The 144,179-nt window shown below is 43.7% G+C and overlaps 1 protein-coding gene and 1 long non-coding RNA gene across 18 annotated transcripts; one reads left to right on the top strand and one right to left on the bottom strand.

Annotated features, from left to right (window-relative positions):
* Positions 1-30,127: 30,127 nt before the first annotated feature.
* On the bottom strand, positions 30,128-69,132 carry LOC137374536 (uncharacterized). The gene is made up of 3 exons (XR_010975842.1): positions 68,884-69,132; positions 61,914-61,966; positions 30,128-36,731 (listed from the first exon to the last, which is right to left on the bottom strand). It is a non-coding gene; the product is annotated as an uncharacterized lncRNA (long non-coding RNA).
* A 4,718-nt stretch (positions 69,133-73,850) lies between these two features.
* hao2 (hydroxyacid oxidase 2 (long chain)) lies at positions 73,851-142,443 on the top strand. Of its 17 annotated transcripts, none has more exons than XM_068040765.1 (9): positions 73,851-73,935; positions 74,540-74,649; positions 108,150-108,276; positions 116,641-116,793; positions 120,126-120,277; positions 123,813-124,096; positions 127,632-127,850; positions 129,590-129,748; positions 142,230-142,443. In XM_068040765.1, exons 4-9 carry the CDS (start codon positions 116,663-116,665, stop codon positions 142,359-142,361), a joined length of 1,077 nt encoding a protein of 358 aa, XP_067896866.1. In that variant the 5' UTR covers positions 73,851-73,935; positions 74,540-74,649; positions 108,150-108,276; positions 116,641-116,662; the 3' UTR covers positions 142,362-142,443. The 17 variants fall into 17 exon arrangements, 15 of the variants coding, with proteins under 15 accessions (XP_067896866.1, XP_067896867.1, XP_067896865.1 ...); XM_068040764.1 differs by lacking the exons at positions 73,851-73,935; positions 74,540-74,649 and adding exons at positions 103,607-103,705; positions 104,736-104,768; XM_068040766.1 differs by lacking the exons at positions 73,851-73,935; positions 74,540-74,649 and adding an exon at positions 103,604-103,705.
* The last annotated feature ends 1,736 nt before the right edge of the window (positions 142,444-144,179 follow it).

Raw genomic sequence — 144,179 nt, 5'->3', positions numbered from 1 at the left:
CTGGCGAATTTGTATGCCTCTTCCTTGGATCTAATGCTATCTATAATTTCCCTCGTAAGCCATGGTTTGACTACCTTTCCCGTTTTACTTTTGCGCCAGACAGGAATAAACAATTGTTGCAGTTCATCCATGCGCTCTTTGAATGTTTGTCATTGCCTATACACCGTCATCCCTTTAAGTAACGTTTCCCAATCCATCATAGCTAACTCGCACCTCATACCTTCGTAGTTTCCTTTACTAAGATTCAGGACCCTAGTCTCAGAATCAACTATGTCACTCTCCATCTTGATGAAAAATTCTATCATATTATGTTCGCTCATCCCCAAGGGGTCTTCCACAACTAGATTGTCAATTATTCCTCTCTCATTACACAATAACCAGTCTAGGATGGCCTGTTCTCTAGTCGGTTCCTCAACGTATTGGTCCAGAAAACCATCCTGTATACACTCCATGAATTCCTCCTCTAAGGTATTGTGACTAATTTGATTTTCCCAATCTATATGCAGATTAAAGTCACCTATAATTACCGATGTTCCTTTATCGCATGCATCTCTAATTTCCTGTTTAATGCCATTCCCAACATCGCCACTACAGTTTGGGGGTCTATATACAACCCCCACTAACATTTTTTGCCTCTTAGTGTTTCTCAGCTCTACCCATATAGATTCCACATCGTCAGAGCTAATATCCTTCCTCACTAGTGTGTTAATTTCCTCTTTAACCAGCAATGCAACTCAAACAGACTTTTTGTCTGTCCTTCCTAAATACTGAATACCCCTGGATGTTCATTTCCCATCCCTGGTCACCCTGCAGCCATGTCTCTGTAATCCCGTTATATATCATACCTGTTTACATCTATTTGTGCGATTAATTCATCCATTTTATTGCGAATGCTCCGCGCATTAAGGCACAAAGCCTTAAGGCTTGTCTTTTTAATATTACCTGTCATCTTCCCACTATTTTTCACTGTGGCCCTGTTTGATTCTGGCCCTTGATTTCTCTGCTTATCACTTTTCTTATTCCCCTTACTGTCTATTGTTCTTGTCCTTAATCCCCCCTCCTCTGACTCTTTGCAAAGATTCCCATCCCCCTGCCATTTTAGTGTAAACCCTCCCCAACCATTCTAGCAAATACTCCCCCTAGGACATCAGTCCCGGTCTTGCCCAGGTGTAACCCGTCCAGTTTGTACTGGTCCCACCTCCCCCAGAACTGGTCCCAATGTCCCAGGAATCTAAAACCCTTCCCCTCACACCATCTCTTCAGCCAAATATTCATCCGATCTCTCCTGCTATTTCTACTCTCACAAGCACGTGGCACTGGTAGTAATCCTGAGATCACTACCTTTGAGATCCTACTTTTCAACTTACTTCTTAACTCCCTATATTCTGCATTTTTTACCTATGCCGTTTGTACCAATCTGTACCACGACCACTGGCTGTTCACCCTCCCCCTTCAGAATGTCCTGTAACTGCTCTGAGACATCCTTGACCCTAGCACCAGGGAGGCAACATACCATCCTGGAGTCTCATTTGCGGCCACAGAAACACCTATCTATTCCCCTCACAATTGAATCCCCTATAACTAGTGCATTCCCACACTTTTTACTCCTCCCCTGTGCAGCAGAGCCAACCGTGGTGCAACAATTTGGGCTGTTGCTGCTTTCCCCTGAGAGGCCATTCCCCCCAACAGTATCCAAAGCAGTATATCTGTTTTGCAGGGGAATAGCCACAGGAGATTCCTGCACTGCCTGCCTAGTCCTCTTGCTCTGCCTGGTGGTCACCCATTCCCTTCCTGCCTGTGGAGTCTGAGCCTGCGGTATAACCACCTCTCTATACGTGCTATCCACGATACTCTCTGCCTCGCGGATGCTCCACAGTGTCCCTGACTAGTCCCCATTTCTCCTCCATTTACAGACGCTTCCTGAGAGTTCCCAGCACTTGCTGTTACTCCCAGAGTTTGCCACTTACTCACTTTTCAACTGGGATGAACCCAGGAACCACTCCCCACTCCCCACTCTCCTTTCTTTGTTTTGCCTGGGTTTGGTGACTGCAGCTGCCTAGGATGTCGCTGACTTTGACGTCACAGACACTGCAACTACATGTGCGGGTAGTGTGCCCGCTGCAATTGCAGCATCACCAAATTCAGTCCAATTGTATTTGGATACCAACAGGCAAGTAGGACTAAAGCAGTTTCATGTGCTATCCAGAAATGAACAAGCAATGGAATTCAAAATCTTCATGCCCGTGTGGTTGCAGACATTTAATACGCTTTCTTCACTGTGAATTTGACACCTCCAACAGTTACCTTAATGTCATTGTGTGGAATTAGATGCATAAAGACCTTCAAAGACTTGGTGTCTGTCCATGCCTTTCTTCCCACAGACCACATTGAGTTCACAGAATTATTGCCACCTTTCAAGGTTATATCAAGGTTACACATACAGTTTTTCAAATCTCCTAAAATCTTTTGTAAGCTACTAAATATATGAAAGCCATTAATATTGTGCATAAAATATAAAGAAATAATGCTCAGAAGCAAGGTAGTTTAAGTTGAATTCCAGCAAGTTGCATAAAAGTCACGAATATTAATCAGTATCTATAATATTTAAGAAATAGCCGCAAATAAATTTAACCTGGAATGAGCTATAGTTGCAGGAAGGTTTAACAATAATTCTTTTTCTGGCATTTAAATTTATTCTCAGGACTATTCAAGAAATTCAACATTTGAAAGTCATTCATCTCTTCCTGTTTTTCTCTGTCAAATTAATTATGAGATCTTTGAATTTTTTTGCATTGATTCAATCTACTTCTTCCAAAACAATTAAATAACTGAAATGATGTAACATCTTTCACATCTTCCATCTAATAGAGACACTGCTACTCTACGCTCAGCCCTTTGTTGCCATCAATCTTTTCACATAATCTTCACTTCTTTTATTCATTCACAGGATGTGGGAATTGTGGGCAGTGCCAGCATTTATTGTCCATCCCTAATTGCTCTTGAGGGAATGATGGTGAGCCGCCTTTTTGAACAGCTGCAGTCCGTGTGGTGTAGGTACACCCACAGTGCTATTAGTTAGGGCGTTCCAGGAGTTTGACCCAAATTCTTTGAGGAAGTGACAAAGTTGATTGATGAGGGAAGGGCTGTAGATGTCATATACATGGACTTCAGTAAGGCGTTTGATAAGGTTCCCCATGGTAGGCTGATGGAGAAAGTGAAATCGCATGGGGTCCAGGGTGTACTAGCTAGATGGATAAAGAACTGGCTGGGCAACTGGAGACAGAGAGTAGCAGTGGAAGGGAGTTTCTCAAAATGGAGACATGTTTTAGAGATACAGCACTGAAACAGGCCCTTCGGCCCACCGAGTCTGTGCCGACCATCAACCACCCATTTATACTAATCCTACACTAATCCCATATTCCTACCACATCCCCACCGACCCTATGTGAACCTATGTGACCAGTGGTGTTCCACAGGGATCCGTGCTGGGACCACTGTTGTTTGTGATATACATAAATGACTTGGAGGAAAGTATAGGTGGTCTGATTAGCAAGTTTGCAGACGACACTAAGATTGGTGGAGTAGCAGATAGTGAAGGGAACTGTCAGAGAATACAGCAGAATATAAATAGATTGGAGAGTTGGGCAGAGAAATGGCAGATGGAGTTCAATCTGGGCAAATGCGAGGTGATGCATTTTGGAAGATCCAATTCAAGAGTGAACTATACAGTAAATGGAAAAGTCCTGGGGAAAATTGATGTACAGAGAGATTTGGGTGTTCAGGTCCATTGTTCCCTGAAGGTGACAACGCAGGTCAATAGAGTGGTCAAGAAGGCATACGGCATGCTTTCCTTCATCGGACGGGGTATTGAGTATAAGAGTTGGCAGGTCATGTTACAGTTGTATAAGACTTTGGTTCGGCCACATTTGGAATACTGCGTGCAGTTCTGGTCGCCACATTACCAAAAGGATGTAGATGCTTTGGAGAGGGTGCAGAGGAGGTTCACCAAGATGTTGCCTGGTATGGAGGGTGCTAGCTATGAAGAGAGGTTGAGCAGATTAGGATTATTTTCATTAGAAAGACGGAGGTTGAGGGGGGACCTGATTGAGGTGTACAAAATCATGAGAGGTATAGACAGGGTGGATAGCAAGAAGCTTTTTCCCAGACTGGGGGATTCAATTACTAGGGGTCACGAGTTCAAAGTGAGAGGGGAAAAGTTTAGGGGGGATATGCGTGGAAAGCTCTTTACGCAGAGGGTGGTGGGTGCCTGGAACGCGTTGCCAGCGGAGGTGGTAGACGCGGGCACGATAGCGTCTTTTAAGATGTATCTGGACAGATACATGAATGGGCAGGAAGTAAAGAGATACAGACCCTTAGAAAATAGGCGACATGTTTAGATAGAGGATCTGGATCGGCGCAGGCTTGGAGGGCCGAAGGGCCTGTTCCTGTGCTGTAATTTTCTTTGTTCTTTGTTCTTTTGACAGTAAAGGAACAGCGATATACTTCCAAGTCAGGATGGTGTGTAATGTGGAGGGGACTTGCAGGTGGTAGTGTTCCCAGACGCCTACTGCCCCTGTCCGTCTAGGTGGTAGATGTCGCAGGTTTTGGAGGTGCAGTCAAAAGATCCTTGGTGAGTTGCTGTTGTATATGGTAGACACTGCAGTCACAGTGCACTGTGGTGGAGGATGTGAATGTTTAAGGTGGGGTGCCATTTAAGCCGGCTGCTTTGTCCTGGATGGTGTCAGCTTCTTGAGTGTTGTTGGAACTACACTTATCCAGGCAAGTGGAGATTATTCCATCACACTCCTGGCTTATGCCTTGTAAATGGTGGAAAGGATTTGGTGAGTTCGGAGGTGAGTCACTTGCCACAGAATTCCAAGTCTCTGACCTGCTTTTGTAGCCACAATATTTATGTGGCTGGTCCAGTTAAGTTTCCGGTCAATGGTGACTGCCCCCCCACCACCCCCCCCACCGCCCCAGGATGTTGGTGGTGAGGGATGTGATGATGGTAATGCTATTGAATATTGAGGGGAGGTGGTTAAACTCTCTTTTGTTGGAGATGGTCATTCTCTGGCACTTGTGTAGCGTAAATGTTACTTGCCACTTATCAGCCCAAGCCTGAATTTTGTCTGGGTCTTGCTACGGGCTGTTTCAATATCTGAGGACCTTATGATGGAAGGAAGGTCATTGATGAAGCAGTTGAAGATGGTTTGGCCTAGAACACTATCCTGAGGAACTCCTGCAGTGATGTCCTGGGACTGAGATGATTGACCTCCAACAACCTCAACCTTTGTGCTAGGTATGACTCCAAGCAGTGGAAAATTTTCCACCGATTCCCATTGTTTCCACTTTTTCTAGGGCCCCTTGATGTCATACTCAGTCAAATGCTGCCTTGATGTCAAGGGCTGTCACTCTCATCTCACCTCTGGTATATCAGCTGCTTTGTCCATGTTTGGATCATAGCTGTGATTTGGTCTGGGGCTGTGTGATCCTGGTGGAACCCAAACTGTGCATTGATGAGCAGGTTATGAGTAAGTGCCACTTGATAGTCATGTCCACGATACCTTCTATCACTTTGCTGATGAGTGAGAGTAGACTGATGGGGCAGTAATTGGCAAGATTAGATTTGTCCTACTTTTCGCAGTCTTTCCTAACAGCTTCACTCTAGGTATTTATAGTTTTTACTATCTTAAAGGGGCACAAATAGTGGCATTGTGGTAAATATTATAAATAGAGGCTCTCAGTAATTATTAGCTGCTCCTTTTTTATGCTGCTTAGAGGCAGCTGGAGAGTAGACATTTTGAAGTCATTGCTGGGCTATCTCATCCACAATTTTCCAGTTGGCTGGGATTACTGTCACCAGCACTTGCTCAGACAATTTATCTACTTTGCATATAAATCCACTCGATGGAGTATCATGAAGTTCCAATGGTGAAGGCTGGGCAAACTTCCTCATTCATGACATTACTGAAATTAATTTGATTTCAACCTTATAATACATTTTCAGGAGTTACTGAGAGAAACCAATTTTCCTTTGTAGCATTTAAGAATCACAGAATCACAGAATAATACAGTGCAGAAGAAGCCCTTTGGCCCATCGAGTCTGCACCGATGCATTAAAGACACCTGACCTGTCTACCTAATCCCATTTGCCAGCACTTGGCCCATAGCCTTGAATGTTATGACGTGCCAAGTGCTCATCCAGGTATTCTTTAAAGGATGTGAGGCAACCCACCACTACCACCCTCCCAGGCAGTTCATTCAAGACTGTCACCACCCTCTGGGTAAAAAAGTTCTTCCTCAAATCCCCCTTAAACCTCCTGCCCCTCACCTTAAACTTGTGTCCCTCGTAACTGACCCTTCAACTAAGGGGAACAGCTGCTCCCTATCCACCCTCATTATGCCCCTCATAATCTTGTACACCTCGATCAAGTCACCCCTCAGTCTTCTCTGCTCCAGCGAAAACAACCCAAGCCTATCAAACCTCTCTTCATAGCTTAAATTTTCCATCCCAGGCAACATCCTGATGAATTGCCTCTGCACCCCCTCCAGTGCAATCACATCCTTCCTATAATGTGGCGACCAGAATTGCACACAGTACTCCAGCTGTGGCCTTACCAAAGTTCTACACAACTCCAACATGACCTCCCTGCTTTTGTAATCTATGCCTCGATTGATAAAGACAAGTGTACCATATGCCTTTTTCACCACCCTATTAACCTGCCCTTCTGCCTTCAGAGATCTATGGACAAACACGCCAAGGTCCCTTTGTTCCTCAGAACTTCCCAGTGTCAGGCCATTCATTGAATACTTCCATGTCACATTACTCCTTCCAAAGTGTATCACCTCACACTTTTCAGGGTCAAATTTCATCTGCCACTTTTCTGCCCATTTGACCATCCCGTCAATATCTTCTTGTAGCCCAAGACACTCAACCTCACTGTTAACCACTTGGCCAATCTTTGTGTCATCCGCGAACTTACTGATCCTACCCCCCATGTAGTCATCTATGTCGTTTATATAAATGACAAACAATAGGGGATCCAGCACAGATCCCTGTGGTACGCCACTGGACACTGGCTTCCAGTCACTAAAACAGCCGTCTGTCATCACTCTCTGTCTCCTACAGCTAAGTCAATTTTAAATCCACCTTATCAAGTTACCCTGTATCCCATGTGCATTTGCTTTCTTGTTAAGTCTCCCATGTGTGACCTTGTCAAAGGCTTTGCTGAAATCCATGTAAACTACATCAACTGCACTACCCTCATCTACACACCTGGTCACATGCTCAAAAAATTCAATCAAATTTGTTAGGCATGACCCCCCTCTGACAAAGCCATGCTGACTATTCCTAATCAAATTTTGCCTCTCCAAGTGGAGATAGATTCTCTCCTTCAGAATTTTCTCCAATAGTTTCCCTACCACTGACGTGAGACTCACTGGTCTATAGTTCCCTGGCTTATCTCTACAACCTTTGTTAAATAGTGGGACCACATTAGCTGTTCTCCTGTCCTCTGGCACCTCCCTGGTGGCCAGAGAGGAATTAAAAATTTGGGTCAGAGCCCCTGCAATCTCCACCCTCGCCTCCCACAGCATCCTGGGACACAAATCGTCCGGACCTGGAGATTTGTCCACTTTTAAGCCTGCCAAAACCTCCAATACCTTGTCACTCCCTATGACAATTTGCTCAAGAACCTCCCAGTCTCTCTCTCTGAGTTCCATATCTACTTCCTCATTCTCTTGGGTGAAGACAGATGTGAAGTATTTATTCAACACCCTCCCAATATCCTCTGGCTCCACCCACAGATTTCCCCCTTGGTCCCTAATGGGTCCTACTCTTAAGGCTGTGGAATTAATCTGAAGAATACATTTCCCCATTAGTTAATCTTCCAGACTCCCTTCATACAATGTTCAACTTCATCTCCGCCTAAATTACATTTGATCCTCATTGTCTTTGTATTACCAGAGCTTTCTTCACCCTCCATCATAATGTTGCCTTTTTTATTGGCCATATTCTTGCTTCCTTTTATCAACCTCCACAAGTCCTTGCACTCTTCACTGCACTTTTAAAATCTTCCTATTATTTATAGTCTCTACAACTTTCCTGCTTTATTCACTCTGTCTCCACTTTTCTTGTTGTCTGCCTTCACGTTTCCTGTTCTCATTATTTTTCCTCCAGTTTGCTTATTCTCTTAATTCTTCCTCCAATTTCCAACTCTTTTCACTGTGCTTCCACAATGGTTCAATCTTGTTAAGTATCTGAGCAAATAATGGACTGTTAGTATTCCAGTTGAAAAGATGCAATCATTGAAATGAGTAATAACAAAAAAAAGGTTGGAACAATAGTGACATCCTGCTATTAGATGTTCCTAGAACATTTAGGAAATCTTATATCAAATCATAATTACAAGTGTGACAGATATACAACTACAACTTCATTACTGCACTCCTTTGTTCTTTTTGACTATTTCACTCTTTTGCTGCACTTATTCTGTCTCCCTTTGCTTTGTGCTATTACCACACATCATTCTTGTTATTTTTTTCATCTAATAATTTCACCATTTTTTCTATTATTTTAGGAGTATTTGTTAGCCAATACATTCTATAGAAGTTTATGAACATCTTCTTACTTCATTTATTCATCTGCTTTGCTAACTATTAAGCATTGTGTCTGTCTACATGTATCAGTATGTGATGACACACATCTGGCTGAGTTTGCTATGTCTTTCCATGGAATATTTATGTCAATAGCACCCATGACAAATCACGTTATTGCATTGTACAGATGGCATCAATTCTCACAAAATTCAAAAAATGTAGTCAACCATTTTGAGTTGCATGGTTTAGCCTTTTGTGTTTGGATTCAGTAATGATATCATCTAAAGGTGAAGTGCTTTTGTTTTATTTTACATAATGCAAGGAGACGGGAAATATAAAGAAAATGTTTCAGATTAACAGAAAACGAGTCCTATTCCATCGAAGCAGGAAAGGATTTGTCAATCATGTCAACAGAATAAATCCAAATATCAAAATGCAGATTGTTTATTGCAACAAAATGTTGAATATGAAATTAAACAGTGACAACAGTTAAGCTAACGGACACCACTCCCAATTTAAAGTAAAAGCAAAGAACTAAGAGGGAATGCCTGAAAATTGATTTTGCTGCAATCTAGTTCATTACAACAAGTAGAAAACTGAAGCCTGCACCAATGTCCTGTAACTAAGCAATAATTGCCCTGATGTCAAATTGAATAACCCCACTGCAACTTGACTGTTGGCTCTGAGGATGATCATAAAGTCCCAATTTGGCTTTCAGCTGGCGAACATTTTTAAAACTGAGGGTAAGGCTACTTTGATCAGATCCTCTATTTGGTGCCTCCCAGCTGTGGCAAGACTAAGATCTGAAACTCAACTTCTGGGAATTGTGTATGAGATCATGGCTTACCATTACATAGGGGTTCCAAGCTGTTGCATTGAAGTACTGCTTATCAGTTCAGTCTCTGAATTGTCCATGTAATCCTTTTTGACTCTTAGATGTTTAAACTCAAATTTTTATTTTAACACGCCCCCCCCCAAAAAAATCATTGCCATTGTAGACTGTTATCACAATGCAGACAAAAATTTGTGTTCTATACATGCATAATGAATAAATGATGGAGAGGCATGGAATACATCAGCAACAAAACAATAAAAGAGATCAAATAACAAGATTTATTATGTAATGTCAGAAAGCGCTCAATGTGTCAAAACGATAAGTAAGCTGCCCTTATATGTTATTTTAGTGCAACCATTCAAGGTTCATTTACCTGACCTGTAGCAGATTTTGTTTTGCTGCAGAAACAAAACTACTCATGGCCTCTAGTGACAAGCAACACAATGATTACATGAAATGAAATTCCCTTCTGAAAGAATACAAATAAATGGCAGCCCATGTGCTAGGAATAATTTTCTAAAATAGGATGAATAAGTAATAAAAGCATGGTATTTCTATACCATGCAATCACAGGAGGTGTAACACCTGCTCTTTTACCTCCTCTCTCCTCGCCATCCAAGACCCTGAACATTCCTTCCAGGTGAAGTAGCAATTTACTTGTCTTTCTTTCAATTTAGTATACTGTATTTGCTGCTCACAATGTAGTCTCCTCTACATTGAAGAGACCAAACACAGATTGGGTGACCACTTTGTGGAACAACTCCGCTCAGTCCGCAAGCATGACCCCGAGCTTCAGGTTGCTTGCCATTTTAATTCACCATCCTGCTCTCAAGCCCACATTTCTGTCCTTGTCCTGCTGCAGAGTTCCAGTGAACATCAACGCAAGCTCGAGGAACAGCACCTCATCTTCCAATTAGGTACTCTACAGCCCTCTTGTCTCAACATTGAGTTCAACAACTTCAGACCATGACTGCCATTTTGATTGTTTGTTTACTATGTGCCCGTCTTAAACTTGATTTTCATGCTTTTGCTTTCAGACAGACTTGTTCATGATTCTGCCATTAACACTCACTCTGGACAAATGCTTTGTCTTTTACTACAGCCATTAATCTTATGTGTGTATGTCCTGATCATTTATTTTGCTCTCTGTAAAATTTAAATTAAAAGTGAAAAATTCAGTGCATTTTACTTCCTGGTTTGCCATCTATGAGAATACTTTGATGTGATGGCTGCTTACCCTGCTTGCTGACATCACTGCTGCTGGATGCCTGGAGATCCCCTTGACATGGCATCAGATTCAAACTGACATCGGAAAAGGGGAAATCCACGCCCCAGTGATTACTAGATCTTTGTGGACAGTTTTCTTCGAGGTCAATAGTGAGCATGTCGTTTTGCCACTGGACACGAAATCTGGGGCTCGTCTATGAACTTCATATTACAAAGTAGCTTATTGTATATATCTCCCAGAGAACCTATTTCTTCTTATCGCAACTTTTTTTTTCTCTCTATGTCCACCTACAATTACAATTCTTCTGATGCCCTCCATCACTTTAATCAATTCCAGCTTCCTGGCCCGAATCAGCTTCTTTTCACTATGGACGTTCAGTCCCTCTACAACTCCCCCCCACTCCCCCACACCCCAGGAAAGCCTGTGCTTCTTCCTTGAACAGCGGCCCAACCGGTCTCCATCCACCACCACTCTCCTCCATTTGTCAGACTTGCTCTCATATTCAACCATGTTTCCATTAACCCTATTCACTTTCTCCAAGTAAAAAAGGTGTGACTTCAGGAACCAATATGGGCTCAGTTGTCAGCTGTGGTTCGTTGGTAGTACTCTTGCCACTCAGTCAGAAAGTTGTGAGTTCATGTCCCACTCCAGGACTTAAGCACAAAAAATTGTGGTTGACACTCCAGTGCAGTACTGAGGGAGTGCTGCACCGTCAGAGGTGCTGAATTTTGGATGAGATATTTAACCAAGGCCTTGTCTGCCCTCTCAGGTGGATTTAAAAAAAAGATCCCATGGTACTATTTGGAAAAAGAGCAGAGGAGTTATCCCTGGTGTCCTGGCCAATATTTATCTCTCAATCAACATTACAAAATCAGATTATCCGGTTTTATTAGGATGCTGTTTGTGTGAGCTTGCTGTGCGCAATTTGGCTGCCACATTTCCTATATTACAACAGTGACTACACTTCAAAAGTACTTCATTGGCTGTAAAGCGCTTTGAGATGTCCAGTGGTTGTGAAAGGTGCTATATAAATGCAAGTCTTTCTTTCTGTCTAGTTATGCCTGTCTTTTTGTGCGATATGTTGGTCATTACTTGTTCTAGCCCTAAACAGGGACATCTTTTCTCCCAGCATGTAGATGACTGTGTCGATGCTGCTTCCTGTTTACATCCTGAGCTGGTGAATTTCATTTATTTTGCTTCCAACTTCTACTCCTTCACATGGTATATGTACTGATATCTATTATAAACCCACTGATCACAACAACTACCTTGATTATACTACTTCCCATCCCACTTCTTTTAAGGACCCCATCCCCTTCCCCCAATGGCCCTGTTTGTCGCATCTGCTCTGACATTGACACCTATCATGCAACAGCTGTCGAAATGTTCTTCTTTTCCTCAGCTTGAGGATTTCCGTCCAACACGGTAGACAAGGCCCTGGACCTTATCTGTTCCATTTCCCACTCTCATCCCTTTCCTCCTGCCAAAAAATGGTTTCCAACTCTCTTGGATTGCCCAGGAATTTCCTGGAATTGGTGCTTGGTCTTCCCGGAGTGCTCTTGCTTGCAACTCAGGAGACCTTGTAGGCACATCATCCTGATTATCTTTGCTTTCGGTTGATCATCAATACATTGTCTGGCCCCCTGCTTGTTGCCACGCCAACAGTGAACTGTCACACTTTGGTGTAATTATGGTGGAGCAGGAGCTATTGCACAGATTAGGATTTCGAAAAGAAAGAAATGACTTGCATTTATATAGCACCTTTCACAACATCCCAAAACACTTTACAGTCAATGAAGTGTAGTCACTGTTGTAATGGAAGAATCATAGCAGCCAATTTGTGCACAGCAAGCTCCCACAAACAACACTGTTTTAATGACCAGATAATCTGCTTTTTGTGATTTGATTGAGGGATTAATATTAGCTAGGATGCCAGGAATAACTCCCCTACTTTTCTTTGAAATAGTGCAACTGAATCTTTTTCATTCACCTAAAAGGGTAGATGCAGTCTCAGTTTAAAGTCTGAAAGATGGCACCTCCGACAGCAGAGCACTGGAGCATCAACCTAGATTTTTGTGCTCAATTCATAGAGTGATACATGAATGCACAACCTTCTGGGATACTTTATTACATGAAAGTGATGGAAAATGGGACTGGAATAGTTAGCTGCTAGATGGCCGGCACAGACAGGATGGGCCAAAGGGCCTGTTTCTGTGCTGTATAACTATAACTCTATGACTCAGAGGCACAAGCACTGCCAACTGAGCCATGGCTGACACCTGACAGAAAGGATTGCAAGGAAATGAGCCAGAAAATTACAGATAGGTCAGAAAAAACATCTTTATGTGCTGAATGTAGTCAGTGCAGAGGGTAAATGCCGACATATCCTTTGCTTTTTTTGCAATTGCACTGCAATTATCTTTTAACATTGAGTTTTTAATTGAAAATATATATACTAATGGATATAACATAGGCTCATCCTTCTTCTGTAATTATAGTAATTTAGGGTTTCCAACCCTCCCACATTGTCCAGCAATCTCCCGTGATGGACAACTGATCGCATAGGCCACTGCTGTTGGTGATCTGTGTGGAAGAACCTGTACATGGACTCTCAATCCCTGCTCCACACTGTCCTAATTCTCTCCCAGTGGCTTACGTGCTGCCACAACATCACTTTCAGTCAATAAGTCATCCATCCCATGTCAGAATGTCATTGTAGTTGGTCAAAGTTCTGATTAAAAAGAGACATCGGAAACTGAATTGGAATTTTAAAGAAGCCAAGCCAAACAGAAAATTGCAAAGGAGGGAATCACAAACCCAGTGCAAGCTGTAAATCTATAAGTACAGAAAATTTTAGGGCATAACCCTTAATTTTGTTTTATCCTTTCATGGGATGTGGGCGTCGCTGGCAAGACCAGCATTTGTTGCCCATCCCTAATTGCCCTTAACAACTGAGTGGCTTGCTAGGCCATTTCAGAGGACAATTAATAGTCAACCACCATGCTGTGGTCTGGAGTCACATGTAGGCCAGATCAGGTAAAGATGGCAGATTTGCTTCCCTAAAGGACATTAGTGAACCAGATGGGTTTTTATGATAATCGATGATAGTTTCATGGCACCATTACTGAGACTAGCTTTCAATTCCAGATTTTTAATGTTGGTATTACAGATTAAAAGCTTATAAGAAGGAACTTAGTGAGGGAAGGGGATGTGCGTAAAGAAGGGAGACAACACACAAGAAAATAAATTGATCATGTGTAGAAAAGGACATGGTTGACTCTCAGAACTGGTAATGGCATAAGGCAATAGCTAGTATGGAGTGAGATAATGAGATAAAAGACATATCAAAAGAAGAAAAACCTGCATTTATTTAGCACCTTTCACAACCTCATACAAGATGCAGAGAATGTGTGAATTGTCAAAATAAAAACAGAAAGTGCTGGAAACACTCAGCAAGTCTGGCAGCATCTGTGTAGAAAGAAGCAAAGTTAACGTTTCAGGTCAATGAACTTACATCAGAATGGTCATCGACCTGAAATGTTAATTCTGTTTCTCTCTCCACAGATGCTGCCAGAACTGCTGAGTTTTTCCAGCATTTCTGCTTTTTTCCAGATTTCCAGCAGTACTTTTCTTTTATTTTAGTGTGAATTGTCAAAGCTGGCTAGTTAAGTTGCAAGATTAGGGGTTGAGGGTGGGAAAGTGAGCATAAAAACCTGGCAAGCATCTCGTCTTCTCTACCCAATCAATTTAACAGCTCATTCTTTTTTATTTTTTTTATGTGAGATGGAGATCACCTATCAGCCCTTGGCTGACAGGGTGGTCTGCACCCTTGGGGCCGATCTTAACTCTGTGTAAATGAATGGGTTTTGATTGCCCTATTATCGCCTTATGTGGCTGAGTATCTAAATTTGCTTTGTAATGCTCCTGCGAAGTTCCCTGGGACGCTTTATTACATGGAAGGTTCTATATAATGTAAGTTGTTGTTGTTGAGTGAGTTGAAATCAGGCCCCTGGTGTCTAGCTCCTTTCACTGCATTCCTGGGCCACAGGCACTTTCTCCTCTTGGCCAAATGTTCCTTGCTCTTTGATCTTCTGCTGTAACCATTCATACATCCTCAGAATGCATCTTTTATTTCTGCAATTTTTTCCCTTTATCTCCTCCGTTGATTTCACTCTTGTCCTCCACTTAATCATAGACCTCTCCTTTTTGACCCTTCCCCATTCCCTTTGAAGACCAGATATCAAAACAATTTTTAGTAGTAGAAAATATGTGCACCAAACAACCCCTAAATTAGAATTGGATAGCCCTTAATGTATAGCCAATTGATTAAGCATAACAGTGAAAACCTTAATGCAAAATGCAATTTAATATAGTATTCATGCATAGTGGGCCATTTTAACTATAAGCGAAAGAAAGAGTGAAATTATCTCCAAAGCACAGGGAGCATTTTTCATCTCTTTTAAAAATGGGACAGTAATGGGTGTAAATTAAAATGTTTGATCTTCTTTCCCACTTACAACTGCTTTTATAGGGGATATTAATCTTGGCGGATTGTATATCCCACTCCTCTGGGTGATCACTGCTCCCACGCCACCCACTTCACACTCATTTCTGCTGGGGCACCAAAATCTTCCTAAATAACTTGGCTTAGTTCTTTCTGCAACATCGCTAAAGGAAGATTGTCACCATTTTGTGCATTGAATGAATTAGAATAATCTGGCAGAGAATATGAGATTGACAACTACAGGCACATGATAGCACTTTGTTAACACAGTGATATTTTAGTGCCACAACTGATACTTTGGTGATGCAGATACTGTATTCATCCTGTGTATTGATAAACAGGGTTCGAAAGCTATCCCAACAACTTTACAGGAGTGACAGCAACAAACCTTTGCCGAACCAGGGTTATTAACAGTATATATCGCATTGTGGCAAAACTATAATCCACTCATTATAGTCCCAGTTCATATTCTCCAAGACTTTGCATGCACTTAGCCACCGTCACAATCAAATTCATGAGCAATCATTCTGAGTACAATTATCCCCTTTTGCACCTTATTATTTGTCATCTAATATACAGGGGGAAATGGTGCAGTTATTTGCTTATTTGAGTGTTCAATCTGGGTCAAATTTCCAGAAGAAGTAAGGAATTCCAAAACTTTGGTAAAAATTTAACTCAAGTACACCCAGAAAATGCCAGAAAGACATTCAGGCCTGTCAGGTTAACTTTTTAGGTAAAGACCTTTGTTCAGAACAGTCCTGATGAAGAGTCTATACCTGAAAATTTAGCCTACCCATTTCTATTGCAATGTTAATGCTGCATGACCCCCTCGGTTACTATTTGCTGCATTAAGGCACAAATGTCAGGATGTGATAACCATTGAGAATCACATATCGACAACATTTTCTTCACTTTTTCTAATAGATCTGTAACACTAATGGAAGAGTAACTCAGTCAGTGAATCTCTGACAAACTGCCCTGCTCCATGAGACTGCCTGATTGCCAATGTGTAGAATTTGTCTGGAGCTAACTGTTTTTATTGAAAGGGTATTGCTTGACAGAGCTTTTTTGTCAACATGCCACATAATGACATCACACACAATGCTGTAATGTAATCTGAATCATTGCCTTTTCCTCACTCATACACATGTCACAATGATGCTCAGTAACAAGAATGTTGATTGGCTTGTCTCGTGGTCCACCGGACATAATGGAGACAATTTCCATTGAAGTGAAAAAATATATATTCCCACTTCATACTCCCTACACTATACAGCTAGGAGTTGACCAAACATGACATGAAGTCAATGACAATAAATGAAGTAAATGTGATTTATGCCACAGCTTGTGTTTGAAAGTTGTTTTTTAATTACATGATTACCTAAATTAGGAAGAGTGCTAAAAGATTTATTAGTAAATTGATAGGATTTTTCTCCTTTCCTCAAGTTGTTTACATCATATGTGGAGGTGACCAAGTGTTATGAACGCTGGACTTTGTAACATGATTATGTTTTTAAAAACTGTAATTTTTAAAAGTTTAAGATGGAGTCAGAGAAGTCAAGTGACCTCACATCAACTCTGCTTAAAGACAAGATAGAAATCATGGAACACAGATCAAAAACTTTTTTGAAAACACAGAGACTGCAGGGGTACAACACCTGAAGAACATTGGGTTTCACCCTCCCAGACTTTCAGATCGTAAACAAGGAGTCAGTGATTCTGAGAATGCAAATGTACCAGGCAGCTGCTAACGCCTGGAAACAATGGAAGGCCAGGTGGCTCTGCTGAAACCATATTGAAAAAGGACAATGTGCTATTGACTTTTAAGTTCAGATAAATGTAACAGATTTTCTGAAGGCAGACAGGCTATAAGAAAAAAAAAGCAGTGGTGACAGCCTCAGAGCAGTCTGTAAGAAATGAAACCAGCGGTGGCAGCCTCGAGGGAGAGGGAGAGAAGACTGATACAGTGAAATGCTGCAAAGACTTGAAGCTGTTTTTTTTAAAGTTGAAGTTTGAGGAGAGGGAAAAGACCAGCAGGATCACCAGGGATCACTTTATCCATGGACGTTCTTGGAGAAGTGAGCGAAGAGGACATTGACTTTGAAAAGGTCTGGGAGTTTCAACCCATTGCAACTGGGAGGAGTTTGGGACTTTTAACTGCAAAGATTTTGCCGTCAAAGAGGACTGTGTAACATCTAAGGGTGGTGTGAGGTTTTCATGCATTTTAATAAGTAAGGAAAATATCTTTCATTGTAATTTGAGGTATCAGCTACATACAAAGTACTATTTAGTTAATAGGGATTTCTTTTAGTTTTAGTTATAATAAAAGTCTTAAAACTTGAAATCTTTTTGTGTAATTCTTTAAATTGGTCTGGGGCTTCATATCTCGTATTTTTAAAGTTGACAGTCTCACTGAGGTCATAACACCAAGACCATTGAGGTTGACCAATAGCAATTGTATGAGAATGAGCCATGCTGGCTTTTTACTCACCTTCTCACTTTCCTTTTCTTTCTGTAATCTCATTTGATACCTCCCACATTGTACAGTCAAGACTGGCAACTAATTGTGTGGGGGTACTGCAAACACCAACTTACCAGCTAACATTCACGGCACAGTATGGTGGAAGATTGTATCATCACACATTCTCACAGCATTAGTTCAGAATTAATGTATTCAAATTGCCTGTGTTTCTGATACATGGCATAAAAGAATATTCAAGGGAAATATATTTTCTTTAATAAATTCAGCAGCCAAATGGTTAATATGCTGCCATGAATTCTTGTTTTAAATTGTTATGTATGTGTGGGCACTGTTATTGAGAAAGAAGCAATTGTGTCACATTAGAGATAACAGTTGACCAATTAAGTCTACTACAATTACTACGTTACAGATTGATTTAGACAGTCTGAAGAACAGGATTTCCTTAAAAACATATTTATAGTATGTGCAAATCTGCACCTTTAAATCAGCCCTCTGACCCACTTAGTATAACAATCATAGGTGAGGTCTGCTTTCACTTTGCTTTTATTCAACTGACACTTTATTTAACCAAGACATACTTGCAGTCAGTCTTTGTAAACAACTGTCCAGACCAACAATTAAGGAAGAAAGCACGTCTTTGTTGAATGAATAATGTCTCGCTTACTGGATTGTTTAGAATTATCTATTGAAGCAGTTAATGAAGAGGCAATAGAAGAAGATATAAAAGCTCAAATCTGAAAGAACAAAGAGAAAATAAGTTTTTAAAAATTGGTGATGGTTGAGCAGCTCAAGTGATTGAGTGCTGGACCTTTAAGGGAAAGGTGAGTTCAAGCCCTAAGGCTGAAAGAGTGCTGTTCTCAGCTCTCAAAGTATAGAACACTGATTTTAACCCATTCTGAACCCGTTCACTTATACAGAGCTAAAATTGGGCCCCAAGAATCCCATTACGTAAGTAAGGTATGTTAACATTGCTCAAACTGCCCTGTGATGGTAGTATCTCCTTAAGAAGAGGAATCAAAAATATGAATCAAACGGGTCCATTTAGCTTACCAAGCCTGCTCCCTCCACAGATCATGTACAATCCACTCTATTGCAGCATCTATGTTGTGTATTTAAACCTTGTGGCTTAGTCATCTAACCACATTGAGAGGCTAATGGAGAAGTTCAAAGCCCAGACTACTTTATGTTCTGGCTCAAGGATGATACATTGCACAGGGCAAAAAAAAACCAGAAGAACTTGTTCATATGCAATTTATTTTTTAAAAACTGATTCTGTAACCAAATAAACTTCTTCCTACAAAGTAGAAACACATTAATGACTGACTGCATGGCACAACCAAGGACATGCTTTTAATATTGTTGCTTCTTTCAGCAGGAATGCAATCTGACTCCAATAATTTTACCCACAACCTGCCAATAAATTCTCTGTGCACCACATCACATCTCAGATCCCTGTTCTTGATTGCACGTGACAGCTTGTTAAACCTTAAATGCCAATTACACATTTTTCTTGCTGAGTGCAGATTTTTCTCCAAACAATGATGAATCGAGGAATTAATAATCACTTGCCTTGAGCCCCATTCCACTCTGAATTATAAACAGGCAGGTAAACTTAATGCCCATCCCCGATAACTGTATTAGCTGTCAAAAAGATCCTGCTTTACCTAATAAATCTGTCAACACATCTTTATACCTCCTCACAGCATAGCCACTCTGATCAGAATTTGGCAAAAACATGTGCTGCTTCTGTCTGTACAAAGGAAACTAAGTTTCTCAACAATAAAAAATGTAATACTTCTACACTTTGGAAAAATAGTTCTGATTTTTCCGAATATGACTAAAATCAGATCACTCTTCTAGTTTTATGTGTATATGTGTACATTTTTCATTCTTAAACTATGGAAAAAAGATGTCATCTAATCAGGGACAGTTAATATGCTTACTGCCAGGCCAGGCTCCTTTGAACTGGATAATCAAAACTGGCTGTGTAATATAAAACATCTTTTGAACATAGAAACTGTGTAAATTCTGGCCTAAGCAGATACAAATAGTTCAGTTTCACTAATCATCACATGTGTTTGCAGCTGAACAGGCAATATTTTAACCTATCCTAGTGCAGAGAAGGACCACTCTTGCTTTGCCATGCTGGAGTGTGGACGTACCTGTTTCATTTGGCTTGACATAATTGCACACCTTGAAATTCATAACTTACTGAGTTGGATGATTTGTCATGTTGGTCGACAAGAAGAGGGGCCAGGCACAATATGTGATTCCTTTTACTAGGTTATTTTAATATATGGAAGATGCACAATCCTTTGAGATCATGAAGGCTTCCCTTGTATGTTACTGAACATCATCTGACTGTCCATAAACAGCAAAAGTTTAGTAACATATTCTATTTTAAATCAATTAGTATTCTTTGGGCAAGAGAGTCCAAGGGTTCAGTTTTCAGTGCCTTCATCTGATGTTAGCAGGTTGGTAATGACCTCAAAATGGGATCAGTAGTATTAACACCCCATTAACTCTGGAAATATGGTCGGCTCCATTTTGAAAGAGACCTACCACCGAATATCCAAAGTGCCCACCTGTTCCAAACAACAGGCGGCTTTTAATATGGAAATTGAGATTTTATGATGTAAACAGTACCTTGAAATATGGTGGTTGATGGATTCTGAGTAAGAATGGGATGGAACAGTTTAGGGTCACTATTACCCCATTTCCACCAGGAGGGCTGAGTTAAACGTTGACTGTAGAATCTCTGAAATGTTCACTGCAACACCACCTATACTCAACAGATGGCACATGCTCTCAACACAATAATATGCATGTGGTATGAAGGCACAGCAGTAATGCAAAACTTCTCAATTGGTTAGCCAATCAGATAATGTGGCAATTACTTTATTTTTCCAAAGCCGTAAAGAGCAAAACATCTGGTAAAAGGAGGGCCTGGCTTTTATGTTTGTCTAAAATAAAACTAGCTATGTGACTTGGTATAATGGATTGTAAAAGGGAAAAAAATAGTGAATTTAGGATTTCCATACTGAAAGTTTGGGATTAAATGTATCATCCTCAGCTGAGCCTAGCTAAATAAAAATGCTTTAAATTTTTAAGCTGATGTAAATAACCCTTTCCGCCTATTTTAGATTGTAAATTGACCTTTTCTTCCGAGGCTAACAACTTACAATATGGTTAAAGTAATTAAGATTGTCTGTGCTGCATGCCAGGGAAACAGCTGAAGAAAACAGGCCACTGGAAAATTCCAGGCATTTTGTAAGAAGCTTCTTAACCCTTCTTCTTCCACCTTCGTTGCAGCAAATATCCCTGCTTAGGAATTGTTTGCTGGGTGTTACAAAACATGAAGAGACGGTGCAATGGGAATGCTTTAGGCTTTTGGCAATTCCTGCTAGTTATGTTCAGCCTCACATTTTCAGCTACTATAATTAGAAATGTAGGGGTAGAGTTTTGGCATAACCTGTGCAAAAAGTCACATAATTTTAAGTGCAAGTTATGTTCAGTGCAAGTTAAGCTTCTGTGATCTTTTGTGCTAGTTCACAAACACTGCGCTAGAAGCAGATCCCACAAAACTGACCATGCCCCCAGGGTGAATTAATCACCAATTGGCGATTCTACCAATTGTGCTCATTTGCAGGCCTTCAAGGAGGCTCTGATAATTAAGCTGGATCTTTTGGGTGCAATGAAACTTATACATACATTATGTTGTGACCAGGTGAGAAAGGGATCTAGGGTTCCCTCTCAGCCTTCACCTGGTCTTACCGTAACAGGGTTTAATTTTAAACACACCGTGTTTTTAGCTCCCCCTTGGTGAATCCTTGTTCAATGCTTTCTAATTATAAGGCAAAGTAACCGCACACCTACATGATGGACGTGCTTTCCAAAATGGGGTTTGGGGAGGGAATCTGCAATTGGATCCAACTGCTCTGCACAAACATCAGTAGCACAGTCTCAATCAACGGGTGGGAATCTGAAAGTTTCCCGATCAAATCTGGAGTCAGACAGGGCTGTCCTCTGTCCCCGGTCTTGTTTGTTTGCTGTATTGAACCCTTTGCTGAGTCTATTAGGAAGGATGCGAGCATAAGAGGGGTGACAATCCCAGGCAGCGGAGGCACTCAGGTCAAAACCTCCCTGTACATGGATGACGTCACCGTTTTCTGCTCGGATCCGCTGTCCGTGCGCAGACTGATGAGCATCTGCGACCAGTTCGAACTGGCCTCGGGAGCCAAAGTCAACCACGGCAAGAGCGAGGCCATGTTCTTTGGCAACTGGGCTGACCGATCCTTTGTCCCCTTCACCGTCAGGTCAGATTACCTGAAGGTGCTGGGGATATGGTTCGGAAGGGCCGGGGCGTGCACCAAAACATGGGAGGAGCGAGTAGCCAAGGTACGACAAAAGTTGGGCATGTGGGGGCAGCGATCTCTCTCCATTGTGGGTAAGAACCTGGTCATCAGGTGCGAGGCGCTCACGTTGTTGCTCTACGTGGCGCAGGTCTGGCCCATACCCCACTCCTGCGCCGTGGCAGTCACCCGAGCCATCTTCCGCTTCGTCTGGGGATCTAAAATGGACCGGGTCCGGAGGGACACGATGTTCAAATCTCTGGACAAGGGCGGGAAAAATGTACCCAACGTGGCCCTCATCCTGATGACCACCTTCGTGTGCGGCTGCATCAAGCTGTGTGTAGATCCCCAGTACGCAAACTCCAAGTGTCACTACGTGCTGAGGTTCTATCTGTCCCCGGTGTTGCGAAGGATGGGCCTGGTCACATTGCCGCGGAACGCTCTGTGCAGTTGGGCGGTGCCGTACCACCTATCCTTCGTGGAGCAGTTTCTGCGGGAAAACACCTTTGACCACCGGTCCATCAGGCAGTGGTCTGCACGGAATGTCCTCAAGGCCCTACGGGAAAAGGAAACGGTGGATCCTGTCGGATGGTTCCCCGAGCAGACCGTCAAAGTCATTTGGCGGAATGCCTCATCACCAGAACTTTCAAACAAGCACCAAGACGTAGCTTGGCTGGTGGTGAGAAGGGCCCTCCCCGTCAGATCCTTCATGCACACCCGAAGTCTCGCCCCCTCCGCACAGTGCCCCCGCGTTGGCTGTGGTGGGGAAGAGACGGTCGCCCACCTCCTCCTGGAATGTGCCTTTGCAAAGCAGGTGTGGAAAGAGATGCAGTGGTTTTTGTCAAGGTTCATCCCAAGCAGCTCTGTAACACAGGAGTCTGTGCTCTACGGGCTGTTCCCAGGGACGCACACCGAGACAAACATCAACTGCTGCTGGAGGACTATCAATTCGGTGAAAGACGCCCTTTGGTCTGCCCGAAACTTGCTGGTCTTCCAGCGCAAAGAGTTGTCCACCACCGAATGTTGCAGACTGGCACATTCCAAGGTCCAGGACTACGTGCTGAGAGACGCACTAAAGCTTGGGGCAGCCGCAGCAAAGGCTCAATGGGGAAAGACCACAGTGTAAGGTTCCCCCACCAAGCTGGACTGAGGGGCTGGATCCAATGGAAACCCCTCGAACTGTATCGTTAATATTCTCAATTGCTGTAAATGTAAAACTGTAATTGACATGACAATTGTGAAACGGAAGGGTTGGGAAGAAACTCATGACAGTATTGAAGGAAACTGATCTACCTTGCAATGTTTGTATTTTTTGGTGCTGTTTGGAAACTGTTTGGCAATGTAATTTTTACAGATTTTTATGAATAAAGTATATTTTGGAAATTAAAAAAAAAAACTAGCACAAACAGGTTTTCTTAGTTTTAAAGAAGAAAAGTTGAAATTTATTAAACTTAAACTTAAACTCTAATTCACTTAACGCCTATGGATACATGCGTGCCCAAGCTAGCATGCGTATGCAATACACACATGCAAATAGAGACAGAAGAAAAATAAAGTGGAAAAGTTTGAGGCAATATCTGAAGAGTTGTTGTTACGGTTCTTCAAGCTCACTGTAGAGTCCTTGATTGTAGGTAGATCTTGCTTTTTGTTGGGGCCCAGTATTCTTTTTAAACCTTGTTTGCTGTAAGAGACTTTTCTCTCTTGGGGTTCATGTGTCTTCAGTGGATTCGGAGGCTTGTGAGAAAGAGATGGGAACAGACAGGAGAACTCTTCTCAGTCCAGGAGCAAACAGTCTTTCTGAGTTCAAACTCTCTGTGGCTAGTTCAAAAAACCCTGGAATAGCCAGTTTGTCATGTGACTAGCAGGTTCAACCAATCCTGGCTCCTGTGGATTGCATCACCCCAGCAAGCCCTGGAATGCGCTTGCCTACCCCCTCACTGTCTGGTGATCAATATCCATTGTGGGTTGAATGTGTCAGGGAATGGTCCTTTGTCTACACAAGCACCATCTGTTAGTATGCAAATGTTTTTTCCAGCCATGGCTGATCTGTTCAACAAGTTATTTCCTCGCTCTAGCAACAGTTCAAAATAAATGCTCATATGACAAAACCAATGTGCCTCATTCTTAGCAGGTGGGGGCCTGCATGACAATTATAAAAGATTTCAAATATAATTTTTTTTAATTTACTACGAAACTGATTACTGTACTCCAATATAACTAGTAAATAGTTTGTTTTGTTTTTAAGTGTCAGTTTCAATCATTTAAAATCATAGTGGTAGATTGACACTGTGCTTAAAAAAGCTTATTTTTTGTGATTAACATATTTTCAGCTGTATTAATCAAACTGCACAAAGTTACCACTCTAAAATATATTAAGGAATTTTTAAAGCAAAATTTGAATTAAAAAAATTACATTTTGAAACACTGCCTGATTGCAGTGGTTAATGGCAGATATTGCATTCAGTAATATGCACCTGTATTTGCGTGGAAATTCGAAAAAATAAACCACGGCATGAACTTTAGGTACAGAAGAGAAACAAAGTGGGGCGGGAAGAAAAATTGAATTATGAGAGAAATTGAAAAGTCAGAAAGGAAAAGTAAGAATTTAATGTAAATTTTAAATGACATTCTTAAAATCTTCTGAAAAAATTCTAAATCTGAAGGAATGAGACTCCACATTTGTAATAGTTCATTTCAGTGTCAGGAAGGTTGGTTGGCAGTTGTTAACAACTACATAAAAAATGTACTTACACTATTAGTTACTAGCCCTAAATATCTGCGGTGGGTTTAGTTCATAATTTCTGCGCAAATACAGCAGGGGAACTTATCCCAGACAATGGGAGATGGGTTGACGTGTGTGTGGGAAGTTAAATCCCCTAAAAGTGACATTGGGTCAGGATCCTGTCCTCTTCTGAGTTTCACTGGGGCGGGTTTGAAGCTGAGTGGGGAAGCCCCTTGGATATGTCAGTAATTAATTAAGGTAATAAATAAAAAGCCAATTAAGAACTGTCTTAACCCTCAATTCTGGATTTCCCAGAGGACCTGTTTCCTGACCTGAGTGCAGCTCGCCAGGGTCACTGAGCTAAATGCACAGCAGGAAGAACTTCTTCAGTGAAACTGACATGCTGGAAAGGCTTTGATCAGTGAAACTGAAGATCTCCAGCCATGGCCATGGTTGCTGTTCAAAGTACTTCTTCTCTCAGAGAACATTATCACTGCTTGACATGTGATTGCCAGCTTCTTGGAAGGCACTTCACCTGTCTAGCACTTCACTAACCTTCAGCTGCACTTCCCTGCTGCCAGCCTTCACCATGATATGGGAGCATCTTATGAAGCTACACTTTGCACCACTAATGAGGGACAAGAGGAGCAGCAACACCTTTGCCATCAGCACCAGCAGCAGCACCAGCTGCCTTCTCCTCAGCCACATGCCCCTCCACATGGCAAAGGGGATGACCACCGAGATCCAATTAGGAGAGGCCCCCAACACAGCTCTCCCGACATGTGTGCCAGCACCAGTGCCTCAGGAGGCTCAGGCTCTCATGGCAGTTCACTGCAGCCTCCTGAAACAAGACCTCTTTACCAGTGGAGCAAGTGGGCACACACCATCACCGCCCCCCCCCCCCACTCCCCCCACCCTGAGTCTCTGCCTCTTGGCAGGTTTTGTGCTCTCTTCTGTTAGCAGAGAAAGCAGAGATATCTGTGTTTATAAGGGCCTGTATGGAGAGGAGAGTGACTTTTTTTTCATTCATGGGTTGTGGGTGTCGCTGACTATGCCAGCATTTATTGCCCATCCCTAATTACTCTTGAGAAGGTTGTTGTGAGCCACCTTCTTGAATCGCTGCAGTCCAAGTGTGAGTACACCCACAGTGCTGTTAGGGAGCGAGTTCCATCATTTTGACCCAGCGACAATGAAGGAACACTGATATATTTCCATTTCAGGATGGTGTGTGACTTTGAGGGGAACTTGCAGGTGGTGGTGTTCGCATGCGTCAGCTGCCTTTGTTCTTCTAGGTTGTAGAGGTCGCAGGTTTGGAAGGTAATGTCAAAGAAGCCTTAGCGAGTGGCTGCAGTGCATCTTGTAAATGGTACACACTGCTGCCATTGTGCACTGGTGGTGTAGGGAGTGCATGTTTAAGGTCGTGGATGGGATGCCAATCAAGTGAGCTGCTTCGTCCTGGAAAATGCTGAGCTTCTTGAGTGTTGTTGAAGCTGTACCCATCCAGGCAAGTGGAGAGTATTCCATCACACTCCTGACTTGTGTCTAATAGATGGTGAACAGACTTTGGGGAGTCAGGAGGTGAGATACTTGCTGCAGACTTCCCTGTCTCTGGCCTGTACTTGTAGCCACCGTATATAGCTGGCTGACCCAGTTAGGTTTTCCCCAGGATGGTGGGGGATTCAGCGATGCTAATGCCACTGAATGTTAATGGGAGATGGTTAGATTTTCTCTTGTTGGAGATAGTCATTGCTGTGAGGCATAGTTGCAGTGGGCAATAGGATGAGGATGTGTGTGTGTGTTGACTGCTCGTATGGGGATGTGAAGTGGCTGGAGAGAAATGAATGAATGGGACTGCAAGGTGTGTTGACCTGAGGTGTGCTGCGCAGGAGAATACTGTGAAAGTCAGAGTGTGGAGCTTGGGACCTGAAAGTGTTATGTTCCTCACCTGTCATGCCCTCCTGAGGTCCTGGATCGTCTTGGGGCACTGTCTCCAACTTCCGCTGCTGACTTGCTCGGCCATTTCCATTCGTGCCTGCTTGGTTGGAGAAATTGTCCTCTTCCCCCCATCCTTGGGAGCCCTCACATACGAATTAAGAACAGGAGTAAGCTACTCAGCCCCTCGAGCTTACTCTGCCATTCAATAAGATCATGGCTGATCTGATTGTAACTTCAACTCCACATTCCCGCCTATCCCAATAACCTTTCACCCCCTTGCTTATCAAGAATCTATCTACCTCTACCTTAAAAATATTCAAAGACTCTGCTTCCACTGCCTTTTGAGAATGAATGTTCCAAAGACTCACAACCCTCTGAGAGAAAAAAATTCTCCTCATCTCTGTCTTAAATGGGTGACCCCTTATTTTTAAACAGTGACCCCTAGTTCTAGATTCTCCCACAAAGGGAAACATCCTTTCCACATCCACCCTGTCAAGACCCCTCAGGATCTTATATGTTTCAATCAAGTCACCTCTTACTCTTTTAAACTCCAGCACATACAAGTCTAGCTTGTCCAACCTTTCCTCATAAGACAACCCCCCCATTCGAGGTAATAGTTTGGTAAACTTCTCTTAATTGCTTTCAATGCATTTACATCCTTCTTTAAATAAGGAGACCAGTACTGTACGCAGTACTGCAGATGTGGTCTTACCAATGCCCTGTATAACTGAAGCATAACATCCCTACTTTTGTATTCAATTCTGTATTCACCTCACTGCAGCCCCTCAGATCCCACAGCTGGAGGCAGGAGGCAGCCTTCCCAGGTCTTCTCTCCATTTCTGGGGCTGCTGCAGCCTCAAAAATCCAAGTGTTGGTGAGCCCTTGTAACCCGTACCTTGATCCCTTTAATTAGAAATCCTTCCTTTAACAGAATGGACATGCCATGCCACCCACCCTCCATGATTCACCAGGACGATAATGCCATTGCTATGGGAAAGTGCCTCAGCAAAGCCCATTCCCAACCTGCAAATGGTTGTGTTGTTCCCGCAGGGACTAATTTCAGAAAACTTCACCCAGCAACCTCATGACTTGTTATGCATGTGAATGGTGAAAGAAACAGGGAGATGACATTTTCATTAAGCGAATGGCAGAGCAGTACAATTCAGACAGAAGCTTTTAGATGTTGACATTTAACTGCATATCTTCTCCTCCCCTGAAGTTGCTGTCCCATTTACGGATAAATGACATCAAGAACAATTAGCCTCACTACTATTTTTACAGAAAATTCTGACCCATTGTATGTTGGTAGAACTATATTTTTTTAATTCATTTACAGGATGGCCAGCATTTATTGCTCATCTCGAATTGCCCTTGAGAAGATGTTGATGAACCACCTTCTTGAATACAACTGAGTGGCTTGCTAGGCCATTTCAGAGGACAGTTCAGAGTCAACCACATGTACGTGAGACTGGATAGGAACAGCAGATTTCCTTCCCTAAAAGAACATTACTGAACGAGATTTTTTTCAACCACAATCCGGTAGTTTCATGGTCATCATTATTGATACTAGCTTTTTAATTCCAGATTTATTAATTTATTGAATTTAAATTTCCCAGCTGACATGGTGGGATTTGAACTCATATCACCAGATCATTAGCCTTGGCCTCTGGATTATTGGTTCAGTAACAGTCACTAAAGTGCCCACTAGATACCCTCTATTGAAGGCGCACAGCAGATTAATTAATATCTAAAAACAAAAGATAAGTTAGTATTTTGGGCAAGATTGTTGATCAGAACCTACCCAAAATGTTAACCTGTCTGTGATGGACGCAGACTTTATCCTTTGATGTGTATTGAAATATTTCTATGCAATAAATGTTCCAATGATATTTTAGTCAGGGCACGTATGGCCAATTTAAACAGAGTTTCTATTAATTGCTTTCTGAAAGGAACTCCCTTCTCTTTATGAATGTAGAGCTAATAATGTTCAGGTACATTATGTATTAATTGCGTAGAAAGTGTTTCTTTGCTGGTTGTGAATATTGGAGGAATGGCAAAGTTTGCAGACCCATATAATTCACATTGGGAATGTTGTGCCAGACATTGGGCTGGATTCAGAGCCAGATATTTCTTTCTATAATATGTCACAGTTTGTGAATAGAAAAAGAAAGACTTGCATTTATACAGCTTCTTTCCTGACCTCAGGAAGTCCCAAAGTGCTTTGCAGCCAATGCAGTATATTTGAAGTGAAGTCACTTTTGTAATGTAGAAACTCGGCAGCCAATTTGCACACAGCAAGCTCCCACAAGCAGCAACGAGATAATGACCAGATAGTTTGTTTTTAGTGATGTTGGTTGAGGGATAAATATTGGCCAGCATACCAGGGATACCTCCTCTGCTCCTCTTCAAAATAGTATCAAGGGATCTTTTACATCCACCTGAGACAGGGTAACATCTCATCTGAAAGTTGACACCTCCAACAGTGTAGCATTCCCTCCGTACTGCACTGTACTGTCAGCCTAGATAGTGTCATGATCCTGTTGTTTTTTTTCCAGGAAATATGCAGTGTGTCTTTAAGACAGCAAAGGATCTGTAGTTCTTTAAGGCATCCTCAGCAGTTACCAAGGAAAGTGTATCTTGGTTGCCCCGGATGCAACCATTCAGAGACCAAGGACAGGACATACAAGGTTGCGATTGACTTATGAAAAATTGGCTTTGGCAGACAGTTGAGAGACAGACACAGACAGACAGCTGTGCCAGCCTGTACTGTAGGAAATAAGAAAGCTCTCCCTCTCAGTCTATTTAAACCCTATTTATTATACTCTCTCAAGATTTTAAAGAAGCTTCAAGCCAGATTAATTTCTTAAAAGAAAAAAGCCAATTACTTTAACTACTGAACTGTAATTGCTGTGTTCATCACTGGAAAGAAGATAAGTTTGATGCTTCAGCTACTGAACTGTTATTCCCAAATTGTCTATTGATGAAGAATTGTTTTCCTTTCCTCATTGGACCCTGGAAAATTATGAGTGGACTTTGAATCAGAGGACTGTTCGTCAGGGAGCATAATTCTGAAAGAACTTTATTGTTATAATATTTTTAAATATTGTTATATCTTAGTAGTGTTTAAGATTTTAATTTTTTCTAATAAACTGTTAATTTGTTGAAATCTAAAGACACCTGGTTTGATTTGCCTCATTCAGGGGTTACTAGATTGGTTCAATTTGGCTGTGGCTTTCTTTGATTTGGGAAAACTTAAAGATATATGTTATGCGACCTGTGGAGTGTGTTGCTCCCACCGCAATCAGAATCATATATTTTGACTGGGAGCTTTGTCTTAGGCCGTCGTGCCATAACAATAGTTCAAAAAAAGTGACTGATCATGTGGTGTTGAATTAATGAAATGAAGCAATGAGTCTCTGCTTTGAAAAATTTACTGAATAATTCAAATCTCTTTTCAAATAAATGATAGCAGATACATATTGTTTTATTCAATGGTTCACTTCAACAATAATAAGCAGACAAGATAGAAAGTAATCTAATGTTTCGATTGTAATTAGGTTTCAGAAAGGCAATAATCAGCCAAGTTATATGATTTTTTTTTCCTTCATCAATGTGATGGAAATTTCTTGCTAATTATTTTCCATTGCAGGTACCTCGCGTAAGAATTGGGCAGTCGCAGATCAACTATTGCACAAACAGATGTAAAGCAAAACTTATTTTACTTTTGCATTATAATGTATAAACCAAAACTCTGAAGAGCATCCCCTAGAGCAACATTGTGATTTTCCAATTTCTTACACCAATTATTTTTATGACCTTTTATAGTCAATTTTAATGTTAGTCTTTGCTAATTTTGTGGTGGTTTGTGCTGTGTACCCATCTTCACAAGGAACTGGTTCAAGAATGGCTAATTTTATCTACCATTCAATCCTTACAGCTGTAAATATGAAGCTTATCATCCTATCAGTGTATGTTGATTCAAACTCTGGAACTGAAAGGAGAGTGTGTTAACTCTGTCGGCAGCTAGCTTTTCGCAATTTCATTACAGGTGAAGATTTTGCAAAGCATACAGCATACAACTGTGTAGGAGGTTCAATGAACTAATATTATTATTGATACCATGTAGTCTGTATTTTATTGAGTGTTTGTGAACTGTTACTTTCTGAACTGAAGTTGGAATTTTTGTGAATGTGCACTTACTCACTGACAAGGATTTGGTGGTATTAAGTCAGTTGTGTTAACATAACTGGAAGAAATCATAAAGGAAGGAATTAGGTGGAAGCAACTATCAGACTTTCAGCAGACAGTTCACTGTCACATTCCACATATATGACAGTACGTTGCTTTCATTGATCTCACCAAAGCCTTTAACCTCGTCAGCAGACGTGGTCTCTTCAGACTACTAGAAAAGATCGGATGTCCACCAAAGCTACTAAGTATCATTACCTCATTCCATGACAATATGAAAGGCACAATTCAGCATAGCGGTGCCTCATCAGACCCCTTTCCTATCCTGAGTGGCATGAAACAGGGCTGTGTTCTCACACCTACACTGTTTGGGATTTTCTTCTTCCTGCTGCTCTCACATGCGTTCAAGTGTTCAGAAGAAAGAATTTTCCTCCACACAAGATCAGGTGGCAGGTTGTTCAACCTTGCCCATCTATCAGCGAAGACCAAAGTACGGAAAGTCTTCATCAGGGAACTCCTCTTTGCTGATGATGCTGCATTAACATCTCACACTGAAGAGTGTCTGCAGAGACTCATCGACAGGATTGCGGCTGCCTGCAACGAATTTGGCCTAAACATCAGCCTCAGGAAAACAAACATCATGGGACAGGACGTCAGAAATGCTCCATCCATCGGCGACCATGCTCTGGAAGTGGTTCAAGAGTTCACCTATCTAGGCTCAACTAGCACCAGTAACCTGTCTCTCGATGCAGAATTCAACAAGCGCGTGGGAAAGGCTTCCACTGCTATGTCCAGACTGGCCAAGAGAGTGTGGGAAAATGGCACACTGACACGGAACACAAAAGTCCGAGTGTATCAAGCCTGTGTCCTCAGTACCTTGCTCTACGGCAGCGAGTCCTGGACAACGTATGTCAGCCAAGAGCGACGTCTCAATTCATTCCATCTTCGCTGCCTCCGGAGAATCCTTGGCATCAGGTGGCAGAACCGTATCTCCAACACAGAAGTCCTCGAGGTGGCCAACATCCCCAGCACAGACACCCTATTGAGCCAGCGGCGCTTGAGATGGCTTGGCCATGTGAGCTGCATGGAAGATGGCAGGATCTCCAAGGGCACATTGTACAGCGAGCCCGTCACTGGTATCAGACCCATCAGTCGTCCATGTCTCCACTTTAAAGATGTCTGCAAATGCGACATGAAGTCCTGTGACATTGATCACAAGTCGTGGGAGTCAGTTGCCAGTGATTGCCAGAGCTGGCGGGCAGCCATAAAGGTGGGGCTAAAGTGTGGCAAGTCGAAGAGACTTAGCAGTTGGCAGGAAAAAAGACAGAAGCGCAAGGGGAGAGTTAACTTCGTAACAGCCCTGACAACCAATTTTATCTGCAGCACCGGTGGAAGAGTCTGTCACTCTAGAATTGGCCTTTATAGCCACTCCAGGCACTGCTTCACAAACCACTGACCACCTCCAGGCGCTTACCCATTGTCTCTCGAGACAAGGAGGCCAAAGAAGAAGATATATAAAATTGTATATCTATAAACCCATTCATATAACAGAACATATGTGAGAACAAGCGGTCCAGAACCTTCTGTGGCATGAGTTTTCAATGAAAACTTGGTTTTATGAAATTTCTTTTGGAGAGTTTAAAATCGTTAGTCACTTTGATTCTAATTTTTCTGTTTTTAACCCAATCTGAAGCATTATTTCTTTCCATTTTGAAAGAATTTTTAAGTCTAATAAGATTCAGCAGCAGACGGCTTAGATTTGGAGCCACACCTAACGGTTTTGGATTGAAGGGCTTTTTCATTACTGACAAGAAATAGGCTGAAAAATAACTGCAGGCAGCATCAACAGAATGGAAACCTACTGAATCGAAGAAACATTAAGATAATATCGCACAGGCCTTATCCCATTCACCTTGGCTAAATATTTCCCAAAAGAGAAAAAAAATCATCTATATGGATAAAATTGTAGCAGGCCTTGATTTTGAGAAACTGGATTTCATGAACACTTGCAAGAGGTATGTAAATTGGAATGATGGAGAATTGCGGAATCTCCCATTGCTTCCAAAGATAATTTTCAAAAAAATTTTAATCCTCTGTATATAAAGAATAAATAAACCACTAGAATGCCTGGTGATACTAATACAGTTTCATGCCTCAACTGCTTGAGTTGAAGAGGTTTTTTTCCAATCAAGTGCCATTTATTATTTAGAGAAAAAGCTAAAAAGTGTTGTGAAAACCATCTCTGTACACTCTCTTGTATTATGTATTTTAGATTTCTACGGATAGTTGATTTCTCTGACATCCCAAGGGAGCTGTGAAAATGAATTAGTAACAGATCCAGCTTGGCTCCAGTTGCCAATAATGATCCAAATAAAGGGTGATTGAGATTTAGCACGGTGTTCTGTGATGTGGAACGCTACTTGGGCATCGCTGTCTACATGTTTTGCCCATTTAGAAAAGATGGAACCATTTCCAACACATATCTCTGATTCCTTTTAACCATTTTTACTTATTCAAATAATAAGCTTTACCTCAAAATTCGACTTGGAAATCAAGAATTCTCCGCTAATAGGAATTCAGACAGTTTATATGATGGAATCAACTTTATGATACACCCCATGAAGTATTCTCCCACTTAGACAATGGCCACACTATTAACAAGGAGGCAGGATGAGTGTAGTGACAGGCAAAGGAATTGGCAAGGTTGGAAAAGTGAAGGCCCTACTGATCTTAACAGTACAACCTCAATTAACTAAATCTATGCAGGGTCCCACCCGAAACACAGCCAGATTGACAGCCTGGTGAGGGGGAGGAGGTAGAAGGCTTCAGCACAACTGCAAGAGGGGAGGTCCGTGCACGATTGGATAAAGGCTAGGCCTCAGGAGGACAAAGGCTTCCTTGTGAGGCCTGGGAGCCCACAAGGAATTTAAAACAATGTTGTAAATCTTACTTCTGTCTCTTGTGGACAGACAGCACAGATTGCCCCCATGATAAGGTTAAAAATACGTTGCAGCACCAATGACATCATCTTCTGAATCTCAAGTAGGCCCCCACCTTTAGCGGAAGCCTTGTCCAGGGCCTGAATCGGCGCAGTAAATATTATGGCTCCTAAGAATCTGGCAGGTTGGGGTTGGATTGCATGATTCCAATATTTTAACAACTGCTGCCACCCTCTCCCGTGCATTGAGGTGGGGTTAACATTGGAGCCAATGGCAGTGTGGAAGAATAACCTGATCTGTGCACTCTCATACAATGCGAGGAAACAGATCACGAAATTCCTCGGAACTCCTCCTATTCTCCTGCATTTATTCACTTTAAGTACAGTGCAAACTAATACCAGTGGAACCAGAGCAAATCAGAGAAATTTCCCAGCCCTTGTATTTATTGTAATCTAACAGCACTGTGGGTGTACCTACCCCAAATGGACTGCAGCGGTTCAAGAAGGCAGCTCACCACCACCTTCTCAAGGGCAATTAGGGATGGGCAATAAATGCTGGCCTGGCCAGCGTCGCCCACATCCCATGAATGACTTTTTAAAAAGTTCCCACCAAATCTGCTTAACATATTGACTGACTCAAAAAAGACTTGAAAAATATGGAATTATTATTGAAACAGAATGGTTCCAATTTAGCTCTGTGGTCAGGCAAAAATGGTTCTATATTTGGATCTGAAATTTTCAATTACACCACTACCATAAGGAAGCATAGAAAGTAATGAGAGTGCTATAAATGGGCATGCCAGATGGAACTCCTAAATACTAGGAGCTAAGTAAGACTGATCCCAAAATGATTTTTTACTTGAGATCTTTGAGGCTGTCAGAGAGTCGATTTCTATTCGGTGTAGTTAATTAGAGCTTTGTGTTGCTACAAGTGGTTTCTACTTCGCAGTAACATGAAGCTGGCAGTCAGAAGTCTTTAACACACTTCCACCCAAGGAGTGAAACCTCTGGCTGGTGAGGGTTTTAGCCCAGAATTCAAAGTTACAAAGGCCATGTAACTCCAAAATCCTGGACTTATGTGGGGGTGAGGTGGGCGGTTATTTTGGCCAAAGTGTGATAATGGTCCCTAAATGGGCACACCTGTTTGAAAGTTCAGATTTAGCACACAATTTTGGTCCTAATTGCTGATTAGCATAATTTGAACTTGCCTGGAGGTGCTAAAGCAGACCCTAGCAGGATTAGTACTCAAATGCTGATTAGACACTTTTTTGCCGAGATGTACATGTGGGCTCCATATACCCACTTCCACTGAAGCTATGGATTTCTCTAGCGGCACGTTGCAGGATGGTTCAGGGACTGAGGCAGAGGGTACACAGTTTGTCGGATATAGCACTGGAGGTCCTGGTGGAGGAGGTCTACTGGAAGAGGGATGTTCTGTACCTGTATGGTGGAAGGAGGCCTCCTCAGCTTCCTGTTCATCTGTCCTGTAGCAACTGGTGCTGCTCTGCCTGCCCTCATGGCCTCCTCCCATTCCTCGTCCAGACCAAGGGGGATCCCTAGCAAGATGCCCAAGACCAAACATTCCCTTTCACCTGGGTGACTCATAAAAAGTGTCCAACAGAGTGGAGCAGTAGAGCACTTACTCTTTATCGGTGAAGTCTTTAGAAAACTTCTGGAATAAATTTTGCTCAAGTGTTGGTGAAGTCTTGACAAAGTGTCCCAGAAAGTCTGCCAAGGTGTTTCAGAGGTCTCTTCACAGCTCCAACAGCAATGACTATGAAATAGTGAGTATTCCTTTAAGTGGTGAGTGTCTCTTTAAGTGGAGCTTGAAATTGACATCACTGGCCTGCTTACTCCCAAACAGCCAGTGACTGTTAGAAGAGGAGATAGGAACAAGTACTAACCACTAAAATGCCATGCAGCCACTTTAATGAGCACTAGCAGGCATTTTACGTGACAATCAGCTAATTAACAAGTCTCTGGGAGGCCAGCCCTAGTGCTGGCTTCAACTCCTTTACCAAGGTGGTCCCTTCGGCTATACACAGACAAAATTGGTGTTTCAACTTAAAACCCCAGCTTAGCCATCTCTTTACCTCTTTAGTTTAGTTTTAATTATTTTTCACACATATGCTGACAACACCCAGCTCTACCATGCCACCACCTCTCTCAAGGCCTCCGCTATTGTTATATTATCAGACTGCTTATGCGACATCCAGTACTGGATGAGCAGAAATTTCCTCCAACTAAATATTGGAAAGACTGAATCCATTGTTTTCAGTCCCTGCTCCAAACTCCATTCCCTAGCTACTGACTCCATCCCTCTCCCTGCCAATAGTCTGAGATTAAACCCGCCTGTTCGCAATCTGGGTGTCATATTTAACACTGAGATGACTTTTTTTTTATTCGTTCATTTTTACCAAGTGACAGTAGCGAAGTGGTGATATGGGTCCAAGTCAGGATGGTGTGTGGCTTGGAGGCGAACTTGCAGATGGTGGTGTTCTCATACGTCTACTGCCCTTGTTCCCCTAGGTGGTAGATGTCGTGGATTTGTAAGGTGCTGTCGAAGGAGACTTGGTGAGTTGCTGCAGTACATATAGTAGGTGGCACACACGGCTGCCACTATGTGCCACTAGTGGAGGGAGTGAATGTTTAAAGTGTGGATAGGGTGTCGATGAAGCAGGCTGCTTTGTCCTGGATGGTGTCGAACTTCTTGATTGTTGTTGAAGTTGCACCCATCTAGGCAAGTGGAGAGTATTCCATCACACTCCTGACTTGTGCCTTGTAGATGGCGGACAGGCTTTGGGGAGTCAGGAGATAAGTTACTCACCACAGAACTCCCAGCTTCTGACCTGCTCTTGTAGTCACAGTATTTATATGGCTGGTCAAGTTTGGTTTCTGTCCATGGTTACCCCTAGCATGTTGATGGTGGGGGATTCAGTGATGGTGATGCTGTTGAATATCAAGGGGAGATGTTTAATTCTCTCACATTGGACCATATATTCATGCCATTACTAAGACTGCCTACTTCTACCTTGCAGTTAAACATAAGTTGTTGTCATTTTTGTTGTTTAGTGCCTACATATTGAGTGAAGATTCCCCCCCCCTCCCGCCCCCTCCACCCCACAATGTGTACATATTCAGGGCCTTGGAACTGGCTTATTAATTTCAGAGAAAATCAAATCTATAGGCTCTAGTATAATTTGGCTCAATGCGAATACTGTGAACTGAAGATGATCTGGTCACAGTGTGCAAGGTGCACTAGAGCAGTGCCCTTGATAGATCGCTTCAGCTATTACAATTATTTTTAAAGCAGTGTTATCATTTCTTATATAAAACCTGTTTAACATGGTTGCCTCTCCACTTGTTTTTGTTATTGTAATCCCCCATTGGACAATTTTCACAGCGGACACACTTTGTGTGCACAGGAAATTAAATCAAAATTTGTTCTTTACATTCCGCAGATTCTGGACTCCCTGACACATTCCCGGAGTCCCCTGTCCTAACTTCTGAAAAACAGTGCTGGATACTACCTAAAGGAAAACAATGTAATTGGTATTTTATTAATACGCAGCAACACAAATAATATGCCAGCAAGTTAATAATATTGCATAAATCTGATGATAAATGGATAGAAATGTAATGATCCTAATACAACATCTGATCGTTTCTTAATTGATTCCAGAGCATTTTCCTTATGCCGTTTCATCTCGCAGTTTATTCCACATATTGATCATTTCTTGGAGCTGATTTTAAGAGCCCCAACTTGATGTAAATAGAGCTATAGCAGCCTGAAAATGTCGTCAGGTTGTTTACTGCTACATTTATGTTGACAGTCCAGATGCTGCCATCTTGTGTAGGGTTCTGAGATGCGGGATTGAAATGCCTGCCTGTTTCAGGTGGAAGCCATTTGTAATATGCGAATCAGAGTTGTGTGAAGTTTTGCAACACATCGTGATTCTAATTGGATTTGTACCATGATCTGCATGGAATTACTGTTATGTTCTCTAATTTAGACCATGACAAAGCAGCCTGCCTATAATTTACACTCATGTAAATAAGTCTTTATGAGTAATGTGTGGCATTATAACAGATCAAGCAATTGATTTCTGTCCTATTTACATGGATAAGGAAATGAATACATTTAACACCACACTAATGTCATCAACACTTTTGCAGCCTTACAGTACTATCTGCTTCCAATGACAAAATCAACAGTGTTAATCAACCGAGACTTAAGAGTCTCCACTCAGCAAAGGCCACTTTTCATGGGTCTCCTGATCTGTTAGTGGTCCTTTGTCTCCTAAATATACAGGGCCAACGTGTTAGTGCCATCATGCAGAATTGTATCATTTTATTTTAATTGTTTGAGAATTTTCTTATTTATACCATCCTGTGCATGCTCCTGTAGGCCATTTGTAGATTCACTTGGAAAATGCAGAGCTAGTTTAGCCTGCACAGAATACTGAGTCTCTGTTTTCTAAATCAGACTCCAATAGGCCAATTGTAGAGTAGAGGCACAGATTAGATAGATAAGTAATAGCTAGATAGTTACATGATAGACAGACAGACAGACTAACTTGCATTTATATAAGTGCTTTGCATGACCTTAGGATGGCCACCCAACATAAGAAATAGGAGCAGCAGTAGACCAGAACAGCCCCTCAAGCCTGCTCCACCATTCAACACGATCCTGGCTAATCTTCTGCCTCAGCTCTACTTTCCTGTCCACTCCCCAAATCTCTTGATTCCCTGAGAGTTCAAAGATCTGTCTATATCAGCTTTAAATATATTCAACAATGGAGCATCCACAACCCTCTGGGGTAGACAATTCTAAAGATTCACAACTATCTGAGTGAAGAAATGTTTCCTCATCTCAGTCCTAAGTGATCAACCTCCTGAGAGTGTGCCCCCGTGTTTTAGATTCCCCAGCCAGGAGAAACAACCTCTCAGTATCTACGCTGTCAAGCCCTTTCAGATTCTGGTATGTTTCAATGAGATCACCTTTCATTCTTCTAAGCTCCCGAGAATATAGACCCAATTTACTAATCATAGAGCAACCATCTCGTCCCAGGAACCAATCAAATGAACCTTTGTTGTATCGCCTCCAAGGCAAGGATATCCTTTCTTAGATATGGAGAACAAAACTGTGCACAGTACTCCAGGTGCAGTCTCCCCAAAGCCCTGTACAATTGTAGCAAGACATCCTGATTCTCATACTCCAATCTCCTTGCAATAAAAGGGGCAGCACAGCCTCACAGCTCCAGCGACCTGGGTTCAATTCTGGGTACTGCCTGTGCGGAGTTTGCAAGTTCTCCCTGTGACAGCATGGGTTTTCGCCAGGTGCTCCGGTTTCCTCCCACAGCCAAAGACTTGCAGGTTGATAGGTAAATTGGCCATTATAAATTGCCCCTAGTATACGTAGGGGAATTGAGGGAAGGTGGGGATGTGGTAGGAATAAGGGATTAATGTAGGATTAGTATAAATGGGTGGTTGATGGGCAGCACAGACTCAGTGGGCCAAAGGGCCTGTTTCAGTGCTGTATCTCAAAATAAAATAAAAGGCCACCATGTCATTTGCCTTCCTAATTGCTTGCTGTACCAGCATACCAACTTTCGATGTTCACCCAAGTCTCTCTGAACATCAACATTTAGAAGTTTCATGCCTTTTAAAAAATATTCTGCTTTTCTATCCTTACTGCCAAAGTGAATAATTTCACACTTCCTCACAATATACTCCATCTTCCACCTTGCTGTCTACTCAATTAACCTGTCTATATCCCTTTACAGCTTCTTTGTGTCCTCCTCACTGCTTAGATTTCCACCTAGCTTTGTATTTTTAGCAAACTTGGATACATTATTCTCGGTCTCTTCCTCTAAGTCATGAATATTGATTGTGAATAGCTGAGACCCCAGGACTGATCCTTATGGCACTCCACTAGTTGCAGCCTGCCAATCATGAAAATGCTCTGTTTATCCCTACTCTCTGCTTCTTGTCCATTAACCAATCCTCCATCCATGCTCATATATGCAGTCCTGCCACATCCAGCTGTGAATGGTGGTGGACAATTAAACAATTAATCGGAGGAGGAGGGTCCACAAATATTCCCATCCTCAATGATCGAGGAGCCCAGCACAGCAGTGCAAAAGAGAAAATTGAAGCATTTGCAACCACGTTCAGCCAGAAGTGCCGAGTGGATGATCCACATTGACCTCCTCCTGCAGTCCCCAGCATGACAGATGCCAGTCTTCAGCCAATTTTATTCACTCCACATGATATCAAGAAATGGCTGAAGGCACTGGATACTGAAAAGTTTGAGGGCTCTGACAACATTCCGACAATAGTAAACATAGAAACATAGAAAATAGGAGCAGGGGGAGGCCATTCGGCCCTTTGAGTTTGCGCTGCCATTCATTATGATCATGGTTGATCATCCAACTCAGTAACCTGTTCCTGCTTTCCCCCCATATCCTTTGATCCCTTTCACCCCAAGAGCTATATCTAACGCCTTCTTGAAAACATACAATGTTTTGGCATTAACTGCTTTCTGTGGTAGCAAATTCCACAGGCTCAACACTCTCTGGGTGAAGACATTTCTCCTCATCTCAGTCCTGAAAGGTTTACCCCATATCCTTAGACTATGACCCCTGGTTCTGGACTCCCCCACCATCGGGAACATCCTTCCTGCATCTACCCTGTCAAGTCCTGTTAGAATTTTATAGGTTTCTATGAGATTCCCCCCTCACTCTTCTGAACTCCAGCGAATCCTAACCGACTCAATCTGTCCTCATATGTCAGTCCTGCCATCCCAGGAATCAGTCTGGTAAACCTTCGCTGCACTCCCTCTATAGCAAGAACATCCTTCCTCAGATAAGGAGACCAAAACTGCATACAATAGTCCAGGTGTGGCCTCACCAAGGCCCTGTATAATTGCAGCAAGACATCCCTGCTCCTGTACTCGAATCCTCTCACTATGAAGGTCAAAATACCATTTGCTATTTTTACTGCCTGTTGCACCTGCATGCTTACCTTCTGTGACTGGTGTACGAGAACACCCAGGTATCGTTGCTTATTCCCCTCTCTCAGCTTATAGTCATTCAGATAATAATCTGCCTTCCTGTTTTTGCTACCAAAGTGGATAACTTCACATTTATCCACATTACACTACATCTGCCATGCATTTGCCCACTCACTCAACTTGTCCAAATCACCCTGAAGCCTCTCTGCATCCTCCTCACAACTCATCCTCCCTCCCAGTTTTGTGTCAACTGCAAATTTGGAGATATTACATTTAGTTCCATCATCTAAATCATTAATATATATTGTGACTAGCTGGGGTCCTTGCACCGATCCCTGCGGTACCCCACTAGTCTCTGCCTGCCATTCAGAAAAAGACCCATTTATTCCTACTCTTTGTTTCCTGTCTGCCAACCAATTTTCTATCCATCGCAATACACTACCCCCAATCCCATGCGCTTTAATTTTACACACTACTCTCTTATGTGGGACTTTGTTGAAAGCCTTCTGAAAGTCCAAATAAACCACATCCACTGGCTCTCCCTCATCAACTCTACTAGTTACATCCTCGAAGAATTCTAGTAGATTTGTCAAGCATGATTTCCCTTTCATAAATCCATGCTGACTCTGTCTGATTCTACCACTGTTCTCTAAGTGCTCTGCTATAAAATCTTTGATAATGGACTCTAGAATTTTCCCACTACTGATATTAGGCTGACTGTTTTCTCTCTACCTCCCTTTTTAAATAGTGGGGTTACATTAGCTATCTTCCAATCTGTAGGAACTGTTCCAGAGTCGAAAGAGTCTTGAAAGGTGACCACCAATGCATCCACTATTTCTAGGGCCACTTCCTTAAGTACTCTGGGATGTAGGTTATCGGGCCCTGGGGATTTATCGGCTTTCAATCCCATCAATTTCCCCAACACCATTTCTCTACTAATACTGATTTCCTTCAGTTCCTCCCTCTCACTAAACCCTGTGTTCCCCAACATTTCTGGTATGTTATTTGTGTCCTCCTTTGTGAAGACAGAACCAAAGTATGCATTTAGTTGGTCAGCCATTTCTTTGTTCCCCATAATAAATTCCCCTGTTTCTGATTGTAAGGGACCTACATTTGTCTTTACCAATCTTTTTCTCTTCACATACCTATAGAAACTTTTAGTCAGTTTTTATGTTCCCCTCAAGCTTACTCTTATACTCTATTTTCCCCTTCTTAATCAATCCCTTGATCGTCCTTTGCTGAATTCTAAACTGCTCCCAATCATCAGGTCTATTGTTTTTCTGACGAATTTGTATGCCTCTACCTTAGATCTAATGCTATCTCTAATTTCCCTTGTAAGCCATGGTTTGGCTACCTTTCCCATTTTACTTTTGCGCCAGACATGAATAAACAATTGTTGCAGTTCATCGATGCACTCTTTGAATGTTTGCCATTGCCTATCTACCGTCATCCCTTTAAGTAATGTTTCCCAATCCATCATAGCCAACTTCGTAGTTTCCTTTATTGGCATTCAGGCCTTAGTCTCAGAATCAACTGTGTCACTCTCCATCTTGATGAAGAATTCTATCATAGTATGGTCGCTCATTCCCAAGTTGGTCTCGCACAACTAGATTGTCAATTATTCCTCTCTCATTACACAATACCCAGTCTAGGATGGCCTGTTCTCTAGTTGGTTCCTCAACGTATTGGTCCAGAAAACCATCCCATATACACTCCCTGAATTCCTCCTCTAATTTGATTGCCCAATCTATATGCAGATTAAGGTCACCCATAATTATAGATGTTCCTTTATCGCATGCGTCTCTAATTTCCTGTTTAATGCCATTCCCAACATCACCACTACAGTTTGGAGGTCTATATACAACCCCCACTAACGTTTTTTGCCCCTTAGTGTTTCTCAGTCCTACCCATACAGATTCCACATCGTCAGAGCTGAAGAGTTATGCTGCGGAACTAACTGTGCCCCTAGCCAAGCTGTTCCAGTATAATTAAAACATTAGCATCTATCCAACAATGTGGAAATTTGCCCAGGTATGTCCTGTCCGCAAAAAGCAGGACAAATCCAATCCGGCCAATTACCGGCCCATCAGTCTACTCTCGATTATCAGCAAAGTGATGGAAGGTGTCATCGACAGTGCTATCAAGCACCACTTAAATAGCAACAACCTGCTCATTGATGCACAGTTTGGGTTCCACCAGGGCCACTCAACTCCTGACCTTATTACAGCCTTGGTCCAAACATGGACATAGGAGCTGAACTCAAGAGGTGTGGTGAGAGTGATTGCCCTTGATATCAATGCAGCATTTGTGGTATCAAGGCACCAGAGTAAAATTGAAGCCAATGGGAATCAGGGGAAAACATAGGAAGATGGTGTGGTTGTTGGAAGCCAATTATCTCAGTCCCAAGACATTGCTGCAGAAGTTCATCAGGTTAGTGTTCTGGGCCCAACCACATCAGCTGCTTCATCAATGACCTTCCCTCCAAAATAAAGTCAGAAGTGGGGATGTTCCCTGGCGATTTCAGTATTCAGTTCTATTCGCAATTCCTCAGATAGTGAAGCAGTCCATGTACTCATGCAGCAAGACTTGGAGAACAGTCACACTCGGGATGATAAGTGGCAAGTAACATTTGCACCACTCAAGTGACAGGCAATGACCATCTTCAACAAGAGAGAATCTAATCACCTTTCCCTTGACATTCAGCAGCATTAACATCATTGACTCCCTCACCATCAACATCCTGGATTACCATTGACCAGAAACTGAACTGGAGCAGCCACATAAATACTGTGTCTACAAGAGCAATTCAGAGGCTGGAAATTCTGCAGTGAGTAACTCACCTCCCCAAAGCCTGGCCACAATCCAGAGTGTGATTGAATACTCCCCGCTTGCCTGGATGAGTGCAGCTCCAACAGCACTCAAGAATCTTGACACCATCCAGGACATTGTCATAGAGTTATTACGATACAGAAGAAGATCATTCAGTTCATCAAGTCCATGCCGGCTCTCTGTAGAGAAATCCAGTCAGTCCCATTGTCCCATTCTATCCTTGTAGCCCTGCAATGTAGCCCGTTTGATCGGCTTCCACCACACCACCTTAAACATTCACTCCTTCCACCACCAGCGTACAGTGACAGCAGTGTGTACCATACACAGGCACTGCAGCATCTCCTTCAAGGCTCCTTCAACACCACCTTCCAAACCTGTGACCTCTACCAGCTAGAAGGACAAGGGCAGCAGGTGCATGGGCCTACCATTACCTGCAGGTTCCCCTCCAAGCCACACACCATCCTGGCTTGGAAATAAATCGCCGTTCCTTCCCTTCACTGTCACTAGGTCAAAATCCTGGAATTCCCTCCCAGCAACACTGTGGTTGTACCTACACCACCTGTACAGTGGTTCAAGAAGGCGGTTCACCATCACTTTCTCAAGGGCAAATAGAGATAGGTAATAAATGCTGAACTTGCCAGTGACACTCACATCTTATGAACAAAAAAAAAAGAGCATCATCCGATGGTGCTTTATGTGATCTGGTCAATGAATGGCCAAATCAGTTATCCTCCATTATCTATTCAAGTCTGCTTCCCTTAGATTTAAGGGGGTGACGAAGAAGGCAGTACTGGGGGAATGGCCAGTGTGAGAGGGAGGAGTGGTTTTAGTGCTAACTAAGGCTTCAAAGGTGGAGGTGAGGGTGCTGTTAGGCAAATCAGTGGCTGCAGAAATATTGTCATAGAGTTATACAGCACAGAAACAGGCCCTTCAGCCCATCGTGTCTGTGCTGGACACAGTGGTAACTGGAGGGCCAAAGGCTAGACAGTTTTGTTTTCGAAAGTGCAATTGTAAGTGAATTGGGTGACAGTTTTCTCAGGGTGGGCACAGAAGGAAGTAAGTTGGGTAAGTAAGGAGGTGTTGGGTGTCTTGCAAAGCATTAAGGTAGATAAGTCCCCAGGGCCTGATGGGATCTACCCCAGAATACTGAGGGAGGCAAGGGAGGAAATTGCTGGGGCCTTGACAGAAATCTTTGCATCCTCATTGGCTACAGGTGAGGTCCCAGAGGACCGGAGAATAGCCAATGTTGTTCCTTTGTTTAAGAAGGGTGGCAAGGATAATCCAGGAAATTATAGGCCGGTGAGCCTTACGTCAGTGGTAGGGAAACTATTAGAGAGGATTATTCAGGACAGGATTTACTCCCATTTGGAAACAAACGAACTTATTAGCGAGAGACAGCATGGTTTTGTGAAGGGGAGGTCGTGTCTTACTAATTTGATTGAGTTTTTTGAGGAAATGACGAAGATGATTGATGAAGGAAGGGCAGTGGATGTTATCTATATGGACTTTAGTAAAGCCTTTGACAAGGTCCCGCATGGCAGACTGGTACAAAAGGTGAAGTCACACAGGATCAGAGGTGAGCTGGCAAGATGGATACAGAACTGGCTTGGTCATAGAAGACAAAGGGTAGCAGTGGATGGGTGCTTTTCTGAATGGAGGGATGTGACTAGTGGTGTTCCGCAGGGATCAGTGCTGGGACCTTTGCTGTTTGTAGTATATATAAATGATTTGGAGGAAAATGTAGTTGGTCTGATTAGTAAGTTTGCGGATGACACAAAGGTTGGTGGAGTTGCGGATAATGATGAGGATTGTCAGAGGATACAGCAGGATATAGATCGGTTGGAGACTTGGGCGGAGAAATAGCAGATGGAGTTGAATCCGGATAAATGTGAGGTAATGCATTTTGGAAGGTCTAATGCAAGTGGGAGGTATACAGTAAATGGCAGAACCCTTAGGAGTATTGACAGGCAGAGAGATCTGGGCGTACAGGTCCACAGGTCACTGAAAGTGGCAACGCAGGTGGATAAGGTAGTCAAGAAGGCATACGGCATGATTGCCTTCATCGGTCGGGGCACAGAGTATAAAAATTGGCAAGTCATGTTGCAGCTGTACAGAACCTTAGTTAGGCCGCACTTAGAATATTGCGTGCAATTCTGGTCGCCACACTACCAGAAGGACGTGGAGGCTTTGGAGAGGGTACAGAGGAGGTTTACCAGGATGTTGCCTGGTCTGGAGGGCATTAGCTATGAGGAGAGGTTGGAAAAACTCGGATTGTTTTCACTGGAACAACAGAGGTGGAGGGGCGACATGATAGAGGTTTACAAAGTTATGAGCGGCATGGACAGAGTGGATAGTCAGAAGCTTTTTCCCAGGGTGGAAGAGTCAGTTACTAGGGGACATAGGTTTAAGGTGCGAGGGGCAAAGTTTAGAGGGGATGTGCGAGGCAAGTTTTTTACACGGAGGGTGGTGAGTGCCTGGAACTTGCTGCCAGGGGAGGTGGTGGAAGCAGATACGATAGTGACGTTTAAGAGACATCTTGACAAATACATGAATAGGAAGGGAATAGGAAGGGAATAGAGGGATATGGGTCCCAGAAGTGCAGAAGGTGTTAGTTTAGGCAGGCATCAAGATTGGCGCAGGCTTGGAGGGCCGAATGGCCTGTTCCTGTGCTGTACTGTTCTTTGTTCTAAGGTTGGGACAGGGAAGTGGAATGTGGGTGGAGAGTGATACAAAGAAGTGATCAGAGATGGCCTTATCTGTGATAGATACGATGGGGATAGCAAGGCCACATTAGATGGCAAGGTCAAGTGGGTGAATATTTGTTGGGGAGTTTATGTGGCATGAGAGATTAAGGAAGAATAAGAGGACAGATAACTCATGATAAGTTTAGATGGAGGTTGAAATCACTAAGGATGAGAAGTCGCTCGGTGCAAAGGCTGAGTGAGGATAGCAGTGAAGATATCTTGGTGAGAATTGTTGCTTTAAATTAATCAGAATGTATTACTTCTCATGAGGGGTGTGGAGGGGAGGGGGGAATGGTTACTGGGCATTTGCCCCCATGGGCAGCATGCCTATGCAATGCACCTGTTCCAAAATATATTCCCAATTAGGTACTTTTAGCATTTGGATTTCTCTTTCAGGACTTCAGTGTACTTTTGCTTGTCTTTCCTCCATTGTAAATGAAGCTTTCTAGATTGACATATCTGTATAACTCTGATCCGTCAACTCTGAATAATACTGAAAGGGTAATGATCTCCAATTGATACCTGTAGTATAATGGCACATAAGCGAGCATAACATGCCAGGCTATTTAAAACTGGTCTGACTTAAATACAGTGAGAAAGAGAAAAGGAAGAAACTAGGAAAATAACACTTAATGTGAACTTAATGTTAATCTCTACTGGCCAACTGTAATTTTTTCTACATCTGACTGAAATGGATTTAGTCTTTTTATGCTATGTGAACATAATCAAAGCATAATTGTAATTTTTAAATTGCTTCCACTGCTGTTAAAACAAATGGAGAATTCCCTCCTGCATAATGAATGTCTGATCAGATGAGTGTTGTGAAATTAAACTCAAATATATGTTTTATTTTTGTTCAATAAAAAAATTGTATAGCCCTGGAAGGATTATTTGCAATAACAACATGTGAATGTTTAATGCTTTGTGACATTCCTCTCTCTTATATTTTAACAGAGGTTTGAATGTGTTTATTTTAAATCCTTTAATAGTGGACAGAGGAATATTGCACAATTGCACCAAATGTTCATGTGGTCACATTAACTTAAATACCCAATGCTAAAAAAAGTATAAATCCAGATAGTCCCACAATCCACTGACGATTCATTTTAACAGCAAAAAGAGAAAGTGGAATCAATGGTTTTTAAAAGAGTCCCAGACAAATTCTAATGTACACAGAGGATACTGAATGCTGTAATATGGTTTGAATTTCTATGAGTCTGTCACATGCCGTACTTACACTTCCAATATACATAGTTTATAGCTCCCTTGTTTGTAGAGAAACTACATAAAACATCCACTGCATAACATGCTCCTCAGTCAAACATCTTCTTGGCATGGCTCCTACAAACCTCATAGATGGGATCTGCTATATTATTTTTGGATGCCTTTCAGACCTCTTACTGCAGTCCCATTAAATCCTTATTTCAAAAATCAAATGGTAAAAAGGAGTTGTGATCTAATCTTTAAATGCTGATGACTTCATCAGGGAAACAATTTGGAGGAAAGATTAAACTCAACTATATAAGGGAGTTGCAATTGAAATCATGAAATTCGATAAGGCCCAAAAACGAGCGCAGGGATTGCAATGCGCGATTAATCCACGCCTGCTTCCGATGCTGCCTGCTCATTTACATGATGGCAGTGTGCAGCCAATGCAAAGTGCACAACTGAGTGGCTGCATGCTTGAGCAGAGGGCACTAGCACGGGTTCAAACTAGCCTGCACTACATAAAGCCAACCTGCACCTCTTAAAGTGGAGGTACATTTTGACTGGCACAGGTGAGTTTCCCCTGATAAAGAGAAGAGAATGGCACAATATGGAGGAGACCATTCTCCGAGATTCTCCAACACAGCATTGGAGGTCTTAGTGCAGGAAGTGGACTTTATATATCCCTGTTGGTCTCACTCAGCTCTCGCCCCTGGTCTCGGGCCTCCTCTGCTGCTACTCTATTTATGTCTTTCGGTCTCACTCAGCTCTCGTTCCTGGCATTTTGGCAGAAGGGAAGAGAAAAGCAATATAAACTCAATGGCACAGTTCTAAAGAGTGCGCAGGGACAGAGGGACCTGGGGGTTCATGTGCATCGATCTTTGAAAACAGCACAACATATTGAGACAGTAATTAGCAAAGCATATGAGGTCATGGGCTTCATAAATAAAGTTACTGAATACAAAAGCAGGAAAGTTATGCTGAACATTTATAAAGCTCTGGTTAGCCACAACTAGAGTATTGCATCCAGTGCTGGTCACTGCACTTTAGAAAGGATGTGAGGGTCCTTGAGAGGGTGCAGAGGAGATTTATCAGAATGGTTTCAGGGATGGGGGATTTTAACTACAAGGTTAGGTTGGAAAAGCTGGGGTTATTCTCCTTGCAGCAAAAGGAGATTAGGGGGAGATTTGATAGAGCTGTACAAGATAATGACAGGTTTAGATAAGGTAGACAAAGAAAAGCTGTTCCTATTAGCTGATGGTACAAGGAGTAGGGGAGACAGATTTAAGGTTTTGAGCAAAAGAAGCAGGGGAGATATGAGGAAGAACTTTTTTACACAGCAAGTGGTAATGACCTGGAACTCACTGTTTACGAGGGTGGTGGAAGCAGAGATGATCAATGATTTCAAAAGGAAATTGGATGGGCACTTAAATAAACCTGCAGGGCTATGGGGATAGAGCGGGGGAATAGGACTGACAGGATTGCTCTACAGCAGAGAACCACCATTTACAAGATGGGCTGAATGCCCTTCTTCTGTATCTTAATGACTCTAGGAGAGAGGTCCTCTATACACGGGGGCCCAGGATGCCCTCCAGACAGACATTGCAAAAGCAGTGGGAGCAGATAACTGTCACCATCAATGTCAGCCATCTAGCCTCGAGGAACTGGGAGTAGTGCTAAGAGACGTTCATTGACATCACATGAGTGTTAAGAAATGGGAAAGGTAAGAGGTCAGTTGTGGGGGTAGTTTATAAGCCCCTGAACAGTTGTTACACTGCAGGACAGAGTGTACAGGAAGAAATAAATGGGGCGTGTAAGAAAGGTACCACAATAATCATGGGTGACTTTAATTTACATGTAGATTGGGTGAATCAGATTGGCAAAGGTAGCCTGGAAAATGAGTTCATAGAGTGTATTTGAGACAATTTCTTAGAACAGTACATTCTAGACCCAACCAGAGAGCAGGCTATTTTAGACCTGGTAATGCGCAATGAGACAGGATTAATCAATGACCTCAAGGTAAAGGAGACTCTGGGTGACAGTGATCATAACATGATAGACTTTCACTTTCAGTTTGACGGGGAAAAGTCTGGGTCTAAAACTAGTGTTTTAAACCTAAATAAAAGTAATTAAAGGGTATGAAGGCAGATTGTGAGTGAACTGTGATTGTGAGTGAATTGTAAAGTGAACTGGGAAACTAGGTTAAAAGGTAGGACAGTAGAGATGTAGTGGTAGACTTTTAAGGAGATATTTAATGACTATCAGCAAAGATTTATCCCAGTGAGAAAGAAAGACTCTTTGAGAAGGATTCATCATCCGTGGCTAAATAAAAAAGTTAAGGATGGTATCAAATTGAAAGAAACACAGTACAAATCTGCAAAGATTAGTGGTGGGTCAGATTTCTTCCTGTATACTCTGTACTACAGATTTTAAGAACCAGCTAAGAATGACTAAAAAAAATAAAGAGGGAGGAAGTAGTGTATGAGAGAAAGCTAGCTAGTAATATAAAAACAGATAGTAACTGTTTCTACCGTATTTAAATAGAAAAAGAGAAAGTAAAGCTAGTGTTAGTCTTCTAGAGAGTGAGTCTGAGGAACTTATAATGGAAAACAAGGAAATGGCAGAGAGGTTGAACAGGTATCTGTCTTCACTGTGGAAGACATAGAAAAATTCCCAAAGATACTTGAAAATCAAAAGGTGAAAGGGAGGGAGGAGTTTAAAACAATCACCATCACTAGGGAAAAGGTGCTGGGAAAACTATTAGACCTAAAGGCTAACAAGTCCCCTGGACCAGATGGCCTGCATCCTAGGGTCTTAAAAGAAGTGACTGCAGAGATAGTGGAGGCATTGGTTATAATCTTCCAAAATTCCTTATAATCTGGAAAGGTCCCAGCGGATTGGAAAATAGTTAATGTAACACCTTTATTCAAGAAAGGAGGAAGACAGAAAGCCGGAAACTATAGGCCAATTAGCCTAACATCTGTCATAGGGAAAATGCTAGAATCTATTTTTAAGGAGGTTATAACAGGATAGTTAGAAAATCATAATGGTATCAGACAGAGTCAACATGGTTTTGTGAAAGGGAAATCGTGTTTAACTAACTTATTAGAGTTCTTTGAGAAAGTAACAAGCAACGCGGATAAAGGAAAACCTGTAGATGTGGTATACTTCGATTTCCAAAAGGCATTTGATAAGGTGCCACATCAAAGGTTACTACACAAAATAAGAGAATTGAGGGAAGGTGGGGATGATGTAGGGAATATGGGATTAATGTAGGATTAGTACAAATGAGTGGTTGATGGTCGGCACAGACTCGCTGGGCCGAAAGGCCTGTTTCAGTGCTGTATCTCTCTATAAGAGCACATGGTGTAGGGGATAACATATTAGCATGGATAAAGGATTGGTTAGCTAACAGGAAGCAGAGAGTTGGGATAAATGGATCTTTTTCAGGTTTGTAAGCTGTAACTAGTGGGGTGCAGTATGCTATTTAAGTGGAGAGGGATTGCAGAACTTGGTGGTACAGAGGGACCTAGGTATCCTGCTACTTTTTTTTTATTCTTTCATGTGATGTGGGCATCGCCAGCCAGGCCAGAATTTTATGTCCATCCCTATTAGACCTTGACAACTGAATGGCTCGCTAGGCCATTTCAGGGGGCAGTTAAGAGTTAACCACATTGCTGTGGGTCTGGAGTCACATGTAGGCCAGACTAGGTAAGGATGTCAGATATCCTTCCCTAAAGGACATTAGTAAACCAGATGGGTTATGTACTCACAAAAAGTTAGTATGCAGGTACAACAAGTGATTGGGAAGGCAAATAGAATATTGGTGTTTATTGCAAGGGGAATGGAATATAAAAGTAGGGAAGTTTTGCTACAGCTGTACAGGGCATTGGCGAGACCAGATCTGGAATACTGTGTACAGTTTTGGTCTCCTTATTTGAAAAAGGACATAATTGCATTTGAAGCAGTTCAGAGAGGTTTCACTTGACTAATTCCGGGGGTGAAAGGCTTATCTTATGAAGAAAGGTTGAACAGGTTGGGCCTATACCCATTGGAGTTTAGAAGAATGAAAGTTTATCTTACAGAAACATAAAACATCCAGAGGGGACTTGATAGAGTGGATACCGGGAGGATGTTTCCTCTTGTGGGAGAGACTGGAACTAGGAGACACAGTTTAAGACAGAGATGAGGAGAATTTTTTTTCTCTCAGAGGGTTGTTAGTCTCTGGAATTCTCTTCTCCAGAAAGCAGTGGAGGCTGGGTCATTGAATTTATTTAAGGCTGAATTAGATTGATTTTTAATAGACAAGGAAGACAAGTATTATGGGGGGGCAGACAAGAAAGTGGAGTTGAGACTACAACCAGATCAGCCATGATCTTATCGAATGGCAGAGTAGGCTCGAAGGGCTGAATGGCCTACTCCTGCTCCTAAGTCCTATGTACCTGTGCTAAAGGTCAATGAATACATCTTCAAATGCCATATCCTTATAAATAAACCACGATCCTCACACACTGCTCAATACACCACCACCCCCTACACTTGCCTACCAACAGTCTCTATCACTCACAACTCAAACCTCACATTCATAGCTTCACTTCACCCTCACACAGTTAGTACTGCTGCACGCCTCACACCCACGTCTCAGCTATTCACCGGGACAGGGATATTACCCAAACAGATTGCACCACACTCACAGATAGCAACACAATCAGTGGAGGAGATAATGCACACCATCATTGGAGCGGCCGTGACTGAGATCGAAGCCGTCGATAGAGCTGAAGGCATCGAAGATTACAATATGTCCATGCCCAATCCTTCTCAAATCCCACTTCCCCATCATCCCACAATCTCTTCTGATTTATAAGCTGCAGATGGTGTAAGCGTGTAGCTCTTGCTTTCCCCTTCCCCTCACCACAACCCTACCCTTGTGTCTTCCTCCTTTCAGATACCCAAGAACTGCCACCTGGTCAGGCAGTGGTGTAGGAGAGAGATTTGAACGAGGAGGAAGAGACTGATGATGAAGAAACACCATCATTTACTCTTACACTTGTACTCAACAGCTCAGAAACTGACAATGGGTGTATTTTAGAGGATAGCTTAGAGGAGGGAGCGGCACATGGTGAGTCACCAGGCATGAGTTGCCTGCAACCAGAGTAGGGGACATGGGTAGCAGAGGTGCTTGATTGCCGGAGGGTGTGGTCACAAATGAGCTCTGCTGCAGAGGAGTCAGACGAGGACTTTGATGGGGCGGCCTACAGAAAAAGACTGATGTATATGCACACAGAAATGCTTCGTGCATTGGTGCGCTTGCCAGAAAGACTGTGGTCACTGTCAAAAAGCATGGAGGAGTCCGGCACCAACATTACACATGGTTTTGAGCAGAGATTAGAGCCCATCATTTCCAATGCAGAAGTGGTGGCCATCTCCATTACCATACTTGTGGACACAACCATGATGCAGCGTCTGATGTCTCAGTTTCCATTTCAGCACAAGCAGAAGCCACCCAATGTCTGAGTGCCACAGTTGAAGCTCAGACTAAGATCAGGCAAGCTCAGATTGCTGCTTGGGTGTGGATACCCAGTGCTCAAACAGGCCTTTGGGCTTTCACAGCAGTCCAGCAATCTGTCTTCCAATAGTTTACCAGGAATGCTGAGGCGCCACCCTGAGGGTAGTGGCAGTGTTTCCGTGGTGCATGAACCTGCTGTCCTCTCTCTGGATGACAGCATCCATGCTCCCACCACTGTCACTCGGCCAGTGCCCTCTGCTGTTGCCTCTCAGCCAGCAAGCCCAGACTGTTGTCACCCATGCCGAGATGTTGCAGTCCAAAGCTGAGCTTTCTAGGGCCAGAGCTGCTCAAGGTCATCCTGCACGGCCATCTGCAGTCTCACCCATTGAAAGTCAGCAGCCTTCCACCATCCATGTCACAGCCACTGGGCTAGCACTGCGTCAGAGCACTAGGACAGGCAAAGGCCCACTGAAGACAGGCGCTAAAGGAATGCACAGGGTGAATAGATCACTTTTGTATAGCATATTGGATGGTTTGATTTGTGGTGGCTTTAATTTTAGTACTATGGCCAAGAGGATGCTCTGATGGTCAGTAACAGAGGAAAGATAAGGTAGGATTGTTGGTGAATTGGGACTGCATTCACTGGAACCATGGTTAGATGAGCCAATCATGGACAGCCTAGCCAGAAAGGAGGTGTGTTGGTTTCCTCCTCTTCTTCCCCACTTCCTCTGCTTCCTCCACTTCCTCCTTCCTTTTTTTATTAATTCCTGGGATGTGAACAAAGCCAGTATTTACTGCCCATCTCTAATTGTCCTTGAGAAGGTGGTGGTGAGCTGCCTCCTTGAACTACTGCAGTCCATATGGTGTAGGTACACTCACAGTGTTGTTAGGGAGTGAGTTCACTTCACTTCCTCCACCTCCTCCTCCTCAGCTGCCAACCATGTAGGCAAGGCCTGTGCCCTCATGATGGCAAGGTTGTGAAGTATGCAGGCCACCATGATGAATTATGACATGTGCTCTGCAGAGTACTGCAGAGTTCCTTCAGTGCAATGCATAAAACAGAAGCATTGCTTAAGTACTCCAATGGTCTGCTCAATGACTTTTCATGTGACGATGTGGTTCTGCTATGACGAATGTTGCCCACGTCTGCATGGGTTGTGCACTGGAGTCAGAAACTGGGTGGGCAGTGGATAGCAGTTGTCACCCAGCAGCCGCCCTCTGGTTTGTCATCGTGGCTCAAAAGCTGATACTACAGCACAGTGATGCAGAATAAAGGTATCATGACTGCTGATATGATACTGGACGTTGACCTACATGATGTGCTGGGCATGGGCACATTGAGGGAGTGGAGCCATGGTTGCAGTTGTTCTAGCCGTAGTCCCAAAGAACCATAAGCAACAGTTAATAATGTATAGCTTGAGGGGCACCATACCTCAAGCATGGGGCAAGGCAAGGAGACAGACCTCCATGAACTACGACAGTCAGTACAGGGATTGAACTTGCACTGTTGATGTCTTTCTACATCACACTCTAGCTGTCTAGCGAACTAAGCTAACCATTCCCTCCATGGTCATAGTATCTTACACATGGCACCTGCAAAGCAACATGTGTGTAGTCAATGGCACTTTGCACCATGGGAAAGCCTGCTATCCTGGCAATAGTGCATGCTCACTTTTCCTGCTTCTCTCAGGAAAGTGAGAGAATGCAATGTATTCCTCTCTGCTTGCATACAGAGAGTCAGTTACCTCCTTTATATAACAGTGGATGGCGAACTGCAAGATGCTGGAGATGTTGCCTGCTCTAATCTGGAAGGAGCCAGACACAAAGAAGTTGAAGGCTGTGATCACGTTTACAGCCACTTGCAATGCAGAACTCACTCTGCTCTGAGGTTGCAGGTCTGCTTGCAACAGGTGGCAGATTTCAATGGGCACCTCCTCAGTGAAATGGAGACAGCGCACATACTGGGCAGTATTTAAAGGAGGCGATGAGGTTCTCGCCCACCAGCCTAAGAGTCGACGAGAGCCCCCCCGCCACCTTTTTGCAGGAAGGTCCACCACCAATCAGGCACTTAACTGGGCAGCAGCGGGCCTTCCCCCGAATTAAGGACCCCGGGGACAGAAGTCCTTCCCATTGAGAGCTGCCGGCCAACCAGAGGCCAGCAGCTCTTTTACTCAGCAGTGTCCCTGTGGAGGCGGTGGCCGTTGATGGTAATGCACCCACCAAGGCCCAGGATCCTCCATGGATCCAGGCCACAGGTGAGCTGGCAGGAGGGGTTTCACAGGGTGGAAGTTGTGGGGGAGAGGGGTGTAGGGGAGTCAGCAGTAAGGGCAGGGGGATAGCTCTCATTGGGCCCCCACCCCTTACTGATGCTGGGTCCCTCGATCAGGCACTGAGTGCCTTTGAATGAGGACCCCCCCCCCCCCCCCACCAGACGCCAGCAAGCAACCCGCACTGATTTGCTTGGTGTGCTTCTTGCTTGGCAATATGCCTGCCTGCCCGCCCGCCACTGGGTTAATACCGGCGGCAGCAGGAGGACGCCCTTAATTGGACATTGATTGCCCAGTTAGGGGCCACAATTGGCGACAGGGCAGGAAGGTTGTCTACGGGCCTTCCAGCCATGGACTTAATTGGGTGCAGGTGGGAAGGTGGTAGTGTCCCCACCCTCCACCATCCTGCCCAATTAAATTCTTTCCCTGTTTCCATACTCACCATGGGGGACAGCATAAAATCCAGCCCAGCGTTCCTGGCTGAAGTTGAAATACAAGAATTTCTCCCTCACCACTGAGTAGATATGACCTGCTGCTGAGGGCCCTTCTTCCCTTCCCCTTTACCCTCTTCGGGCAGCTTGTCCTCTTCTGTGTCGTGTTTGATCATTCTCGCTGCAGGCCAAGGGGGATAGAAACTACAGCACCATGACTAGGAGCAAGTGATGAGAGCAGAAGTCATTCACCATGTGCCACACCTTTCCCCACCAATTTTAACAAGCAGTACAAACCACCAAAAACTTCTACTAACATAGCAACAGCCAGTAGAAATCAATCAGCAACTAACCTGAAAGTGGTTAATGATCCCTTTAAATAGCTCTGGTGGGGGGAGGGGTGCTTCCTGCTGCTGAATGTATGTTTAGCTTTGCAAAGTTAACAGAGCATGTTAGCTTTATTTTATTCACTCATGGGATATGGGTGTCGCCGGCTAGGCCAGCATTTATTGCCCATCCCTAATTGCCCTTGAGAAGGTGGTGGTGAGCCACCTTCTTGAACCACTGCAGTCCATGTGAGGTAGGTACACCCACAGTGCTGTTAGGAAGAGAGTTCCAGGATTCTGACCCAGCGACAGTGAAGGAATGGTGATATAGTTCCAAGTCAGGATGGTGTGTGACTTGGAGGGGAACTTGCAGGTGGTGGTGTTCCCATATGTCTGCTGCCCTTATCCTTCTAGTTGGTAGAGTTCGCGGGTTTGGAAGGTGCTGTCTAAGGAGCCTTGGTGCGTAACTGCAGTGCATCTTGTAGATGGTACACACTGCTGCCACTGTGTGTCAGTGATGGAGGGAGTGAATATTTGTGGATGGGGTGCCAATCAAGTGGGCTGCTTTGCGCTGGATGGTGTCGAGCATCTGGAGCGTTGTTGGAGCTGCACCCATCCAGGCAAGTGGAGAGTATTCCATCACACTCCTGACTTGTGCCTTGTAGATTAAAGGCCAGCTATCCAACACGAACCCAACGGGACCCGACAACATGTGTCGGGGTCGGGTCGGGTCGGGTTGCACCTCTGGGTCTGGCATTTGGGCTCAGGTTAGGCTGGGTCGGACACGCTCTATCGCAGGCAAGTGGCTCCAATGTTAATTTAATTTTTGGACTAGAAAGGTGGTTTTGTTACAGTTATTTTAAGCTTGTGCAGATCAGCAACAAAGTGAAAAACGGAATGTAAGTTAACTGATGGTCGGGTTGAGTCGGGCGCGGGGAGAAATGGATGGACTCGAGCAAGGTCGGGCTCAGGTCTGATGTGGTTCTGTCAGGCTCGGGTTGGGTTTTTTTCTGCAGACCCAAGCAGGCCTTTATTGTAAAAGCAAAATACTGCGGATGCTGGAAATCTGAAACAAAAACAAGAAATGCTGGAATCACTCAGCAGGTCTGGCAGCATCTGTGGAAAGAGAAGCAGAGTTAACGTTTCGGGTCAGCGACCCTTCTTCGGAACTGACAAATATTAGAAAAGTCACAGATTATAAACAAGTGAGGTGGGGGTTGGGCAAGAGATAACAAAGGAGAAGGTGCAGATTGGACCAGGCCACATAGCTGACCAAAAGGTCACGGAGCAAAGGCAAACAATATGTTAATGGTGTGTTGAAAGACAAAGCATTAGTACAGATTAGGTGTGAATATACTGAATATTGAACAGCAGCAAGTGCAAACCTGAAGAAAAACAACCTGAAAAAAACAGTGGGTAAGCAAACTGAACAAACTAAGATGAAATGAAATAAATGCAAAAAAAGATTGTAAAAAATGTAAAAAGGAATGTAAAAAAAAAGGAAGAAAAAATAACTAAAAATGACTAAAAATGAAAGTAAAGTGGGGGGCTGTCATGCTCTGAAATTATTGAACTCAATGTTCAGTCCGGCAGGCTGTAGTGTGCCTAATCGGTAGATGAGATGCTGTTCCTCGAGCTTGCGTTGATGTTCACTGGAACACTGCAGCAATCCCAGGACAGAGATGTGAGCATGAGAGCAGGGGGGAGTGTTGAAATGGCAAGCAACCGGAAGCTCAGGGTCCTGCTTGCGGACTGAGCGGAGATGTTCCGCAAAGCGGTCACCCAGTCTGCGCTTGGTCTCCCCAATGTAGAGGAGACCACACTGTGAGCAGCGAATACAGTATACTACATTGAAAGAAGTACAAGTAAATCGCTGCTTCACCTGAAAGGAGTGTTTGGGGCCTGGGATAGTGAGGAGAGAGGAGGTAAATGGGCAGGTATTACACCTCCTACGATTGCAAGGGAAGGTGCCCTGGGACGGGGACGAGGTGGTGGGGGTAATGGAGGAGTGGACCAGGGTGTCGCGGAGGGAACGATCCCTTCGGAATGCTGACAGGGGAAGGGAGGGGAAGATGCGACTGGTAGTGGCATCACGCTGGAGGTGGCGAAAATGGCGGAGGATGATCCTTTGGATATGGAGGCTGGTGGGATGAAAAGTGAGGACAAGGGGAACCCTGTCACGGTTCTGGGAGGGAGGGGAAGGGGTGAGGGTAGAGGTGCGGGGAATGGGTCGGACACGGTTGAGGGCCCTGTCAACCACAGTGGGGGGAAATCCTCGGTTGAGGAAAAAGGAGGTCATATCAGAAGCACCGTCATGGAAGGTAGCATCATCAGAGCAGATGCGTCGGAGACGGAGAAACTGGGAGAATGGAATGGAGTCCTTACAGGAGGTAGGGTGTGAAGAAGTGTAGTCGAGGTAGCTGTGGGAGTCAGTGGGCTTATAATGGATATTGGTAGACAACCTATCCCCAGAGATGGAGACAGAGAAGTCGAGGAAGGGAAGGGAAGTGTCAGAGGCCTTTATTGTAGATGGTGGACAGGCTTTGGGGAGTCAGGTGGTGAATTACTCGCCACAGGATTCCTCGCCTTTGACCTGCTGTTGTAGCCACCGTATTTATATGGCTACTGCAGTTCAGTTTCTGGTCAATGGTAACCCCTAGGATGTTGATTGTGGGGGATTCAGCAATCATAATACCATTGAATATCAAGGGGAAATGGTTAGATTCTCTCTTGTTGGAGATGGTCATTGCCTGGCACTGTGTGGCGCAAATGTTACTTGTTGCTTATCAGCCCAAGCCTGGATATTGTCCAGGTCTTGCTGCATTTCTACACGGACTACTTCAGTATCTGAGGAGTCGTGAATGGTGCTGAACATTGTGCAATCATCAGCAAACATCCCCACTTCTGACCTTATGATTGAAGAAAGGTCATTGATGGACCAGCTGAAGATGGTTGGGCCCAGGACACTACCCTTGGGAACTCCTGCAGTGATGGCCTGGAGCTGAAATGATTGACCTCCAACAACCACAACCATCTTCCTTTGCGCTAGGTATGACTCCAACCAGCAGAGAGTTTTACCCCTGATTCCCATTGACTTCAGTTTTGCTAGGGCTCCTTGATGCCATACTCGGTCAAATGCTGCCTTGATCTCAAGGGCAGTCATTCTCACCTCACTTCTTGAGTTCAACTCTTTTGTCCATGTTTGACCCAAGGCTGTATTGGAGTCAGGAACTGAGTGGCCCTGGCAGAACCCAAACTGAGCGTCACTGAGCAGGTTATTGCTAAGCAAGTGCTGCTTGATAGCACTGTGGACGACACCTTCCATCACTTTACTGATAATTGAGAGTAGACTGATGGGGCGGTAATTGGCTGGGGTGGATGTTTTTTGTGTACAGGACATACCTGGGCAATTTTCCACTTGCCGGGTAGATGCCAGTGTTGTAGCTGTACTGGAACAGCTTGGCTAGGGGTGGGCAAGTTCTGGAGTGCAGGTCTTCAGTACTATTGCCAGAATATTGTCAGGGCCCATAGCCTTTGCAGTATCCTGTGCTTTCAGTCGTTCCTTGATATCACACGGAGTGAATCGAAGTGGCTGAAGTCTGGCATCTGGGATGCTGGGGACTTCAAGAGGAGGCCGAGATGAATCATAAAATTCTTGCTGAAGATTGTTGCAAATGCTTCAGCCTTATCTTTCGCACTGATATGCTGGGCTCCCCCATCATTGAGGATGGGGATATTTGTGGAGCCACCTCCTCTAGTTAGATGTTTAATCGTCCACCGCCACTCACGGCTGGATGTGGCAGGACTGCAGAGCTTAGATCTGATCTGTTGGTTATGGGATCGCTTAGCTCTGTCTATCGCATGCTGCTTACGCAGTTAGGCATGCAAGTAGTCCTGTGTTGTAGCTTCACCAGGTTGACACCTCATTTTGAGGTATGCCTGGTAATGCTCCTGGCATGCCCTCCTGCACTCTTCATTGAACCAGGATTGGTCTCCTGGCTTGATGGTAATGGTAGAGTGGGGGAAATGAGGTTACAGATTGTGGTTGAGTACAATTCTGCTTCTGCTGGTGGCCCACTGCGCCTCATGGATGCCCAGTTTTGCATTGCTAGATCTGCTCGAAATCTATCCCATTTAGCACAGTGGTAGTGTCACACAACTATATGGAGGGTATCCTCAATGTGAAGGTGGGACTTCGTCTCCACAAGGGCTGTGCAGTGGTCGCTCCTACCAATACTGTCATGGACAGATGTATCTGCGGCAGGCAGATTGGTGAGGATGAGGTCAAGTATGTTTTTCCCGCTTGTTGTTTCCCTCACCACCTGCCGCAGACCCAGCCTAGCAGCTATGTCCTAAGTCCCCCACCCAGAGTACATTCTGCCCCGTTGCCACCCTCAGTGCTTCCTCCAAGTGGTGATCAACATGGAGGAGTACTGATTCATCACCTGAGGGAGGGCAGTAGGTGGTAATCAGCAGGAGGTTTCCTTGCCCATGTTTGACCTGATGTCATGAGACTTTATGGGGTCTGGAGTCGATGTTGAGGACTCCCAGGGCAACTCCCTCCCAATGCCGGAGACATTGTCTATAAGGTATGATTCCGTGAGTATGACTCTGTCAGGCTGTTGCTTGACTAGTCTGTGAGACAGCTCTCCCAACTTTGGCACAAGCCCCCAGATGTTAGTAAGGAGGACTTTGCAGGGTCGACAGGGCTGAGTTTGCCGTTGTCGTTTCCGGCGCCTAGGTTGATGCCAGGTGGTCCGTCTGGTTTCATTCTGTTTTATAGACTTCGTAGCGGTTAGATACAACTGAGTGCCTTGCTCGGCCATTTAAGAGTCAGCCACATTGCTGTGGATCTGAAGTCACATGTAGGCCAGACCAGGTAAGGACAGCAGATTTCCTTCCCTAAGGAATTTTCGCGAACCAGATGGGTTTTTACAACAATTGATAATGGTTTCATGGCAATCATTAGACTAGCTTTTAATTCCAGATTTATTAATTGAATTCAAATTCCATCTTCTGCTGTGGTGGAATTTGAACCCATGTCCCCAGAGAAATATCCTAAGTCTCTGGGTTACTAGTCCAGTGACACTATTGCCTCCCCTTAGCCGGACTGTTTCAGTTTGAAAATGGCATTGATGGAGTCAAATCAACATTACATGCTGACTGGTGTCATGATCTGCCTACTCTGCATTCTTCTGGTGCACTCTCCTAATGCCCGTGATAACAACCTGCCCAAAATGGTGTCTGGTGTGGCCGCAATAGAAGTGTGCCCACGAGGGGCACTGTCGCGATTTTAGACCTGAAACGGTACCCATAGTGCTGAAAATATGGGCACTAGAGAACCAAATATTGCAGCCTGAATTTCCAGGTTGTCAAGTAATCAGGTTGTGGCAGTTTTAGTGGCAGTAGGGGAGAATGACACTTTGGTAATGTTTTATCTGTGTTTGTCAATACAGCTCTCATATTTCAAACGCAGTAGAGATATTTTCCTGACTTGGTGCCCAGGCCCAGCAATAATAAAAGAATCTTGAAGGGCAGAGGGCATGCCTTTAAAGGAATCCCCCTGTTTTTCCTTCCATTTAAGCTAATGGAAAAATCAGGCCAATTTCTGGACAAATTTTCACTCTGTCCGCCTGTTTTTCTGATATGCCCTCGACCCAAGTGATCCACTGAGCCTGGGAGGCACCGGCCAGGAAAATCTCCACTAATTACTTATCTAATCCAGGTTCTCTAATGAAGTCATCAGTATTTACTGTTTAACCCAGTGAAGTACTTAATGTGCCATCTGCAGCCAGCCTGCCCTTCACCTCAGGTTTTCAGCAGATTTGCTGCTTTCGATACCTCTCCTCTTCTTGTTTCCCTGTAGGCAAAGGGAAGAAAAAGGGAAGAAAATGCTATTAGTAAATAGCACTACCCCGGAATTTTACCCTAGTAATAGAACTACCAAAGAGATTCTATTATTAAAGCATTTTATTTTCATGGAGATTTTGGTCCCATAGTTTTGTTTCCTTCCTGTTAGGAAGAGTCTGGTTTCTCGACAATAACTGTTCAGCATATGATTGAGCTCACCATGTGTGGAAGTACAGACATAGGCCCACTTCCTATCACTGTTAGGTGTGTCATGAGTTTCTTTGTGTTATCTTAAGCAACACAATGAGGTACCTGGATTCCAGTTCCTTGAAGATCGCTAGAGGGTTTATTAACAGTTAAACTAGTATATAAAATACAGAACAAACTATCTACAGAGCCTTTGTCTAGGGTGTTACAGTGCCAATTGACTATGGCTTCGAGTCACATTGCTGCATCCTGGTACTTAGCTCATTAGCATACTGAGTTCTTATAGGGACATCACTCCAAAGATAAGTCTCGTATGCTACAAGTAAAAACACATAACATTGGATAATATCAAAATTAGTTATACGGGAAAGAGATTATAAAATTTACAAATATAAGGATAGGGATTATGACATTTAAAAATGCAGAAGCTTAAGGTCCATATATTGTTGCGGTGGTTTGAAAACTCTTCCAGATCTTGTTATGGTGTAACCTTCTGGGGTTGTAGATTTCATCCTTGGCTGTTTTTGGTTTGCAGACATGTTGTCAATGTGTTGGTTGTTGTCCTGATGTTCTGTCACATCCTGATCATCAGAGTGTGCTCTTTTGAGTCCACTGTGCACAATTGGAGTATTGCACACTTCTCTTCATTGGCTTTGGTTCCTCCTCAACATTGCTCTGCTAGATGTTGTACCGCTTAGGACCGAGGCTCACTGCATATTTTGGATACCTCTGCAGGTAACCATGTTCTCATTGTGGGGTGTATGATCCTGACCTTTTGTCCTATGTATAGTTGAGGTAGTTCTGCCCCTGCATGTCGGTCATGCATTATCTTCATTCTCCCATGTTTTTTGAGCAGTGTCTCCTGCATCTCGGAGAATTTGGACAGATGACGGCTTGGCAAAATCGTTCTCACTTGTCTGCCAAACATGATCTCTGCTGGTGACGATAAGCCCATATCCATAGGTGTAGCTCTGAGGTATAGAACAGCAGCATGAAAATATTGTTTTGTTGTCCTACACTTAGGATAAGTCATAGTCATAGAGTCATAGAGCTTAGAAACAGGCCCTTCGGCCCACCGCGTCCATGCCGACCATAATGCCTATCTATACTAATCCCACCTGCCTGCATTAATTCCATATCCCTCTATGCCTTGCTCATTCAAGTACCTATCCAGATGCCTCTTAAATGTTGCTACTATTCCTGCCTCCACCACATCCTCTGGCAGGTCATTCCAGATACCCACTATTCTTTGTGTGAAAAATGTACCCCTTTGATCCCCTTTAAACCTCCTCCCTCTCACCTTAAATCTATGCCCTCTAGTTTTAGTCACCCCTACCATGGGAAACAGACTCTGGCTATCTACCCTATCTATGCCTCTCATAATTTTATATACCTCTACCATGTCCCCTCTCAGCCTCCTTCGCTCCAGGGAAAACAGACCCAGCCTATCCAATCTCTCTTTTTAACTCAAGCCCTCCAAACCAGGTAACATCCTTTTGAATCTTTTCTGCACCCTCTCGAGCTTAATCACATCTTTCCTGTAGTGCGGCGACCAGAACTGCTCACAGTACTCCAAATGCGGCCTAACCAATGTTATGTACAGCTGTAACATGACATCCCAACTCTTGTACTCAATGCCTCGGCCGATGAAGGCAAGCATGCCATACGCCTTCTTCACCACCCTGTCTACCTGTGTTGCCACTTTCAGGGAACTATGTACTTGCACCCCAAGGTCTCTCTGCTCAACAACACTCCCCAGGACCCTGCCATTCACTGTATATATCCTGCCCTGGTTTAACTTCCCAAAATGCATCACTTCGCACTTGTCTGCGTTAAATTCCATTTGCCAATCCCTTGCCCACTTTCCCAGTTGATCTATATCCTGTTGTAACCTTAGACAACCTTCTTCACTGTCCACTATACCACCAATTTTGGTGTCATCTGCAAACTTGCTAATCATGCCCCCTACATTCACATCCAAGTCATTAATATATATGACAAACAACAGAGGGCCCAGCACCGATCCCTGTGACACACCACTGGTCATCGGCCTCCAATCTGAAAAACAACCCTCCACTACCACCCTCTGCCTCCTATCACCAAGCCAATTTTGTATCCAATTGGCTAGCTCACCCTGGATCCCATGTGTTCAAACCTGCTGGACCAGCCTACAATGCAGGACCTTGTTAAAGGCCTCGCTAATGTCCATGTAGACAACGTCCACCACCTTGTCCTCGTCAATCCTCTTGGTTACCTCCTCAAAAAACTCAATCAAATTCGTGAGACATGATTTCCCACGCACAAAGCCATGCTGACTATCCCTAATCAGACCTTGCCTTTCCAAATGCATATAAATCCTGTCTCTCAGAATCCTTTCCAATAACTTTCCCACCACTGATGTAAGGCTCACTGGCCTGTAGTTCCCTGGTTTATCCCTGCTGCCCTTCTTAAATAAAGGCACAACATTAGCTATCCTCCAGTCTTCCGGTACCTCACCCGTGGCTAACGAAATTACAAACATCTCTGCCAGGGCTCCAGCAATCTCCTCCCTTGCTTCCCAGAGCATCCTAGGATACACCTGGTCAGGGCCTGGGGATTTATGCACCTTAATGAGCTTCAAAACCTCCAACACCTCCTCCTTTGTAATGTTTATATGCTCCAGGATATCGCTGTTCCCTCCCTTGAACTCACTAGCTTCCATGACCTTCTCCACGGTAAATACAGACGAGAAGTATTCATTTAAGACCTCGCCCATTTCCCGTGGCTCCATACATAGGTTCCCACACTGATCCTTAAGGGGACCTACTCTCTCCCGAGCTACCCTTTTACTCTTAATATACTAATAGAATCTTTTAGGATTCTCCTTTATCTTATCTGCCAGGGAAATCTCATGGCCCCTTTTCGCCCTCCTAATTTCCTTCTTAAGTGTACTCCTACATCCCTTATACTCCTTGAGGGACTTGCTTGATCCCAGCTGCCTATACCTGACATATGCCTCCTTCTTTGTCCTGACCAGACCCTCAATATCCCTCATCAACCAAGGTTCCCTAAACTTGCCAGCCTTGCCCTTCAATCTAACAGGAACATGCCGGCCCTGAACTCTTCCTATCTCACTTTTAAAAGCCTCCCACTTGCCAGATGTCCCTTTACCTGTAACAGCCTCTCCCATTCAACTTTTGAGAGTTCCTGTCTGATGCCATCGAAATTAGCCTTTCCCCAATTTAGGACTTTAACTTGAGGACCAGTCCTATCCTTTTCCATAACTATCTTGAAGCTAATGGTCACTGGTCCCAAAGTGCTCCCCAAGTGACACATCAACCACCTGCCCAGCCTCATTTCCTAAGAGGAGGTCGAGTGTAGCCCCTTCTCTAATAGGGCCATCCACATACTGCTTCAGAAAACTTTCCTGGATACACTTGATTTAACTGTGAGAACCATTTGCTTGGCAAGACCATTAGATCTAGGGTAATGTGATGAGGACATCACATGGTTTATGCTCCATTTGGCATACATACCCTTGAAAGGTTTGCCAGTATACTGTGGCCCATTGTCAGAAATTATTTCTTCAGGTGCACTGAATAGGCTGAATATAGCACCTAATGTGCCTGTGACCGCCACACTTGGAGTTTCTTTTATCTGTCTGACAATTGGAAATTTGGAAAAGTAATTGACTAAGCTAAAGTCATCTCCATTCATGGAAAATATATCGGTGGCAATTTAGGACCAAGGGACTGACGGAATCTTGTGAAGTAGTATAGGTTCTTTATGTTGTTATGGCTGGTGGCTCTGGCCTGCCTCGCACATCCTCACTAACTTTTTGATGTCACCGTTGATCCCTGGTCAATAAACAGTGTCTCGTGCCAGTCGTCTCATTCACTCTATACTCATATGGCCTTGGTGAAGTTGTGACAAAGAGCTTTGGGCACAATCACTTGCTTTCCTTTGAAGGTGACTGCTTTTGAGATACCGAGTTCATCTCTATAAGGCCAAAAGCATCAGAGGGTTTCTGGCACCTCTATTATCATATCGGGCCAACCTTCTATGATGACTCTCCACAGTCCCTTCAGTGTCTGATTGCAGTTGGTCACATTTGTGCTGACCAAAATGCAATAAATCGATTTTGAGCACATCTTCCACATCGATGTCCATGCGGTCTACTTGTAGATCCAGTGGGACTTCTTCATTCTTGTGCGTGTCTGGCAATCTGCTCAGCTTGTCCGAGGTGACCAGTTTGATACCCGGTTTATAGCTGACGTCGAAGTCGTACTCCTGTACTTTCACTAAGTCACTGTAGTCAAGGTGATGCGCCTGTCAATGGTTTGTGCCAGATCATCTCCAGTGGTTTGTGGTCGATTTCCACAGTGAACTGCTTACAGAACAGGTAGGTGTGGAACTATGTGATCCCAAACACCAGAGCAAGTGTTTCACACTCTATGTTTGCATAATTGGATTGTGCTGAGGATAAACATTTGGATCCGAATGCAATTGGTTTGCCAGGTGAGGTGAGAGTGACTGCCCTTGACATCAAGGCAGCATTTGACCGAGTATGGCATCAAGGAGCCCTAGCAAAACTGAGGTGAATGGGAGTCAGGGGGAAAACACTCCGCTGGCTGGAGTCATACCTAGCACAAAGGAAGATGGTTGTGGTTGTTGGAGGTCAATCATCTGAGCTTCAGGACATCACTGCAGGAGTTCCTCAGGGTAGTGTCCCAGACCCAACCATCTTCAGCTGCTTCATCAATGACCTTCCTTCAATCATAAGGGCAGAAGTGGGGATGTTTGCTGATGATTGCACAATGTTCAGCACCATTCGTGACTCCTCAGATACTGAAGCAGTCCGTGTAGAAATGCAGCAAGACCTGGACAATATCCAGGCTTGGGCTGATAAGTGGCAAGTAACATTCGCGCCACACAAGTGCCAGGCAATGACCATGTCCAACAAGAGAGAATCTAACCATCTCCCCTTGACATTCAACAGTATTACCATCGCTGAATCCCCCACTATCAACATCCTAGGGGTTACCATTGACCAGAAACTGAACTGGAGTAGCCATATAAATACCGTGGCTACAAGAGCAGGTCAGAGGCTAGGAATCCTGAGGCGAGTAGCTCACCTTCTGACTCCCCAAAGCCTGTCCACCATCTACAAGGCACAAGTCAGGAGTGTGATGGAATACTCTCCACTTGCCTGAATGGGTGCGGCTCCAACAACACTCAAGAAGCTCGACACCATCCAGGACAAAGCAGCCCGCTTTGATTGGCACCCCATCTACAAACATTCACTCCCTCCACCTGCTCGTGAAATGCCTGCTCATCTTCTGGCTGAGAATCTCTCCACTCTGAGACTTGTCTCAGGTCTATTTCGCTGTGGACTTCGTGCACCGGCTTGTGTTTACACAGGTCTCTGGTGCTCACCTTGCTGCTGTTACCATGTTGCTGTGCCTGTCTTCTGTTTGTTTGCATCCTATTGTGACTTCTGGCTGTGCCTTTGGCGCCAGATTTCTGGCATAGAAGGGCCCAGTGTCCTTTTCCACCACACGCCTTGCACAGATCTTGACATGCAGGACAATTTTGCAGTGAGTGGGACAAAACACACTTACTGCACAGCTTGCTTATCTTTTTTGACCTGGTTGCCATGCTGATACTGTCGGCTGCATCTAGTGCTCGCAAATGCTATTGTCCAGCTACAATGGTTTCATATTTCCTGCCATCTTCTAGCAGCGCATCAATGCTGTGACCTTTCTTTTTCCCCAAGAGATCTTTTTGAAACACTTCAATTGGTGTTGAGACAATCACCAGCTACATTATTCACTCTGACAGCTCAGTTTCTGAAAAATCGCAATCATTGCCTTACTACTGCATCTACTGACAAATTGATGTATTAATTCCTGTGGCTGTTGCCTGTAGGACATCAATTCTAGGCGATGAATTCTAAAATTCACTCCTAACCGAAGCTGATCTTCTAGCACTTTTCATATCTTTGTGGGATCTTTCTGGTACTTTTCAGATAAGCCAGAGGTATTGATTCTGTACAACCCCTCACTTACAACTGCTTTCAGTATTTTCACAACCTGTGTCTCTCGTTCTACAACCATTTGGTCTGTGAACTCGATTAAGATATCAATGGCCTTCCAGTTCATGTTGGGAAATTTGATATCTATCTTTCATCTGTTCTTTTGCTTTCTACTCTATATTTAACTTTGTTCAGCTCTCTGTGTGCCTTCAGCACTGTACTTATTATGACAGTTCTATTTGTGGTTTGAAACTGGTTTTAAAACTTGTTATTCATATTTGCTGTTCCCCCTTTAAGAGATTCTCTTTTTTTAGACTAGCTGCTTTGATGGAGTGTAACAGGTGCTTGACAGTGCTGTCTGTTTATTTTGCTTTCAGCACTTCAGCTTGTATATTTACACAGCTGTTCAATCGGCAGTTCAAGGGTTTTCCCCTTTGTTTTTTTTTGCTAAAGTTTATTTATGTTCTTCACGCTTGACTGGTTTAATGATTTTTTCAACTTGACTGCTTTAATGGAGACTCTACAGTGTTCAGAGTTTTCCATGATTTTTTTTACTATTGGACTTTGTTTTCTTTTTAGTTCACATGCTTTTCAGGGTTTTCCCTTTTTTTTTCTTCAGGCTCACACAGAGCCTTTAGAAAATGAATGAATTTTTCTTAAACTCTTCAATGGCTTTTTTCACCAGGATCGTCAGCACAATGACTCACCCGATCACTTGCCCCTCAGCCACGTTTCCATTGTATGATTCTCAGCCTTCTAAGCTATGTAGCTTTCTTTCACTCTTTTCAGATCCTTGTTTTAAGGTTTCTTCACTCGTAGCTTCAAATTTTCTCTTCTGTTATGTGTACTACTTTTAAATTTTGTTTGCTGTTTTACGGGTGGTCTTCAAGCTTAAATCTTGTCATTTCACCACAGCTACCACCAAGTCAAGAGTTTCTTTGTGTTATCTTAAGCAACACAATGAGGTATGTGGATTCCAGTTTCTAGAGGGTTTATTAACAGTTAAACTAGTATATACAATACAGAGCAAAATTCCTTTGTCTAGGGTGTTACAGTGCAAAGTGACTATGGCTTCCAGTCACATGACTACATCCTGAGCTCATTAACATACTGAGTTCTTAAAGGGGCATCATTCTTAAGGTGATCATACAACAAGGCGGAGCATTTCCTAATTGCCCACGTGCAGCCTGCATCTCCTTCACCTCTGGTTTTCAACACATTTGCAGTCTTGTGTGTCTCTGAGCCTACATTCAAGACTGTACATTGTGGGATTGTGGCCCTTGATAAAAATGGCCAGGATTTGAATCCCCTGTGCACAGAGAGAATGGTGTGTGGCAGGTGTTAAAATGTGAAAATTTATCCTCCTGCCTCCAACCTGCTGCGTTCCCAGATTCTGTGGTTTTTATGATGGCATCAATGAGGCACTCAGTAAAGGCAGCCAAGGGCTTACTTAATATTTCAAAGTCACGGCATGGTAACGTAATTTTAACCTCACGTGAGAGTGTGTTCTGCACTGTCGGCAACCGTGGCAGGAAGTGCTGACTGGTCTGAAGAGACCAGGATAAATTTTTAAAATTTGCTGCTTTTGAAACCCTTTGTTGGCCAGGAGAAATAGGAATGCTCTCCCCGGGCCCCACAGGAGTCGTTATGACCTCCCAGTCCTGACCTCGCTCCACTTGGGCCAACTCAAGATGCAGGGAGGATGTTCCCAATGGCTGGGGAGTCCAGAACCAGAGGTCACAGTCTCAGGATATGGGGTATGCCGTTTAGAACCGAGATGAGGAGAAATTTCTTCACTCAGAGGGTGGTGAACCTGTGAAATTCTCTACCGCAGAAGGCGGTATTCAAGAAGGAGATATATATTTCTTAATACCAAAGGGATCAAGGGATATGGGGAGAAAGCGGAAACAGGGTACTGAATTAGACAATCAGCCATGATCTTTTTTGAATGGTAGAGCAGGCCCGAAGGACCAAATGGCCTACTCCTGCTCCTATTTTCGATGTTTCTATGTAACTCGCCCCAGTTGCTTTGAATCCCAAGTCCTAACCTACTCCTGATTGCCTTGGAACCTCCCGAATCCACCATGCCTCATCACCCTAGAAACTACCTCCCAGTGACTGACGAGCATTATTTCCCTGGGTCCCCAGCTGCAATCTCCAGCTGCCAAATTCCCACTCCAATCAGCCAGGTAATCAATCTGGCTGGGTATCAGATGGGAACTTTTATTTGAATGAGGCCCTGCTTCCATACCCTGAACTCTCCCGGTGCGCCACCCATGACTGGGCTTACACACACAGTTCCTGGCCCTCTGAAAAATTGGAGGCCAATGTTAGTGAATGACATTGGTTTAAGAGAAAAGGAAAGTCTAGTGAATTATTTTTTGTTCAAAATAATCTCTCCCTTTTAATACTCATGATATTTGTTTTAGTTGTTTTTTGTAAACCTGGAGACCCTCAAATGGGATTTCCTTTCTTGCTTGGTAGCTCTAATGATGCTCATTAAAGGGAATTTCCCTGAGTGGCAGTATTGCAAACAGCAAGGGCTATGACATTAAATCAGCCTGAAAGCCACACTCAATCCATCTTCCATGGAAATCACATTACTGGCTCAGAATACAGACTTCTCAGACTAAGCATGATTTTGTCTGTTGAAATAGTGATACAAATATATTAAGCTTAATATCATACAATGTAACTTCCAAGCTTACATTATTTCACAGATAAGTGAACTTGCTAAAAATACTAAAGGATATAAATAAATATAAAATAAATATATAAATATATTTTTAAAAATAAATAAATATTATATATATATATATATAAATACTCCACCAACCTCTACAGAAGCTTCCATATAGTTTCTATTAACCTTTTGTTTTAAGATCTAAAACAATTTTGTTTTTATCTGATGCTCACGTTGCAATGAACTTTGACGTTTGGTCACAAAAGTTCATAATGGTTCATCAGTTATCCATTATGTATAAAGCAGCCTGAAATCCCAAAGATGGGCAATTTTTCCCCAATGGGTCAGGAGGACCCTCATTTGCATGGGGTTAATGAACGTCCACAGTACTACATGTGCATCTCAGGCACCCACCTACCCCCTTGCTGTTTGAAACTTCAGTACTGACTAGTATCAGAAGGAATGCTCATGCATCTCTGGAAACCTTATTTTCTGTGTCCTTCACTGACCCCAAAAACTCTAACAGTACATAGCAAATTAAGTTAATATGTTAAATAATACCCTGCAGTTTATAAGTCATTTTATTAATACTTTATTTCAATGGGACATGAATGTGTATATAATAAATGTTCAAAATACTTTTCACATCAACCAATTTTTGCAATGTATTTAAAAATTAGTCAACAGTCAATATTGATCTTGAAAACAGCGACAGTCCCTTAAAATACAGTTTTGTATCATATAAAATGAACATAACTTGTTCCCTGCGTTGAGTAAGTTTATGTGTCAGCACGATATCGCCCTGAATCAGCAGATTTCAGAAATGTTCCTATTATCGTACTGTAAGAGCAACTGGGTCATGGCTGGGGTCAGTCAGCACTCAGTAGAATGAGCTGCCACACACCCACAGAGTTCCCAAATGCAGACCCTTCCTGCTCAATCTGCAGAGTGCTCTGCTGTTAGGATGTTATTGGATCAGTGGTTCTCAAATATATTTGGTTTTAGGACCTCTTGTAAAACGGATGAATAACCATGGACCCACCATCTAAATTATAATACTTGTATAAGACTATATAATACTCTTAATATGCAAGTGCTGCATGTAAAAAGTGCTTTAATAATACTTCTAAGAAAACAGATATTTACTTACAGACATCAGTAGGCTAGGTATGCCTGCTTCTCACTGAAGATTCTGTCAATACTTGGCCTGGTGAGTACCGGAGCATAAAGAGTGCAAGAGCCTGGAGACAGGGCAAAGCATGGAGAAAGAACCAGCGGAGCAGGGGGAGAGCAGGAGCATAGGGAAAACACAGCATGGAGACAGCAGAGACCTGACAAAGCAGGAGCCCGGAGAGAGCAGGAGAATGGAGAGGACAGGAGAAGAGAGACAGCAGGAGAACAGTGAGGGCAAGAGAACAGAGACAGCAGGAGAACAGAGACAGCAGCACAGAGAGAGCAGCACAGAGAGAGCAGGAGAACAGAGAGAGCAGCACAGAGAGAGCAGGAGAACAGAGAGAGCAGGAGCCCGGCGAGAGCAGGAGCCCGGATAGCACAAGAGAACAGAGAGAACAGGAGAACAGAGACAGCAGGAGAACAGTGAGGGCGAGAACAGAGACAGCAGCACACAGAGAGCAGCACAGAGAGAGCAAGAGAACAGAGAGAGCAGCACAGAGAGAGCAGGAGAACAGAGAGAGCAGGAGAACAGAGAGAGCAACACAGAGAGAGCAGCACAGAGAGAGCAGGAGAACAGAGAGAGCAGGAGAACAGAGAGAGCAGGAGCCCGGCGAGAGCAGGAGCCCAGAGAGCACAAGAGAACAGAGAGAACAGGAGAACAGAGACAGCAGGAGAACAGTGAGGGCAAGAGAACAGAGAGAGCAGGAGAACAGAGAGAGCAGCACAGAGAGAGCAGGAGAACAGAGAGAGCAACACAGAGAGAGCAGCACAGAGAGAGCAGGAGAACAGAGAGAGCAGGAGAACAGAGAGACCAGGAGCCCGGCGAGAGCAGGAGCCCAGAGAGTGCAAGAGAACAGAGAGAGCAGGAGAACAGAGAGAGCAGCACAGAGAGAGCAGGAGAACAGAGAAAGCAGGAGAACAGATAGACCAGCACAGAGAGAGCAGGAGAACAGAGAAAGCAGGAGAACAGAGAGAGCAGGAAATCAGAGAGAGCAGGAAATCAGAGAGAGCAGGAAATCAGAGAGAGCAGGAAATCAGAGAGAGCAGGAGCCCGGAGAGAGCAGGAGAACAGAGAGAGCGGGAGCCAGGGGAGAGCAGGAGCCTGGAGAGTGCAGAGGAACAAGAGAGCAGGAGAACTGAGAGAGCAGGAGCTTAGAGAGCGCATGAGCCCAGAGACAGCAAGAGCATGGGAGGAGCAGAGATACAGAAGGAGCAGAAAACGCTTTGGGCCGCTGCACACTCGCTTACCCTTGACCCTGGTGCCCTGAGCGGTTGCCCATCTGGTGCCGCAGGCCCCAGGAATCTCTCTGCTGTATTAGGTAACAGCAGGTTGCTCTATTTGGGATCTGTAGAACTCAATATAATCACAATCATACCCCATATTTTCTTCCATTCAGGAATGATTATGCAACTGAAGCAAATTCATATGAATTACAGGAGTCTGAATGAAGACTGTTGCAATCCTGTGTCAGCCTGCTTCTGGTTGGCTCATTTTTTTTCCTGAACAACACATACATGCACAACTCTCAACTTTATATGCACAATACCCTTTTTTGGTGACCTGCCAAACTTTCTTTTACTGACAAGTTGGGATGAAAGGCAACCACAAAGATATTTGTCTCTAAAACATTATTTTGTAAAAATCACGTGCACTTGGTGGTTCTTTGGTGTCTAAATCCTGGTAATGTAGCGTGTATGTGAGCAGTAAGTAAAAAGGAGGGGTTGGGGATGGGGAGTCATGCTTTCTCATAGTGAATAAGCACTTGTTCATTAGAAGCCCCCAGATTCACAACCAAAATGATTGGCACATGAAGCCTGCCAAAGAAAATGGGTGCGCACTCTGCTTCTAGACCTCCTAGCCTTGGTGCCCTTCCACTCCAAGTGGACCTACACTGGAACATAGGTATATATCTTTTTAAAAATTACAAGCTCATTGTATGAAGGAGAATCTATAGAAAAGGAGGAAATTTTTGACAGGAAAGGGGTCCCTTTCTATCTTCTAAAATGTGCCCTGGTTTGTGGATCAAGAAAGAGCATTTATTGCTTTCCTAGTGATATCCACAAACTGAAATTATCTTAGCGTCTTGATCCAAAAGGATACTATAGATATGGAGGGATGTTGGGCTGATGGGGAGAAGGGGGAAGGGAAGTGGGTTGTAAGAAGATTTCTTTTTTAAATCCATAGGAAAGAAACAAAGAAAGAAATACTGTGACACATAATAGTGCTAATCATTCCACACAACACAGTAGCATGACAGAACAGCAGTGGTTAGCTGTACAGCAAGATTCACAATAGTCAGTAATCAAAAGGATGGGATTACTTCCCTTGATGGCACAGGCTCAGCACAATTCTGGCAGCCCATGCCTCTGCAACACAAAGGTTAGCACTGTTTGGCTTTGCACAGAGAGTTAATCCCTGGTAGTTTTTTATACTTTTTGTATTACATGAACCCTAAACTGTCTGGTTAGGTGACAGCTTGTATGTTTGGATCCTTTTGGGTGTTTAGCACAGTCGAATAGAACGATGCTGCTGATTTATGCTATTCTTAACAAAGAAATAAAGGAAAACAGAACAGCTTCAAAATACCAGAAAATTAGGACTTCTTGAAGATTGAAGGTAGGAATGATTTACATATGTATAGATTCGGGTCATTCTATACCTTACTATAAGCAATCGCCCAAATAAATTGATAGGTGTGCCTCCGCCCCTTTTTTAGTTTCACAGTAGTTTCATGATCTGGTTTGGACGCTTGTATGTTGAGGGCCAAGGTTCTGTCTCGATGCTGGAACAATTGCTTTTCACACAAACAGAGACCACGTAATGTTTGGATTTTTTTTTCGTTGCTTGTTATTTATTTCTGGTGTGTGATGAATTGATCATTTTTGAGGTGCCTGAATTCGAGTATTTCAGTCTTTTTGGGACGAGAGTGACTGCATGAAATCAGCAATGAAATTAATGCATTCTTTACCTTTTGCTTCACAACACCGTACCAAATATATTTTTATTCAACTGGAGTTGATCGAATTTCCATAAGGTTAAAATATTTGAATGACATTGTAAAACAAAACTGGGATATTTTGTAAAGTACAGTGTATTTGATAAGTAAGAAAATATCTAAATCATGCCAACCCAAGGTAGAGTGGGAAAGTAGATAAGGAAATTATCATAGCCAACTAGCATATATGATATCGCCACAGCGTGGTTGACATCTTGTGAGTGAAAGTATTTCTAACATCACTTGTCTGATCATGGTGCAGTCTATGACACTCATAGCAGGTTTTCAACCGGAAAGGAAGATAAATCTAACCTGATTTTCTTTTGATAATATTTATAGCACAAGAAAACAAGTTAAAGCAAATGTTTAATGCTATACCTATGGGAATGTAACTTTAATTTCCTCTGCCATTATGCCTCAGAGGCTTATAAGTGTTCTTCATTTCAGGTTTTAAATTTTGGTTTTTACTGATTTTAAGCTATTGTTCTAGAAATTTCCTTGCTATAAAACCCTTTTAAGAAATTGTTGAATTGATTAGTATAGTTTTGCAGTTCATAAACACCAGTATATTGAACTTTTGGTGATACAGTAGTATTGAAGACAGTACCATCTTTGTATACATAATGTCAGCAAACAAGTGCATTTATGTTCATATGTCTTGTATATCGTGTAACTATATTTACATATTTTATATTATTTCAATCTAAATAATTTTTACTATGATTATGGTACTTTTTCCTATTAATGAATTAAAAGAAAGAACATGCATTTATGTAGCACTTTCCACAAACTTAGGACATCCCAAAGTGCTTCATACCCAATTAAGTAGTTTTGAAGTAAAAACAGAAAATGCTGGAAATACTCAGCAGGTTTGGCAGCATTTGTGGAGAGAGAAACAGAGTTAACGCTTCATGTCGATGACTTTTCGTATTTTGTTTTTGTACAAGTACTTTTGAAATGTAGTTATGCAACAACCAATTTGCATGCTGCAAGATCCCACAAAAAGTAATTAAATTAATCACCAGATAATCTCTTTTAATAACAGTTGAGGGATAAATGATGGCCAGGACACCAAGAATACTTCCTTGCACCTCTTTAAACAGCGTCATGGGATGCTTTACATCCACCTAATGGTGGACTGATAGATCTGGTTTACTGTGTCATGCAAAAGATTGGCACTTCCACCAATGTAGCACTTTCTCAGTAGAGTTCTACTGGTGTCCTGACCAACATTCCTCAATTGAACCTATACAAAATCAGATAAATTGGTCATTCATCTCATTGTTGTTGTGGGACTTTGCTGTGAGCAAATTGACTGTCATATCCACCTGCATAGCAACATAGTGACTTTGCTATTTATTGTTTGTGAACCATGTTTGCATATCTTGGGAGACATGATATCCTGTATAAATATAAGTTTTTTAGTCAGCTGATGATAACTACTGATGATATCTATTTAAAATTCACTTAGTTTTTCTGGCCTTTTGGTGCATTTTTTTTTAAAAGTAAACAAATCTAGTATCCACAGTCATAACCACATCTGCCCACCCCCAACCCTCATGCCACACCCTGGCTCCACTGTAGGTTTGAGCTCTAGAATTATTTTCTAACTACAAGTGGCCTCAATAGTATGTTTATTATACTCAGTCAAAATGTTCAGAGGAAAACACAGTTCCTAAACTATTACTTTATCAAGGCAAAAAAGAACAGTTTGATCTACATAACCAGATTTGCATTTTTCTTGTTCTGAATTTTACTGATTTATATTCGTATTTGTTTCAAAGTATCCCATTTCTGAATTGAGGGTGAACAGTGTGGTGGAATAGAAACTGTATGTAATGAGCATAATGAGGTGGAAAATTATTGCAAGGGAGGTAGGCCATTCAGCCTTTCGAGCATGTTCCATTATAAATATAAGGCTTATGAAAACAACATAGATGAAAATTTATGTTATTGAGAGAAGCTTCTTTCTTGGCAGCACTCACCCTACTTAAGAGCTTCTTTGCAGACCTTGGAAACTGCACTGGTAATTAATACAGTCAAAATTAAAGGTTCACAAATCCATTATCCATTCTTTGCATAAAACATTGAAAGAAGAACTTAGTAAGAGATTTCTATTAATCCTACTAACAATTAAAGGGCTTGGTTAGTATAGTTAAGTAATAACTTCTTTGGCAATAAGTGAATGGAAAAGAAAATTGGACAGAATGCAAAACTAACTGCTGATTCAATATTGCTTGCTTTGTGTAACCACCCAAGACAAATGTACAATTTCATGATTTCTCTCATTACCAACTTACTATCCCACAATCTTAATAAACTTTAACTTGTTCCAAATTTTAGTCACCCATGATTTGTCCCACAGCTATTCCTTAATGACTTGTTTTAGCTCCCCTTCCCCAAAATATTGTAAAATACTCAGCCACATCTTCAAACCCCTCAATTGTTTGACCCTATCCTATCTCTGCAACCTCCTCGAACCTTGTATCCTCTCCAGTAACTTCTGATTCTCCAACTCTGGTTTTAGAGCCATTGAACCAAAATATGTTTATAGCACAGACGGAGGCTATTTGGCCCATCGTCTCTTTTCTGGAGCAAAACTGTTCTTTGATCCCCCACAACCTTTTATCTTCTGCTTCAAATATTTATCCAATTTTTTCTTTAAAAATAAAGTGTTCCCTGCCTCAACAACTTTCTGTGACTTCGTATGGAACATCTTCTGAAAATCTGTATATATCAAATGTACTGCATTTCCTTTATTTATCCAATTGGTCATTTTTTCAAAATCTCTATTACATTTTCATGAATTCCCCTCCTTTACCTTCAGGTGCCTCAGCTCTATTTTCTGGTCACCTCTCCCAACTATCCCACTACAGCTTGGTATAAGTTCCTTTGTCCCTTTTATCTATCACTACCACCGCCCCCCACAACCCCGCTGCGCACCGCATCCCCCTCCCACATGCCCCCTCCATCCCAGCTAAAGTACTGTGGACCATTTTTCTGTAATAAGAGTGCGTTATATATGCAAGCTACTGTTATTGTTACAGTTTACAGTACTAGAAGGTATCTGAAGTATAGCTACATCCTTATCTGTCATGGTATTAAAGTATATGGAAGCTAATTCTCTATAAACTATAATCTACCTCACCCATATAGAAATTGGATGTCAGGCAACATAAGGGAAGAAGACTGTAGATGCACAGGACTTGAGAAAATAAGTAGCTTGTTATTCCAGGACAGTACTGAGGCAGTCTGAATGTCTGCCTCTTCAGGTGGATATTAAATATTGCATGGCACGTCTCAAAGAAGAGCAAGGAGTTCTTCTGGTGTTCGGCCCGACATTTCTTTCTCAACCAAAACCAGTTAATCATTTAACTAATTGCTATGTGCAACAGCTACAGTCATACACACATAATGTCAGTAGCTGCATTCCATTCTGTTTGAAACACTTAGAAAATAAATAAATATTTACATTTATAAGGCGCTTTTCGTGACCACCGAATATCTCAAAGCGCTTTACAGCCAATGAAGTACTTTAAGTGTTGTAGAAAATGCAGCAGCCAATTTGTACACAGCAAGCTCCCACAAACAGTAATGTGATAATGACCAAATAATAGAGACATTTCTAAGAGTTAGAAGGCATTTCATAAATGCAGGTCTTTTTTTCTTTCTTGACACAAAAAGGTCCAGCTAACTGGGTCCTTCCTGTAATAATGCTATTTGCACATTTCCCAAGCATTTATATAGGTATGAAATCAGCATCAATATTGAATATTTTGTTGATAAACTTGTGAAGTCAACAAAGCCTACCTAAAACAAGATCTTTCAAAGTCTATTATACATACCAGCTTATAAAGGTCAAATCAGACTGTATGACTGAACTTTCTGAGCAATAGCACCCAAAGGATTGGCAGATCTAGGATGATGCAGCATCATCTCTCATCATCAACCATACTCCTGCTGGCAATACTGACCCATCTCCTGTTGGTAATCCTAACCCAGATCGACATGATTCCCACTGGAAACAACAATTCAGTTCTCACTGGCACCTGCAATGTTATTTTCAGTGGCTGCCAATCTGAGTGGCCATTGACAGTCCTGACCTGGGTTCCACTGACACTGCTTTCCTGGATCGCATTGGCAGCACAGACTCAACTCTAGCTAGCCACATCGACCTGACTGTCCTTCCACTGGTAGCCCTAACTCAGCTTGGCTCCTGCTAGGTTTGTAGTACCATCACAAGTGTAATGATTTGGCTAGCACAAATGCACAACTTCCATTTTTATGTTCACTGCATTTCATAGAATAATGAAACATTATAGCATAGAAACAGATCATGGCTCATGCAATTTGTGTCCATGCTTTACTCTCCAAGATCCAACTGCTCATTCCCGATATCTTAAATGATCTAATTTCCTGTAAAAGGGTTTAATACAGTTTTCTACAACAATGGGTTGTGGCAGAGAATTCTACATTCCAACCTTCCTCCGTGTAAATGTTTTATAACGCCTCTTTAATTCTTTAAATTATTAAATTATGGAGACAAGGTTGCATAAACTTTGTTTGTACTCCCTTGAGTTTTAGATGGTTAAGGGGTGATCTGATCGAGTCTTTAAAGTTATAAAGGGATTTGATAGAGAAGCTATTGCTCTGAACAAGGGGGCATGGTTAGAGCTAAACCATTCAGGAGTGAAATTAGGAAGCACTTTTTGATACACAGGGTGGTAGAAATATCGAGCTCTCACTCCTGAAATACTTACAGTTGGGTCAGTTGAAATTTTCACAACTGAGATCGATAGATTTGTGTTTGGTAAATGTTTCAAGGGATATGGAGCAAAGGTGGGCAAATGGAGTTGAGATTTAGGTCAGCCACGTTCTAACTGAATGGTAGAACAGGCTCAATGGGCTCAATGCCTACTCCTGTTCTTATGATTATCTTCAATTTATGCCCTCTCATTATTGTCCCACTAACCAGTAGAAACAATGGGCTGAATTTTATTCGGGTGCCGCACTCCACAGTGGTGCCCTTTGAACTCGGCGGGGTGCCCGCATTCAGTGGCCACAGGGGAGCCCTTGTGATATTTTGTGCAGGGGCTAATTTAAATAGTGGGGGCGGAGCACCCGACCCCAATGACATGTAGGGGTGGTCTCCACATCCCTGGCAACAGCGTCTGGCGCCACTATGCAGGCGCTGGCGCCATTTTCAAAGGGCTTTAAGCCCTTAGTATGACATTAAATTTTAAAACGGGCAGCAGAATCAAGTTTTTATGAAACAGTACGAAATATGTGGATAGCCCTTCCCCAACCCCCACAATGCTCATTTCAATGCCCGAAATGACCAACACATTCCTTTCTCCCTACCCGAGCTTTCGTTCCAAAACTTATAACATTTGGCCGCTAACCCCTTCCCACCATCCCCACATCCAATAAAAATTGATTTCCCCGCTCCTCCACCCCTCCCGCCCTGAAACTTTTATTATTCCCCTGTCCCCACCAGGTTCTCGCCTCGGAAATCCATGTGGAGTTCCTTTGAATGTAATTAATGTAAATTTAAATATGCAGATGAAGGGCCCGCCGCCAGGAGCGGGGGGGGGGCCACACCGAGGCCCCCCGCTGGCGGTAATATGCGGCGGGCTCTTCTCGATGTCGCGGGTCAAGGCGGGCCTCTCCCCGCAACATTTTACCAGCCCCCACATCGCAACCAACAGCGTCGAGGGGCTGGTAAAATTCAGCCCAATCGATCTTTTCTATTTTATAACCCTTTAACAACCTGTTTTTTGTGCTAAGTCCCCCTTCTACTTCTCCATTTCAATTAAAATCTTACTATGTAAAGTTTATTTCCCTTCCTCGTTCTTAATTGAAAAATGTATTGCTTCACATTCTCCATCTAACGGTTCTTCCTACTAGTCTATGTCTCATCGCAGTTTTTAGCAATCCTTGTCCCAATTCCTCTGCCATATTTGTTTTATTCATTTGTGGGATGTGAGCGTTGCTGGCTAGGACAGCATTTATTGCCTATCTCCAATTGCCCTTGAGAAGGTAGTGGTGAGCCACCTTCTTAAACTGCTGCAGTCCATGTGATGTAGATACACCCACAGTGCTGTTAAGGAAGGAGTTCCAGAATTTTGACTCAGTAATAGTGAAGAACGGTGACAATGTGTAACTAAGTGGGGAACTTGCAGGGGCAGTGAGAATTTGGTGGTGACATTCCAATGCATCTGCTGCCTTTGTTCTTCTAGGTGGTAGAGGTTGGGGATTTGGATGTGCTGTCAAGCCTTGGCGAGTTGTTATAGTGCATCTTGTAGATGGTACACACTACTGCCATTGTGTGACAGTGGCGGAGGGAGTGAATGTTTAAGGTAGTGGATGGGATGCCAATCAAGCGTGCTACTTTGTCCTTAATGGTATCGAGCTTCTTGAGTGTTGTTGGAGCTGCACTCCTCCAGGCAAGTGGAGAGTATTCCATCAAGGCAGCATTCATTGGATGTGGGCATCGCAGGCTAGTCCAGCATTTATTGCGCATCCTTAATTACCCTTGAGAAGGTGGTGGTGAGCTGCCTTCTTGAACCGCTGCGGCCATGTGGTGTAGGTATACCCACAGTGCTGTCAGGAAGGCAGTTCCAGGATTTTGACCCAGCGACAGTGAAGGAACGGCGATCTAGTCCCAAGTCAGGCTGGTGTGTGACTTGGAGGGGAACTTGCTAGTGGTGGTGTTCCCATGCATTTGCTGCCCTTGTCCTTCTAGGTGGTAGAGATCGAGGGTTTGGAAGGTGCTGTCGAAGGAGCCTTGGTGCGTTGCTGCAGTGCATCTTGTAGATGGTACACACTGCCGCCACTGTGCGTCGATGGTGGAGGGAGTGAATGCTTGTGGATGGGGGTGCCAATCAAGCAGGCTGCTTTGTCCTGGATGGTGTCGAGCTTCTTGAGTGTTGTTGGAGCTGCACCCATCCAGGCAAGTGAATGGTATTTCATCACACTCCTGATCTGTGCCTTTCAGATGGTGGACAGGCTTTCGAGAATCAGGAGGTGAGTTAGTCGCCGCAGGATTCCCAGCCTCTGACCTGCTCTTGTAGCCATGGTATTTATATGGCTTCTCCAATTCAGTTTCTGGTCAATGGTAGCCCCTAGGATGTTGATAGTGGGGGATTCAGCGATGGTAATGCCATTGAATGTCAAGGGGAGATGGTTAGATCCTCTCTTGTTGGAGATGGTCATTGCCTGGCACTGTGTGGCGTGAATGTTACTTGCCACTTATCAGCCCAAGCCTGGATATTGTCCAGGTCTTGCTGCATTTCTACACGGACTGCTTCAGTATCTGAGGAGTCACGAATGGTGCTGAACATTGTGCAATCATCAGCGAACATCCCCACTTCTGATCTAATGATTGAAGGAAGGTCATTGATGAAGCAGCTGAAGATGGTTGGGCCTAGGACACTACCCTGAGGAACCCCTGCAGTGATGTCCTGGAGCTGAGATGATTGACCTCCAACAACCACAACCATCTTCCTTTGCGCTAGGTATGACTCCAACCAGCAGAGAATTTTCCCTTGATTCCCATTGACCTCAGTTTTGCCAGCGTTCTTGATGCCATACTCGGTCAAATGCTGCCTTGATGTCAAGGGCAGTCACTCTCACTTCACCTCTTGAGCTCAGCTCTTTTCTCTATGTTTGAACCAAGACTGTAATGAAGTCAGGAGCTAAGTGGCCCTGGCGGAACCCAAACTGAGCATCACTGAGCAGGTTATTGCTAAACAAGTGCTGCCTGATGGCACTGTTGATGATAACGTCCATCATTTTACTGATGATTGAGAATAGGCTGATGGGGCGGTAATTGGCCGGGTTGGATTTGTCTTGCTTTTTGTGTACAGGACATACCTGGGCAATTTTCCACATTGCCAGATAGATGGCAGTGTTGTAGCTATACCGGAACAGCTTGGCTAGGGGCGCGGCAAGTTCAGGAGCACAGGTCTTCAGTACTATTGCCAGAATATTGTCAGGACCCATAGCCTTTGCAGTATCCAATGCCTTCAGTCGTTTCTTGATATCACGCGGAGTGAATCGAAGTGGCTGAAGTCTGGCATCTGTGATGCTGGGGACTTCAGGAGGAGGCCGAAATGGATCATCAACTCGGCACTTCTGGTTGAAAATTGTTGCAAATGCTTCTGCCTTATCTTTCGCACTGATATGCTGGGCTCCCCCATCATTGAGGATGGGGATATTTGTGGAGCCACGTCCTCCAGTTAGTTGTTTAATTGTCCACCACCATTCACGGCTGGATGTGGCAGGACTGCAGAACTTAGATCTGATCTGGTGGTTATGGGATCACTTAGCTCTGTCTATCGCATGCTGCTTACGCAGTTTGGCATGCAAGTAGTGCTCTGTTGTAGCTTCACCAGGTTGACACCTCATTTTGAGGTATGCCTGGTGCTGCTCCTGGCATGCCCTCCTGCACGCTTCATTGAAGCGGGGTTGGTCTCCTGGCTTGATGGTAATGGCAGAGTGGGGGACATGCTGGGCCATGAGGTCACAGATTGTGGTTGAGTACAATTCTGCTGCTGCTGATGTCCCACAGCACCTCATGGATGCCCAGTTTTGCATTGCTAGATCTGTTCGAAATCTATCCCATTTAGCACAGTAATAGTGCCACACAACACGATGGACGGTATCCTCAATGTGAAGGTGGGTCTTCGTCTCCACAAGGACTGTGCGGTGGTCGCTCCTACCAATACTGTCGTGGACAGATGCATCTGCGGCAGGCAGATTGGTGAGGACGAGGTCAAGTATGTTTTTCCCTCTTGTTGGTTCCCTCACCACCTGCCGCATACCCAGTCTAGCAGCTATGTCCTTTAGGACTCGGCCAGCTCGGTCAGTAGTGGTGCTACTGAGCCACTCTGGGTGATGGACATTGAAGTCCCCCACCCAGAGTACATTCTACACCCTTGCCACCCTCAGTGCTTCCTCCAAGTGGTGTTCAACATGGAGGAGTACTGACTCATCAGCTGAGGGAGGGCGGTAGGTGGTAATCAGCAGGAGGTTTCCTTGCCCATGTTTGACCTGACGCCATGAGACTTCATGGAGTCCGGAGTCGATGTTGAGGACTCCCAGGGTAACTCCCTCTTTACTGTATACCACTGTGCCGCCTCCTCTGCTGGGTTTGTCCTGCCGGTGGGACAGGACATACCCGGGGATAATGATGGCAGTGTCTGGGACATTGTCTGTAAGGTATGATTTTGTCAAGCTGTTGCTTGACTAGTCTGTGGGACAGCTCTCCCAACTTTGGCACAAGCCCCCAGATGTTAGTAAGGAGGACCTTGCAGGGTTGACAGGGCTGGGTTTGCCATAGTCATTGCTGGTGCCTAGGTCGATGCCGGGTGGTCTGTCCGGTTTCATTCCTTTTTATTGACTTTGTAGCGGTTAGATACAACTGAGTGGCTTGCTAGGCCATTTCAGAGGGCATGTAAGAGTCAACCACATTGTTGTTGGTCTGGAGTCACATGTCGGCCAGACCAGGTAAGGATAGCAGATTTCCTTCCCTAAAGGACATTAGTGAACCAGATGTGTTTTTACAGCAATCGACAGTAGTTTCATGGCCGTTATTAGACTAGCTTTTTAATTCCAATTTATTAATTGAGTTCAAATTCCACCTTCTGCTGTGGTGGGATTCGAACACATGTCCCCAGAGTAATACCCTGGGTCTCTGGGTTACTAGTCCAGTGACAATATCACTACACCATCGCCTCTCCATCATGGACTTCATGCAGGAGCTGAGTTGATGAGAGCTGTGGAAAGATGGGGAGAGGCTACAAAATGAAGTAAGAGTGGGAGCTGAGTTGGTAGGCGGGTTGAAAGCAATAAGAGGTAGAAGTCGGAGATGGCAGAGGCAGCCAAACAGATCATAATTAAAGAGCTTGTCATTTTCATGGACACATGATTCATTACAACTGATCTGATAGGTGAGCTGGAAAGATACTTGTTCTGTATCCATTCTTCAAGCTACTGGGTGGAAAAGTCACCAGCTTTAGTGGTGAAGGCATTATATTCAACATAGATAAATTTCCGTGAGTTAGTCACAGGCAGGTCATTTATGTACAGATTAAATCGGAGTGATGCCAGAACTGGTTGCTGAGAGAGGCTTGATATTTGGTGCTTGCAAGAACTGTTGCAGTTATAAAATCATACAATCATGGAATGGTTGCAGCCCAGAAGAAGGCCATTCAGCCTGTTGTGTCCATGCCGGCTCTCTGCAAGAGCATATCAACTCGTCCCACTCTCCAGCCCTTTCCCCGTAGCTCTGCAAATCTTTTCTCTTCAGGTGCTTATCCAATGACCTTTTGAAAGTCACGATTGAATCTGCCTCCACCATTCTCAGGCAGTGCATTCCACATCCTAACTTCCCACTGTGTAAAAAAGATTTTCCTCATGTTGCTGTTGTTTCTTTTGCTATTCACCTTATATCAGTGTCCTCTGGTTCTCGACCCTTGCACCAATTGGAACAGTTTCTCTCTAACTACTCTGTCTTGATCCCTCATGATTTTGACACCTCTATCAAGCCTCTTCTCAACCTTGTCTTCTCTAAGGAGAACAGCCCCAGCTTCTCCCATTTATCCACATCGTGAAGTCCCTCATCCCTGGAACAATTCTTGTAAATCTTTTCTAAATCTCTAAAGTCTTCACATCCTTCCTAATGCGTGATACCCAGAAATGGACACAATACTCCAGTTGAAACCGAACCAGTGTTTTATAAAGGTTCATCATAACCTCCTTGCTTTTGGACTCTATTTATAAAACCCAGGATCGTGTATGCCTTCGTAACCGCTTTCTCAACTTGCCCTGCCACCTGCAATGATTTGTGCACATAAACCCCAAGGTCTCTCTGTTCCTGCACCCACTTTAGAATTGTATCCTTTATTTTATATTGCCTTTCCTTGTTCTTCCTAACAAAATATATTACTTCACACTTCTCTGAATTAAATTTCATCTTCGACGTGTCTGCCCATTCGACCAGCCTTTCTATGTCCTCTTGAAGTCTATCACTATCCTCCTCACAGTTCACAATATTTCCAGGTTTTATGTCATTGCATATTTTGAAATTGAGCCCTGTGCACCCAAGTCTAGGTCATTAATATAGATCAAGAAAAGCAGTTGTCCTAGTACCACACCGGCTATGTGTATTCTGAAACTTTGGCCCTGTAACAGTAAATCGACCAAGCAAGTGGCCCACTATGGCAGGACTCTCAATAATTTCTTTAGAAGACCTGTACGCCAAACAATGTAATAGGAAAACAACACTGGTCTTAACTTTGCAATTTTACTTTATCAACTGTACAATCAAAATTAGTTGGAAATCTCTTATTTCTTGAGAAAATGTTCAATGTCTGTACCTAGACATAGCTTGAAAATCAGTAAAATTAGGGTATCACTGAGACCATGGGTCGCTTAATACTTGTAACATCTTGGGAATTTCAATGGACCAGAGATAAACTGTATCGAAGTAAGCATTTTCCTGGTGGTCACTGACATTTTAAATAGATCTCTTTGCACTCCCCTACTTCCTTTCAAAACTGCCATCAACTCCCTCTCTTAAAAAAAAGTCTAACCCCCTCCCATATTCTCCAATTACCATTGAGCTCTAACTCCAACTTTAATTTTTAATGCTAGTGAGCACATGGGTGTCACCCAGCTCCATGGTCCCTGCTCACTGTTTGAATCCATAAGTCCATCTTATACCTTGTCGACAGCACCAATATCAGTTTGCTCAAAATTACCTTCTGTGTCTAAAATCCACTGTGAAATTTCATAAGGCCCGAAAATGGGCATGGGGATCTCAATGCGTTATTAACCCACATGCTTCTGATGCAGGCAGCATGCAAACTTTGTGCTGCCTGCTCTTTAATTGATTTCTGCATGCAGTTAGAGCTAAGTGCACTGCAAAGTGGCTGCACACCTGAGCAGAGGGCGCAAATCATGAGAGGCTAGCACCACTTAAAGCTTGCTGACACGACTTAAAACAAGCACCTCTTAAAGAAGAGCTGCATTGTAGCTGAAGTAGGTGCTGGAACTGGTTGCAGAAGAGGGTGTGAGCTGGAAGAACACTGGGTGTCTGACGCTGCACTGGAGACCTTGGCCAAAGAGGCGCAGAGGAGGAGAGATGAGCTCTACGCATAGGAGGCCAAGAGGCCCTCTAAGCAAACTCCCAGAAGGCATTGGAAACAAATAACTCTGGCAGTCAATGTCAGGAGTGTAGCCCCAAGGACCTGAATGACCTCACACATTGCTCAATGCACAACACCCACTTCACTTACCTATCAACAATCCCTATCAATCATGACTCAAACCTAACATTCATGGCTTCACCTCAACCTCACACATTAGCACTGCTAGACAACTCACACCCATATCTCACAGCTTGCACATACTGCCAGCTATTCAACCACGCCAGCCACATCATTCAAATATGTTGAACCACACTCACTGACACACTTCCCTTTCTCTTGCAGAATAAGGTGGCACGCAACTGGAAGCAGGAGGAGTTAACTGGTGGGGGACAAGCATGGCTGCATGTCCTTATACCCATGGAGGAGACATAAGAACATAATGACATAAGAAATAGAAGCAGGAGTAGGCCATTCAGCCCTTCAAGCCTGCTCTGCCATTCAATGAGATCATGGCTAATCTTCTATTTCAACACCATTTTCCTGCACTATCCCTATATCCCTTGATGTTTTTAATATGTAGAAATCTATCGATCTCAGTCTTGAACACACTCAACAAGTGAGCCTCCACAGCCTTCTGGGGCAGAGAATTCCAAAGATTCACCGCCCTCTGAGTGAAGAAATTCCTCCTCATCTTAGTCCTAAATGGGCTGCCCCTTATTCTGAGACTGTGTCCCCTTGTTCTAGACTCCCCAGCCAGGGAAAACATCCTTCCTGCATCTATGCTGGCGAGCCCTATAAGAATTTTGCATGTTTGAATGAGATCAGGTCTAATTCTTCTGAACTCCAGAGAATAAGGGCCCAGTCTATTTAAACTTTCCTCAAAGGACAGTCCCTCCATCCCAGGAATTAGTTTGGTGAACCTTTGTTGTACTCCCTCAATGGCAAGTATATCTTTCCTTAGGCAAGGAGACCAAAACTACACAAAATACCCCAGGTGCAGTCTCACCAAGGCTCGCAGTAATTGCAGTAAGACATTTTCACTCCTATACTCAAATCCTCTTGTAATAAAGGCCAACATGTCATTTGCCTTCTTAATTGCTTGCTGTACCTGCAAGTTAGCTTTCAGTGACTCATGAACAAGGACACCCAAGTCCCTTTGAAGTTCAACACTTCCTAGCCTCTTACCATTTAATAAATACTCTGTATTCCTGTTTTTCCGACAAAAATTGATAACATTACATTTCTCCACATTGTATTTTATCTGCCAAATGTTTGCCCACTCGCTTAGCCTCTCCAAATCCGCTTGAAGCATCTTTGCATCCTCCTCAGAAATCACACTTCCACCTAGTTTTGTGTCATCTGCAAAATTGGAAAGATTACATTTGTTCCTCACATCCAAATCATTGATACAGATTGTGAATAGTTGGGGCCCAAGCACTGATCCTTGCGGTACCCCAATAGTCACAGCCTGCCAACCTGCAAATGGCCCATTTATTCGTGTTGTCTGATTTCTGTCCATTAACCAGTTCTCAATCTGTACCAGTATATTCCACCTAATCCCATGTGCTCTAATTTTGTTTACTAACCTCTTGTTTCGGACCTTAACAAAAGCTTTCTGAAAATCTAAATGTATCGCATCCACCAGTTCCCCCTTATCTATTCTGCTAGTTACATCCTGAAAAAACTCCAACAGGTTTGTCAAACATGATTGCACAGTGGCGCAGTGGTTAGCACCGCAGCCTCACAGCTCTAGTGACCTGGGTTCAATTCTGGGTACTGCCTGTGTGGAGTTTGCAAGTTCTCCCTGTGTCTGCGTGGGTTTCCTCCGGGTGCTCCAGTTTCCTCCCACAAGCCAAAGACTTGCAGGTTGATAGGTAAATTGGCCATTAGCAATTGCCCCTAGTATAGGTTGGTGGTAGGGAAATATAGACAGGTGGGGATGTGGTAGAAATATGGAATTAGTGTTCTTTCTTTTGGGCCTCCTTATCTCGAGAGACAATGGATACGCGCCTGGAGGTGGTCAGTGGTTTGTGAAGCAGCGCCTGGAGTGGCTATAAAGGCCAATTCTGGAGTGACAGGCTCTTCCACAGGTGCTGCAGAGAAATTTGATTGTTGGGGCTGTTGCACAGTTGGCTCTCCCCTTGCGCCTCTGTCTTTTTTCCTGCCAACTACTAAGTCTCTTCGACTCGCCACAATTTAGCCCTGTCTTTATGGCTGCCCGCCAGCTCTGGCGAATGCTGGCAACTGACTCCCACGACTTGTGATCAATGTCACACGATTTCATGTCGCGTTTGCAGACGTCTTTATAACGGAGACATGGACGGCCGGTGGGTCTGATACCAGTGGCGAGCTCGCTGTACAATGTGTCTTTGGGGATCCTGCCATCTTCCATGCGGCTCACATGGCCAAGCCATCTCAAGCGCCGCTGACTCAGTAGTGTGTATAAGCTGGGGATGTTGGCCGCTTCAAGGACTTCTGTGTTGGAGATATAGTCCTGCCACCTGATGCCAAGTATTCTCCGAAGGCAGCGAAGATGGAATGAATTGAGACGTCGCTCTTGGCTGGCATACATTGTCCAGGCCTCGCTGCCGTAGAGCAAGGTACTGAGGACACAGGCCTGATACACTCGGACTTTTGTGTTCCGTGTCAGTGCGCCATTTTCCCACACTCTCTTGGCCAGTCTGAACATAGCAGTGGAAGCCTTACCCATGCGCTTGTTGATTTCTGCATCTAGAGACAGGTTACTGGTGATAGTTGAGCCTAGGTAGGTGAACTCTTGAACCACTTCCAGAGCGTGGTCGCCAATATTGATGGATGGAGCATTTCTGACATCCTGCCCCATGATGTTCGTTTTCTTGAGGCTGATGGTTAGGCCAAATTCATTGCAGGCAGACGCAAACCTGTCGATGAGACTCTGCAGGCATTCTTCAGTGTGAGATGTTAAAGCAGCATCGTCAGCAAAGAGGAGTTCTCTGATGAGGACTTTCCGTACTTTGGACTTCGCTCTTAGACGGGCAAGGTTGAACAACCTGCCCCCTGATCTTGTGTGGAGGAAAATTCCTTCTTCAGAGGATTTGAACGCATGTGAAAGCAGCAGGGAGAAGAAAATCCCAAAAAGTGTGGGTGCGAGAACACAGCCCTGTTTCACACCACTCAGGATAGGAAAGGGCTCTGATGAGGAGCCACCATGTTGAATTGTGCCTTTCATATTGTCATGGAATGAGGTGATGATACTTAGTAGCTTTGGTGGACATCCGATCTTTTCTAGTAGTCTGAAGAGACCACGTCTGCTGACGAGGTCAAAGGCTTTGGTGAGATCAATGAAAGCAATGTAGAGGGGCATCTGTTGTTCACGGCATTTCTCCTGTATCTGACGAAGGGAGAACAGCATGTCAATAGTCGATCTCTCTGCACGAAAGCCACACTGTGCCTCAGGGTAGACGCGCTCGGCCAGCTTCTGGAGCCTGTTCAGAGCGACTCGAGCAAAGACTTTCCCCACTATGCTGAGCAGGGAGATTCCACGGTAGTTGTTGCAGTCACCGCGGTCACCTTTGTTTTTATAGAGGGTGATGATGTTGGCATCGCGCATGTCCTGGGGTACTGCTCCCCAGTGTAGGATTAGTATAAATGGATGGTTGATGGTTGGCACAGACTCGGTGGGCCGAAGGGCCTGTTTCAGTGCTGTATCTCTAATCTAATCTAAATCCATGTTGACTCTGCCCAATCCTACCATTATTTTCTAAGTGTCCTGTTATCAAATCATTTATTTTAGATTCTAGCATTTCCCTATGACTGATGTTAGGCTAACAGGTCCCTGTTTTTTCTGTCCCTCCTTTCTTAAATAGTGGGATTACATTTGCCACCTTCCAATCTGCAGGAACCATTCCAAAGTCTATAGATGTTTGAAAGATGACCATTAATGCATCTACTATCTCTACAGCCACATCTTTCAACACTCTGGAATGTACATCATCAGGTCCAGGGAATTATCTATTATAAGTCCCATTAATTTCTCTAGTACTTTTTTTTTTTACTAATATTAAAATCTTCCAGTTCCTCGTTTATACTATTCTCTTGATTCTTCATTATTTCTGGGAGGTTTTTAATATTTTCCTCCGTGAAGATAGACGCCAAGTAATTGCTTAGATTCTTGCCATTTCCTTATTCCCCAATATGAATTCTCCTGACACCGCTTGTAATGGACCCACATTTGTTTTTGCTAATATTTTCCTTTTTACATACATATAGAAGCTTTTACAGTCCGCTATTATTTTTCTCGCTAGTTTATTCTCATATTCTATTTTCCCTTTCTTAATCTTTTTCTTGGTCCTCCTTTGCCAATTTCTAAAATGCTCCCATTCCTCATTCTTACCATATTTTGGCAACTTTATATGCCTCTTCCTTTGATCTAATACAATCCTTCATTTCTTTTGTTAGCCACAGTTGGAAAATTTTTCTTGCTGGGTTTTTGTGCAGTAAAGGAATGTATTTTTTTGTAAATTATGTATTAGCTCTTTAAATGGTCACCATCACCTGTCTACCATTATACCTTTTAATGTCGTTTCCTAATCCACCATAACCAATTTGCCCCTAATACATTCTAGTTTCCTTTGCTTAGATTTAAGACCCTAGTTTCTGATTGAACTACGTCACTTTCAAACTTAATGTAAATTTCTATTATATTATGGTCACTCTTTCCTAAAGGCTCCTTTACAACAAGATTATTAATTAGCCCTTTTTCATTGCACAATACTAGATCTAAAGCATCCCATTCCCTAGTTGGTTCCTCAACGTACTGCTCTAGAAAACCATCTCATATACATTCCACTAATTTGTCCTCCACAACATTAGTACTAATTGAGTTAATCCAGTCTATATGTAGATTGAAATCCCCCATGATTACTAAATTGCTCTTGTTATACAAACCTCTGATTTCCTGATTTATACAGTGACGTACACTACTACTGCTGTTTGATGGCCTATAAACAACTCCCACCAATGTTTTCTGCCCCTTGCTGTTTCTTAGTTCCACCCAAACTGATTCTGTGTCTTGATCTTTATAACTAAGGTCATCTCATGCCCTCTTTAATTAACAGAGCTACCCCACCACCTTTTCCCAGCTTCCTTTCCTTCCTGAATGTCATGTACCTTGGATATTCAGGTCCCAGCTTTCGTTTTCTTGTAGCCACGTCTCTGTAATGGTGATCAGGTCATACATATGAATTTCTATTTGAGCTGACAATTCATCTGTTTTATTGCGAATGTTGTGGACATTCAGATACAGAACCCTTAATTCAGTTTTTCTGCTGTTTTTGTAAACTGCTGGCACACTCTTAAGTTTGCAATCACTATCACTTCCTGCCATACTCTGATTATCATTACCTTTATTGCTACCTTGATCTATTGCCTTATCATTTCCCTTTAATTTACTCAATCTTCCCCGACATGATCCATTCCCGCCTCTATTTAGTTTAAAGCTCTGTCTACTTCCCTAGTTATACAATTCACTAGAACATTGGTCCCAGCAGGGTTCAGGTGAAGTCTGTCCCAACAGTACAGCTCCCACTTTCCCCAGTACTCTGCCGGAACCCACTTCTCCCACACCAATCTTTGAGCCACGCCTTCATCTCTCTAATCTTATGTACCCTATGCCAATTTGCTTGTGGCTCAGGTAATAATCCAGAGAGTCATGTATCCATAGGCGTTAACTGAATTAGAGTTTAAGTTTAAGTTTAATAAATTTCAACCTTTTTTCTTTAAACCTAAGAAAGCCTGTTTGGGTAGTTACTTTGCCTTATAATTGGAAGTTAGTGAACAAGGATTCAGCAAGCGGGAGCTAAAAAAAGGTGTGTTTAAAATTAAACCCTGTTACGGTAACACCAGGTGAAGGCTGAAAGGGAACCCTAGACCCCTTTTTCATCTGGTTGTAACAGAAATTTGGGGGCTCGTCCAGGATTGACCCACAGACGAATGAGAGAAATTGGAAGTGGGAAGCCAAATTGTTCCCAATCAAAAAAGAGCAAAATTTCAATACAGGTTTTCTTGTGGTTGTGTGTGATTGAATACTGACATGTCTGTAACTGAAGCTAGTAGCTCTCCAAGTCAGAGTGAAGTAACTTGGGATAAGTTAAAAGCACTGTCTATGGAAGAACTGAGCTCACTGTCCGTGCCAAGGCTAGAAGGCTAGAACTCCTAAAACTAGTAACTAACCATTTTTCCCTTGAATTTGAAGAAGCAGAAACAGGGTTAGAAGCAGACCCAGACAGGGTATTGTTAGCAAAGATACAATAGGAACAGAGGAAACTTGAATTTGAGGAAAGAGAAAAAGAGAGAGGGGGGCAGGAGAGGGAGAAAGAAAGAGCCTTCCAGAAGGAGCGTGAAGAAAAAGAGAGACAGGCGAGGGAGAGAGAAAGAACATTCTGGAAGAAATGCAAAGAGAGAGAGCTGAAGTAGCTTGAATTAGCTAGGGGATGACAGAGTAACCCCAGTGGAAGCATGGCCAATATGGAGAAGTGTAGTTCAGGGCTGGGTACAGATTTGTTAAAACTCACTCAACTAATCCCACAATTCAATGAGGAAAATGTAGAAGATTTTTGTGTCCTTTGAGAAACTGGCAAGGCAGGTAAAATGACCAGCTGAGACCTGGTCTCTTTTATTACAAAGCAAGCTAACTGGAAAAGTCCATGAGATTTATGCCCTGTTGCCAGATGAGAGTTCATTAAATATCCTCGGGGCTTATGAATTAGTACTGAAAGCCTATCGCCAAAAGTTTAGAATCCTCAAAAAGCAAGCTAATCAAACTTATCTGGAGTTTGAAACAAGTAAGCATCTGGCTTTTGATCAGTGGCTGAGGGCTCTTAAAATACAGCTCAGCTATGAGAATCTCAGAGAAGTAATTCTGTTAGAAGAATTTAAACACTCTCTTCCACTCTCCATAAAGACTCATGTAGAGGAGTAGCGGTTCCAGAGAGCCCAGCAAGCAGCTGTTCTGGCTGATGAGTTTGCTTTCATTTATAAGTCGGTTTCCCAGGGGAGAATCATTCCTAGTCACCCCCACAAACCTGAAAGGGACAGAAGGTGGAAAGGTGCTAGGAACCCAAGCAGTCCTGGGAGAGAAAGGAAAGCAGGAGACACAGAGGGCCCTCTTCTAGCCAAAAAAGAAGGTGCTGTGAGCAAGAGTGAGACCTGGAGACTTGTGTGCTTCCTTTGTAATAAAGCAGGGCATTTAAAAGCTCACTGCTGGAAATTAAAGGGAAAACCTCTAGGGTTAATCAAGGCACTTCTGCTCTGTGAAGAAGCGAACCTGATGGAAAGCACAGCAGAATAAGCTATGGCTTTAACTGCAGTAAGAGTGAGACCCAGAAAGTTTACAGCTGCAAGTACAGGAAAATTTAATAGGATTCCTGAAGGTTATCAGGGTTTTGTGTCTGAAGGGAAAGTAACCCCATATCCCTCGAGTGGGACAAGCAAACTCATAGTAATTCTCAAGGACACAGGGGCCACTAGATCCCTTCTACTTGGAAAAGGCTTGACCTTTCCCCCACAGAGTGCAGTGAACACCAGAATGGTGGTGAATGGTATTGGAGGGCAGTGTATGCCTGTACCTGTACACCGGGTGCACATGGAGTGCAACCTAGTTTCGGGATCGGAGACCGTAGGGATTGTCCCTAGTTTGCCTGTGAATGGGGTTGACCTGCTCCTAGGTAATGATTTGGCAGGGTGAAGGTGTTAGCCGCCCCAGTAGTGAAAGAAATACCACAGGAGGTCAGAGAGACAGGGCAGTGGCAGAGACGGAACCCCTGCAGTTTCCCTGAATGTGTAGTGGATCAGGCCTTGATCAAACCAGCTCCCCCAAAGGAGACTGCATTGGCACTGCAGACAGATGACCAGGTCTGTCTATCTGAGACTTTTTTTTGGAAAGTTAGGAGACCCAGGGAATGAATCAAATGGATTTTCCCTAGCTGAGGCTCAGCGAGCTAACCCAGTATTGCAAGAGTTAGCACAGGCTGCCCAGTCTGAAAGTGAAGCAGAGGGAGTCCCTGATTGGTATTATTTAAAGAATGAGGTACTGATGAGGAAATGGAGTTCTCTTCACAGATCTGAGTGCAAGGAGTGGACAGTAGTTCACCAGTTAGTGATGCCACACAGGTACCAGAGAGAAATATTAAGAAGGGCCCGCGAGACTACAGTGGCTGTACATGCCGGTATACAAAAGACCAAAGACCACATAAGACAGCAGTTTGACTGGCCAGAACTCCACAAAGATATAGTGGAGTACTGCAGGAGTTGCTACATGTGCCAGGTTGAGGGGAAACCCCAACCTACAGTGAAACCTGCACCCCTAAGTCCTGTACCGGTGTTAGGAGGACCCTCCAGCTGAGGGCTGGTGAACTGTAAGGGGCCCCTGCCGATAATAAAAAAAGACAGGCAGGCACAAGGCTGGCAAAAGGTTAGAAAGGTGACCAAGAGGGCAGGTTAAAGGAAGTCTGGGAGGAATCCCGGATGAAAACCTCTACTGTCCAGTCAGCCAACCCCGAAAAATGTGAAAAGTTAGACCCCACATCCTCCTATGTAAATGCAGACTCTAGAAGCACCCCACCAGAGTTGCTAACAGCATTTACAGGAACCTACAGAGACAAAGAAAGAGCTCTAGCGGGCAGAGAAACTGTGAGGGTGATGCCTCGCCTAGTTGAAGTGCCACAGGGGAGTACAGTAGAGTCTGTACAAATACCTGCAGGCAGGAGTGTCCCAGAGGACAATTGGGAGATTAGCAAAGAATCCTCCCCCACAGTCAGAAAGAAAGAGAACCACCCATACCCTGAAGTCAAAAGCCTTTGCATGGCTCAGCAAAGCACTGAAAGAGAGTTCAGGATAGACCTGCCCACTACTGACTCTCCTGGGAAAAAGAAAATTCCAACTTAGGGCTAATTAAATCTCACTGCTCCCCCCCACCTTTACAGACCTCAACAGGAACAAAGACCCTAGGCCGTCATGGAAATGGGAAAACTGAAGGAAAGCTTCCCCAAAGAACCACATGTTTATTGGAATACCAAAAAAGGCAGTTTAAAGCAACACTGCTACCAAGAAAAGACAGGTTGAAATAAGTTTTAGGATTTATGAATTAATGGGAATTAATTTGAGAAATGCATGTTTTTCTTCTGTATCTTATATTTTCTCTCGACCCTTTTAATGAAATGTACTTTTCTTAAATCGCATTTCATTCTGCTGGGTGTGTAGGTGTCATGCTAGACCCCCATCTGCCAAGAATGAGGCATATTAATTTTGCCATATGGACATTAAATTTCAAACTGTTGCTGAATGAAGAAAGGACTTGTTGAAAAGAATCACCAGGCCTTTGGCTGGAAAAACAATTTTGCATACCAACAGCCAGTGCTTGGAAGGACAAAGGGGCAATTCCCTGCTCCAGTTTAACCCACAATGGGCTTTGAGCATCAGGTATTGTGTGTAAGAGGATCAGCTAAGACCAGCGAATCCACAAACAGATGTGGTCAGAACAGCTAGTCACATGACCAACCTGCTTGGCAACCTGGGTTTTTCTGAATTGTACAAACAGTTTGCACTGAGAGACTGCAGTATGCTCCTGGACTGAAGAAGACCTCTCCTGTCTGACTCTCGCTCTTTTTCTCATGGAACTCCAAATCCACTGAAGACATATGAACCCCAAGAGAGAAAAATCTCCTACATTAAACAAGGTTTAATACTGGGCCCCAATGAAAAGTAAGATCTACCTACAATCAGGGACTCTAAAGTGAGCCTGAAGAACCGTAGCAAAAACCCTTCTCAGAGATTGCCTCAAACTTTTCCACTTTATTTTTCGTCTGCTCTTTTCTGTCTCCATCTGCATGTGTGTATTACATATGCATGTTAGCATGGATGCATCGTGTATCCGTAGGCGTTAACTGAATTAGAATTTAAGTTTAAGTTGAATAAATTTCAACCTTTTTTCTTTAAACCTAAGAAAATCTGTTTGGCCAATATCTTTGCCTTATAATTGGATGTTAGTGAACAAGCATTCACCAAAGTGGGGGGGCTAAAAAAAATGATGTGTTTAAAATAATGCCCTGTTATGGTAAGACCAGGTGAAGGCTGAAAGGGAACCCTAGACCTCTTTCTCACCTGGTCATAACATCCCCCCACTTTGAATGGCTTCCTGTGCCATGATGCCATGGTCAGTCTGCTCATCCACATGACAGCCCTTGCTTTGGTCTATACAGGCTGCAAGAACTGTGAACTTGTTGCTCAATTGCAAGGGCTGAGGTCCTTCACTCCCATGTTCTTGATCCCCTTACCTTCCTGACTCGCATTCACACCCTCCTGTCCCTGTCCACTGACCAAATCAGATGACCCAATCCTAAGAGTTGTGACTGACTTCTGGAACAAAATGTTCAGGTAGCTTTCCCCCTCCCTGATGCATCGCAATATCTGTAGCTCGCTAACTCTGATTCGAAGCTTCTCAAGCCGCAGACACTTACTGCAGATGTGGTTCCCATGGATTGCAGTGGCATCCAGGAGCTCCCACATGCTGTAGCCATGACACATCACCTGTCTTGCCATTCTTTATTGTGTTAATTAAAAATTTATTTTTCTTAATTAAATTATAGTTCCCCTCTTCACTGAACTCCTTCATTTACCAAACTCCCGGCTTCACACTCTGCACTCAAGCAGCACTTAGTGCAGACTGTGCGCACCATCATTGGAACAACCATTACTGAGGCCATGGCCCGTGGTAGAACTGACCCCATCAGAGATGATGGTATGCTCATACCTAATCCCCCTTCTCACATCCCACTTACCCCTCATCCCACAAGCTGATTTACAAGCTGCTGCTGTGCTGCATTCACCTCTTACTTTCCCCCCATCACTTTACCACAACCCAACCCTTGTGAATTTTGCCTTTCAGATACCCAGGAACTGTAACCAGGACAGGTAGTAGTGGAAGAGAAGAAGGTGAAAACTGGAAGACAGTGTTGAGGAAAAAACAGCGTAACTTGCTTTCACACTCATATCCACCTGCTCAGATGTTGATACTGTGCATACTTTATGGGGTATCTTGGAGGTGAGATCAGCACATTTGGAGACACCAGGCACGAGTGGCCTGGAGGCAGGGGAAACAAGGATAGCACCGGTGTCAGCTCGCTGGAGGGTGAAGCCACAAATAAGTTTTGCTGCAGGGGAGTCATATAAGAACTTTGATGGGGTGGCCTTCAGAAAAAGGCTGCTAGGTATGCACACACTGAAATGCTTGATGCATTGGCAGGCCTGCCAGAAAGCCTGGAGTCACTGCCTTGGAGCATGGAGAAGTCCGACACAAACTTGGCACAAAGCTTTGCGCAGAACTTGGAGCCCATCTTTTCCAATGTGGAAATGGTGGTCGACTCCAAAGTCATGTAAGCTCAGTTTGCTGCCATAAATGCTCAGACTGCTGCTATCATGGCTGTGGATACCAATGCTCAAAGGGGCTCGCAGCATCTCACAAAGGTTCAGCAATCTGTCCTCCAACACATTACTAGGATTACTGAAGTGCAACCCAAGGGGAGCAGCAGTGGCTCTGTGGAGCAGGAACCTGCTGTCCTCTACCAGGATGACAGCATTCACCCTCCCACCACTGCCCCTCCATTGGTGCTCTTGCTGTTGCCTGTCAGCCAGCCAAACCAGACTGCTGCCGACCAGGCCGAGTTGTTGCACTCCAAAGCTGGGCCTTCTGGGCCTAGAGCTGCTCGAGGTTGTCCCATGAGTCCATCTGCAGTCTCCCCACTGAAAGTCAGCATGCTTTTGCTCGCCGTGCTGCAGCCATTGGGGTAGCACTGCATTGGAGCACTAGGACAGGCAAAGGAAATGCATAAAGGTGAATAGTTGACTTCTGTATGGAATAGTATAGAATCTGTATAGAATTTACATGAGGCACCCACAAAGTGATGTGTGTGTAGTTAATGGCACCCTGCACCATGTGAAAGCATGGAGTTCTGGCAAAGCCACATGCTTGCTCTGCCTGCTTCTCTCTGGCAAGAGAGAATGAAATATATTCAGCTGTCTTTGCATACAGATCTCCCTTATACAGCAATGCATGGCAAACTATGAGATGTTGTAAATATCGCCTGCTCCAGCCTGGAAGAAGCCTGACACATATAAGTTCTTGCCCACTGGCACCTTCGCACCACTGACAATATAGTCCTCACCCTTCTCCGATGCTGCAGTTCAGGCCACAACAGGTGACAGATTTCGATGATCTCCCTCACTGAGGTTGAGATAGGAGAATTGCTCCCTGAAGACCCTGGGTGGATATGGAGTTTATATTGCACCCATGTCTGGGGACAAGTGATCAATGCACAACTGAGCTCTTCAGCACATGCCACACCATTCGCAATAGATTTCATCAACTTTAATGAGCAGTGTAAACCAACAAACGTTTCTATTATTTCAACAGCAGCCAGTAGAAATCAGTCCCCAGCATCACAGATGCCAGTCTCCAGCCAATTTGATTCACTCCGTGTGATATCAAGAAATAACTGAAGGTACTGGATACGGCAAAAGCTTTGGGCCCTGACAACATTCCAGCAATAGTACTGAAGCCCTGTGCTCCAGAACTTTCCACGCCCGCAGCCAAGCTGTTTCAGTACGGCTACAACACTGGCATCTACCCGGCAATGTGAAAAATTGCCCAGGTATGTCCTGTACACAAAAAGCAGGTCATCACTGCAGCAGTTCCTCAGGGTAGTATCCTAGACCCAACCATCTTCAGCTGCTTCATGAATGACCTTCCTTCCATCATAAAGTCAGAAGTGGGGATGTTCGCTGATGATTGCACAATGTTCAGCATCATTTGCAACTCCTCAGATACTGAAACAGTCCATGTAGAAATGCAGCAAGACCTGGACAATATCCAGGTTTGGACTGATAAGTGGCAAGTAACATTCGCGCCACACAAGTGCCAGGCAATGACCATCTCCAACAAGAGAGAATCTAACCATCTCCCCTTGACATTCAACAGCATTACCATCGCTGAATCCCCCATTATCAACTGTCCTGGAGGTTACCATTGACCAGAAACTGAACTGGAGTAACCATATAAATACTTTGGCTACAAGAGCAGGTCAGAGGCTAGGAATCCTGGGGAGAGTAACTCAACTCCTGACTCCCCAAAGCCTGTCCACCATCTAAAAGGCACCAGTCAGGAGTGTGATGGAATACTCTCCACTTGCCTGGATGGGTGCAGCTCCAACAACGCTCAAGATGCTCGACACCATCCAGGACAAAGCAGCCCACTTGACTGGCACCCCATCCACAAACATTCACTCCCTCCACCACCGACGCACAGTGGCAGCAGTGTGTACCATCTACAAGTTGCACCGCAACAACGCACCAAGGCTCCTTCGACAGCACCTTCCAAACCCTCGATCTCTACCACCTAGAAGGACAAGGGCAGCAGATGTATGGGAACACCACACCGGCAAGTTCCCCTCCAAGTCACACACCATCCTGACGGAACTATATCGCTTTTCCCTCACTGCTGCTGGGCCAAAATCCTTGAACTCCCTTCTTAACAGCACTGTTGGTGTACCTACCCCACTGGACTACAGTGGTTCAAGAAGGCAGTTCACCACCACCTTCTTAAGGGCAGTTAGGGATGGGTAATAAATGCTGGCCTAGCCAGCGACGCCCATATCCCAGGAACAAATTTTTTAAAAATCAATCAGCAACCAACCTGAAAGTGGTTTATGATCCCTTTAAATAGCACTATGGAAGGGATGGTCTTCCTGCTGCTGAACACATGTTCAGTATGCAAGGTTAAGAGAGGGCATTAGCTGGAGCATTGAGGTTGAAAATGGCACTGCGACAGTCAAATCAGCATTACACGCTGACTGACATCATGATCTGCCTATTCTGCACACTTACGGGTGCACACTCCCTGTCCCCCCACTAACACCCTCACCAAAATGGTGTCCAGTGCGGCCAGCACCATAAGTGTGCACGTGCAGTGTGGAGAAGTCCTGGGGAAAATTGATGTACAGAGAGATTTGGGTGTTCAGGTCCATTGTTCCCTGAAGGTGGCAACGCAGGTCAATAGAGTGGTCAAGAAGGCATACGGCATGCTTTCCTTCGTCGGACGGGGTATTGAGTACAAGGGTTGGCAGGTCATGTTACAGTTGTATAAGACTTTGGTTCGGCCATATTTGGAATACTGCGTGCAATTCTGGTCGCCACATTACCAAAAGGATGTAGATGCTTTGGAGAGGGTGCAGAGGAGGTTCACCAGGATGTTGCCTGGTATGGAGGGCGCTAGCTATGAAGAGAGGTTGAGTAGATTAGGATTATTTTCATTAGAAAGACGGAGGTTGAGAGGGGACCTGATTGAGGTGTACAAAATCATGAGAGGTATAGACAGGGTGGATAGCAAGAAGCTTTTTCCCAGAGTGGGGGATTCAATTACAAGGGGTCACGAGTTCAAAGTGAGAGGGGAAAAGTTTAGGGGGGATATGCGTGGAAAGTTCTTTACGCAGAGGGTGGTGGGTGCCTGGAACGCGTTGCCAGCGGAGGTGGTAGACGCGGGCACGATAGCGTCTTTTAAGATGTATCTAGACAGATACATGAATGGGCAGGAAGCAAAGAGATACAGACCCTTAGAAAATAGGCGACATGTTTAGATAGAGGATCTGGATCGGCGCAGGCTTGGAGGGCCGAAGGGCCTGTTCCTGTGTTGTAATTTTCTTTGTTCCTTGTTCTTTGAGACCGTTTTGGACCCGAAACAGCACCCACTGCATTGAAAATATGGGCACTATGCATCCGAATTTGGCGGGCATAGTGTGTTATTCACCTATGACCTATCCGCAGCTTTTTGGCATGGTTGACCATTCCATCCTCCTCCATTACCTCCTCCATAGACCATCTATATGGGGCTGCTCTTGATTGGTTCCGCTCTTACCTGTCTCATTTTCGCCAACTTTTTCCTTCCTCTTTCACATGACCACCCAGGAGTACCCCAAAGTTCCATTCTTTACACCTTCCTTTATATCATTTCCTTTTTGACCAAAGTTCCCTATAAGGTGCGCACATGCACAGCTGTGCGACAATCTGAAATGTATCGTGGATTGAAATAAACAGGCCACTCACAACAGTGAGATGGAGTGGGGGATGGAGCTGAGCATCAAACCCCAACTCCAAAAGAGAGAGCAGAGAAATGTGCAGCTGTGATTGAAAAAGCCACCAGTGTGGGAGAGAGGGAATCTGCAATTGGAGGAGTAAAGAGCACAAGAGAGAGGAAAAGTGTAATTGGAGGAGAAGAGAGCACAGGAGGAAAGGTAGAATGGGGCATGTGTGAGGAGAGGGAGAATGGGACAGGTGTGAGGTGAGGTAGAATGGGAAGGGTGTGAGGAGAGGTAGAATGGGACGGGTGTGAGGGGAGATAGAATGGGACAGGTGTGAGGAGAGGTAGAATGGGACGGGTGTCAGGCATAGGAAACCTGGCCACCTGTGGTTCCACTTCCCGCGAGTCGGTTGTTTGCCAGTCCCTCATCTTGCCACCATTAAAGCCAGATGTGGGCAGGTTCGAGTCAATTTTGGTTCCTGTTCCAAATTCTTTGCATTCTTTTTATTTAGAGATACAGCACTGAAACAGGCCCTTTGGCCCACCAAGTCTGTGCTGACCAAAAGCCACCCATTTATACTATTCCTACATTAATCCTATTTTCCTACCACATCCCCACCTTCCCCCTACCCATACTAGGGTCAATTTACAATGGCCAATTTACCTATCAACCTGCAAGTCTTTGGCTGTGGGAGGAAAGCAGAGCACCCGGCAGAAACCCACATAGTCACAGGGAGAACTTGCAAACTCCGCACAGGCAGTACCCAGAATCAAACCCGGGTCGCTGGAGCTGTGAGGCTGCGGTGCTAACCACTGTGCCGCCCCTAACCTGTAACACAACCCAACCCACCCATTTTTGGGAGCTAAGGTTCAACCCATTGAATCCGCATTGCTATGGAATAGTTTCACAAATGCCTATTGATTAATCATTGACCTGATAACATGTGGTCAGGCTGCAGTTAGGAAGGAACATGCAAATAAAGTTTGCTGATTCCAATGCCACTTAAAATTGCCTTGATTGGGCAATTCAATTTAAGATATCTCTAACTGAATATTAAAGATATGGAATGCATTAATTATATCTTTAAAATATTTTTGTTGAATTTTTATTTTTTGTTTTTTTAGAATGGTCACAGTGAAGTCAGCAGGAACAAAAATGGGGCAGCATTAGTTACCAGACAGGCACTAGGACCCTAAGGAATGTCCTGTGTTTTCTTCTTCCTGTTTTATCGAAAGATTTTTAGATGATAGCAGGACTATGCTTAGCTTGCTGAATTCTTCCACTGTCTCTGTCCATGCAGTGGAAATCTAATTAACAGACTAGTAGAGCAGCAGAGGTTGGAGCTTTCTTCCATCAAGTCAGATTTTGGCTAAAGTGCTGGTTTAAAGCCAAATTTATTGCCCTTGCAGTGAGTGAAGGTATTGTTTTTCTAAACGCTCAGTTAAGTGCAGATACTTCTTTATTAGCAGCCAGAACCAATGATATTAGATGCATGATTATTCATAAACATATATATATTTACAGGATGTAAACTGACAATATCTGCAACAAGAAAGTGTTTGAGCATTTTGATTTTATTTATTACTTGTTTACTGCATGTTCGTTCTTTTCCTCAAATAGACCTGTAAGGTATCATTCATTTGGAGTGACACTCATTCCTATTTAAAAATATAATTACACTGATTGTTGAAAAGAATCCAGCATGTCTGAGGCTGTTTGAAGAGCTAAGCAGATTAGTTTTTTTTTAAATCATTTATAGCTATTCCATAGTGAACATATGCACAAAGCAAGTGGCTCTTTCACCTCACTATATAGCAGCTTTACTGCATGTCTTTTATTGTACTTGTACAGAATTATGACCACTCAAGCACCAACTCTACCCCGATTCGGCATGAGGGCATGGCACTAAACCAGCATCAACAGCCCTAAAATTTTATTAAGAAAGACCGATTCGACCTCGTTTATCAGGGGGTCAAAAAGAACTATGCTGTATCAGAATCTCTGTGAGGATTCAAGCCTGGAATCAGGCCAGGACCCCTAGGTGGGCCCCAATTACACTACTGACTCAACTTTATGCCGGTTTCAACCTTACATGCAGGTCACTCAGTGGTGGGGAGGCTAGTGTGAGGAATTCCCTCCACTTGGCCCTGTCACCTCCAATGTCAGGCATTGTCTTTTGGCTGGAAGGACTTTATGCCCACCACGCCTGTGCACATATCAGTAGCAGGTGAGATTTCAGACAAAGACTGAGGTTTTCCAGGTCCCACTAGAAATCCCACCCCTGTCAAGCCCAAAATGGACCACAGGAACACCCTTCTGGCTGAGATGGCACATGGTTACATTCACTTAGCAACTGCAGGCCACATGCAATTGAGTTATTAAAAATGTGTGAAATGGACATTATTGCAAGTACATTGTGACTGTTTTTCTCTCATTCCCATTTTCAAGTTCACATTGGAATAAATCAGCCAATGTAAAATCGTGAGTACTTGCTATTTTGATTGGCGGCCATTACATTTAAGCAAAAACAGAGTAATTAGCTATTTTTGATAGTATTATTTACCACCAGTCTAAGTTTGAGCCAGTTAAATGGTCAGTACAGCTGTGTTTAATAATACTACATTGCAGCAGTTAAATAGCTTGTCTGCTAGTAAAGCAACCAATGAATGGACACAATGTAGAAGAAGCAGTTATCGACTTGCCTGTTTCACCTACAGTGTTACATTTTATAAGTTAGCACTCTTAGCACAGAGCTTTGTGTGACCAAAGTGCAAATCAGGAATTTGAACAAGGAGGTCAGCAGCCTGCATGATTTATGTACTAACTTGTAAAATTGACCCATTACAGTTCATTAAATAGCCAGTGAAATGAAGTGATAAGTTTCTGTTCTGGCTCTCAGAATCCATTGAGTGATTGATTAAGTAAGTTAATAAGTTAATGCAAATTGCTGCCTTTCTAGACTTTAGAGCATGTTTGTATCTTTTCTCTTAGAATGTTTGCTGCTGCAAGAGACTTTCAATGCTGCCTGCTGGAGCCTTATATTTTAAACTATGTAGTTGACATATAATAAAAGTAAATAAAAATACATTGGGCATAATTTGCTGTCAAAATAACAACGAGGCTAATGGCACTCAGTCTCAGTTATTTATACACAAGCAGTACAGCAACTTCAGGCAAGCAGCAGCTGTGTGATTAAACTCAAATATTCGAAAGCTGCCAACGGAGTTGCACTGCTCCATTGTTGGCTTCATGGAAACAGCATTGAAAATACCACTGAAATACATCGAATGTTGTGACATTCTTGTACTTGTGCAGTAAATATGAACTAAACTCAGCAGAGAAAGTTATGTTGTGTCTATTTCAGTTTATGTAGCCTTTTAACAATGTAATAAGTCTTAGCTACTGCTAAACAATCTCTCTGGCACTGAAAATTACTATTATAGAGTCTCATTCCTTCAGGTTTTAATTGTTGGAGATTTTAAAAACGTGAAACTATTCATTTATAATTTTTTTCACTTTACATTTGTGTCTCATTTTCTCTCTGTCTCTCTTAATCTAATTTTTCTTTCCCTCTCTTTATTTCTCCTTCTGTATCTGATTTAACATTGAAATCATCCACTCTAATTGACACTTCCTCCTCAGTCCTTGTGCTGTTAATTTCACAATCCTTCAATCTGATTGGTTAAGGAAATACATAGTTGTTGCCCTATTCACTCAGGTCCCAGATGCCTGGCTTCCCTCACTGAGACGTTATCAACACGCGCTTTCAGCACCATGCAAAATATTGTCATGCAGACCCCCCACCTCCCCCACATGGACATTAAGTTTCAAATTGTTGCTAAGAAGAAAAGAAGACCTATTACAAGGGCTGCCAGACTGGCTGGAAAGACACTTTTGGATATTGACAGACAGTACTTAAAAGGATAAAGGGGCTATTCCCTGCTCCAATTTAACCTACGATGGGCCTTTGATCACCAGGTATTGTGTGTACAGGGGACATTCTAAGGTCTTCTAGGACAAGACAATTCACAAGGGCCAGGACTGATTATGCCAGCTGGTCACATGACTAACTGGCTGTTGCAGTTTTTTTTAAACTTGCCACAGAGAATTTGAACTCAGAAAGCTGTTTGTTCCTGAGCTGAGAAGACCTCTCTTCTGCCTGCTCCCATCTCTTTCTCACGGAACTGAAAACCACTGAAGACACATGAACCCCAAAAAAGAAAAGTCTCCTACAGTGAACAAGGTTTAAGAAGAATACTGCGCCCCAACGAAAAGCAAGATCAACCTACAAAAGGACTCTACATTGAGCTCGAAGAACCATAACAAACCCTTCAGAGATTGCCTCAAACCTTTTCACTTTATTTTTCTTATGCTCTTTTCTGTCCCTATTTGCATGTGTGTGTATCGCATGTGCTTGCTAGCTGCGGCGCATCATGTATCCGTAGGCGTTAACCGAATTAGAGTTTAAATTTAAGTTTAATAAATTTCACTTTTCCTTTTTAAACCTAAGAAAGCCTGTTTGTGCTCATTTCTTTGCCTTATAATTGGAAAGCAGGTGAACAAGGATTCACCAAGGGGGAGCTCAAAACACGGTGTGTTTAAAATTAAACCCTGTTACAGTTAGACCAGGTGAAGGCTGAAAGGGACCCCTAGACACCTTTCTCACCTGGTCGTAACAATATCTAGAAATCTAAACATGCAAGGGCAAGTCTAACTGACAGCAAACATTGTTAGATGCCATGTTAAATTACATTATGGCCTAATAAATTAATAAATAATATGAAAGTTCCATGTTTTCATTACCAGAATTGAAACCCAATAAAAGTGTGTTAATTACTGAAGAATTACTTTTCTATTTTTTTAATGCAAAATAATTCATTTCATTATTTTGAAGATCTCAATCTAATCTCCCTGAAATTTAAACTTTTCTAAAATAAAAAGACCTTTCTAAGTGTATTGTGGTAACTTGGAGCTTTTACACTGATTATCAATCTAATGATGCTCCTCTAAATCTTCCACAAGACCCCTATACCACCAACCATGTGAGGCGACCAAAACTGGACTCAATATTTAGATGAAGGCTATCCAAGGTCTTATAAAAGGTGGAAGTGTAAACCAGAGTAGCACATTTTGTATTATATTGGAATGTTGTAAAGGTACATCTTAATAGTCTATTTGCTTTTGCTATATTCTTGCAGCCCTAACCTTTCAAGACTCAGATATTGTAACACCTAGATCTCCTTCCCATTCAACAGATCTTACTACCCATGTTCATAACAAAATGACCCAGATTTTGCCATAATAATAATGGTGAGGCGATCAATACTCACCGGCATTACGGGCTAAATTGGACAACAATTTTTGGTAGCCACATGCACGCACTTAAACGTGGAAATCCAGAAGGTGCTGTCAGAAAATCCCTGCTCCTCCAAGGGTGCGCTGTTACAGTCCTCACCGATAAACTCGTCATTGATATGACAGCAATAGTGTGAACTTGCTGTACTTGCCCAATAGTTCTACACTAAAGTTAGCTGGAAAAGTTAAGGTTTGTGTATTCAGGATTAAGTGAGTTTTTAATGGTGTGATAAGTGATAGTTACTGATGAACATCCTCTCTGGCCCTGAAAAAATAATTTCTCAAATGTGGAGTCTCATTCCGTCAGAAGAAAATTAGTGGTGGAGATTTTTAGAATTTTTTTAACTTTTTCTCTGTGCCTCTTTTATCTCCCTCCCTTAATTCCATCTGTATTTCCCATTCTTTATTTCTCTTTCTGTATATCATTTAAATCTAATTTATATTTTCTGCTTTAAACTTCCTGGTTTGGACTCCATGGGGGAAGTTTTAACCTGTAATGATTTATAGGTTTCTGTGCAAGCAACAGGTTAAAACAGCCGAAACTGCCGGTGTGTCGGGAAGCTATCAGGACCCGCCAACTTCTGCCTTTAACCTGAGCGTGATCTGAAGTGTGTGGGAAACCCCCGTGGGACAGGTGGGTCTGCAATTTAATTATGTAAAATGATCATGAGCAGCTCTTTTAATCCAGGATTCTAAATTTGACAGTGTGCACATGGGTTTTTTCGGGCTTCTTGGAACTTGCTGGGAAAACATGGCAAGAGGACAGTGGGATTTGACAGGTCTGAGCAATTGACAGGCAAGAAATGTTTTAAATACTGAGATCTGACACCTGCTTCCTTGTCTAAGCGAAAGGCTTTTGCTCACAGGATTTGTTCTGAGAGTGTGCTTTCACTACTTTGGAGGTGATTTTCCATACTTTGAAGTTATTTCTACTACCTTAGATTTTTTTTGATTTTGATCTGCAGCTGTCAACCTTCAGATCAGCATTGGTGCTGCTTATGCAGCTCTATCTTGGAGTTCAGATGTGAAACGAGTGAAACAGCACCAGCACCGGCAGCAGCAGGAGGAGCAGAATCAGCAGCAGGAGCAGAAGCAGCCTTCCCTGCAATCACTTGTCACTCCATAGGACAGAGGGAATGAGAATGAAGGTCGAGCTCACAGGAGGCAGTATCCTGAACACAGGGTATACAGGCAGAGGATAAGTTTCCTGGACATGACTGAGCACCAGTGCCTCATGGCACTCAGAGTTTCTTGTCAGGTAGTTGCTGACGTTTTCAACCTCCTGGAAGAAGGCTCCTTTCCAAGCAGACCAGGTGGGCATGCATTGACAGCGGCAATCAAGGTCAGCACAGCCCTGGCTCCTTCCAGGGATCTGCTGTTGATATTTGTAGAATCTTGCAATCTACTCCCCATAAGTGCATCTCACAGGTGACTAATGCCATGTTTGCCAGGACTGGCACTTTTGTGCACTTTGCTAATGGTGAGCCTCGTCCGAATGAGCGGGCGTTCTGATTTGCTGCTCTCGCTGGCTTCCCAAAGGTCCAGGGAGTCATCAACAGCACATGTGTGGCAAACTAAGGACCCCAAGATCACACAGAAGATTTCATCAACATCCACTCCATCAATGTTCAGCTGGTCTACAACCACTGAAAGATCACCATGTCTGTGCATGGTTCCCAGGGAGCTGCCATGATGTGTTCATTCTGCACCAGTCAAAACTCTCAGAGATATTCACACCTCAAAGCAAAGCCAGTGGATGGCTCCTTGGAGACAAGGGCCACCCTCTGAATATGTGGCTGATGACACCTGTGAAGAGCCCAAACACTAACAGAAAGGGATAACAGAACATAATTGAGCAAGCCATCGGGATGCTGAAAACCTGATTCAGGTGGCTGGACAGATGTGGGGAGCCGTTCAGTATGCACCAGCCAGTGTTTCCAAAATGGTAGTAGTCTGCTGCGCCTTGTATAGCAGCATTAAGTACTAAAGCCCAAAAGGAGGAGTGTGATGAGTACTCTGCCTCTTTGGAGCAAAAAAAAGACTTGCACTTTATATAGAACCTTTCATGACCTCAGAAGTCTCAAAGCGCTTTACAACCAATGACGTACTTTTGAATTACAGTCACTGTAATGTAGGAAACAAGTCATTCAATTTGTGCACAACAAGCTTCCACAAGCAGTGATGTGATAGTGACTAGATAATCTGTCTTTATTTTTAGTGATGTTGCTTAAGGGATAAATATTGACCGGGACACCAGGGATAACTCCCCTTAGAGGCCTGCTACCTGACCCAAACCCGACGAGACCCGACGCCATGTGTCGGGTTTGGGTCGGGTCGGGCCCAGGTCAAGTCGGGTTGGGCCGGACACACACGGTAAGTGCTCTGCTGGTAAGTATTAAAAATAAAAAAGTTACCTGAGCTGGGAGTCCGGGACGAAACTGAGACTGCACAGTGAGCGAGTGACGTCTCTATGACGTCATTGCGCATACGCTGCAGGTTCGGTGTCAGGAAGATAAGTAAAGGGATGGTCGGGACGGGCTCAGGTCGGGCAGAGTCGGGGTGGGTTCAGGTGGGGTTGGACTCAGGGCAAAATCAGAGGGACTCGGGCCGGGTTGGGCTCAGGCCTGCTATGGTTCGGTCGGGTTTGTGTCAGGTTCTTTTTCCTGACCTAAAGCAGGCCTCTAACTCCCTTGCATTTCTTCAAAATAGTGCCATGGGATCTATTGCATCCACCTGAGAGTTCAGACAGGAGCTCCTTTTAATTTTTTTTTATTTCCAAAATATACTTTATTCATAAAAATCTGTAAAAAGTACATTACCAAACAGTTTCAAACAGCACCAAGTCAAAAATTACAAACAGTGCAAAGGAGGTCCGTTTCCTTCAATACAATCATGAGTTGCCTCACAACCCTTCCATTTCATTTGTCGTGCCAGATATATTTTTACATTTTACAGCACACAAAATTTTCCCGATACAGTTCAAGGGGTTTCCCATGGATCCAGCCTCTCAGTTCAGCTTGGTGGGGGGACCTTATACAGGAGCTCCTTTTAATGTCGCATCCAAAAGGAGAAGAGGGAGCAACAGGAGGACGAGGAAGAACCTGATGTGGCGAGGGCACCTGTAGCCACACACATTACAGCCAGGGATGCCTGGGACTGTCTGATTCAGGCACACTTCAGTTAATCTGAGGCAATGCAGCCATCTGTCACACCAATTCTGAACCTACACTATCTCCCGAACCCCCAGCACAAAGCAGTCATCCTTAACTCTTACCATTCTTCACAAGGCAGAAAGCCATTTGACAAGTGACAGGCAAAAATGGGGAAGATGGGACAATGGAGCAGTGAAATTAATTTTATGGTTCATAAAGTTGAAACAGAAATATGACAATGCAATACTGCCAAACACCCAGGAGTACCCTTGTGCAACTACAAAATCCTTTTCTTCTTTTTTCTACTACTCCAACAAGGTGCAACCCCTGTGGCTTCAGTAGAGATCGAGCCAGGCCCACTCATATCCCAGCTCTGACTTCTCAGAGGTTCTTGGCTGACATCCTCTGGGTTTTGATCCCATGAGGGCCCCACCAGAGCCCACCTGCACTTGGCAGACTCGACCATCAGGACAAGAGGCAGCATGTGGGCTCTGAACCGGGGAGGGGTGGGGGGGGGGGGGGTGCGGCAGGTGGGGTGGGTGCAAGGGGTCAGAAATAGACGCACTTTGAGCAGAGACCCGACTCCCATATCCCCTTTCTCCAGCTTTCCTCTCATGGCTCACCTGCTAGCCAAGTGCTGGAGAGCACTTTGCTGCACTTCAGTGAGGTGCTGAACAGTCACAATGAGGTTTTCTTCAATCCTCAGTAAGGTAGCATTCTGAGTGTGCAGGTCATTGGTAAGGGCAGCAAGCACTACCACGTCTGAAGCTCCATGCAGGTGGACATCAGTGCAAAGCCCTGAAATATCATGGAATTCATGCTGGAGACAGATTCCTCCAATCTCTCTCCTGTCATATGCAGTTCGACTGGAAAGGCTGACTGAACCACACATCTTCTGTTGCTGCTCCAGAATAGTCCTCTTTGTCGATGGCTCCCAAAGCTCAGCATCTGCGTCCAGTTGAGCAGAGCGTGGAGGGTTCTGTCCCCTCCGATAGGGACTCTCCACTTCTTTCTCTGCTTCCACCACCTGTTCTTGCTCACTTGTGGTATGTGATACAGTTTGTGACAACCTAACTACCTATCTTGGCAGTCCCACTCGGGTGTTTGTATCAGAGCTGGTTGAGGGTTCACATGATTCCTGTGACAGTGCATCCTCAGAGTGAGTGACTTCCTCTGAGGACTCTTTGTCCTCTTTCCACACCGCCTCCTGAAGGATGTTTGAAGGGCCTTTGGAGATGAAAAACACGAATTAGTACTGACAAGGTGAGAAGGTTCTAAGGCATCTTGTGCACATTTTCATTTTTCATTGCCTGCTGACATCAAGTCAACATGAGTGAGTGTTGCATGCAAAGTGGCTGTGTGATATTTAATTCTGTCATTAGATAGCTGGGAGAACTCCATCTCCAGTGGCCAGGCATGCTGAGACTCAGCTTATTTCCATCACCTCCTCTGCAGCTGTCAAGGTAGAGATGACTGGAGGACCACCCCCTGGTTCTCTGCCTTTCCCTGGTGTTCTCTGCTTTCATCTCCTGCAGGAGAGCAAGAAGAGACCTGTGAGTGTGAGAAGTGGAATGTTTTGAGAGGATGGAAGGGCAACATTTCTGGAGGGTCATTTTGAGAGATGGATGTGACATTGCAATACGATGAGAGTGAGTTTCAGTGGTAGCTGGTCAGATGGGGATGTAAGGAGTACCTGCACAGAGAGAGAGATGGGTATATCTGCTGGCAGCCAAACTGACAGACATGCCACTGGAAAGCAGAACAAATACCATGGTATTAGTTAAAGGGCTTACTGGCAAATGCTTGAAAGTTCCCTCTGTTTAATTTACCTACAGAGTAAGTTTGTCAACGGGGAAGTGACAGTCGGAATCATTCCGAGCTTACCCATGAAGGGGGTATAATTATTGCTGGGCAATGACTTGGCAGGAAGCACAATATTGTACCCAGAGGGTCCAGAGCAGTCCACAGAGACTGGAGAAACTGAGAGGAGAAAACAAAACTCTGTACAACTGCAGAAGACTGGGGAAGTCCCATAAATCGCACTGGGGGCGATAGAGCCAGATGAATTTAATGGGAACCATATACAGCCAAAAAGATTGAAAGGAGCTATGATGAAAGCCAAAAATCTGAAAGAATAGCAATTGAGATATGGTTAGCTGAAACTTTTAAAAAAATATTTGAATAGGGATGAGGAAAATTCCCAAACAGGAAAGCCAAGAGTGAGGGACATGCCTCACTTAGTTGAAGTGCCACAGGGGTGTTTAGTAGAAGCTGGACAATCACCTGCAAGCAGTAGTGCCCCAGAGGACATGGGGTAGATTAGGGAAACACCTATCTCAGAAGTAAAAGGAAACGGGAAAGTAGCATACACTAAAGTGAACCACACTTGTGAAAATCACAAGGGAACTAAAAGTGAGGTCAGCATGGATCTACCCACTGAAGAATCACACACCCAGGTTCCAAATCCAAAGCTAATAAAACCCAACAATTTAGAGTTAGAACCCAGCCAGAAGAAGGGACAGGATGAAATCCCACATGGCTTGCATGAGCTAAAAAACAATGTATCACCCACTATTACCTGAGAAGTAAGAATTAACAATGTGCCAGAACCTGAATGGTTAATGCCATGTATAGTGGAAGCAGTCGTCAAGGGGTTAAAGCTTGTACAAATAGATTATCTTGCTACAAATAGTAACCAACATTTGCGTACTCAAGCTTTACCAACAATCACATGGTCCTGGAGATTAGAATTCCTAAAGTAGTGCAAACTGGTATGAGAGACACTACCATTTGACAACATGTAACTGAAAGAAATGCAATTTTTTTGATGGTACCTTAACCAAAGGATGATGGAAAAATGTAGGCCAGAAGCCTGAGGAATGAATGAAATGAATGTGTAAAGTGATGTCACCCTAAACTGTCTTACTGTTTCTTTTCTGTCTTTCTAAACCCAAAAAAACCCCACAAAAATGAAATACAAGTAATTTAATTTTCCCATTTTGAGGGAGGTGTCACGCACATCGGAAGTGCGATGATACACCATTGACGGAGTAGTTCTGAAGAGTTATGCAAAACAGACTTTGTCTTTAAAAAATGAACCTTTATTTTTTAAAAGTGAACAATGGTCCAAGATGGCCATTGAAGCAAAGGGGATTAACCTTTGTTTTTCAAGTAGTTTATCAAAGACAAAGGAGAAATCTTAAAAGCCAAAAGGCGCTAATGAAACTCATCTCACACCTATCATAGTAACATTCCAGAATTGAATGTCATCTAAAACAAAGGAGGTATGAAGTATCCACGTCCTGGGCCATTGTGCAATCTCCATGGGAAAAAAACAGAATGTCTCTTAACAGAAAGTGAGAAGTGACAGTTTTACCTTTTAAAAAAGAAAGCCAGAAAAGAGAGAGAGAGAGACTGACCCAGAAGGTGAGGCTACTTGTAAATGCTGCTATTCCAGAAAGCCAGGAAGTACATGCCCAGCAGGAAGAAATCTGACATCTACGTCATAGAGCAGAGAGAGAAAGCTAGAAGTGACCCACCATCTTCAACAGAACCGTCAATCAAGAGAGAAATCTACAATCACCACAGGCCTGCAATTATCTGGACTTTGAGTCTCAAGAGAATTCAACAGGTTTATTGTAACCCTTCTCCCCCACAAAGAAACGCCTACCTCTTTCCCTCCTCTATCTGTCTCGTGTGCGTGTGTGTGTGTGCACGTGCGTGCGCGCGCGTGCGTGAGCGAATACGTGAGTGAATAAGGTTGTGACAATTTTGGGATAAGGCGTATTGATCAAGAAACAATTGACTTTCTGTTTTTAAAAAGCTACAAGAAAACCTGTCTTTGTCTGTTTATTTGAAAATAAAACACAAGGGGGCTAAACTCTTAATACAAATATACTTGCTGCAGTCATGTAGGGAGTTGAACAGTGGGAACCCACGTCACACCACACGGCCATAACACAACACACTTCACCCATTCTTCAAGTCTGATTCTCACAGGGTCCCTTTAAATAATGGAGTTGAAAGAGAGTGATGCAGGTCGTCATCACGCCCACGCACTCTAATTGGTTAGGAAACCTGGAAGTCAGATATGTGCAGCTGTCATCGAGGTGAACGACAAGTCCTGTTCCTTTACCGCTGACCACAAAATCCAAGCCATTATTTCTCTCTATCAAGTGACATCAGCCAGACGTGTGCCAATTTCCCAGTCACAGTTAGATTTGATTGTAGTTTTTTTTCTCATCCAAGGTTTGAACACTAGCACAATTTTTTGTATCATCCATAAACATATGGAGAGCTCCTCAATGCATTAAATCTACAGGGTTTTGAACTTTTATTATTCATCTGTGGGACTTAGAGATGCTGACAAGACCACATTTATTGCCCCTCTCTAGTTGCCCTGATCATCCCTGGTTATGGATCATTTTGAACTGCTTCAGACCTTTGGTCATGGTTTTACATAGGAAATCCAGGATTTTGACCTAGCAACAATGAAGGAATGACGATACATGTCTATATCAGAATGGTGTGTAACTTGGAGAGGGACTTGGAGGTGATGGTGTTCCCATAATATTACAGTTCTTGACCTTCTCAGTGTTAGAGGCTGCAGGGTTGGGAGGTGCTGTCAAAATAATTATGAATTAGAACATACCTGTGGACAGATAATCCAAAAAGAAACTAATTATGAAGAGCTTATAGATTCCTATGGGATGTCATAACAGTTTTGAAATCAATAATTTTTTGTAACATTCTAAAAAAGTTTAACTTTTTTATTGCTACAAAATCTTTCCCTATCATCTAAACGGAACACATAATCGGAAAAAAAAACAGATAATGCTGGAAATATTCAGCAGGTCAGGCAGCTTCAGTGGAGACAGGAACAGAGTTAATGGGCTGGAGTTTACTGAGTTCCCGACGTCAGGCTCCATGGCGGGGGCTCCGGAAGATCGTTCCGGCAGAGGCCCATCACGGAGCCTGACGCTGTGAGTGCTGGGCCCGATCCTCCCGGCGGCGGCGAGGCTCCGTGGTGGCCCCCGCCCCCCGCCGCTGGGCGATGGGACCGGAATCTACATATGTAAACAAATAAAATAAATAAATTTAAATACACTCACCTTGAATCTTCCAGGCCCACCACCATCTACAGTGCAGCGGCCGGCACTCCCAGGCCTTCACTTCCCCGTTTGGGGAAACCAGACGTGACAAGGTTGGAGATACGATTTGAATGTAGGGGATGGTGGGAAGGGGTGAACTTTAAACTTTGTACAGTCTGGGGGGGAGGTCACATTTCAAAGGTAAGTGTTTTGTGGAGGGAAGGGCAAATACTTAATGTAATTGTTATTGGGGGGTGGGAAAGGGGTGTTCCAATTTTATTTGGTACATTTTCAAAGGGGGCAGTGTAGCTTTAAAAATTCAAATTGGCCTTTAGAGCCGGCTGCCCTTTAAAAATGGACATTATGGCATTGGAAAGCCCGCCCTCTTCCCATGATTGGGGGGAATGGGCCGAACCGGCTATTTAAATTCGCCACTGCGTTGGAGATCGCATCGGCTCTGCGGCGTACGGGCTGCCATTTTTTTTTGCTCCCGGTGGTGGGCTCTTAAAATCCAGCTCAATGTTTTGGGTCTGTGACCTTGAGTTCTGATAAAAGGTTCATGATTTTTGTTTTAAAAACCACACCTTCATAATGCACTCAGGACTTTTGGCACTTGTGATTTGTGACTAAACGTTTCGTTGCTCTGTCCATCACACAGATCACTGTTCTGGTCCCTTTATTGACTTTTCTTTCTGCAACAAATGTTAGGGATTGAGATCCCCTGTTAAAACTTCCCTGCAACCATTATTGTTTCAGATCCTCTTTGTGTGACCCAGAGATGTCTTTGGTATGTCTGTCTGACTTTGAGGTGTATGCTAAAGAACATTTACCCAAAACCACCTGGGATTACTACGCTGCTGGGGCAGACGAGTGCTGTACTAGAGATGACAATCTGATGGCTTATAAAAGGTTTGTCCTCTATGCAATACTAATGAGACCCAAATCATCTGAATTGCACAATAAAATATTGTTGAAAGATGATAGGGAAGAAAACTCCAAATAGTTTATGAGGTCTATAATACAGCAAAATCAAATTTTTCCATCCATGAAATTAATGAATGGATATTTCTGAATTTTCATTCACTGAAGAACATTTAACTGCAGAATGCCTTGCAGGGAGTGCTATAATTCTGAATGAACCTGAGATCTTAGGACCTGCAGTTTCTAGAATCAGGGAGGTTCCACTGTGGCACTTTTTCTGTATGTATGTGTAGGGTGTGGAATTTGGAGAGAAACCTGTTCTGATGGAACTCCACCTTTGTGGAAGAAGCCAGCTTGGGAAGGCGGGCGACGCTCCTGCCTGCCACCCACCCTACATTAAGGGGGCATGATTGGGGGAGTCCCCAGGCTATCCCACAAACTCCTTCACTTACACCTCCATTAGGCCCAACTGAGAGCTGGTGAGAGTTTCATTCAGAGTCCTAATAAAGGCCCTAACATTTCTAAAGATGAAGGTGATTAATCCCAGGAAAAATTGATTACTTTTCTTCTCTGACCATTAGCTTACGGAAGACCATGTAAAAAATGCTGCACTTCTTCATTTTCAGCCCAGCCCAGACCTCTGATCTGTCATCAGAGTGCCAAGACACCAGTTTTTGACAGATTACACAGAATTTTGGAAACCTCTATTAGATCCTCCTGTAACCTTCTTTGTTCCATTTTTGAGACTTTACTTTTTCACTACCAACCAGAACCAATCTTGTCATCATATTAGCAATGCCAATAATGAGGTGGGTTGAGAATTGCATTATATCAGGAAAAGTCTATGGTGCAGTACTTCTATGTATTTTGTTTCTTTATGAATTATCTTTGGTCTACCTCAGCTGGTCATCACCGCTACCCAGTCAGTTTGCTCACCGACAGTAACTAAGGAAACACTATTGACCAATAGGTGTGCTTTTCTTTAATGTCCCATTCCCCTCATGCGCACACATGTATATGCACAAATGCAAGCGTAAAAACACACACACAGATGTACAAACAAATCACAACCTCCACTTGGTGCCTTGCTATTCAATATGTCCAGAGTGGAAACTAAGTGGACAAGCGGCACAGTGGTTAGCACTGCAGCCTCACAGCTCCAGGGACCCGGGTTCAATTCTGGGTACTGCCTGTGCGGAGTTTGCAAGTTCTCCCTGTGACCGCGTGGGTTTTCGCCGGGTGCTCCGGTTTCCTCCCACAGCCAAAGACTTGCAGGCTGATAGGTAAATTGGCCATTATAAATTGCCCCTAGTGTAGGTAGGTGGTAGGGAATATGGGATTACTGCAGGATTAGTATAAATGGGTGGTTGTTGGTCGGCACGGACTCGGTGGGCCAAAGGGCCTGTTTCAGTGCTGTATCTCTAAATTTAAAAAAAAGCATCAAACCTGCATTTGCTCCATAGCTCTGAAAGTTAGCCCTATTCCATGCCATCACTAAGACTGCCTATTTTCATCTCCATAACATCCGCCCTTGCCTCAGCTTATCTGTTATTGAAACTCTCATCCATGCCTTTATTACCTTTAGACTTGACTATTCCAATGTACTCCTAGCCGGCCTCCCACATTCTGTCCTACGTAAACTTAATGTCATCCAAAACTCTGCTGCCTGTGTTCTTACTCGCATCCAGGCCGGAATTTTATGCCCCCCCAAACAGTGTGAAGGTGTCAGAGGTGGGGATGCGTAAAATGGAGTGGGAAGCTCAGGGAGCCCTTCCCGACCCACTCCTGCCTCTGCCACCACTTTACGCAGGGCGGTGGTGGTGGGGGGGGGTGGTGGAAATGGCCCACCCGCCCCAGGCACTTAAAGGCCTCTGCCTGCCACCAGGGGGATTTTACCCGTGTCAGGCACAAGAAAATCCCCCTATTCAAAGCAGGCGGCTCTCTGACAGCCTTATGATCAGGTACCCTGTGCCCTTCTGGAGGACCGCCCCCACTGCCCCAACCACCCCCAACACCCAACACACCCCCGTCCCCCTAATTGACCACCCTTGCCTCACCGGGGCCCGACCACCCCTGGTGAGGCAACAAAAACTTATCTTGGTTCCGGGCTGCCCGACATCTTCGTCTTCAAGCTGGGCTGCAGTCCCAGCAGTGGCCACTGCTCCTTGTGGCGCTGCTGGGATTAAGAGCTGCCGGCCCGCTGATTGGCTGGCAGCTCTATTAGGCGGGACTTCCTGCCTAAGTGGGTGGAAGTCCTCCCTCAGAACAATTAAAGGCCGTGGATCTGCAAAATGTGCGTCGGATCTCCAGGCCAGGCGGAAACGAGTTCGCCGCTGACTTTTCAGTCGGTGGACGGCTCCCGTCCGCCAAAAGTCCCATTCACCATCACCCTTTGTTCACTGATCTACATTGGCTCCCAGTCAAGCAACGGCTCAATTTTAAAATCCTCATCCTTGTTTTCAGCTCCCTCCATGGCCTCACCCCTCCCTATCTCTGTAATCTCCTCTGGCCTTACAAACCTCCAAGATAGCTGCGCTCATCTAATTCTGGTCTCCTGAGCATCTCCGATTTTAATCTTTCCACCATTGGCAGCTGTGCCTTCAGCTATCCTGGCCCTAAGCTCTGGAATTCCCTTTCTAAACCTCTCTAACTCTGTACTTCTCTCTCCTCCTATAAGACACTCCTTAAAACTACCTCTTTGACCAAGCTTTTGGCCATCTGCCGTAATAATGCGTTATTTAGTTCGGTGCCTAATTTTGCTTTAGAACATTCCTGTGAAGTGCCTTGGGATGTTTCATTACATTAAAGGTGCTATATAATACAAGTGGTTGCAGTTGTTCTTTTTCTTCTTCTTTGTGTTGGTTATTCAGTCTTACCAGAAACTGTGATGGAATTACAATAAATATATATTGGGGTGGATTTTCAACTCTACCATAGGAACATAGGATATAGGAGCAGGAGTAGGCCATTCGGCCTGTCGAGCCTGCTCCGCCATTCAAACAGATCATGGCTGATCATCAACCTCTACTGCCTAGGCAGGAGTCAGGGTGGAACATTAGGCAGAGATGATTGTACACCTGTAATGGAACCTGCCTTCTTTTCAAACGGAATGAAAACTGTGCCAGTTCTGTTATGAGTGTTCATTTCTTTTCCCAGTTTTCTTTTCTGCCTCCTTCCCGGGTGATACTTTATACCCAGGTAGTATAGACTAAAAGATAACCCAGTGAGACAGTTTAGCTTATGCAGGGAGATATGATATGACATAGAATTGCACAGATTAAGGTAATTAATGTAATTTCAAATTTCTGCTAATTTTGTAGGATCCGTCTGCGTCCCCGAATGCTAAGAGATGTCTCTGTAACAGACACAAGGGCGACCATCCAGGGCATGGAGATCAGTTTTCCCATTGGAATCGCACCTACTGCCTTCCACTGCATGGCATGGCATGATGGGGAGATGAGTACAGCCCGTGGTACTTCATCACAGACATTTTCTTTTTAAAAGATAGCTGTATTCATATGGTTGCAATATTGTGAACAAAGACATGTTAACAGAGCCACATGATGAAATGCAATTGTTGTGAGTTTTGGACACCAGTTCCTTTACATCACTTGCAAGCATTAATAAACAAATGAGTAATGAAAGGTCAAAATATTCCTTCATTTGTGACTTGCTATTCGCAGAGCAGGAAATGATGTAAAGCAACTTTTGGCCACTATTAAGAAGGTCTCAAATGCCATTATTTTTAAATCCAGGTAGCAGTGGAGTGAATGCTTAATTGAAGAAAATACATGATTACCATTGATTTTAATGGAGGTGGGGTTATTCTAATTGGCTTTTATCTGTTTCGGCAAGGGTTAATGATGCAGTGGTGTAAAAGTCCCAGCCAATGATGGCGTGGTGTAAGTAATGCCATAATTTCCTGAAATTTCTGTACCATAATAATGGGGTACAGAACAATGGTACAAATATTCAGCAAATTTAGGCCTAATGCTTTCATGTAACTAGAATCATACAGTCATTTAAGTCACAGAAGGAGGCCGTTCGGCCCATTGAGTCCATGCCGGCTCTCCATGGAGCTACTCAGCCAATCCCACTCCCCCACTTGAACCCCGTAGCCCTTATTTCCTTCAAGCGGCTATCCAGTTTCCCCTTGAAGTCATTGATTGTCTTTGCTTCCACCACCCTTGCGAGCAATGAGTTCCAGGACATTACAACCCGCTGCGTAAAAAAATTCTTCCTCATATTCCCCCTGCATCTCTTGCCTAAAACCTTCAATCTGGGTCCCCTAGTCCTTGTACCAGTAGTTAATGGGAACAGTTTTTCCTTGTCTATCTTATCTAAGCCTGTCATAATCTTGTACACTTCTATTAAATCGCCCCTTAATCTCCTTGAGAACAAATAGTTTTTCCCAACCTTACCTTGTAACTAAAATTCCTTATCCCAGAAATCATTCTGGCAAATCTCCTCTGCACCCTCGAAAGGACCCTCATATCCTTCCTAAAGTGTGGTGACCAGAACGGGATGCAGTTGGGGCCTAACCATAGCTTTATAAAGATTCAGCATAACTTACTTGCTTTTGTGCTTAATGCCTTTATTTATGAATCCCAAGATCCCATATGCTTTACTAACCACTCTCTCAATATGTCCTACCAACTTCAAAGATCAATGCACATGCACCCCCAGATCCCTCTGTTCCTGCACACTCTTTAGAACTGTGCCATGAAGGATATATTGCCTCTCCCTATTCCTTCTGCCAAAATGCATCACCTCACACTTGTCAGTATTAAATTCCATCTGCCAGCTGTCTGCCCATTCTGCTCACCTCTCTATGTCCTGTTGCAGGCGATTTATATCATCCTCACTGCCAAGTTTGGTGTCATCGGCAAATTTTGAAATTCTACTCTGTATTCCAAAATTCAAGTCATTTATATATAGCAAAAAATGCAGTGGTCCCAAAACTGACCCTTGGGGAACAACACTGTCCACCATCCTCCAGTCTGGAAAGCAAACACTTACTACGAATCGTTGTTTCCTGTCCTTAAGCCAATTTTTTTATCCAATTGAACACTGACCCTCCTATTACATGAGTCTCAGTTTTGTTAACCAGCCTTTTATGTGTTACCTTACTAAATGCTTTCTTATAAACAACATCCTTTCACCAATCTTCTCTGTTACTTCATCAAAAAATTCAATTAGATGAGTCAAGCGTGATCTGCCTTTTACAAATTCCTGCTGGTTATCCTTAATTAATTCGAACCTCTCCAAGTGTGTGTTGATTTTTTTCCGATTATTGTTTCTAAAACCTTACTCACCACTGATTTTAAACTAACTGGCCTGTAGTTGCTAGGACTGTCCTTACACCCTTTCTTGAATAAGGGTGTCACATTTGCCATTCTCCAATCCTCTGGCACCTCCCCCATATCTAGAGAAGATTGGAAGATTATGGCAAGCCCTTCCGCTATCTCCATCCCCACTTCCTGTAGCAACCTGAGATGCAAGCCATCCGGACCAGATGACGTATCTACCGTAAGCATAGCCAGACTTTTTAGTACCTCCCCCCTCTCAATTTTTACCTTATCCATGCCTCTACTGTCTCTGCTTCTGCCGATATTTTGTCAGATTCCACTTCCTTAGTGAACACTGATACAAAGTACGCATTTACGTATATTAGCCTTGCCTTGTGCCTCTAGGCATATATTATCCTCTTTGTCCCTAATAGGCCCCACTCCTCCACTTACTACCTGCTTAATATTTATATGCTAATAGACGATTTTTGGGTTCCCTATTATGTTGCCTGCCATTCTGTTTCACATTCTCTCTTTGCCAGTCTAACTTTTTGCTTCACCTCCCCTATCAACTTATTGTATATGGCCTGGTTCTCACTTGAAGAATTCACCTGACATGCATCGTACACCCTCTTTTTTTGTTTCATCATAATCTCTATCTCCCTGGTCATCCAAGGGGCCCTGTTTTTGGTTCCCCTACCTTTCGCGATCATTGGAATGTGCCTAGCCTGTACCTGCAACATCCCTTTCCTAAAGATAACCCATTGTTCTGATACAGCTCTTCCTGTCAGTATTTGGTTCCAGTCTACCCTGGCTAGATCCCTTCTCATCACATTGAAATTAGTCCTCTTCCAATCTAGACGTTCTATCTTACTTTGTTCCTTGTTTTTCTGTATTATGAGTGTAAACCTTATGATACGATGATCACTCTTACTCACTTGGTCCACTTGGCTCACCTCATTTCCCAGCATCAGATCCAGCAATGCCTCCTTCCTAGTTGGGCTGAGTACACACTGATCAAGGAAGTTCTCCTGAACACATTTTAGAAATTCCTCCCCCTCCTTACCCTTTACTCTAATATTATCCCAATCGATATTTGGGTAATTAAAGTCCCCCAATATCACCACTCTATAGTTCTTGCACATCTCTATGATTTCCCTGCAGATTTGCTCCTCTATCACTCCCTCACCCTTTGAGGCCTATAGAATGACCCCAGTAGCGTGATCATACCCCTTTTGCTTCTCAGCTCTAACCAAATGAATTTTGTCCTTGCCCCTTCAAGGACATCCTCCCTTTCCAACACTGCAATGTCTTTCCTAATCAATACTGCTACCCCACCTCCCTTTATTCCTTTTCTATATTTTCTGAACATGTTATATCCTTGTATATTAAGCCCCCAGTCCTCGCCATTTTTAAGCCACCTTTACATTATTGCCACTACATTATATACACTGCTATTTGTGCTTGTAGCTCATCAGCCTTATTCACCACACTTTGTGCATTTACACACATGCATAAGTATTGGAATAAAAAGCCTCAACCAATGTCCAATGATAAATACTTTAAAATTCATGAAAGGGATATTTTTCACCTTTTTCCATTGTGCTGAAACTGAATCTAGATCCAAGAATTCCAATGACAGCACTCTAATGCAATCCTTTTAAAGTCAAGGAACATCAAAATGTGGATTTTGATTAGTGTTTGCGTGTTGTTTTATAGCTGCTGAAGCCATGAATACTTGTTACATTGCCAGCACATACTCCACCTGCTCAGTGGAAGAGATTTCAGCTGCAGCTCCAAATGGATTTCGATGGTTTCAGCTTTATGTCTATCGGAACCGTAAACTCTCAGAGCAGTTAGTACACCGCGTGGAAGCACACGGATACAAGGCCATCGTCCTAACTGTGGATGTCCCTTATACTGGCAAGCGGAGAAATGATATCAGGAACAACTTTAAGCTACCACCTCATCTCAAAGTAAAAAATTTTGATGGCATTTTTGAGGTATGGTTATTTCCCCTTTTAAAGGTATATCATGAGGTGAACTGATCCCAGCTAGGCTGGTAGCAGGGTCACACCAATTGGCTTGAGCACTATTGGAGGGGAAAGATGGCCAGGCTCCCAGATCGTGACTGCTATCTAGTAAATTCTGCTGAAGTGTCCATACGTGGATGTTGTTGAAGGCAGGATCAGGGTTGATTGAGATGGCTGTTAGCACTAGTACTTAGGCAAGGCAAGATGCTAATGAACAATAATTTGACAAAAGAGTTTCAGAAGAGAAGAGAATAAAAATTATGAATAAAATTGGCAATAAAAGGGAAAAATCATCTTCCCCTCTTCCCCAACTATTCTTTTCACACCATCTCCTCCTTGCCTCCAATATATATAGAGAATCTCAAGGGTTAAAGTTTGATAGTTGCGGTACCCATTTTTAAGGGAAGAAACAGGTGCTGAGAGGTACAATATAGAATCATAGAATGATTACAGCACAGAAGGAGGCCATTTGGCCCCTCATGTTTGTGCTGGCTTTCTGAAGGAGCAATTCACCTAGTGTAACTCCCCTGCCTTATCCCCATTAGCCCTGCACATTCTTCCCCTTCAGATAACAATCCAATTCCCTCTTGGATGCCTCGATTGAACCTGCCTGCACCACACTCTCAGGCAGTGCATTCCAGACCTTAACCACATGCTGCGTGAAAAAGTTTTTCCATGTGTCTCCATTGCTATAAGACCCTGAAGGGTCTTAACAGGGTGGATGTGGAAATAATGTTTCCCCTTGTGGAAGAATCGGGAACTAGGGGTCACTGTTTAAAAATAAGGGGTCGCCCTTGTAAGACAGAGATGAGGAGAAATCTTTTCTCTCAGAGGGTCGTGAGTCTTTGGAATTCTCTTCCTCAAAAGGCGGTGAGAGCAGAGTTTTTGAATATTTTTAAGGCAGAGGTAGATAGATTCTTTATAAGCAAGGGGATGGAAGGTTATCAGGGATAGGTGGAAATGTGGAGTAATCAGTTCAGCCATGAACTTATTGAATGGCAGAGCAGGCGCGAAGGGCCGAGTGGCCTACTCCTGCTCCTAATTCGTATGTTCGTATGTTTGTATGCTTCTTTTGCCAATCGGTGCCCTCTGGTTCTTGATCCTTCCATTAATTGGTATTGTGAATGTTTAAATAGATGGAGGTCACTTTCATTGCTGAGAATCTCTCCGGCTTTCCCTGCTGCCCTGTCTGATGCCACCTTCACCCTTGCTCCCTCAATGGGCTACCAGCACAGGGGCAGGCTGCATAGGGTAACCTCCTCAGTTCTGTGCATGCACCTGGTGAGCCTGGGTGCAAGGAACAGGAGTGCAATAGGAAAGAGGCGACATGCAGAATACAGTGAGGTGAGTATTCATTGAGTTAACTTGGAACGGGCATCATGGTGGCAGGAACCGGGTATGTATGAGATTGTCCTGTGCCTCCCTTGTGTGTCACTCAATGGCCCTCGCCTCCGGTACAAAGGCTTCATCATCCAGTGCTACATGCTCTGCATCCTCCTCCACATCCTCCTCGTCAGATGAGGAGTGGCGTTCAATCATGTCCTCTTGATGCAAGGCCTCTCCCCACCTCTGCAATGCTAGATTGTGCAGAGCACAGCAGAACACCACAATACACAAGACCCTCGCAGGGACATACTGCAGGGCTCCACTGGATCGATTGAGGCATTGGAATCTCATCTTCAGCAGCCTAATGGCCTGCTCGATGTTCACCTGGGTGGATCCGTGGCAGGTGTGTAACTTTACTCTGCTGCAGTACAAGGGTTCCTCAGAGGCATCAGTAGCCATGTCTTCAATGGGTAGCCCTCGTCCCCGAGAATCCATCCCTGAAGGTGAGTGGGGTGGGTGGTGGGGGGTGCAGAAAGGCTGCCGCACCGGGGATTGTCGAAGTATGTAGGCATCATGGCTGCTTCCTGGGAAGTGGGCACACACCTGCAGGATGCATTTTCGGTGATTGCACACCAGTTGTATGTTGATGGAATGAAAGGCCTTCCTGTTGATGAAAGCTGCTGGCTGCTCTGTGGGAGCCTTGATGGCCAAATACATGCCGGGCGAATCCAGCGAAGGCCCCGAAGCCGATGGCCCTCTCTGCATGACTGTCAGGGTTGGTCCAGTACTGCAAATCATTGCCGGCCCTCTTGAACAAGGCATTGGTCACCTCCTTGATGCAGTGATCGGCTGCTGCCTGGGATACCCCACCCATGCCCCAGTGGATCCCTGGAAAGATCCATAGGTGTAAACGTTGAGTGCCATGGTGATCTTCAGGCCCACGGTCATTGGATGTCCACCAAAGCACATGGGTCACAGCTCATTCTGCAGCATGGCGTACATTGGTGACAGCCTCCCTGGAGAGCTGCAGTCTTCACTGACACTGCTGCTTGGACATTTGGAGGTAGCTGAGGCGAGTCCAGTACACTCTCTGGCATGGATAAGCCCTTCTTGACATTGTCAGAAACTGTGGCTTCCCTACTCAATCTTCACTAGCTTGCCCAGCCACTGCCTGGCCCTGCCTCCCTTTGAGTCTCATGTGCAGCATGGACATCTACAAAGACGGTATATGAGAGCCATTCCAGCCAGTCGCTCCCCCTCCTGTGCGCTTTCCTTGGAGAGAGGACCTTGCCTTTGGAAACTTCCCTTTGCCACTACCCTCTGAACACAGGCTAATGCCCCTCAGCGCCCACCCTTGCAGAGAGCCCACCACCCAAAAAGGTTGCAACCCCTCTGCGCCCACCCTTGCCATGAGGTCTGCACCACTATTGGGCAAAGGCTGCCCCTCCCCCATTCCCCTTCCTGTATACAGCCAATGCTCCCCCTGGCTGCTTTCCATGGGCGGCACTGAGGCCTCGCCTCACTACCACCACCTTTAACCTGACGGGGATCAGAAGGCACATGATCCCAGTGCACGGTTGATTAAATTCAAAACCTTTCATGAAATTGGAGTGAGACCCATGCTAATGCATATTAAGTACCTGCTCAGCAATTCAAATTGCAGTCCCACCACATTGTAGCAGTAATGCCATCTTGGACCTTTCCCGCCGCCGACAAAATCCAGAACTGGCATCATGACGTCAGATTTCTGGCGAGCACGTCCCCTCCCGATTTTTCGGCCTCCCATGCCTCCACGCTCCTGCTGGCTGGATAAAATTCAGCCCTAAGTCATGAAAGTCAGTAAGTAGTTACTTCTATTCTGATTCAAAGATCTACTGTTACAAATAATCCTAGTCGTTGCTTAAAACCAATAATCTTAAATTCAAATATTTGTGTGTGTATAAACTAACTGTTTGCTTTTTTATGTCACGTAACTGATATTGAAATGCCACCTGCAGATAAAGTTTAGACAGCATTGATACACTCCTAAATCATCAGTCCCGATTGAGATAGAATTGAGCCAAAAGGGTTTAAAGTGCCTGGATGAATTCCACAGTTCCTACAACCCACTAGTTGAGTTTCCCACATAATTAAAGTCTCTTTGCACAACTACAATGTAACTATTCTTCTATCCAAACAGGATCATAATGAGGCAGAGGTGTATGGAGTACCAGCCAATTCTCTGGATCCATCCATCTGTTGGAAAGATATCTACTGGCTTCAGTCATTAACTCGCCTGCCTATAATTATTAAGGGTATTCTAACCAAGGAAGATGCAGAGCTGGCAGTGGAGCATGGCGTCCAAGGTATCATTGTGTCAAACCATGGAGGAAGGCAACTTGATGGAGGCCCAGCTACGGTCAGTTTATCTATCTAACTCTCTCACACACGCTCAATACTTCTTTTCTTCCTCACTTTCTTTAATCCATGACTAACTGTCCACCTTGAAGTGTAGCCATTGTTATTAAGTAGGCAAGTAAGGCAGCCAATTTGCACACAACAAGCTCCAACAAACAACAAATGAGATGAATAGTTAATCTACTTTGAGTGGTGTTGGTTGAAACAGGAACATTGGCCAGGACACCAACAGAACTCACTACTCTTCTTCAAACTGTGCCACTTTACGTCCAATTGTACAGTGTAGACAGTGCATCATTTTAACATTTTATCCAAAGAATGCCAAGTACAGACATCTACAACACTTCCTCAGTAAGACATTGAAGTATCAGTCTAGATTAGGTAAGATGGTTGTGGCGTTTGGAGTCCAATTATCTCAGCCTCAGGACATCACTGCAGGAGTTCCTCAGGGAAGCGACCTGGGCCCAACCATCTTCTGCTTCTTTGTCAATGACCTTCCCTCCTTCATAAGGTCAGAAGTGGGCACCTTTGCTGTTGATTGCACAGTGTTCAGTTCCATTTGCAACTCCTCAGGTAATGAAGCAGTCCGTGCCCACATGCAGCAAGACCTGGACAACATTCAGGCTTGGGCTTATAAGTGACAAATTACATTTGTGCCACATAAGTGCCAGGAAATGACCATCTCCAACAAGAGAGACTCTTCCCTTTGACATTCAATGGAATTACTATTGATGAATCCCCCACCATCAACATCCTGGGAGCTCACCATTGACCAGAACCTTAACTGGACCAGCCACAAACACTGTGGTGACAGGAACAGGTCAGAGCTGGGTATTCTGGATTTTATTTTATAATAAACCTCCTGACTCCCCAAAGTCTGTCCACTCACTGCAAAACACATGTTGGGAGTGTGATGGAATACTCCCTGCTTTCCTGGATGAGCGCAGCTCCAACAAAACTTAAGAAGCTCGACACCATCCAGGATAAAGCAGCTTGCTTGATTGGCATGCTGTCCAGCACCTTAAGCATCCACTCCCTCAACCACTATGCACCATGGCTGCAAGATGCACTGCAGCAACTCACCAAGACTTCTTTGACAGCATCTTTCAAATCCACGACATCTACCACCTAGAAAAACAAGGCGAGCAGGCATATGGAAACACCACCACCTACATGTTCCTCTCCGAATCACACACCATCCTAATTTGGAACTATATTGCTGTTCTTTCACTGTTGCTGAGTCAAAATCCTGTGTACCTACACCACTTGGACTGCAGCAGGTCAAGAAGGCGGCTGACCACACCTTCTCAAGGACAATTAAGGATGGGCAATAAATGCTGGCCTTCCTAGCAACTCCCATATCCTATGAATGAATAATGTAAAAAAAAAATGTATATTTCCTCCCATGATTTCCTACACTGATTTCCCTGTCACAGTAGCATCACTATGGGGAATTCCTTAAGGTAAAATTGACTGGCCAATAAGATTTATTCACTAACTCCTCACATGCCGAACAATGGAGATTTGTAATTCTTTTCTGTTTAAAAAAGTCATAATTCTGTAACATTTAGTTATGGTTAGAATTAGCTGGAAGAGATAGAAGAACTATTCAGTATAACTGGAATCTCACCACTAAGTAATTCATTATCAGCAAATTCCACTACATTAGAAAAATACTTTACTTCCAAACTGATTGATAGATTGAAAGACAGTGAGTAATACTTGTTTGAACGTTTGCAGATAGATGCCCTATCAGAGATTGTGGATACGGTACAAGGAAGAATTGAGGTTTATTTGGATGGCGGAATCCGTACAGGAAGTGACGTGCTCAAGGCTTTAGCTCTTGGTGCCAGGTGTGTTTTCATTGGCCGGCCTGTGGTTTGGGGCCTTGTCTACAAGGTAATTAATTGATGCTTTATGTGCATTTTCATTGCCAACCTACAACCTTTCCATTGCTCCCTGCTATAAAAAGTTTTGGAGATGCTTAGGTAGTCTGTTGGAGGTCAAATGGATTTTAGAACAGGGGATCAAATGTTTCTACATGATGGGAGGAGAATTGCTTCCTTGTCCCCTTCAAAGGTATTCCATACAAATATCTAATGAGGATTATGTTGCAAAACTGAAAGGATTTGTAGGATTATAAAATCCAACAGTGTAGTTTTTTTTGAATGAATACATTCTTTTCTCTGTGGACCCAATGACAGCAACTTCTGTTTATAAGCCACTGCTTACTTAAGAAAAAGTCAGTGTTTTACATGGGAGCACAGGCAGTGACCAAGCAGAAAGTAATGAAATTTAATACTAATTCCTCATAGCTTTTCAGTCCCATTGTGTTCTGATCATGAGCTATACATTTGCCATTCAGTGATCTCAAACCTCTCCTCTATATCTCCTTTCATTCCTTTGTTGCCAACTGTTCCTAATCTCCTCTCCTCTCCAATCCCCATTACCTCCCAATGCCCACTACTCTTCTACTCTTCATTACCCCGAACTACCCCCAAATGTTCACCACCGGTTCGCTCATTACTCGTTCAGCATGTCAGTACCCCCACTAGCCTCCCCAAATACTGATTATTCCCCATTCCCCACTCACCAACCCAAATTCTAACTGCCCCACTCTACCCACTCCAACTCCTTACTACTTCAATACCCCTAAAGCTCGCTGCTTCATTACTTCCTCCACCCGCTCAGTTGCTCACTGTCCCTGAAACCTCAGAGCGGCTACCTCTTACAAATTCTCAATACGTTCCTTCCAGTGACTCCCCACCTCCTCAACTCGGCATTGCCTTAAAACTCCAATGAATCCCTCTCACAAACCATGTCATCTCATTTACCAAAAGCAATGTCACAACACATTCACTTTCTGTAATCACTATGGGCAATTATCTAGTATTATACAGTAATATTCAGTTCCCAGCCTTGCTGGATAATTTCAAACTCCTATTAAATCAGTTGGAGAAGTTGGACTAAACGGACAGGGGAAATTTCCAAAGCAATTATGTAAATACTGCTCAGTCTTTGATTAGTACAAAGTGTCCGTCCTCTGAGGTGAAATAGATAATCTATGGGTAGAAATTACTCCATTTATCTCATGGATTATGTCATGCACACAGCTATGATTTTGCCTATGGAATGTCTGCAATGTACAGAGAAATTTCTAGCTAATAGAGATCTCTGAAAATACCAGCACCTGGAATTTCAATAGGGGTACTCCTGACCTACTTCTGTAACTTCTGCAGTAGATTGACAGAAACCGCATCCCACCGCACCCCCCCCCCCCCCCCCCCCCCCACCCTCTCACCCTGGAGAAATGGCCTTCCTCTGGGGTCTGCACCTTGATGTGTTGTGAAGGATTCCATACCCCTATAAACCTGAGAGGTATGCTGTCAGGAGTATTACTCCTGATATGACCACCTGGACCAGACAGGTCGAAAGGCTTCTTGGTTGGGGGTTGTGAGCCAGGCAACAGCCTGTTCATGTAAAAACAACCCAGTCACAGACTTGCAAATGTAAACAGAAACTGTGGAGAACCATGATGATATTTCGGAGTCAAATATCCTGCTCTGGACAGGCAGCAGTTGCTTTTGTTATATTATTTAAAAATCATAACTTTTTTCAAACCTGCATTAAATAATTACACCAAGAGACTGAAGTGGTTTATGAATGATATGCCAATCCCAAGATATGCTACTGGATTTCAACAGGCTGCGTGTTATTCTACAATAGAACAACCTCGTGACTTCTTACATTTCTACTGAACATTTTTCTTTTTGCTTATTTTAGCCAGCAGTAGTTTCATAAAGAGTGGGAACCCAAGTGATATTGTACTGTGCAATACCAGGATTTCTTTAAATAATTGATACAGGCTGATGGCATAGCTTTTACATACTAAAGCCTTTTGTACACTCAGCCTAAATTTGTGTTTTTGCATAACTGGCAGATGTAAATTTTGGAATTACAAAATTTTGACAGAAATCAATTTGAAAACATAAGTGTATTATTTTATCTTTAGGGAGAAGAGGGAGTCAAAGAGATTTTGCAGATTTTGAATGATGAATTTCGTTTGTCAATGGCTTTGGCTGGTAAGAACTTTCAGAAAGGTCATAGTCTTTGCTGACTGTGCAGCAGAATGAGTTAACACAATATGGAACTTGACTTGAAATGCAGCTCAGGCTGGGTAGTACATAGCGTTTGCTCGCTTGAGTGACATTTAAAAGTCCTTAGTGCACGGAACCTCAGTTTATTCAAATCTACAAATCTCCTCCACCCTCCAAAGATGTAGGTTTGGCTCAGCGGTAACACTGTTGCCTCTGAGTCAGAAATCCAAGTCCTACCCCAGACACTTGAGCACATGATCTAGGCTGGCACTTCAGTGTACTACTGAGGGCATCTGCATGGCACAAGTATGTTTCAGATGAGATGTTAAACTAGGTGGATGTAAAAGGTCCCATGGCACTATTCTGAAGAAGTCTAACATGCACACAAAACCATCACCATAGTTAAGAGATTCCAAACCAAGCTACTAAGAATTTTACAGAGGTTGTGATTCTGCTTGTCTGATGTAATGCATGATCTCTTCCTCTAGTGACACACCTTACTTACATAAATCCATAGAGTTTAGGCACAGAGCCAAGACTCCAATTATGCATGGGGATAATTCTGGAGTTTAACAAGTTAAAACCACACAGCTTACCAGTATAGAGCACTGGAAAGTATTCCAAAGCTTGCCCAGTCAGAAGCACCCTGCCCATGAGTTTAAGTGAGATTTTGACCCATTAGGATGTGAGTGCATACAAATAAATAAAGCTTATTTACTTTGAAGGGTCTTTGCTCTGTGCAAAAGGACATCCTTCATACGTCACTGGAGTTACACTAGAACTGGAATACAGGCTGGGAACCCAAGTTCAGAGATCACCTGGCTTTAAGACACTTGCATTGGTTGCCATTGATTCACATGGTGTTCTGTTGTGCATGGTGTAAGATTGTAGCATCAGCTTGTTTTTCATCAGTGTGAAATATATGGAAAGTAAAACACTACCTGTGGAGGAATCCAAAACTAGGGGCCAAAATAATTCAGGAGAAACTTCTTTCTCAGAGAGTGGTGAGAATATGGAACTTGCTATCATATGGAGTAGTTGAGGCAAATAGCAAAGATGCATTTCAGGGGAAGCTAGGTAAGTATATGAGAAAGGATTAGAAGGATACGTTGATAGGGTTAGATAAAGTAAGGTGGGAGGAGGCTCATGTGGAGCATAAACACCAGCATGGATCTGTTGAACCTAATGGCCTCCTTCTATGCTATAAATTCTAGGCAAAAGAAAAGAGGAGTTCCCTTGGTGTGTTGGCCATATTTTATCACAACATCTAAAACAATATCAGGTCATTTATATAATTGCTGTTTGTAGGAGCTTTTGTATGCAAAATAGGCTGTCTTGTTTCCTAAATTTCAACAGTGACTACAATTCAAAAAAGTTAAGTGGCTGTAAAGTGCTTTGAGATGTCCTGAGGTTGTGAAAGGCGCTATAGAAATGCAAGTGTCTTTCTTTCTTTTAGGCAGGAGTGATACATATCAACGAAGTTGCTGCCATATGCAATAAACTCACTTATCCATAAAAATGTATTTGTTCATTTTCTGCTAAATTTTCAAAAGGAGATTGGTTGTATATCCAGTAGCGTACAGTTCTGGCTATGTAACTAATCTTTACCTCAATATATTTGGTGGTACCAATAAAATGACCAATCGCATGGTACATAATGGAAAATACAGACCAGGAATGGAGCAATCTGGGTGGAGAATAGAAGGTGGGAAGCCACAGGGTATATGGAGTTAGGCCACAAATCAGCAGTAATCACATTGAAAGGGAGAACAGGCTGGAAGGGCTAAATGGCCTCTTCCTGTTCCTATGTTCCTTGAACAGTGAGGCAAAGAGAGAGCTGGAGCAGGATGGAGTGGGTGTGATACCTTAGTTGAAGTAAGAATTAAGCAAGATCAGTTTTCTGTTATCTGGCAGCTGGGATTGGGACTGACTTGTACGTCAGATTGGCAAAGGCATTCCTTGGGTTGAGATCAGGGACTGGCAATGGAGGAATCTCTAGGACTGAGGCTAGGAGTTGGGATATCCCTGGGACCAAAATCAGGAGCAGGCTATTCCTGAGACTGAGGTATTAAGATGAGGCAGTGATATGAACAGAGTCATTTCTAGAGCTGAGGTTGGGAGTGAAGATTTTGCTGAAGCTGAGGCTGGGAGCAGCCATTCCTGAAGTTGAGGCCAGGAACTGAGGGCTTTCTGAAGTTGAAGATGAGACAGAGGCTGGTGATAGCTGTTGGGGATGTTATTGTTTTAAATTACTTCTCAGGATTTGATCATTGCTGGCAAGGCCAAGCTTTATTGCCTATCTCTAGTTGCCCTTCAGAATGTGGTGGTGGGTCTTCTTGAACTGCTGCAGTCCTTGTGCTAAAGGGACTGCGAGAGTGCTGTTAGTTTGGGAGTTCCAGGATTTTTGACCCAGCGACGATAAAGACATGGTGATATATTTATAACATTTGGCATATTTGTATTATTATTGTCTATTTACATGCCTTTGTATATAATAACCTAGAAATTCTGGTTTGGCAGCTCTGGGGACACAGGAAACTATTCCTGCATCTGAATGGAGAGGTCTGAGGGGCCCCTCATATAGGAGCTGTTGCGCTGGCATTTGGGATTTGTACCATCCAGAATGCCAGGTGGTGGGTAGCTTGGTGGTTGGAGGGGAGGTAATACGAGCGAGGGAAGCAATAGATAGCTGGGTTAGGGGAAATGGTGGCTGGGGTGTGCGAGGATAGGCCATGGTCTTTTAGTGTGGGGTCAGGAGAAGCACACTTAGTGGTCCCGGCTCCACATTCAGGTAAGCATGGAGGCTTTCCTGCCAGTGACCAAGATGTGATGTGCGAGTTCAAGGTGTGCAGGACCCTAATTTGAATATACTACTCTGATATTCCTGACATGTACTCCTGCCACCAATGCATCTACCTCATCCAATACAGTGGGTGGTGCACTTCCAGCCAGAAATATGCTTCCTGCCTACCATATTAGAGGTTTGGTAGACCAATTAGCATCTGAGAAACGGGTGCCACACACCCGAATTTATAGGCCGTGTATTTTATTAATTCATTGACAGGACATGAGCATTGCAAGCTAGGCCAGCATTGATTTGTCCAGGATGGTGTCGAACTTCTTAAGTGTTATTGGAGCTGCACCCATGCAGGAAAGTGGAGAGTATTCCATCACACTCTTGACTTATATCTTGTAGATGGCGGAAAGGATTTAGGGAGTCTGGAATTGCGTCACTTACTGCCGAATGCCCGGCTTCTGACCTGCTCTTGTAGCCACAGTGTTTATGTGGCTTGTCCAGTTAAGTTTCTTGTCAATGGTGACCCCCAGGATGTTAGTGGTGGTGCCATTGAATGTCAAGGGGAGGTGGTTTAACCCTTTCTTGCTGGTGATGGTTATTGTGTGGTGCAAATAGCACTTGCCAATTATTAGTCCAAGCCTGAATGTTGTCCAGGTCCTACTGCATGTGGGCAGGGACTGCTATGTTATCTGAGGAGTTGGGAATGGAACTGAATGCAGTTCAATCATTAGTGAATGTCCTCATTTCTGACTTTATGATAGCAGGAAGATATAGATGAAGCAGCCGAAGATGGTTGGCCTAGGACACTACCCTGAGGAGCTCCTGCAGTGATATTCTGGGGCTGAGATGATTGGCCTGCAACAACCACCATGATCATCCTTTGTGCTATGTATGATGTCAAACAGTAGAAAGTTTACTCTTTGATTCCCATTAACTTCAATTTTACTAGAATTCCTTGATGCCACACTCAGTCAAATGCTGTCTTGATGTCAAGGGCCATCGCTGTCACCTCACCTCTGGAATTTAGCTCTTTTATCCAATGTCATACCCAGTGTAGGCATGTCCTACTCATAACTTTCAACATGGACTCCATTTGGCATAGCATCTTCTGGAACTGATTTTTCCTTTTGTCTTAAATGAACCATAATGGACATTAGAAGTGAACATGAACTGCAAAGATGGTCGCTGAAGGTCAGGTGACCTTGACTTGTATATTCAAGAACTGACTCACTGTCTGAGAGGCCAGAAGAATATCTCCCAGACGAAGAGGTGTCATCAATGCCTATCCTGAAATCATAGGAATACATTCCTGAATTGTATTGATTTCTCCCGAAACAAAGACCATTGTCTTATTCCCTCTTCAGGATGAGTGTCTTAGAACATTAAACAGGATGAGGCAAATCAACCCAGACCCCCACCATATTTGGAAAAGGAACTGTGATAAGTCACATGGTGGGGCAGTCAATTTGGTCTCCTTTTAAAAATCTTTAAAATACAGACTGCAGCAAAAAGGAGCCAGACAGACAAGGCAGTACCATCGTGCCTTAAAAGAACAGGAGACTACAACATCTTAGAGTCTCCGAACCTGTTCCTTTTCAAGTCCACCAGTACAGAAAACCAACCTGCTAGTAATAAGTCTACAAGCAACTAACTTGGAGACTTGCTGAAAATCCACCTTTTCGAGAGAATCCTGCAATTACTTTGATATACAACTCCGGCTATCGAGTCCACCTAACTACACTTCAGGAGTGAAAACACCTTCTTCACTGGGCCTGCAATACAGGCCATTTCCCCCAAGATGAGCCAAATCATGGTACTTAAGAACTATTCCTTTGCTTGTAATTTGTAAACCTGCATTATCCTTTTTAAAGGCTTTCTTTCTCAAGTGTGTGTGTATGTGTGAGTGTGTGACGTAGTGTTAGACTTTCGGGGTGAACATGTGAATAAAAATAATCCTTTTTATTTAAACGTGCTGCTGGTTATTCAAATTGGTCATACACACAGGGGTTAAGAAACACACACATCTTCCTTTTCAAAACACACTGATTACAAACCGAAAGGCACTGGATACTGCAAAGGCGATGGGCCCTGACGATATTCTGGCAATAGTACTGAAGACCTGTGCTCCAGAACTTGCCGCACCCCTAGCCAAGCTGTTCCAGTACAGCTACAACATTGGCATCTACCCGGCAATGTGGAAAATTTCCCAGATATGTCCTGTACACAAAAAGAAGGACAAATACATCTCAGCCAATTACCACCCTGTTAGTCTACTCTTGATCATACGTAAAGTGATGGAAGTTGTCGTCGACAGTGCTATCGAACGACAATTGCTTAGCAATAACCTGCTCGGGACGCTCAGTTTTGGTTCCGCCAGGGCCACTCAGCTCCTGACCTCATTACAGCCTTGTTTCAAACCTGGACAAAAGAGCTGAACTAAGAGGCGAGGTGAGAGTGACTGCCCTTGACATCAAGGCAGCATTTGACTGAGTATGGCATCAAGGAGCCCTAGCTAAACTGGAGTCAATGGGAATCAGGAAAAGCTCTCCACTGGTTGGAGTCATACCTAGTGCAAAGGAAGATGGTTGTGGTTGTTGGAGGTCAATCATCACTGCAGGGGTTTCTCAAGGTCGTATCCTATGCCCAACCATCTTCAGCTGCTTTATCAATGACTGTCCTTCAATCATAACATCAGAAGTGGGGATGTTCACTGATGATTTCACAATGTTCAGCACCATTCGTGACTCCTCAGATACTGAAGAAGTCCGTGTAGAGAGAATCTAACCATCTCCCCTTGACATTCAATGGCATTACCATCGTTGAATCCCCACTATCAACATCCTGGGCATTACCATTGACCAAAAACTGAACTGGAGTAGTCATATAAATACCTAGGCTACAAGAGCAGGTCAGAGGCTAGGAATCCTGCAACGGGTAACTCACCTCCTGACTCCCCAAAGCCTGTCCACCATCTACAAGGCACAATTCAGGAGTGTGATGGAATACTGTCCACTTGCCTGGATGGGTACAGCTCCAACAACACTCAAGAAGCTCGACACGATCCAGGAAAAAGCAGCCCGCTTGATTGGTACCCCATCCACAAACATTCACTCCCTGCACCACCGACGCACAGTGGCAGCAGTGTGTACCATCTACAAGATGCACTGCAGCAATGCACCAAGGCTCCTTAGACAGCACCTTCCAAATCCACGACCTCTACCAACTAGAAGGACAAGGGCAGCACATACATGGGAACACCACCACCTGCAAGTTCCCCTCCAAGTCACACACCATCCTGACTTGGAACTATATCGCCGTTCCTTCACTGTCGCTGGGTCAAAATCCTGGAACTCCCTTCCGAACAGCACTGTTGGTGTACCTACCTCACATGGACTGCAGCGGTTCAAGAAGGCGACTCACCAAAGACTTTCTTTGATAGGTAAATTGGCCATTGTAAATTGCCCCTAGTGTAGGTAGGTGGTAGGGAATATGGGATTAATGTAGGATTAGTATAAATGGATGGTTGATGGTCGGCACAGACTCAGTGGGCCGAAGGGCCTGTTTCAGTGCTGTATCTCTCTATGACTCTTTGACCACCACCTTCACAAGGGCAACTAGGGATGGGCAATTAATGCTGTCCTAGCCAGCGATGCCCACATCCCATGAAGGAATAAAAAAAAACGGACAGAAAAGGGACAAAGAACTGGAGTTTCCATTCTTTCTCAGTTGTGTCCATAACACCATGTTTGGACCAAGACTGTAATGAAATCTGGAGCCAAGTAGTCCTGGCAGAACCCAAACTGAGCATCGGTGAGCAGGTCATTGCTGAGTAAGTGCTGTTAGATAGCACTGTTGACAATAACTTCAGTCACTTTGCTGATGATTGAGAGTCGACAGATGCAGCAGGGCGGGGGTGGGGGAGGGGGCGGCGTTGTGGACGGGGAAATTGCCCAGATAGGATTTTTCTGACTTTTTGCGGAGAGAACACACCGGGGCATTTTTCCACGTCAGGTAGATGCCAATGTTGTAGCTGTGCTGGAACAGCTTGGCTAGATGCATGGCTTGTTCTAGAGCATGGGTCTTCAGCAATGCAGCCGGGATGTTTCAGGATCATAGCCTTTGCCGTATTCACTGTGCTTAGCTGTTTCATGATATCACATCGAGCGAAATTAATTGAATTAGCTGAAGACTGACTTCTGTGATGGTAGCGACCTCAGAATTATCATCCATTCGGCACGTCTGGCTGAAGATGGTTGCAAATGATTCATCCTTGTCTTTTGCATTCAAGTGCTGGGCTCCACTATCATTGAGGATGGGGATGATCATGGAGATAGTCATGGAGGTTCCTCCTCCTGTTAGTTGTTTAATTGTTCACCAGCATTCATGACTGGATCTGGCTGGACTGCAGGGCTTTTGCTGTTTAGCATGCATGTAGTCCTCTGTTGTAGCTTCACCAAGCTGGCACCTCGTTTTCAGGTAGGCCAGGTGCTGCTCCTGGTATGCTCTCCGACATTTGTCATTGAACCAGGGTTGGTCCCCTAGCGGGATTGCAGGAGCCTGCAGAGCGTTGAGTTTAAAGATTAGTGAAATACAATTGTGTTGCTGCTGATGGCCCACAGTCCTTCATGGATGCCCAGCTTTGAGCTGCTAGATCTGTTCTGAATCTATCCCATTTATCACCGTGGTAGTGCCACACAATATGATGAACATTATCCTCAGTGTGAAGATGGAGTCTATCCGCATAAGGACTGTGCAGTGGTCACTCCTACCAATACTGTCTTGGGCAGGTGCATCCGCAACAGGTAGGTTGGTGAGGATAAGGTCCAGTAGGTTTTTGCCTTGTGTTGGTTCCCTCACTACCTGCTGCAGGCCTAGTCTGGCAGATGTGTCCTTCAGGACTCGGCTAGCTCAGTCAGTAGTGGTGCTACCAAGTCACTTGGTGATGAACATTGAAGTTCCCCAACCAGTGTACTTTCTGTGCCCTTGCTACTTGCTACCTCAGTGCTTCTTCCAAGTGGTGTTCAACATGGAGGAGTATTGATTCATCAGTTGAGGGAGGATGGTTTGTGGTAATCAGCAGGAAGTTTTCTTGCCCATGTTTGATCTGATGCCATGAGACGTCATGGGGTCTGGAGTCAATGTTGCCAGCTCACAGGGCAACTCCCTCCCAACTATACACTGTTGTGCCACCACCTCTGGTGGGTTTGTCCTGCTGCTTGGACGGGATATGGGATGGTGATGGAGGGGTCTGGGCTGAAAGATATGATTCTGTGAGTATGAATATGTCTGATTGTTGGTTGACTAGTCTGTGGGATCTCTTTCCCAATTTTGGCACAAGGACGCAGACGTTAGTGAGGTAGACTTTGTAGGGTCGAATCTGATGCCTAGGATGATGCCAGGTGGTCTGTGCAGTTTTATTATTTATACTTTGCCATGCCAGTTTGGTACAACTGAGTGATTTGCTAGGTCATTTGAGAGGGCAGTTAAGTGTCAACCACATTGTTGTGGGTCTGGAGTCACACATTGGCCAGACTGGGTAAGGACAGCAGATTTCCTTCCCTAAAGGACATTAGTGAGCCTGATGGATTTTTACAACAATCTGGTAGTTCTGTCATCGCCATTACTGATATTAGCTTCTATTTCATTTTATTTCAGATTTATTTATTTAACTGAATTTAAATTGCCCAACTAGCAGGTGGGATTTGAACTCATGCCTCTGGATCATTAGTCCAGGTCTCTGGATTACTAATAACATAACCACTATGCTACCATTCCTGATTGTACTCAATGGAAGATGTTGATTTTGAAGATTTTGCCTGGAGTGGAGAGCACAATTCTGCCTGAACTGTCCAAGAAATGGAATTGTTGCCTCAGCAACCGTATGGTGATTGGATGATGACATGTTTCTCACAGAATCTGTCCTCTGCTGTGTGTGGGGGGTGGGGGAAGGGGGTTATGAATTGGGGTCATCGGCTGTGGTCTCACAAAAAAACGTCTGTTCATTCTCTTGAGACTGTCAATTAATGCAGACACTATTAACTAATTTGGCAGGGGAGAAGACCAGGAAGTTGCAGCAGAGAGGGGCGACAAGGTACATAGAAAACCAGAAGTAGAAATAGCAACAGAATAAAGAATAGTGTAGATAAAGCAGGAAATAGACAGAGGAAACAAGCAGAGTGGCATGCTTTTGGAATGCATGTGTTAATGCGAGGACTGCGACAAATAAGATTTATGAGCTGCAGGCACAAGTTGCCACATAGAATTATGACGTAGTGGCTATAACAGAAAGCTGGCTTAAACATGGGCAAGAATGGGATCTGAACATTCCTGGCTACAATGTATTCAGGAGCTCCCTGAGTGACCGAGGAAATAGAGGTGAAAATGAACATAAAAGGAGGTTTATGACAAATGGCAGGTAATGAATACAATAGAAAACCAGGAAGAATATAGAGAGTGCAGGGGGAAATTGAATAATTATTCAGAATTTTCCTGTTCATTAAAATGGGTGCTCAGAAAGTTGCATGCTGGCAAGCACAAAGTGGAAAACCCAACTGATTTGTATAAGTACCTGGCAGATATGTTCATGGGGACTGAATGTAACATGATATTTAATCCTGGCTTGTACCTTAGCCAGGAAATAATAATATATAGGTATACACAGGATACTCTTGCTTCCACGCTGCTAAAAGGTGGGTATTTTGTTCTGTCCAAAAGTAATAACATATACTTAATCTCCAGGGTGTTTATAAAGTCTGCATGCAAATTTAAATTTCAATAATTTTGATGTGCACATGATAGAAGCAAAAAGTAAATGACATATGAAAGTATAATTCATATAGTTTTAACACAATACAGTCCAAATTTCTAGGCTTTAACATAACCACCATATTTTGTGATACATCGTTCAATCCAATTTTCTAACTTGTTGAAAACATTCTCCAGTTGCTGCTGAACATTAGCACAGCATTATCAACAACATTAACAATATTATTATTAAAAAACTTTATGAATTATGTTTTCATATGTCATATACTGTTTGCTTCTATCATGTGTATATCCAAATTTATTAAAGCTTAAAGCTGCACAGGGACTTTATAAAAATGCTGTACAGTCACATACTGCACTACCCCATGTGTAGGATCCTTCATGTGTACCCTGGTAAAGTGTCATGCAAGATTACCAATGATAATATAACTTTAATGCACAAAATTTGAACTGATTGGTAAAACATGTCTTTAGATGACTGTGTTTTCTGAAGTGCACCTTCTGACAGCAGTTGTGAGTCAGCAATGAATTGATGCCACTTATGGCATCTTATACCAGTCAGAGAATTCGGCTCTCACTTCAGCCAGAAACTTTGTGATCGCACATGGCTCTCGTAGGAAATAAACTAAATTCTTTATGATTGTGCAGTGCATGGTATCAGCAATTAAATGCACTTTGGGACTTTTTATCTAGTGTCACCAATGTCCTGTCTCCGATGCAGGTTGCAGGAATATCTCCGAGATCAACAGGAACCTCGTTCAGTTCTCCAAGCTGTAGAATGATTCCTGAAATGAATTTAAGTAGCACATCTGAGTTTGGGGCACCATCACTGGAAGATCAATATCTAGGATGAAGAGATCATTTTGGACAAATTTGGACCTAATTGAAAAACACTGTAACCAAGGCAAATAAATAAATCAGAATATAGTAAATAACTTCTATTTCATAATGCAATAACTGTTGAAGTATGTCTGTTTGAGGAATAGTTCTCTTCTTGTTGACATGTATGAATGTTCTTTACTTGATCCCTTTTAATTACAGTATTGGCACCACTTGTTAAACCCATTTTAGAGGCTGTTCGGTCTGCAAGCCCCTCTACCTCCCTCTCTTCCTTTAAAGCTTTCTTTAAAATCCATCTCTTTAACCAATCTTAGGTCATCTTTCTAAACTTCCCCTTCTTTGGCACAGCATCCATTTTCCTCATACCACTATAAAGTGCTTTGGGACTTCTTTGTGTCAAAGGTGCTATACAAATGTGAGTTATTGTTTGGGCTGGAGCACGGCCATTGTGTGAAGCATAGATACATTTCATAAGCTAAATTCTGCCCTAAGCCTAAAGCTTAATGATGGAACCAGATGATTTGTTGTGCAAGTGGGACTTGATTATCATTACTCTTTCATCTTTATGACTTGAGTTTGACTCCAGCTAGAGGAGATGTGAATTTCCTTTCATGGAAGATTGGGTGGCAGTGTGTATCAGAATAATATAATTTCATCTCGGGAATCCAATATTCAGCTTTAATGTGATTTCCTCTGATTTCGAAAGGACACTATTTAAGGCATAAAATTGCAGCAAGTACACTATATTGTCAATACCTGTGTGAGAGTTAGCAATGAAATAATTCTTCTGATAATTGAGACTAAGATTATAATATGATCAAGAGATTCTGATAAGGTCATTAACTTCAGGGGGAAAGGTTGGACATTTACTACATTTATTGTCTACCTAAAATTGCACTACACCCCTGTAAAGCACTCCCAAACTGTAATCACATACATAAACATATTGGTGAGCTTTACTAGTTCTCTTGTAACCACTCAGTTAACACACCCATGATGTAATTTGCAAAATGGTTTACATTGCATGACAGAAAGTGTGATCTTTTCACATGATCAGAACAAACAGATTTACTAGAAAAAGATATCCTGGATATTCACAGTCCCATATGTATTTTAAAACTGTTGATACTTCCTTTTAGAACCATAATAGTGTTTGAAATTAAAACTCTTCAGACAACAATTAATTTATAATTCCTTCCAATTATTGGAAGTTACATGTACAGAGCGCAAAACAAATAACTAACATTGGAAACGGTTTGACAAGAGTAATCAGAATTTTTGAATGTTATAAGCTGTGATTTGGATTTTTTGTATTTGAGTATGTTGGATTTCACTGTGTAATTTTAGTTAAATTTATGAGACATGCTGCGAGTGAAGGTTGCTTTCAATCAAATTTGACATTAAGTTTAACTCAGAAATTTAGTTAGTTAAAATACTGTGTGTCTTCACACCTGGCTGACTGCAGTATTCTGAAAAGTAGCTTAAAGAATGAACAACTTACATTTCTATAGTGTACCTTCTGTAAGGAAAATGTCTCCGAGCAGTCTACTGAATAGAAGAAATGTGGTTACTGGCCAGCAAATAATAAAGTAGAAAATCGCCAGTGTGTGGTAGAGGGAGGTGAGCAGAAGTGAAATCAGTTAGAGTGGGTAATTTGAGAAGTCTTTTGAAATCGGGGGAAAGGTGACAAGTAGAGTGATTTAGGAAGGGAGTTCCAGAGGGAGGGGGAATTATGGCTGAAACATTGAACATTGATGGTAAAGTGGAGAAGCTGGGGTACATAGAGTGGAGTGGTGATGGAGGAGCAGAGGGTGTATGAGCAACATCGGAC

The sequence above is a fragment of the Heterodontus francisci genome, chromosome 10, assembly GCF_036365525.1.
Source record: "Heterodontus francisci isolate sHetFra1 chromosome 10, sHetFra1.hap1, whole genome shotgun sequence".
Lineage (NCBI taxonomy): Eukaryota > Metazoa > Chordata > Chondrichthyes > Heterodontiformes > Heterodontidae > Heterodontus > Heterodontus francisci.
The sequence above is the reverse complement of the archived record's forward strand: the minus strand, read 5'-3'. Positions and strand labels throughout refer to the sequence as shown.

What these genes read in the sequence shown, in the direction of transcription:
- hao2 (XM_068040765.1), top strand. Translation starts at nt 116,663, where the DNA reads ATGTCTTTGGTATGTCTGTCTGACTTTGAGGTGTATGCTAAAGAACAT. An exon ending in GGAGATGAGTACAGCCCGTG is followed by an intron (nt 120,278 to 123,812) that starts GTACTTCATCAC and finishes GTTGTTTTATAG; the next exon opens with CTGCTGAAGCCATGAATACT. An exon ending in ATTTTGATGGCATTTTTGAG is followed by an intron (nt 124,097 to 127,631) that starts GTATGGTTATTT and finishes CTATCCAAACAG; the next exon opens with GATCATAATGAGGCAGAGGT.